This window comes from Thermobia domestica, chromosome 14, assembly GCF_964235325.1.
Source record: "Thermobia domestica chromosome 14, izTheDome1.hap1.1, whole genome shotgun sequence".
Classification (NCBI taxonomy): domain Eukaryota; kingdom Metazoa; phylum Arthropoda; class Insecta; order Zygentoma; family Lepismatidae; genus Thermobia; species Thermobia domestica.
Window position 1 is genome coordinate 198,344,745 of NC_137467.1, and position 144,179 is coordinate 198,488,923.

Here is a 144,179-nt window from a genome sequence, read left to right on the forward strand (position 1 = left end):
TATGGGAATAAATTTGAAATCAGAAATGATGTAGAAAAGAAAGTTTCTAATATTTTGTATCAGATAAGAGATAATAATTTTTAACAATAGGAACTTGATAACAATGGCTGTCTAGTAGATAGAGCCAGATAAGAAGAAGATAAGAAGGCTGTTCCTAATATTGAATTAAAGGTACGACGAAGTAATTCTTACTTTTCTTTGTTCTCAACTGGGTTATACTGGGGAAGCGAGGACCTCACCTTTAAATATTGGGGGGGCCAAAAGTGTCTTGATCCCCCAAAGTCGGCGCCTATGATTCTCTTCCAAGTATCACTCACCTGCTTTAACTATAGGGGATAAACGTGTGGCAATCATTTTCAAACTTGTTTAACCCTTTCAATATAAGGTTACTGTATTTTATAGCATTCAAAATGGAACATTTCACAATTAAACGGCGTGACAAACATTTTGGCATTTGAAGGCGGCGCTCCAAGTTCCCTTTAAATGCTGCTAGCAAATAAGAGATCAGCGATATTGCCACGTTTATTTTGTACACATCCATGTCTATCCTCTGCCACCTGATCGCGCTGTAGTTCGTCTGTTTAGCCATAGCCACACCCCTTAGCTCTCTGCAACATCGCGTCAGAGCTTGCGTTTTATTCGTTTAGCTGAAATGCCAAGATGTTTGTCACAGGCTTTAGTTTTTTAAACAATTTTCCCTATCGATTCAAAGTATTTAACCATCACGAGCGTTTTTTTTTCTATTGAAATATTTTTTTTTTCTGTTGAATGTATCAGTAACAATGGTTAGAACAGTAACACGGACGGATCTTAGATTCGTGACACACATCGTAGATCCAAAGATTATATTAAGTATATGCCTAATCGTGATACGCTCTAACAATATTCAGGCATGCTATAAGTTAAGATGAAAAGCATTTATTAGCTAACATTTTTTTTAGAATACTGCAGTGAGGGTAACACACGCAACAAAGTATTGAAAAATAATTACGTCTGAAAAATGAAATAAAAAAATAAAATGATTGGACCAAAAGTTTTGAAAATCAACAGTAATTGTTTTCTAATATTCCAACACAGTCTATAACGACCACAGTTTGTATATTTATATAACTAAAGCTACTGACATATCAAAATCCATTTTACACACTGCATCAAGATATTACCTTTTTATTGTAGTAGGAAACAAGTTAATCATTTTTACACTCTTTAAAAATTGTACATACAGTTTTCACGAGATGGACCCTTCGTTCATATTATTAATATTTCCGTTACTATGACAAATATACTCACATCGTTGAATCACTATCAAAACAAAATATAATCTCATAACAACAGAAAAGAAATTACTTCTATTTCTCTTTGCATATTCTTCTTCTTCTTCCTTTCTTGAACAGCTTGTGCATATTTTAAAAGTACTTTTTGCCCATAAATACAAATAAAGATGTTTAAAAAACTACAAGTATCGTTGTATGTCCTTTCGGAAAATATAACTACCAAAAAATTCTCTTTACTCTTTTATCTGGTAACTCATGCATACTTAACAATTACCAGCATAAATTAAATAATAGAATTATAACACGTATATCCTCGGTGTTGAAATGTAACAAACTTCAACACCAATAACTTCCAAGTTGGAAGATTATATTCTTGAAATACGAGTAAAACATACCAACAGCGCGATATGGTTTAATCAAATTTACCGAAAATTTGCACCGAATGTATGCTGTTAATATCAAATTTTCTACAGTATATACACAACTGCAGAAGGTTGTTAAGGAACTAAATTGGGGAAACCTGAGACAAGAATGTTCTACTTCGGTAATTTTATACCACTTAGTTCCAAACCAAATTGCAGCTTAGCATAGCATTTTCTTTTTTTAATTGTATTTGTTTCATGTTTAACGACACGAAATCAAAGTTGCTTAAATATATTATTGTGCGGCTCGAAATGACTCTCCCCCTTCCATCCGCATCTAGGCGTCTGCTTCTAAAAGGAACATAATCTTTTACAAGTAACAACAATGTATTGCTTGTTATTGTACGATACTGAAGCACCAAATATTTGGATTAACGTCCTCTAATATTTGGGAAGAAATCGGTGTCTAACAGCTGTGAACAGAGGTTCCACGGAAAGTGATTAGGCCACGGCGACAGGTGTTCCAAGCCTTGGTTCAACATTCATTAGGTCGTTCTACTTGCTTCCGTAGGAGGATGGGGAGTCCTCATTCCCCAAGACCAACAGACACAATATTCCTTCACTGCATCCTCAAGCAACGAGTCAACTACCCCCTAAACTGCTTTCTTGTCTCCCAATCCCCTCCCCGCGTTCCCCATTTAATTATTCACAAAGCGAAATAGAGAACGAGAGAGGAACGCTTGTATTGCAAGATAAGTCTTCCGTCTATTTGGCGTCTACTTTCCTTCGTTATCCATAAATTCCATGGTTAAATTCCAGTTTGTGCACCTCGTTGTGGTTCTTACACCGTTAAGGAACTCGAAATTATCAAGATATTTGCCATTCTTGCTGACTTAAATCTATTCCTTCTCCTACTCTTCATTTTCTTCTTTCCCTCATTTAGTCCTCCTCAAAAGGTATATCTCTGCTTCAATTTGCTCTACCAATTAATGTAAACTGCATAAAATCTAAGAAAGGACAGTTAACATTCTGCGTAGTGTTTGCACGTAACTGCTAACTAAACACAGTAACACTTCTGTTTATATTTAAATCTTTCTATTCTTTCTAGAGAAACACTGAACATATACGTGTAGTGATATTGTAATTCCACGTTACGGTGTTTTACCAAACAATATAGGAACAGTGCTATGTACTTAGCTTAACGCGCCTTTGAAGCGGGAGATCTAGGTTCGATCCCTGATGGGTCTTCATTTGTTTCAAAATTAACTAACTAATTAACTCTATGGTCTATGAATCTCGGAGGTTCAATGCCGCGTTCACAAAAGCTCTCCACTGACTTCTGTCCTTCTATCCAACTGGATCTAGTTTCTACTTTGTATTCTGCGAGGACCATCTTAATATTGCCCTCCCATCTGCGCCTACATCTTTCTAATGGTCGCTTACCGATTGGTCTTCCGGTTAAGACTTTGAAAGCATTCCTCTTTTCTTTCATTCCGGATACATGACCTGCCCATCCAAGCCTCCCATCAAACCGTATGAATGATGTAGTTCCTAGTTGTGAGTTTCCGCCATTCCCTATTCCCGTTCCTCTTTGGTCTGAATATTCGTCTCAGGATCTTGTTTTCAAATACTTTCAGTTTACGTTCTTCCCTCAGAAGTAAACGACCATGTCTCGCAACCATACATAGCAACAAGCATGATTATCGGTTTAAATATTTTAAGCTTGAAATTCCTCGACAGGATTCACGACGACAAGAGATTTTGAACTGAATTATAACGCGAATTCCTTACTTTTAGTCGACATTTAATTTCTTCTTGAATGTGGTTTTGGTCCTTTAATATTGATCCTAGATAGTTGAAAGTATCCACTTTATCAAAAGTATTATTTGATGTTTTAATTCATCCATAATTTACCGTATTACGATTCCGACGAACTTCCATGTATTTAGTTTCCTTTGGAATTACTTCTAAACTCATGTTCCTGCAAGCGTTTAATAAGATCTCCGGATTTCTTTCTATTGCTCTTCTATCATCCCCAATTAAATTTACTTCATCAGCATACGCCATACCTTGGTGAATGCTATTCAACTCCAGGTTCTGGTTGCTATCTTTGAGTTTCCTTATAGCGTACTCCAGAACAAATTTGATTAATAATGGCGACAATTTATCTCCACTTCCGACGTGAAAGCTTGTGGAGAAAAATGTTTCTACCCAGACTTTACTCTGGGATTCATTTAAACATATTTTAAACTAATTAGCTTTTTCGGTATTTCGAATTCTGTAAGAATGTTGTGAAGTCTTTTTCTCCTAACCCAGTTGTAAGCCTTTCTAAAATCAATAAATAGCTGATATACCGGGGTATCGTATTCCTATTTCTTTTCTAGAATTTGTCGAATGGTAAATATTTATTCGATCGTTGATAGGACATCATTTGTTTCAAACGCACGTTAATCCGTAGATCCAAGTCTCAAATAGATTCATTGTTTAAAAGGGTTCAAAACATCAATTCAATCAATAAAAATAATTTACAATTTTCATTTCATATTCTTAAGTTGAAAACACTGATTTCAACTGCAGGTATATTGTCTCTCTTTCGGACTGCAAAAATGACCGAAGGGATCTTAGCAGATATCTGCAAACTTTGGTAACCAGGTTTCAAATTCAGGTTGACCGTACCAGAGATGGCCTGGGTCATGAAATCTTGACTCATGACCCACTACCCACCGTGACCCACTCCAACCCACCACCCATCATGATCCATTCTGACTTACCAAAACCCATCGTCATAAGCTCTAACCCATGGCCTACGGAATCCTCTCAACTGCATAAAGAGTTCACACTTGCAATAAAACAAGGGTATGAAATTATCACTAATCGGAGTTTGAATATCTACGGTGAATCGCTCAAACACCGTTGTGTTACAATACCGGTGGACTTAAAACAAACAGTATGTATATAATTCACATTATATTATTTTTGACGCCGCGGTAGCTTAGTGGTAGAGTGCTCACATCTGACGTGTGGTATTTCTAGTTCAATCCTAGCTCTCGCGAAATGAGCTTTGTGGTTTTGGAACACTGTTTATGAGTAGATTTCTCGCGGTTCTCCCGTTTCCTTGCACTTTCTTCATTCCACCCACACCTAGCATTGCTTTATTATCCTCACCACTGCGTACCTTAGCATCAGAAAATAATTAAGAGATCTGAAACTAGAAAAGACTTATCTTTTGCCGGCGCATTTTGTGTTGCTCTATTGGGCAGCTTCTACAGTATTGAGCGACTCCGCAGTCTCCCCCCCCCCCCCGACAACAGAAAAATGCATGGAATAAATAAAACCTGTTGAGAATGCGCCAAGAGCAGGGGTAAAAGTGGATCTGAAAAGGTAGGGGGACACATGACGGCACGCCGTAACCCTGCCCATCTTTGCCCATTGTGACTTTTTTTAAAAAAGAAGTGAGGGTACGCCATGAATACTTTTAAGAAGCAGAGGCACGCAGTTCCCCGCGGTCCCGCTCACTTTTACTCAAGTCCAAGTCCATTGCCAGAACGAACTTCGAAAGAATAATTTTTTTCTTATTAACTTCTACAGGCTTTATACTAATTGTTCTATGCACTTCGTTATTATATTGATTAAAGAATTCTTGTAATATATCTCTCCATTTATAATTTCCTTGAGTACTCAATTTTTTCGACATGTTTTGTTTAAGAGTTCTGATAAAACGTTCTTCAATACGTATGTTGTTTTACGAATGCTGAAAATGGAGGGCTCAAAATTGCAAAATTCTCACAGTTCCCGATATTCGGTTCCTTAAACCTCTTGAAATCGGAACTTTTTAAACTAATATCTAGGGAACGGTCGCCAGTTGCCCAGTGATCACCGGTTACTATTTGGTACTAAAATGTTCACCATTCTCTTAGGTATTAATCAACACTAATGTGATCTCTCTATGACTTACGATTCCCGAGATATGGCTCCTTAAATCTCCCAAAATCCGAACTTTTTTGACCGATATCTGGCGAATGGTCTCCAGTTGGCAAGTTGCCACCGGTTACTATTTGGCACCAACCAGTCGGAACTCTTTTCGCCAATATGTCGGGAACGGTAAGTCATAAAAAGACGATTTTGGTGTTTATCAATACCTAAGAGGATGGTAAACATTTTGGTATCAAATAGTAGCTAGTGGCCGTGGTTAACTGGCCACTGGCCACTGATGTTGGCTCAGTGGTAGAGTGCTCATGTCTGATGTGTGGGATTCCTAATTCAATTCTACTCTCACCAAATGAGCTTTGTGGTTTAAGAACACTGTTTATGAGTGGGTTTGCTCGCGGTTCTCCTAGCAATTTCTTCCTTCCACCATTTTCAGCATTTCCATCCTCAACACTGTCTACTTTAGTATCAGACAATACGTACGTAATTGAGGGATCATAAACTATAAAGAAAAGTTATCTTTTGCCTACAGGGCCGGATTTACGGGGTGCAAAGGTGTGCGTGCACCCCTCTTCGTTGTAAATATTCACTATCTAAATTAAGAAGCTAGCCTAAAAGAAAGCAGAGCTTTGCAAAAACAACAGCCTAAGTCGATTTTCAAAATGTTGAAGGAAAAGGATTCACCAACCAAAATAATATAACATCTGTCAAGTATGGAAGGAAACAGAAACCAGGAGGAAAGAAGAACATTTTTTCCTCCATAACACTTGCGACCCTCTTTAAAATACTCCCCTCCTTCCGTTCTATGTATCAGCGTTGTCAGCTATAAAGAATATTGACACATATCACTTTGAAGTTTCAGTGTGATTGGTTATTTTGGTAATTATTGGTGCACCCCGCCCCCTGAGACAATCCTGGATCCGGCCCTGTTTGCCTACCCTTTTAGTGTTGCTCTATCGGTCAGCGTCTACAGCATTGACTGGTCTCCATGTCTGGACCACAATCAGAGAAAAACGCACGGCAAGGTGTAAATAAAATTATGTAAATAAAAAAAAATAACAATTTATCATTACACAACTACTAATGTAACAGTCGAACGTCGTATTACCATTAGTATGCTTATTCATTCGATCTTTTGAAGTTTCAAATGGGTGCACCGACATTGCGCAAATTTTCCCACGCTTATCTGTTGACACAGATAAAGCCTTAATGAGCAGGCAACAAAATTGGAAATTGCGAAAAAAATCTTGTGCAACGTTGCCATCATTACCATAAGTATATCGACTAATAAAAACAGTCACCAAAATGCAAGTCGTTTTAACAAAAAAAAAAAAAAAAAATACAAAGTAATGGATAACAATAGCATTTTCAGTCATCTATATTATATGTGTGCAATGGCGTCGTTAGAGAGGGTGACTGGGGAATGTGTCCCAGTCATTCATTTTCCGTATCATATCTAACTGTAAGATTAAAACTGTAAGAATATAGTTATTGAAAGCAAATAGTTTTGAAATACTGTAAGGAAAACAAACATATATAAAATAAACAATATATATAAATATTTCTAGAAGTTCTCTTGAAATATCGTGAACAGACGTTCGACCAATCAGAAATAAAGATTTGTCTATATCTTCCAGTTTTGGCCAATCAGAAACAAGCACTTGTATACATATTTCAGGTGTGTCTACCACATATCTTAATAACTATCCTTTCACCTTTCTATAAATGATACTTAGATTTGCATTTGCGTCTTAGTTGTTCTTAGGTGCTGTGAGAAACATTTGTTATATATTACCTAGGTATTATCGTATAAATTGTTACAAGAATGAGTGGTCAGTGTATTAGAGATAAATAGGGCCCCTTGGCAAGAAAGCTCGCCCCCTTGAGTGATGCAGCAACTTATATCTACGTGTACCTCCTACATGCAGTTAGAATTCTAAAGCAGCATGTCGAATGTTGTGTCTCGCCGCGGTTTTCAACGAACTTAAAGAGTTCTGGTTTGGCCAATGGCCACCAATTAATATTGCTACCAAAGTGTTTACCATCCTCTTAGGTATTGATTAAGACCAATATCGTCTCTCTATGAATTACCGTTCCCATGATATTGGCCAAAAATGGCCGATTTCCAGAGATTTAAGGAGCATTATTTGAGGAACCGTAAGTCATAGAGAGGTCATATTGGTGTTGGTCAATATCTAAAAGGGTGGTAAATATTTTGGTAGCAAATAGTAACCGGTGGCCACTGTGCAACTGGCCATCAATTAATATCAGTACGAAAATGTTTAATGTTCTATTAGGGATTAACACTGATATCATCTCTCTATGACTTACCGTTCCCGTGATACTGACTAAAAAAGTTCGAATTTCTAGATATTTAAGCAGTCATATCTCGAGAACTATAAGTCATAAAGAGATGATATTTTGTTAATTTTTGCGAGAAAGAGAAGAGGGTGCGGATAAAAAGATTTACCTTTACATCTAGGAACAATTACAGCTATCCTTCCCGCTAGATCTCTCCATTCTTTTAAAGTTCGTTCTGGCAATGCTCTTAGAGCATTCTCAACTGTTTTATCCTGAAGATATTTACCGGACAGTGTACATTAGAAAGGTTTTGGACCTGAAATTGGTTTGTGTGCTGAGTTCAGGAATTCGCAGAGAAACTATGAGAAGGCACGTATGACATTTTTAAAAGCTGTAGGATTTAAATTTCAAGCATTCAAACTGTAAAATGAAATTTTCTGTAAATAAGTATGTTGCTTTGTAAATATTAGAATGCAATAAAATATATCTCATAAAGGAATAGCTTTATACATTTCATTTCGATGCAAAATTTCACACAATTCCTTAAATCCTGTTGTTGGCAACGTCGCGGCGGAAATTTGCGCAATTTCAGCACTTTCTGCTCCTCGTTAATAAGACATAAATTACTTAGATTATCAACGATCTAATCTTTAGAAAAATTTGCGCAATGTCGTTGCACCGTTTCAAATAACCACAACAGAGATATCTGATTACTGGACCAAATTAGATTATTTTTCTAATATATGGAGCTATAAATGAGCTTATCCTACCTGATAACATCACAAAAATAATTGGATGGAAACTTTCATAATGTAGTATTTGTACTTCCATTTTGCTTTCTTTCTTATTTCAAAATTTTTAGGGTAGTTTTCGTGGTATGGTAATAGAAGAAAAGCGTTTTCTTTTTAAAAATAAAAATAGTGTTTAACCTTTTACGCAATAAAAATGAATAACGGCGTAGCTATATATATATATATATATATATATATATATATATATATATATATATATATATATATAACCCTTCCTATCCTTAAAATGAAAGAACGGAGAGAGCAAAACATTTAAGCTGCGAAAATAAAAAAATAAAAAAAAATCCAAAACTACGTTTGCAGCATAATTCAATGAATCTTTTTTTTAATCCTTTTAGAGCGTTTGGAAGATAGAAATGTAAATTCAGAATATAAAAACCAATAATAGCCTGCTTTCCTCTTATATTGGGGAGCCATCTACATTTCCTTTTTTTTTTTCCTTCCTATAAAATATAAAGCAGAAAGCTCGCTAAACACACACACTCACAGAGGCACACATACATATTCACACAACGAAAAAAAGAAGGGATTTTATTTTCAAATTAAGTTCCAGTGATACTTACCAATGAATAGGCGTTGATTGTTAGCTTCAGTGCATGTGTGGAAATTGAGAATCTATGAACCAGTAGCTCATTCATATATGTGCTTTACAATCACTGCTTGCTATACGCTATATCAAAACATAAATAGATATTAATTTTTTTTTTTTTTGACGACTCAAATTTATATGCATATACCTTTCAATTCCTCTTTGCTATGTTGTATGAAAACAAACATATAAACCTTTTGCTATTCAAAACCTCAGAGTAGTTAATCCCATTTGAATTACAAAATACCAGTTAAACTATAGCGTTCTAATTATCGTATTATACTGTTATAAATATATAAGTTATGACTACTTATTAAAATTCTGACATGTTTTTGGTATATAACGAATAACACTTTGTTCAAAGATGAGGCGTATGCCCGTTATACCATTTACGTGCCACCTGTAACTGTTCTTAGAAAGGAGGTCGTTACTCGACACAATCGTCCCACAAATGGAGATCCGCTATTATTAAGTAATATCACGAAGTTGGATAGTTGCAGTCGGTGATAATATCTATAATGTGCACGATATATACGAGGAGAGTCTGAAAAAATGTTTCCTCTCTCGTTTTCCCTAAAAAGGCGAACTGCATTGTTCATCCGTCATACAATTCTGATCTCGCTCCCAATGACTTTCATCTGTTTCCGGCTTTAAAGAAGACTCTCGGCGGCAGGTGCTTTGGAATCAAATCTTAAGAGTCTTCATCCCGGCGAAATTAAAATACAGCTAATTTTACAGTAATTATGTGATATCTTCAAATAGATAAAAAGATAATTGAAATACGGAACAAGAGCGCCCTAGACAATATTATTATGCGTGAGGTACCGTTATCACAAGTCCTCTAGTGGCTTTCCGTTTTCAGCTGTTTAGAAACGCGAAAATAAATGCCGATTTTCAAAATGGCTCGCAATCGAAAGCAGATAAGTGAGTCGTGATAACGGTTTCTTATGTAAAATAATATTGTCTAGGGCGCTCTTGATCCATATTTCGATTATCTTTTATCTGTTTGAAGATATCACATAATTACTGTAAAATTAGCGGTATTTCAATTTCGCCGGAATGAAGACTCTTAAGTGAGAAGCTGTATGACGCTTCTTCCGTATATGGAGCCTTGAATTTTTCCTGGAAGGATTTTGGAAGCATATTGACCGGTATGAGAGATATCTCAATGTACGTGGTAGACTACTTATGTGGAAAAATAAAGGCACATCTGATCTTTAATGTCGCATGCTATTTTTGGTCTTGTCCACAGTCGCCTGGGGAAATATATTTTCGGACTCCCCCTCGTATATCATATTGAGCTCAAACAATGAAGTATCTGAAAACAAGTACAGCCAGTGGCGTATTTACGATTTTGTTTCGGGAGGGCTTTGCTAATTTTCGAGGGGGTTTTGCCTGAAAATGTGAAAAATCTGCAAGAACAGGTATTTCATATACTTTACTATAGTAAGTAAGATTTCCGCGGAAGCTTACGCCACTGAGTACAACATTACATATAAATATCACTAAGTTTTAGGTTGAAAGGCCACTAGAATAAGTATTCAATAATAATAAAGGTAATTATACTTATATATCATTTGTCGTTATATAATTTAGAATTTCTACAAGACAAAATTTTCAAGTTACTTTACGAGACAATTTGCAAGAAAATACTATTTTTAACATTCGAAATATATACCTTATGTACAACTTGAATTCATGATTAATGTTCCCAATAGAGGTCACGGAAACTTCTTGAAATAAAGAAAGAAAGAAACAATACAAAATTCTATTAACATACAATTCATACACTCTTTATAAATTCCTAATTTTTTCACTTGTGATATGAGTAAATACACCATGATTTTGTTTAACATATAAATGCAATGGAGATTCGTCGAATACGATTTCCCTCAACATATATAAGAGTTTATGCTGGTATGCTTACCCATACCATAACCAATCACAAAAATTACCAATCTCAAATTCTAACGCAAATAACACCATAAGATATCGATCGTGAGACCATTTTTTCTTTGTTCCAAGTAACCAACAGTGTCATGTTACCAAGGAAGGGGGCGAGTGGGACGCAGGCCCTGGCCGCCAATGTAAAGGGCCGCAAAAATTGGGATGAGATAAAGAAAATAGAGGGAAAATTCCCGGGCGATGATTCTCCACGGCACAGCATTGCATGTAACACTTCACAGCCAAACACTACACATTTAGAGGTGGGTATGTATATATGTAAACGTTTCTTACTACCTGTGATGAGTTGAGTTGATTTTGATTTTAACGTTCCTTTCAGCAGCGAGCCTATAGGAGACGGGACCTACTGATTAACGTGAAATCCGAACCACATGAGCTCCCGCCGAGAATCGAACCCGAGTCTCCCACACCAAAGGCGAGTTACCTGTGATAATAATGAGTACTGGAAATACAATACATAACAACCATTGCATGAGGGAATTCAAACCTGTGATAGACGTTTTGTGTCTTACTCATAGCACATCATAGATTATGACCTCTAGACTGGATTGATGAAAGCAAGTTATTATGGAAGAATAGTTGCAATCAGAAAGAATGTGCGAGGAAATTGAAGAACAAGAAATGATCTGTAATCAAACAAGGGACTCCCACTAAAGAAATGAGCACTGTACCAGTGAGCCATCGTGCATGGATCTATAATTCAAGGTGGAATCCAAACCACTCTAACGTGTTCAAATACTCACCGTAAGGGAATCGAACCAAAGACCCAGTACTACAAAGATTGACGTCCTAGCCACTAACTCTACGGTGAGAGCTCTAGTCTAAAGAATAAAATGATTAGAAATGAATAATGAAATGATTACTCGTAACACCGACAGCATAATTAGCTTTATTTATTTGATTTCAGTTTGTCCCGTTCAGCAGCGAGGCTATATGAGACAACTTACAAGGGGCGTCCAGTAAGTTATCTACCTACACAGGAAAGGAAGGGCGGAGCATAATGACTACTGACCTGCACGCCAAGGCCACTGTGGGGAATCCCACTGCGAAGTTTGAGGTCAGTCGGAGCAACGCAGTTGTTTTGCGCCGCGTAGCAAATGTTTGCCGGATGTAGCTATCCCAAGACTTGTAGCACTTCTTAGAGGAAGACCAAGACAAATTCCTGGCTCAACTAGTGACAGAGAATGAAACCTGGATCTACCATCCAGGTTCACCAACAAAGTCCAACGGACTGTTTCCCAGTAGTTTGCAGGCCATGACAAAGACTATTTTACTCTGGGATTCCTTCTCTGCCCAAGAAGTAGCGACGGTGCATAAACATCGGACTACATCGAAAAACAGTGATAACCAGCTGTGCTTATCGGCATTTCTTCCTGTTTAGGAAGTTCCTCGCACAGTTTAACGTGGAATCCCAACCAGAAGAGTCGGGAATCGAACCCAGGTCTCCAACGCCAAAAGGCATACGCCACCTGCTTAGCCACGAGTGAGCTCTAGGCATGATTGGAATTCGAACCTGCGACAGAGAGATTTTGGGATCATTAGTGTAATGCCTTGTCCGCTAACCATTTCAGCCAGCAACTAGAATTGAAGGGGTGGATTCCAAAAAAGCAAGGTCGCCCATCAGGGGGCAAGGTGGGGCACTCGTCCCCCTAAGAGGAAATCGTACTTGCAAATATCGAAAGCCCAATATAATTTTTACATTAGTTATAGCAAAATTTGAAACTATATTTGAAGCCTTGCTTATATTTGCCCCCCTTTGGAAATCACAACATGGCCACCCTTCCAAAAAGCCTAAGTGAATTTTTGTTAATTTTGAAATATTGGTTCTATTAAGTTCTATTTCAGTATCTCCGTATATTAAACAGGGTGTCATGCCAAAACTCCATAAATCAAATTAATTGTAGGCAAAAGAAAACAACGTTATTTTCCAAAATGTCCTTAGTCAGCGGTATTCTCTGAAGTTATTTTCTGATTCATTCCTAAAAGCACTTATAAAACTCTTGCTATAGATGATAATTTCACAGTTATCTTACGAAAAGTAGGCAATTACAAGTTTGTTTTATGTAGATTACTTTTCTTTTACAGAAATACAATGATGGAAACACACACACAAAATATTCGTCTCCTGAAAAACTTACTTTTTTGACTTAGGCTCTTTTGGAATTGAGCACTTCAATTCTCTATGTTAATGATTCGAGATAATATAAGAATATTTTTGGCTTAAAATTAATACTCTCTTCGTATTTCTGTCTCTCTCAAATTCTGTCATTCATCGCTTTTCTTTCTATCTCTCTGTTTGCCCCTGCCTCTCATTCACACATTCTCTCCTGACTTTCTCTTTCTGTATGAAAGTAAAAGAAAAGAAGTAAAAGAGAAGAGGGATTTGTCAATGTACCACGAATGACTACACTATAGAAGTCAACAAAAAAAAAAGAAAGAAAAAAGAAAAGAAAAGAAAAGAAAAGAAACGTTATCTTGAGATGTTGGAAGGAATGAAGAAGTCGACGCAAACTGTCAGAGAAGTCTGCATCAATGTGGCAGCTGCAACTCAAGTCAAAACCCATCCAGATGCCTTGCGGTGAGGTCAGATACGTCGATTGGGCAAATGAAACACCTGCGCTCAGTCTTTTCCCCTTTTCCCTATGCAACCCAACTCAGCAACAACAGGGTCTCTGAATTTTTCATACATTCTAGCCACAACATATGTAGAACTAAACTTCCAAGCCTTTGCAGTTTTTTTTCCCTTTATACTAGAATATTTTCACATAATGCACAATTGTTTTACTTAAGTGCATTGTAAGCAGAAAAATGTGTATCGATTTTGATCAATTCATTCGTTAGAATTTTCATTTAGTAATACACGTCGAATTATCTTCACTAGAAAACTATTTGCATCTAATTATTCGTAATACTAATTTAGTTGTTATCTGTTGAGTTGAGTTTAACGTCCCTTTCACCAAGGCTATATAAGACGGGACCTACTGATTAACCAGGAATCCGAACTACATGAATTACCACCGGGAGTCGAACGCGTGTCTCCCACGTCAAAGGCTCATACGCCTAGCCGCAGAGCTCTAATTATATTATTTGTGAGTGTATATATGCACGTGTTGGCTCAGTACTATGACGAATCGTTAGCTACTTGAGGGTTTAGGCTTTAAATTTCAGGGCTTTCGGCATCTAAGGTCATTTAGCCTGTCACATATGAGAGATGACGTCTCTCGGCGAGCACACTATCCGAGGAAAGGGAAAGAAGGAAGCATCTTGGGATCATTATTAGTGGTACCATTTCGATATTTGCCTACCGTGAATGAGGAAAACCCAGAAAAACCTCATACAGGGTGGCTGGTCTAAAAAAAACTTTTTTCACTTTTTAAGTCCGAGTGCCTCCACCAGATATCGAACCCGTGACCGCCCGTACCGAAGGCGAGAGTGTTAGCGACTACGTTACGCAGGGCCACAGGTTAGCTATTGGAGTTTAGACAGTAATCTTACTTTACAAAGATTATTTATTTCTATATTTATTGAGATGTAACCTCTCTTTTCAGTCCCGAAGCTATGCGAGACGTGGACCAACCATTTAAGGTGGAATTCAGAGCATCCTAATACATTCAGATATAACGGTGCAGAGAAAAAAATACGGCATGCGTGAAAACGTATGTTACATACATAAAACCTGTAGATTTTGGATTTAACGTACGACTATAGCTAACATTCTATAAAGTGAAATGAAATCTTTGAGTTTTACGTCTCACGATTATGCTGGCTAGGCTAAAGGAGACGGTCATGTTGAGAAATGAATGAAATTTTGAAATGAAGAAAGTGAGAGGAAATAGAACCCAGAAAGAACGCAAGCACATGGTGTTTTTCCGACACAAATCTCACTTGGCATGAGCTGGAATGCGTCAAAGGACCCCATGCAATAGAGGTAAACGCTCTACCACTTTTTTCTTAACTACTTATTATTACATTTCTACTTAATTTACTTGCTTTTTTTTTTTTACTTTTCCCCTAATCTCGTAAACTCACTTTTCCCGTATAAAACATACAGCTGACAAATGTAACATAGGTACATGTGTGTAATATACGGAAGACTGTTAGATTACATACATCCTGCAGCGACATGATACATCTAATCGTGAAAAGGTCGATACGTATTTTATATATAGATAACGAATGTTTTGTACAGATTTGCGTAGTAAGCATATGGAAACCGTATAGTTGTACATTATACCGCAGTCTGGATAACGGATTTTTCTATACGTGTTAAGATGATAAAATCTACGGTATTCCAAAATAATGGTCTGACTAGAAATTTCTCAGTTTAACATGTTATATCGAACAGGCCACAGTCATCCATAAATTGAGAACCTTTAAGTGTGCATTAAGGAAGATTTAAAAGAACATTTAACATACTCGTAATAACAGAAAAAAATACAATGGATAACTATTGAAATTTTCATTGAACTATGCACTTGCAATGCAATAATTTACAATTACTTCCATTAAATTGAAGCTTAAATTAATTAAGAATAAGAGTATGACTCTAATCTTTTTTGTAAAGTGTTCCATGATAAATTTCAATTTATTTAAATGAGATTGTGAGGAAATAGAGGGACTGGGAGAAGTATAAATTATCACTGTTTTGTAGGGATGCGAATGAGACGAGTCGGGACAGGATTTTCCTGACAAAATTCGATTCCAGTCACGGCTCTTCCAATAGAAAAATATACATTTTTCGAGTCGAGACATCACTTTTACAGCACATTTTCGAGACGAGACAGCCACAAATCTTGTCTCGTACGCATCCTTTACTGTTTTGACATAAGGCAGGTTCAGTGATATTGCTAGCTACTGACTCAAGTACATTATTTTTGGACACAAGTGCTGTTCATGCATGAAAAAGGAAACAAGGCAAAATTTTTAGAATCAACAACAAAAGATGTACACCTTGTCTCAAAAAGGTTGAGCGCATTCTTTATTGGTGTTTTGAGGCAAAAATTTTCAAAGTCCAACTTCGGGTATCTTCGGGAAATAGTAAACCAGGTTCGAACCTCCAAGCCAGCCTTTGCTATCGGGAAAAAGTTAGCAGATGGGTTTTTCTTCTTTTAAATATAATAAGACTTGTTACCAAGTGTTGAAAAAAAGCAACATTGATTGAAATATGTAATGATACAATATTTCGAAACTTTGTATTAATGTCAGCTCATGTTTGTTTGTCATTTAGCTCTCCATACGTGATGGAACATTTAGAAACGTAAACGAATGTTTCCATATGTAAAAGAATGCTCAAAGTTAAGACATAGAACAATTATCACCTGAGTACTAAAATAAAAATCAAAGTAAAACAAAAACGGCGTTTCTAGTGGGTATGAATGTCATAATTTTCTTGAAAACCGTTATACATCGCTAAAAATACCTTAGCACAAGTCCTTGTGTTAGCTCACTGGTAAGCTGTCGGATTTCAAATCATAAGGTTGAGAGTTCGAATCCCATCTGGGCCAATGCTCTTTTAAAAATTATATTTTCCGCAATACATGAAAAATTATATAAAATAATGAAATTAAATACATCAGTTTTTATATATATAACATAATCATTGCAGAATGTAGTAATTATTATGTTTAAAATATAACATCTGAAATAGGTAGGTGTTCACAGTAGGTCTGTATTATATATATGAGAATGTTAAATACAAGTTAAGAAACTCGTTCACTAGCAATAAATAAATCATGTAGTGTATTTATTTGCAGCTATTTGTCATACAGATGTAACTTCTCAATATTCTCAATACAGCATGTCATTTACATTCGTGAAATACAGTATATTCCTACGGATATAGAAAGTGTGTAAACAGAGTATCCAAAGTCGGATCCTGCTTCAAGACACATAACTTTTCCCGATCCCCTTAACGTCACGGGAAGAAACACAAATTCTCTTTAGAACGGAATATCGTTACTTAGAGTCTCATTCGAATACGTTGGATATGCTTTTGTATATTCATCTTTCTCTCTCTCTCTCTCTCTCTCTCTCTCTCTCTCGCTCTCTCTCTCGCTCTCTCTCTCGCTCTCTCTCTGTCGCTTTGTTTATGTGTTGTGGAATATCCCAAGTTGAATACAACATTTGCAAAGTATATGACCATCAGAGTTATGGAATACCGGAAATTGAAAGTCGTGTTTCTTCAGGTTGGATTTGCGTGTTCATGTTAGCTCACTGGTAGAGTACGGGCTTGTTAATGAGGTCGTCTTGAGTTCAAAGCCTGCAGAGAATATCTCTTTTTTTTTTGTTTGTAGAATTGCACAGAAATCGGATTCAAGGAGTGGTTTACTTCTAGAAATATTTTCAGAAGCGTTTAGGTAGCCCTCAAAAGGACTGTTTTCGGGAGTTATGGCGGGGACATTAATATTGTGTCCAATACCCTTCTGAATTTATTACACGCCCCATTCTTCGGGGCATAGAATCTATTAAATGGGTGACAAATTTATCTCCTTCCCCTACCTCTAGCTATGCTTCGGAAACAAGATGCCACAGGTCATCCTGGGTTCTTGGTGGATCTGCCTCAGGCCAACTATCCCTTAGAGCACGCTTCACTTCTGCCCACATATTTTCCATGACATTGAGGTCTGCTCCACGAGGCGGCCAGTCAATTAAATCAATCTCAGGCTGCCCTGCGAACCATTCCTGAACCACACGGGAAGTATGTATTGGCGACTGGTCTTGCTGGAACTGAATTACACCATCAGGCGGAAATACTCGTACAGATGGCACCATGATATTACTCATAATATCTAAGTACTGAGCACTGTCCAGGTGTCTTTCAATTCTGTGAAGCTGTTCTGCTCCGCGCCTGAAAATCCAACCCCAACATGAAATAGATACATGGCCACTGCGATTTCAAGCAGCAACACATCCAGGGTCATATCGGGTGCCTCTCGGCCGATACACAAAACGGCGTCCCTCATTTGATGTTGTGAATATGGATTCATCTGAGAAAACTACGTTTTCCCAATTGCGACCCACATTCGCCTGTGCAAACGCGAGACGGTAAATTTTGTGGTCGTCTGAGAGTTTTTCCTTCACGGCAGCAACAGAGCCACGTAACCCAGCATGACGAAGCCTTCGCAGAGCTGTATGCTTACTACCAGGAAAAAGAGAATCTTCCCTTAGCTGTCTAGACGTCCATAGTGGGTCTGACCGGGCTTCGTTTACTAATCTCGCATCTTCGGCTTCGGTTGACACATGCGGACAACCAGAAGATCGTAAATTACCAGTTTGATGTGTAGGACCATATTTCCGAATCCATCGCCTTCCTCTAGAGGCCGGGACACCTACTCGCCTGCTAGCTGCAGTTGCAGAATAGCCTTCCAACTCCCATAAAGTAATTATTGCTGTACGTCTATCCATAGTTACCAATGTTCTGAGCTGTGAGCAGGAATCAATAGGTAAAAGCTAGTACCTGACGTGTGGTTGGTTAATTGCACGACACGCCTATTGTGGGGAACGACTTGGTCAACGACTAGCGAAAGAAATCTGAAAATGGTGCGCCGTAATAACAATATCAAAAACAGTTTTTATAAAGGAGTATTAATACATACGAAAAGCTGTTTAAAGAATGAATTGTTATACTGACTTTACACGTATAAAAACATATACCATATACCAAACAGATTGAGCAATATTATGATAGCTGTATTGAGACGAACACTTTCGAAGTCCAACTTCGGGTATCTTCTGAAAACAGTAAACTAAAGCTGCTGGTTCGAACCTCCAAGCCAACCTTAGCAATCGGGAAAAAATGTACAGATATGTTTTTCCTTCTGTTAAATATAATAAGACATGTTGAAATGGTATTAAGTGTAGAAAAAAAGTAAAGTTGATTGAAATAGTTAATGATACAATATTTCGAAACTATATATTCACACTCTCGTTTCGTCATTGTGATTTCCATACGAAAACAAAATACGTATGAGCTCAGTTATATTTCAGAAGCAGCTTCCGAAAAGCGGTCATGTTAGCTCAGTGGTACACCCCCGATACCCGATTAAATCGTGAGTTCGATACCCGTTCAGGTGAGATTCTTTTATGATATTCTACTTTCCTCAATGCATGAAAATTATGTAAAATAGTTACATTACAATTCATCAGCTGTACATATCAGTTGAATATAAAAGCAATTCTTATCTTTAAAATATAACATCTGAGGTATTGACAGAACGTCGGTATGTTATATGTGAATATTAAATACAAATTAAGAAAATCGTGTAATAGCAATAAATAAGTTATGTAATGTATTTATTTGCAGCTATTTTCATACGCAGGTAACTTCTCAATATTCGCATTACAGCATTTAGGTAGAGAATATCGAAAATCGGATCGTGGTTCAAGACAAAAAACTAGCTAGCCCCAAACTGTCACGTAACAAATTCACGAATCGCAAAAGTAAAGTGAAGAGATTGAGAGCGGTAATACCTTAATCGCTCTCTCTCAACTCTCTCTTATCTGCATTTATACATATAAAAGTGTATGTACACGGTGCATGTATGTTCCGACATAACTCATGTATGCCTAGAGCAGGGTTTCTCAACCTGGGAGTCGTGGCCCCTAGGGTGTCGCGAAGATAAGCGGAAGAGATAAATATAGTTAGAATCTAATACCGGAAATTATTTTGAATTTTGTTCTGATAGGCATACTTTTATTTTTTATACATACTGTAAAGAACAATAAAAAATAAGTCTACTGAACATTTTCAAAGGGTGCAGAGTTGTTTAAAAATGAATTTAAATGAAAGACGTATGATATGATACTAATGAGAACTGTATATAGAAATACTAGAAAAATACACATGGAACAAAACCTGCACATTGAAATACAATTAAAATTGAAACCTAATGAGATACCTAAGCATGGTGTAATTTCACTAGTGCAGCAATGCCCGGTTCAATCTTCGTGACGAACATTATGAAGCCATTTTCAACTGATAAGCGATTTCTTGTCTTTGTTTTAATGTTTACCATAAAAAAAAAAAACTTTCGCACAAGTACGATGTAGCAAATGGAATTATTACTTTTAAAGCAGCAGATACCAGACCAGGATATTCTTCTCTCCTCATCAGGCAGAACTTGTCCAAGTCTTTGTTACAGAAAATTAGTTGCAAAGACTTGTAGCATGATCATTCTATTATTTGGTTAAGAAGTTGTGGGCTTAGATCAGATACGTTAATGGCCTCTTCAAAGAAGGAGTTTAACATCCATCTTGAACCAGCACCTTCGTCGTTGGGAATATAGATAGTACAGTTACTGTATCCACTGTCAATGCCGGGCGCCGAAAAAAGGGGGCACAAATTTCGGAGGAAGTGTGTTACTCATGTTAGGAAAGTAGGGATGCACGCGAGACAAGACGAGACGAGAAATGGAAAAGTTTCGTCTCTTCTCGCAACCTCAAACGTTGGTCTCGTCTCGCGTAAGGTCTCGTCTCGCAAATGTGAAGTCTCGTCTCGTGTCTCGCATAAAATTTTGAGTCTCATCTCGCATCTCGCGCGAGACTTTCTCGCATGGTCTCGCAGTCTCGCATATATTCTAGGTCAAAATTTTGCAATGTGTTATTCTATGGCTGCTAATGAATGATGATGTGATATTCTGTCCGAAGGCAGGTATTTGACCTAAAAGTCCCTTGGCAAGGTGAATGGTGGTTTGCCATTGCTTTCCATGGGATGAATGTTCATAACATCCTAAGGAGACGGAACCTAGAATTCAACATGGTATTCGAACTTGTGTCCCCTCCGCTCCAAATTAAAAGAAAAGTTGTGCTGGAATTTGATCGCTGGACCATTAATTTTCGTCAAATTAATAGCATAATTTACAGCAAAACCAGCATAAATTGTTGCTGGATCCAACATTGTTTTCCAGCTTAGAGGTGTCCAGCAATATTTGGCTCTTCTAAAATATCGTCGCCACTATCAACATTTACACGTTTTGGTCGTTTCCTTGAAGGGTGAGTTTCCAGTATAAAGATGTTTTTATACCAACAAAAGCGCTTGTACACAACAAAAGAACTCCTCACAACACAATACGACCCAATTCTTTTGGTTCGTTCGCGCTTGTAGCAATGTTGGATTATCGCATTTTATCAACTTTCGCTTTCAACTTATACTGCCAGATCTAGAAAATAAAATTACTGACAGATATAGGGCAATTCCTACCATCTCTCACGAAACCTATAGGGACATCCTGCCAAGCCAGTATTTGAATTAAACTTCCGAACTAGAGGGGGATGTTTTTGATAAATATATGGAAAGAAAATACTTATTCCATGTAAAAATATCATGTTATTTCTGCGAGCCGGGCCGGGGATAAACTTTGACGAGAGGGGATTTCCCCGCCATCCCCCAACATTAATCGCTGTAGTAATGTGAAAAAGACAGAAACAACAGAAATATCATATTTCGCAGCAATAGGGAGTCTTATTCGCTTTTCAGACCAAAAATAGAAGTTCATGTATTCGTGCGCGCCCGCGTGTATGTGTTTGTGTCGCAAAAAAGGTCCTAAATCTATGCTGTAATAAATTTCCAATTTACAAAGCTTTTCTTTTTTAGAAACTAAAGAAGGCTTTAATTCTGAAAATTAACCTTCATTAATAATAAATCTCATAAAATGTCTATTGCCCCAATCACTTTTTTGTTCCTGGAGGCATTAACACTCAACTTAGAAAACTCAATAAATGTAAAATTACTAAATATACAATTAAATGTAATTCATAAATGTTGCGAGACTGCGAGAAGTCGGAAAGGCAGCGTTTACTTTTGAAAATTTTATTGCGCTTCGTGCCAACCATGGTGGCGCTTCGCAGCTAGTCTGTCGATCTCACTCGCTCCGTCGTATACTCTCGCCCCGAGCGCTGATTTTCCATGCCACGGCACTGTTCACTATAAACTAGAAATGGATTCTACTATTATAGAAATAGGTATGTTAAAAATCCCACACAAGCTTATTATAAAACACAAATTATAAAAGAGTCGCTGGCAAGAGGATGTGATAAAAGGGGATCGTGATAGGAATTAGATTGAGAACCACTGGCCTAGAGTAATTTTAACCAAATTTCTTATAGTCTGAAAAAGAGTGCTGTCGGGTTACCTATGGTGAATGGGAGGGGGATACATATAAAAGATTGCTATAGAAAATGATCGGTATTAGTGTCGAATTCATAGTTTTCGGGGTCGCTTAGATAAATAGTGTGACTTTCGATTTCGCTTAACTCCGATTAAGCTCTCATTAGTAGGGATGGGAACGAGCGACTTTTCTTTGAAACTCTACTCGACTCGAAACAGACATCTTTGAGGTCTACTCTAGGACTCGGCGCGAAAAATATCCTCCAACTCGACTCGGATTAGAGTCGAGTCAAACTGAAACGAACCAAATCCTGTGTGTAGTCCTACCTAGACAATACATAGACAATATAATTATTCTATTATCAATTATACTACTATTACTACAAATAATAATAATAATAATAATAATAATAATAATAATAATAATAATAATAATAATAATAATTATTATTATTATTATTATTATTACAATATCGTGTATAAACATGAACGATAGATGGTTAGTAAAGGAATACTAAAAGCTAGTTGACTGCCGACGTCGGTAGTCATGACGTCTACAAGGCAAAGACATCGTTCATTACCCTAAGCTGTAAGCGTCGGTGGACTAAAGATGGTCAACTATTGACCTCTCGCCAAAAATTGGTGGCCCCGCAGCGACAATCCGCGGTGGCCCGAGTTCCATCTTGAAAACTTTACTACCAGCGGCAGAGACGCGATGAAACGACAACGAACCACAAAATTACTCTCCCAAAATATGTTAAAATGCCTATATGTGTGATTTGTTTATATTTAGGTGAGTCAAAAAAACACAAAACAAATACCCCGGGGTGGACGCGAACTATCAATATTACGATTACTAGGCACGTGTTCTTCTGATTTCCCCACGAAAACGATCATAAAAAGCTTGCTTGTTGATGGATAAATCATTGACGTCTTACTTTAGCCAATCAGACAAACCCCTACATCTCGAGTTCTAGGAGGTGATACCGTGAACCGTTTCAGATTTATTGCTTTCTGGTGGGGTACTATCTATGTGCAAAATTTGAGCATAATAGCCGACATGCATCTTCGGTGCCTCTTATCTTTAGTACAATTTTAACCAGAGATGGTGTGGGTCAATGAAAATTTGATCCACGACCCACCATGATCCAGTATCACCCACCACCCAAATGACCCATTGGCCCACTCTGACCCATCATCCATCGTGATCCACTCTGACTCACCACCAACTATGAACCACTCTGAAGCATTGCGACCAACTCCGACCCACCAACACCCATCGACATCAACTCTGACCCATGATCCACGTCCTCTTCTCCGTTGACTAAAGAGGCTACACTTGTAATAAAACAAGACTGTGAAATTATCACTTATCGGAGTTTGAATTTCTACCGTCAATGGCTCAAGCACCTCTCTGTTACAATACTGATGGATCTGACCTTTACGATATATAATGGCAAAGTGTTTCTCAACTTCCGAATTAAAATGAATTTAAATTTATCATATATAATTATTTCTTTGTTGCCTTACAGACACATTTCAGTAGAAAATAGGATGAAATTTGAAAGTCTCAAATCAAGGAAAAGTAGACCAACGTAAAAAAAGAAAGAAAAACTAATTTTCTATATCATTAACCACCTGGAGTGCCACTCTTTATCTAATCCACCTCGAAAATTATGGATTCGACACTAATGTCGGTCTTTATATATATATATATATATATATATATATATATATATATATATATATATATATATATATATATATATATATATATATATATATATATATATATATATATATAATTTTGATGTTAGCCCCTTTCATTTCTCCCAGGAGAGCAAACGGATACTGTCACCGTTAGGACTAAATTTGGTCTTAAATGACATTAAAATTTCTACCAATTAATTTAGCGACCAGTGTTGCATTTAAAAGCTCAGTGCCCCTACGCACTTTTGCTCTCGGCGCCCCCAATAACTACATATTTCTCCGCCCCTTCATCCCTAACTTAAAAATAAAACTTAATTCGAATATGCTTAGTTAGTGAATTTATTACATTTAAATACCACTCACTACATGCTACAGCTAGAACTACGTAACAAAAAAATAACAAATGTGAAACGTGTTCTGAATTATTTTTAAATTTCTTACGCTATTATTATACATATTAGAACAGTAAAAGAGGATTGTTAATGAAATAGTATATTTGTTCTTGATTGTTAACTCTTTCATACGGAAAAAATTAAACTATTATTCAAGTTTTAAACTTCACTCTGCAAATATATTGCCCTATAGGCAATGGGACTAATGTGAAATGTGGACTAATGTGGACTAATGTGAATGCGACACTGTTAGCGGCGCTGAAAACTTACGATTCGATTCTAATATCGGTTGATTTCGATATTTTTATGTCGCTACGTAACCACCCTGGGTGCTAATGGGAGCTTAATTGGACTTGAATTGAAAGTAGAACTATTCACCTAAGCGACCACGAAGCTATGGATTCGATACTACTATCGACCCGTTTCTAGCATTTTTGATATGTATCCCGACAGTACTCTTTTCCAGACTGTAAGAAATACAGTTATAATTGCGCTAGATATATCAGAATTATGTTGAAACACACACATACATCCACTTTTATATTCTGTATAAATAGAGAGTGAGCGAGCGAGCGAGAGAGAGCGACTAAAGGCATCACCATTTCCACATTGCAAAAGCATATATCAGGAATTGAATTGAAAATCTATGTAAAGACTTTCTGCTGTAGCGTGCTTCATAAGGACAATTCCAGTCTGCTCACGTGACCTTTGGGGTTCATGAATTTCTTGCGAGCGTTGCGACTTTGGATTCTCTGTTTAAACCCTCGGTTTATGCATCGAATAAGTTTTCAAGAACATAAATGACATGCTGTATTATGAATGTCGAAAATTACCCTCTATATGACAAATAGCTGCAAATAAATACACTACATGATTTATTTATTGCTAGTGAACGAGTTTCTTAACTTGTATTTAACATTCTCATATATATAATACAGACCTACTGTGAACACCCACCTATTTCAGATGTTATATTTTAAACATAATAATTACTACACTCTGCAATGATTATGTTATATATATAAAAACTGATGTATTTAATTTCATTATTTTATATAATTTTTCATGTATTGCGGAAAATATAATTTTTAAAATAGCATTGGCCCAGATGGGATTCGAACTCTCAACCTTATGATTTGAAATCCGACAGCTTACCAGTGAGCTAACACAAGGACTTGTGCTAAGGTATTTTTAGCGATGTATAACGGTTTTCAAGAAAATTATGACATTCATACCCACTAGAAACGCCGTTTTTGTTTTACTTTGATTTTTATTTTAGTACTCAGGTGATAATTATGTTCTATGTCTTAACTTTGAGCATTCTTTTACATATGGTAACATTCGTTTACGTTTCTAAATGTTCCATCACGTATGGAGAGCTAAATGACAAACAAACATGAGCTGACATTAATACAAAGTTTCGAAATATTGTATCATTACATATTTCAATCAATGTTGCTTTTTTTCAACACTTGGTAACAAGTCTTATTATATTTAAAAGAAGAAAAACCCATCTGCTAACTTTTTCCCGATAGCAAAGGCTGGCTTGGAGGTTCGAACCTGGTTTACTATTTCCCGAAGATACCCGAAGTTGGACTTTGAAAATTTTTGCCTCAAAACACCAATAAAGAATGCGCTCAACCTTTTTGAGACAAGGTGTACATATTTGAATTGCTTGGAAACTTGACGTTATTAAGAAAATGAGTAGACGGTGATTCAGTGGTTAACTGGTGGCACTAGCCAAGTGATCTCGGGCGTTCGGCTTCGGGTCATGAGGCTGCAATCGACTGGGGGTTCGAATCCCTCTGAAGAGAATGGTGGGGATTTTTAACTATTCTTGATATTTCTATACTCGTGTCCCTATCGTATTTGGATTTCGTAAAATTGGGTCCCGAGAGATAACCATGAAGACTGATATCCCAGTATGGACGAACTTTACAAAAAAGTGATAGAGTGATTACCTCTGGTTCGTGGGGTCCCTGGTTCGATTCCCCGGTCTAGTTAATTTGAGGTTTACAACATCGTATCCGTGGGTTCTCTCAGGGTACTTCCGTTTCCTCCCACTTTCTCATTCCACCAAGTCTTTCATCATCGTTCACTTGCCTTAATCATAGTTCTCGCCGTTCGAAGGGGAGCTCACTCTAAGACAAATTTTCTTACTCCATATACGATACGAAAATGAAATTATATACGAAGCATCAAATAGGTTCACTACATTACATAAACAAAACAGCTCACAAAAGGTAAATAAAACAAAAATAAGCCCTTAGCCTATTTCAGTAAAAAAAAAAAAAATGTCTACTATTAGGGGCCCTAGAAATAATATTTAGTCGTATGGGTTTGAGATTTTTCCATATTGTCCCCTTAATTAATTTGTCATGTATTGAACGGGCCGAGGGGGGTAACTAAAGGCCCCGCAGAACTTTGCGGTGTGGGAGGGCCCACAGGCTGCGGGGGGGCATGAAATGAAAAGAAATAAAATATTTCAGTTTTACGTCCAATGTTTACGCCGATTAGGCTGAAGGAGACGGTCATTATGAGAAATGAATAAAATGGTGGAATGGAGAATGTGGAAGGAAACGGGACAACTCCGAGAAGACCCATGAGCACGGCATTTGTCCACCACAAAGTCCACACGGCCCGAGCCGGGATCGAACCAGGGACCGCAAGCACCGGAGGTGAATGCTCTACCACTGAGCCACCAGGCGGGGCCATAACGAGTAAGAGGAAGATGGAAAGAGGGGGACTAAGAATTAAATAAATTCTAGGGGTCCCAAATACGCGTATTAATTCTTGCCCCTCAGAAAAAAATCTAAGTTACGGCGCTGTATCTTACTCTAAAGGGCATAAATCGTGGAACGTCAAAGTAAAAGATTGAATTTCACTTTTGTTTTTGCGATTAAGAAAATATGTACGAGGGCTCCGATAACCACCCTTTAACTTAAGGTTACATACTGCTCTAACTCGATAAATGTTGCACATTATAAAACTGGAAGAAAAAGAGCAATGCTGTTATATAGAAGAGGTAAGAACTCTTAATCATCTTACGTTCTAATGTAAAATATTTAACTCTAAAGGTTTGGAACTGCTTAGACTACTTATATTAAATTTTAGACACATTCCATTCAGTACGAATCTAACGTTAGCATAGTTGGAAATCATAAGCCATTTTACAATTTTGCTTCATATAATTGACGTATAGCTATACAGTGGAGCATTTATCTCATTACACCATTGTAATCTTTAAACTGATTAACAAAAAAACGCTAAAATGTTTTTCCATGAAAATATTGGCCAGGGAACATGGTTTGGCATATTTCTTGACACCAGAAAGTTAACAGTGTTGCCAACCAACATGATCACTACATCAGATTATTATATATTCCAAATCTACATGCTAAACGAGAATAGAGGATAACATATTTGTTTTCCACTGTTGCAAAGTACTGACGCTACGGTGTCACAAACATCCAAATTTTGGCGGTTTGTACAGCAGCAACAACCTATTGAGACAAACGGGGAATGCATTTATGTCTAAAACTAGATCATGATATGAGGGATATCGATTGAATATTAACAGTCACAAGGCATTATTATTTTTATTTAAAAAGGATTTAATTCAAAGAAACTGCTAGAGATAACTATATCATGCTTTTCAATAGATCTGAAAATCACAATGCCGTTAGGAGGAATTTAATATCTCGAACCACTCTGGAAGTAATGCAAATACTGTTAAGGTTGCAACACTGCTTAGCCGTATGCAATTCAGAGAGCTTATTGTAACTACACCTATCAAAAAGTATTTTTGTAGTGTTTCAGAAGCGAAGTAAATTATAAATTGTTTTAAAAAGTTCCCGCAAATGTCCGATTTTGAGGAATATAACAGTTTTACATTTGTGTTTTGATATCTTCCGAATGGTTTGTGTAATTAGTGTAAATGGCATAATCTTTATTTTTATTCAAAATCATGTACTTAATTTGTTGTTATACTTATTGAAACACTTTTTGACATAAAATTCTTTAGAAAAAATGAATTTTTCAATTCCTTGTAATTTTCTTTCTACATCTTTGAAATATCCAATAAGATGACCATAGAATTGGACATTCATTTTGGTTTAACTTGTTTTTTTACTGTTCTAGAACCCCTCAAAAGTTTCCTGGTTTAAGATGGTCGTAATAATGCTTTGGCGTTAGATTGCAACAATGCATAAGAAGCACATTGTACGTTCTCGTTTAGGATGCCGGTTTCAAATATCAATAACTTGACGCAGTGCTGCTTATTTAAAAAATAAGTCTTTAAGTTGAGCTAACAACAATGTTAACCTTGTGGTATCACACGGTATGTCAAAAATGTACCCGGCCGACATTTGATAGTACAAACTTTGAGCGTTTTCTATTCATTAGCTTAAAAGCTACAAAAGCGTACCAAAGATAAGTGATTCATCGTGTACCGTATATATATTAAATATAGTTTAGGTGTACAATCAGTTTAAGGCTAGTTTAACTTAGTTAACGTATGCGGTTGTAGACAATATGTACAAGGGCGAATAACCAATTAGTAGATGTCATGAACGCTAGATATAAGCGAATTCTACGAAGCACAGCTCTTATCCAAATCCCGTAATAATTGGGGTTATGTTAAAATACTTGAAGATTTCAGGTGTATGTATAAACTCTTGTATTGTAATAGGCACGTTGGCTAAGGCTAGTTTTAAACGGAAGCATTTATCGTAGCAAAAATCGTATCATCGATATCTCACCGGGTAAAGTAGCAAATGCTATAGCATTTCTCCTGCCATGGCATATTCTATGGCATTTCTTGACGATAGAACCTGCTCTATGTCGTAGCATTTTCCCCAGCATTTCTGGTCCGATTGCAGAGACGTGGTGTGTTAAAAGGAAGAGAAAGATTTTGTGCCAATACCCATGCTCTTGTTTGTGTGGAAAATTGAATTGTATTAAAGAAACATGAGTTGGAGTATCGATGCTAAAAACTAAAGAAGAATGCTTTAGTTTCGCTCTTCTCCAGTGATTTGTTTGCTACGTCACGACAAGATGCTTATCAAAATGCTACCGTGTAAAAAGCACCATATACTTTTGATGTCATAGAATATCATATAAGATTTTTGGCAGCACATCTGCTACCAGAAATGCTACGATAAATGCTTCCCTCTGAAACCAGCCTAAGTGGTAGAGAGCATACCTCTGGTGTGGGGTCTTTGGTTCGATTCCCAGCCAAGTAAGTTCGTGGTGAAGAACATCCTGTCCATGGGTTTTCTCGAGATATTCCCGTTTAATCCCAGGTTCTTATTTCACCAGTTGTTCCATCATCATTTACTAACTTAATCACCCATCTTCATTAGCCTAATGGGCGTAATTATCTGTCTTCCTTAGCCTAATGGGCATAATCATCTGTCTTCCTTAGCCTAATGGGCGTAATCATCTGTTTCCATTAGCCTAATGGGCGTAATCATCTGTCTTCCTTAGCCTAATGGGCGTAATCATCTGTCTTCCTTAGCCTAATGGGCGTAATCATATGTTTCCATTAGCCTAATGGACGTAATTATCTGTCTTCCTTAGCCTAATGGGCATAATCATCTGTCTTCCTTAGCCTAATGGGCGTAATCATCTGTCTCCCTTAGCCTAATGGGAGTAATCATCCGTCTTCCTTAGCCTAATGGGCATAATCACCTCTCTCCCTTAGCCTAATGGGCGTAATCATCCGTCTTCCTTAGCCTAATGGGCATAATCACCTGTCTTCCTTAGCCTAATAAACGTAATCATCTGTCTCCCTTAGCCTAATGGGCATAATCATCTCTCTCCCTTAGCCTAATGGACGTAATCATTTGTCTCCCTTAGCCTAATGGGCATAATCATCTGTCTTCCTCAGCCTAATGGGCGTAATCATCTGTCTCCCTTAGCCTGATAGGCGTAATCATCTGTCTCCCTTAGCCTAATGGACGTAATCATCTGTCTCCCTTAGCCAATGGGCGTAATCATCTATCTTCCTTAGCCTAATGGGCGTAATCATCTGTCACCCTTAGTCTAATGGGCGTAATCATCTGTCTTCCTTAGCCTAATGGGCGTAATCATGCAACCTTAAACTGAATGATTTCATTTTATTTTCATTTTTGCTTAGATTTATTTTTTCATTATTTTAAATTAAAAATAATAAACTGACACTGCTTCTGTAGAAAAGTATCGCTGGCAAAATTAGTCGTAGGTATTATCGCACACGAAAGACACTACAACATTAATTTCGATCTTGAAAAATTCACAAATGACAGAATAACTGTTTAGAAAATATAAGTTCCTAAAGGTCAGGTTGTCGAGTGGGGATTGTCTTCCTTTATTTGCTGCCCTGAGTAAGCGCAGCGAAGACCCTTAGTAAACAGAATGCTACAATAAGTTATTTATAATAGTGCGCAGTAATCCCTGTGTTCTTAGGAAGGAAACTCGTTTAAAGACTGGTCTCATTGGCGTAAAGTAATCATTTCCAATTGGATGCTTGCTGCTCCAATTCCAGTAAAATCACACAAAAATGGTAAGGATTTTACCACTATGATAACATGTAAACAAGACCAATTATATTTCAGATACACTACTTTTGACTTCATGATTAACACGTGCACTGCCAACACTGGCTTTATTCCAATCCCCTATCCTCCCCTCTCTATCTCCTTCTTTTTGTCCTTATAAATGTGCACTTCAATGTCATATATTAGACAGTTTGAAAGTTACTAATGTTCCCCACGAGGAGAAACTTCTCATCTCATATTGTTCGTCTCAAAAACGAAATGAGAAGCATATTTTCAAATGCGAAACGATAAAAGAAATTTCAAAAGTCTCGCACTGAACACAAAGTCTTATATCTGAAATATTGTTTTGATGTTATGATTCGAATAGATAAAAAGTTATAAATTCATAGTAACAATCAGGGACAAAACTTCTTTCTGTTTGGTAAAATTTATTTTTGGACTAACGGTGGTGTGACTGGAACGTGTATATATATATATATATATATATATATATATATATATATATATATATATATATATATATATATGTGTGTGTGTGTGTGTGTGTGTGTGTGTGTGTGTATAATTTTCGGAGAACTATACTTAAATTGTCCTTTCATTTTGAAGTTACTTACGAAACTAATGTCATCAAACGAAAAGAACTATTGTTACTGGCTGTACGAGCAAAATGAAGATCATTTATAAAAGTTTAAATATATGTAACTCACGATATACTAAAATAATAAGTTTTGAATGTTGTTATCTCACACCCACTGTGGATCTCTCGTAATGCGAAAGGATTCTAATAAATTCAAGATGGAATTAAGAAAAAAATAAGGTCATAAATTATATACTAAACAGGCTTACATTTTTTTTCTTAGACAAGTAAAGCTTTTCGAGAATTCAGACAGGTTGAGAAACTTTTTTTTTTAACCCAAGGTGGGAGGAGACTTCTACAAAATGTACAAAGGTTTCTATTCTCATTACGTCTTATATGCAACACTAGAAATGATTTATATCAAGAAAACATATGACTTTTGTCTCAAACGAATTTTAGGTCCTTTTTGAAGTTACTTCTCTGCAAAAAATACTCTATCTAACTCCGAAAACGCTTTCAATTACTGCAACGACATCTTGTATTTCGACATCATGTATTTTCCCTGTAATTTTAAATATCTTTTCTTATATTTCCGGTCAATGTATAATTTTAAAATATGCAGTAACCAGTTAGAAGAAGAAGAAGAAGGAAATACTAAAAGGAAAGAGAATCAAAATTGATTCTAATATGATACCTCCCAACATGGAGTTATCATGTTGAAAAATTTTCGAACGCCCTGTATAATAATGTAAAATAATATATAATATAGGATATGTAAGGATGTAATGTTGTCATTTAATTTTCTTGTAATATTAAAAGGTAGGATTAAGTTAGGACGTGCATTAAAATAGGTTTAGGATTTTATTTCGTATTTAATGTCTATGTTTTGTTTATTTCTATCTTAATTTCCTATATTTCTTTAATAATATTCTGCTTGTTTCTTTTATTTTTATCTATAGAACGCTTTTCCTATCTCCAATCATTCTGAAAACTCTGTCAAAATTTTCTTTAAAAATTTATTTCAAAAATTATTCTTCATAAAATTCTTTAGACTTTCAGCCATTTTGATAGAAAATCGTCAAGATTCACTCGGTTTTGGTGCATCATCTTCAATCTTGTCTTGTGTGACGTCAGTAGCACAGATTTACAGAATTATTTATAATTGGTCGCTTTCCTTTGAATTCTATGATAATTAGCTCATCTTCAATCTTCAGACTGTTACGTCACATTGTTGTCGTACTGTAATGGCGTCAGCCTAAGAAAGCAATCCTCTGTTATCGCCCGTCAGATATTATCGACATAAAGTGATAAAGAAAGCCGCTCCCGAACGGATTTTTACTACTAAAAGATCTAAAAAGGTTCGATTGCAAAATTTGCGATAATTTTTGCGCTATTTATTGAACGGAACGGAGCGAATAGCGAGGGGAATTAGTGAATCGAAGCAGCCCAATGTTGTAAGTTGTCTGTATGCATTATGGACGAGGTCTGATTTCTGCAGAATAGGATCCTGATTTTTTTGGAAGAACCGTGATAGTTAATGGCCTTTTAACTGGTTCAAAATGGACTGTATGTTGTGGAAGATGTGAGTGATTAGTTGTTTATTCTGGAACTGTGAAATCCATCACAAAAATAATAAGAATGGTTAACCGGAACGGGTACCTGTAAGGACAACATTGGATTCTGCTACATATAAACTCATCCGAACTGTAAGTAAGTTTTCTTTATTTCTAAAGTGGTTTCAAGCGAAGTAACTTGGTAGCCTGGATTTATGGATATTTTCTTCTAACCTCGAAATTCACCAAGTTATACCGTTGGAATATGGTGTTTAGTGAAACATAATAATATAACTATGTCTTCGTAAATTCCTTTCCCGTAGGATCTACACAATTACTGAGACAATATGTGACGGCTTAGGCTTATCTATAAAGGGGGGGAAAATAAAAGGTAGAGCAAATACTGACGGAATATACATGCAAGTCTAAAATTTTCATTTAGAGTGACCATCAAAATTCCTGTTATTCAAAGAAAGCAAAAATCTTGTGAAAGGCTATATGCAGTATTCTTTATTATTGTTGTGATTTTTTTTTTTTTTTTTTTTGGCTATGCATCATTTGGCTATACATTAGAACCACGCTAAACAAATAGGATAGGAATGACGTTCTCCGGTATAGAACATATATTCAATATATTTTATTCTTTTAAAGTTTTTCCTTTTTAACCTTAACGTATCCGTGAAGTATGAGAAAGAAACCGAAGCTGTACTTTGATAAAAGAAGCACGATGGGTCGTTTTGTCATAAATTTCCGATAGGGGCAATTGATTTCCTACACCGTGCGAACATTCATATATTTTTTTTTTTTAGTAACAGAATTTCATTAAAAGAAATGTGGCCTGGACTGCCAACCAAAGCGTTTTTACGTTATAAAATAAATTTGTTGGTGTGAGTGTGTAGTGTGAATGTGTCTTAGGTTAGTGTAGGTTAAGGATTTAGTGATTTCATATGTATTTGTAATAAAATGTGTAGGCAAGAAATGAATAAACATAAGAAAAGGGGGGTGCCTAGTAATTGTAGCTGCTGTGAACAGCTAAAACGTAAGATTTTTTTTAAATGAAAGATATGAATGCCAATGAGAGGCACTTTCCCTAAGATAGTCGAGAATGAGTAACTATTTAATGAAAGTAATAAATATTGGGAATATGTGAAATAAAATTTGAAAGTCATGAGAGTATGTGTGCATGTGGTATTGTAAAATGGTTGGTCACGAATTGTGACACGCACGGTAAAAAATGATTCTGTAAAGTGTAATGCGATGTATTGTTGTGCCCCTAAACTCAATGTAAACAGTCTGTATAAAGCTTCGGTGAAACAAGTAAAGCTTCAGGTGGACAATTATGTTTTATTCCATATAACAGAGATACAGTAGAGTAGAAATTTGTATAGTAAAACATGATTTAGTCGAGATCAATAGTGCGTCTTCCTATCAATCCGATAATGTATCATCGAGGGGAAAATGATATGAGTGAAACGTTACGGGGAACCCATCAGTGAATGTCACGAATCCTGAGATTTTTTTTTATTTACTTTTCCAAATTTTCGAGTTTATTTATCTTTTTTTTTCCGTTGCGCAAAACTTCATTTAGATAATACACTTGTAGGGCAGGTCTTCTGAGTTCGATCCTTTCTCCCATGACTATGGAGCGAGTGAGTGCATCCCCGGTTGCGAGCTATTCTTCTGTGATGGCCACATAGACTTGTAGCTGGTTAAACTGGTGATATACTCAAACGCACCTTGGTCCCAAGAAAGCGAACATCTGAGAACAACAGTAGACACGAATACATACATAAACAAAACACATAGAAATAAAAATTATTTTACTAACAAATATGTTGGTTTTTTGATGAGTTTTTGTCTTTACGTTGTCATAATAACGTTTTGTAAATAAACGATATAATTCAGGAACCATCATAAAATGGGATGTACGCATAATCATAAAGGTGTGTATTTATTTCAATAAATGTGCACCACAATAAAAAAGCCAGGAAAGCTAAACGCAACATAAACTGTTTTAACTGATTTTAGTAATATAATCTAGCTATAATTATGACTTAGGATCTGTGTATAACGAGTTATGTTATATAACAAAGAGCTGCTTCGTGGCTAAGCTGGTAGTATATGCCCCTCTGGCGTGAGAGATTCGGGTTCGATTCCCGGCTGGAGTCATGTTCCTCGGATTCCACGTTAGTCAGTAGGTCCTGTCTCAAATATCCTCGCTGCCGAAAGGACGTCAAACTCAAAATCAACTCAACTCAACTTTCAGTAGTCAAACCAAAGTTTGGTTCCGAAATTTCATATTGATTACATAATATTCTTAATTTGACCGCTTATAGCTTTTGTTTCTATCATGCGGTAAACTTCTTTCATATTTGTCAAATAGTAAAGACCCATATTTAATTCAAAATGGGCGTATTTCATGTAGTGAACTACTTTCCATATTAGACTAATAGATTACATAAAAAAGAAATAGAAGAGATAGAAATAGTAGCTTTTTTGGGGGGGAACTGTAACTAGTTTCCAGAAAGGAAGAAAGAAGAGGTTTTCTCAGGAACGAGTGAAAAAGGATTTTTGCTCCTGATAACTTGAAACAACCCTTATTTCGTTAAGATTTATGGAAAAGTGAAAGAAAAGAGAGAAGAGAATAAGAAAGATCTAAAGAAAGAAGTGAAGAGAGGAAAAAGGAAAGAAACTAGAAGGTAATGAAAAGTAAAGGAATAAAAGAAAAAATAAAAAAAAATAAAAGAGCAGCGTGATGCGTAGCGAATACTTGTCCCGTAGTTTTCCCTGGCTTTAATGGCTTCGACGTGCTTGTTTAAAAAGAAACGGTTCTAAAAGAGCAATGCGAGTCGGGGGGGGGGGGAAAGGGGGGAAATTTCTCCAAAGGAAAGTTATACATACCGAGTAAGGGAAAGATAGAGAGAGAGAGAGAAACAAAGAAAATGATGGATAACGTTTTTCACAACGCAGACACCAACAGAAAATTTAATGAAAAAGAAAATAAGTATTACACCATTATATATATATACATATATATATATATATATACACACACACACACACACACACACACACACACACACACACACACACACACACACACACACACACATATATATATATATATATATATATATATATATATATATATATATATATATATATATATATATCAAAAGAAGAAAGTGGAAGTGCTTAATTTACATACTTAATAACTTTTTTATGTCTTTCCTTAACGTATCCATATGGGATTTTTACTTGCGTTTTCCGCCATGATGAGATTCTTTCCCGGGATTTTCCCTGTTATCTACTTCTTTTCGTTTTCTATTAAAATATATATATACAGAAAAAAGCTTTCACTGTGTTTTGGTTATTTTTTCCTTGGTTGCCTTTTTTTTCATAATTTTTGTTTGTAGAATGACAACAAATGATGGTTATTTTCACTGCATGAAGTTTTGTTTGCTATAGAGAGGAAGTACATATATACGTATACAATTGAATAAAAGAAACCGTAATGGGAAGAGTATATACCAGATAAGTTGCCAGTGCAGTATGTATGCTCTATATTATATACCTCTAAAGTCGGAAACACACTTAATTGTTTGCATACTTCCACAAAACATACAAACACCAAATTTTGCATACTTGTTCGTCATGGGATGTGAGTAATGTGAAAATTCCGATATCACGAAAAAGGCGACATTTTCCATGTAATTGAAGTATCCAAATTTTTCATCGTTTCGAAATGCTGGTTTTTAGGGTAGTTCCGCACACCATAGAAACGTCATATTTTGTCAGGCAGTGAAGCTAGGCACATAGTTTATGATAGAAAAAAGAGCTTTAAAATTCGTTTTCGTTTCGCGGCGCAAATCGAAAAAATGTGAAATTTGTAATGGCTGTATCTAGGATGTTGAAATTTCGAGGTGATGTTTATTCTGATGCGTAGTTTGCGAATCCGCCCTTAAACTTGAAAAAAATAGTCATGTTCGGTGTAAGAAAGTGCTAGGAATGTCATAAGGGGGCGTCTAATTCTACACAACTTGTAGATATGGTGGAATCACGAAATTGCGTTCAAGTGTGTAGAGTACATTGTATGTGTGGGGAAAAATCCGACATGTTGGAAAAGTCGTCATCTTTTATTCAAAATGGCGGCTCTAAAATTTGTAACCATGAAAATTGTAAGTTGTGCTCTTGGTAGGTAAGCCACGTTTCGCTATGTTTTTAAGGACGTAGTTCAGTTTAAGTGAAGAAACAAATCATTGGAGAAGTCGCCATCTTGAATTCAAAATTGCCATATTTTTAAATTTCCTTCATTTGGACTCTTATGTGATATATTGAGGAGAAAAGAACAAACAGATTTCAATGTAGTAAGTTAGCTACACGGTAAAGTGTCTGCTTTCTGAGTAGCAGGTCTGGGTTCGAATCCCCGCAGACGTTGTTTTATCTTGCGTTTTTTTCTTATCACGTTGCTTCATTTTACCAAATAGTTTCTGTTGGCATTGCGTGAACAAAATATTTTCGTTATTACAGACATAGACGGAAAGGATATATTTATACGCTAACTGTTGAGATGGTCTCGAAACTAGCAGTATGTTCGTGTAAAGTTTCGAGACGATACTGAAGTATTTAAAATCAAACATATGTAGCTTTGGAAATGGAGATCCCCAGTGTCTCTATCGGAAGCAATGTTCGGGGGAGGGGAGTATTACCCCGGGGGCACTGCTGATAACATTCTATTTGTTATTGTATTATAAAAGTATTATTTTGATCTTGCCAGGGGCGCTCTGAGGAGGCAGTGTCCCCCAAAAAGAGTCTGAAAGAAACATTGGGCATCATTTTCACGATATAGTGTCCATAAAAGACAACAATACATTTTGTCTCGCAACAACAGTGTCTGCTTCAAACCGGAAACGATTGCAAAATATCTCTCTCCCCTTTTATGTTCCTAGTTAAGATACATGCGTATACCAAATTTGAAGTGAATACCACAAATGGAAAGTATAAAATATTAATTTTAAGGAAATACACACACACACAGGCCGTACGCAGGGGGTGGGTCCTGGGGGTCCGGACCACCCCCGAAATTCCAACTTTTGAGTAAATTTAGCCTAATTTTTGGGACAAGTTTAGGAATTTCAATATAAAATACACTGATATTGTGTTTGGCCCCTCCCGAAATAAATTCCTGCGTACGCTACTGCGCACACACGCTCATACACACACACACGAATGGGCACCTTTTGAATATTGTCTCGTCGGCAGCGTACATAATTTTAATATATAAGATACGTGGAAAGGTGCCCTTTCGATTTAATAGTTTTAGTTGCGGTTTCGGTTGGAATGAATTGCCGTATATAATAAAGTCAAGCTTATTTTCAATCACCTATGCTATAAAAATAAACTTTCAAAGAAAGAAAAAGTGAGAGAAAAACTTGCTGAGAATCGAACCCAGGTCTTTTGCACAGTAATCTCACGTCGTTCCCCTACACTACTTAATTCCTTAGATTTTGGACTTCCTACTTACTGCTCACATAGTACTGGTACGTATCGGTCCCGCGTCTGTGGAATTATATACCTCTATAATCGGAAACACACTTAATTGTTTGCATACTTCCACAAAACATACAAACACCAAATTTTGCATACTTGTTCGTCATGGGGTGTAAGTAATGGGAAAATTCCGATATCACGAAAAAGGCGACATTTTCCATGTAAATGAAGTGTCGAAATTTTTCGTCGTTTCGAAATGCTGGTTTCTAGAGTAGTTCCGCACACCATAGAAACGTCATATTTTGTCAGGCAGTGAAGCTAGGAACATAGTTTATGATAGAAAAAAGAGCATTAAAATTCGTTTTCGTTTCGCGGCGCAAATCGAAAAAATGTGAAATTTGTAATGGCTGTATGTAGGACGTTGAAATTTCGAGGTGATGTTTATTCTGATGCGTAGTTCGCGAATCCGCCCTTAAACTTGAAAGAAATAGTCATGTTCGGTGTAAGAAAGTGCTAGGAATGTTATAAGGGGGCGTCTAATTCTACACAACTTGTAGATATGGTGGAATCACGAAATTGCGTTCAAGTGTGTAGATTACAGCGCATGTGAGGGGAAAATTCCGACATGTTGGAAAAGTCGCCATCTTCGATTCAAAATGGCGGCTCAAAAATTTGTAACCATGAAAATTGTGAGTTGTGCTCTTGGTAGGTAAGCCAGGTTTCGCTATGTTATTAAGGACGTAGTTCAGTTTAAGTGAAGAAACAAATCATTGGAGAAGTCGCCATCTTGAATGCAAAATTGCCATATTTTTGAATTGCCTTCATTTGGACTCTTATGTGGTATATTGAGGAGAATAAAACAAACAAAGTTCAACGTAGTGAGTTAGCTCCGCGGTAAAGTGTCTGCTTTCTGAGTAGCAGGTCTGGGTTTGATTCCCCACCGAACCTTGTTTTATTTTACGTTGTTTTCTTATCACGTTGCTTCCTTTTATCAAAATAGTTTCTTTTGGCATTGCGTGAACAAAATATTTTCGTTATTACAGACATAGACGAAAAGAATATATTTATACACTAACTGTTGATATTGTCTCGAAACTAGGCAGTATGTTCGTGTGAAGCTTCGAGACGATACTCAAGTATTTAGAAAGAAACATTTGTAGCTTTAGAGATGGGGCAACACCAGTGTTTCTTTCAGAAACAATGTTCCTGAGGATCACAGTTAGTATTCCCAGGGGCACTGCTCATAGTATTCTATTTATTATTCTATTATACACGTATTATTTGGTCTCCTGCGGAGGCACTCTAAGAGCCCCAAGGAGGCAGTGTACCCCCCAAAAACATTTTGGAAAAAAACATTGAGCATCATTTGCACGATATAGTATACAGACGAGACAAAAATACATTTTGTCTCGCGAGGATAGTGTGCGCTTCGCTTTTAAGGAAACACACACACACACACACACACATATATATATATATACACAGACTGTTCCATAATTCGTGTTATTTTCTACAGCGCTGGGAGAAGATGAAGTTTATACACTATTGATGTAAAATTTGGCACTCTTATTGAGAAATATCTGAATTTTTCGAATTTCTAAAGAAAATAACAGAAAATTGCTGTTTAGCCCTCCTTTTAGGGGTGTAAACACGAAAGTTCATTTTCCTTATGGGAGATTCAATGTTAAATTTTAGAAGCAGTTTTCTCCAATAATTATTCGTTAAGATTTTGGAGAAAATGAGTTGTATTTGTTACAAAATGCAAAAACGCTCATTCACAAAGCTAGTAAAGCCGTCTCAAACATTATTTTGCGAAGGTCTCCCTTTTGGGGGGCAAGCGGCGTAAAAAGGTGGTGGGTGATATGTTACCAAAATCCCAAAATTTATTTTCGGAATGCGAGTAAGCGTGAGATTAACCACAAATGTCACAGAATTAATGATCCAATGTCCTTACATGTAAGAGTGACTGATAATGGGGCTACAGCCCCCTTTCAAAAATAAAAAAATCACCATAAATATCCTTAGTAGGGACATACGAGAAGAAGGTATTTTTGTTAATTAATGTGAAATTTGGCGTAATTGTATCAAATGAGTATGCGTTTTTCAAATCTGGAATGTTATTTTGATAACGCACCGCCTTAGGGGGGCACAGGGGGCGAAGCATTCAATGATGGATCTTTATAAAAATTCAAAATGTTGTTCCGGAAATACCAGTCAGCGTCAGATTTTACCACTGTCACAGAATTAATATTCTAATGCTCCTTGCATGTGCCAGTGACTTATATGGGGCAATAGCCCTCTTTCAAAAATAAAAAAAATCACCATAAATATCCTTAGTGGGGATATACGAGAAGAAGGTATTTTTTTAAAATTAATGTAAAATTAGGCGTCATTGTATCAAATGAGTATGCGTTTTTCAAATCTGGAATGTTATTTTGATAACGCACCGCCTTAGGGGGCACAGGGGGCGAAGCACACGATGATGGATCTTTATAAAAATTCCAAATTTTGTTCCGGAAATGCCAGTGAGCGTCAGATTTTTCACCACTGTCACAGAATTAATATTCTAATGCTCCTTGCATATGCCAGTGATTGATGTGTTGCTACAGCCACCTTCCACAAATCACCAAAAATCACGATAAATATCCTTAACAGGGACATACCAGAAGAAGCTTTTTTTCTATTGGTCGATTAATGTGAAATTTGGCCTTATTGTAATAAAAAGTTATGTATTTTCCAAATCTGAAATGTTATTTTGGTAACAGGGGACAAAGGACGCGGTTGGTAACTTTTGGCTTTGGAGGGCACAGGGGCTGAAGTATAAAAATTCCAAATTTTATTTTGGTAGTGCCAATGAGCATGAAATTAATTGCAAGGCACACAGAATTAATGCTCCTATGCTATTTCCATGTACAATCCGCAGCAAACAACCTGCAACATGAGCATGTAAGTTTATTGTGAAACTACGACTAACAGCACCTCGGCGTCCTCCCCTGCACACTTATTTTGGAGCAAAAGACTTCGTCGTTTCACAATAAACATATATGCTCATGTTGCAGGTTTTTTGTTGCGGACTGTACCAGTGATTGATATTAGGCTACAATCCCCTTTCATAAAACAATAGAAATTCATGATGAATGTCCTTATACTCAAGGACCTACTGGCAGAAGGTAAATATTTTTCATTATTAAAGTGAAATTTGGCATTATTGTCGAAAAATGTTTATTTAGAAAAAAAGCTAAAGTGACAATATGATAATGGTCATGTGTTCATCTATTTTAGTGGCGTCAACTCAAAATTTGATTGGCCTAACTAGAGTTTGAATGTAAAATGCGGAAAGCAGTTTGCTCTATATTTATACGAATTTTGCTGTAAATTAGCAGTTTTAGGTGGAAAATACGATACAATTCCTCTTCTTCCTCCCCTTTCATCTATGATGGTACATGCGTTTCTAGTTTTATTACGCCAAACCTCCAAATTGGGAAAGATAGGCAGTAAGAAAATTCAAACTTTTCGTTATTTCCCGTGAGCGTCAAAATATTTGGAAATATACCAAAATTAATGCTTAGAAGCTACCTCCATGTGCCAGCGACCACTTTAGTGATTCAATTCCCCCTTCCCGGTCCCAAAATCATTTAAAGAACCACACCACTTTGTTTTATTATCTTTCATGCTTCTCTCTGGCCTATTCAGAATGCATGCTAAGAGATGTGTGTTTAAGAAGCACTGGAACACGTCCGAATCATTTGTTGGCGTCCTACTGTAAGCTGATTTTAAGCAATGTCAACAAACTTTTGTTTATAAAACACCCTCTAATTCATGACTCAACTTCTTGTTCATGTGTGCTGACAACAGTTTCAGACCTTTTCTTATCGCAATACGCCAACGATTTACGAGTTAACGTGTTGACAGTTAAATAGGATTTCGTGTCTGTAATCAACACCTGGGTTAGATTGCCTTCTTCGGAAATGGACATTACATAGTAGGTGGATCTCGGGGATAGAAACTTGAAGGTAAAACCATACAAGGTCCGAATGGTTTCTGAATTGTGTGCAAGTGATTATGGTGATCGTGTTTATTTCTGTAACTGGTTTATCTAGAAGTTAAATGAAAACCCTGTCTTCTTATTTCAAGTGATGTTTTCCGATGAAGCAAAATTCTTCTTAAATGGTTCTGTGTCCTCATCACATGCAAGATATTGGTCATCGATACAGCCGAACGTGAGATCAGAAGTGTCAATGGTCAAACGAGGAATAATGGTTCGGTGTGGTATAACTGCGACTGAGGTGATAGGACCTTTCTTTTTTGATGAAAATGTAACAACGTCATCATACCAAAAGCTACTAAGAGAAAAAGTATTTTCTGAACTTGATCGTTTAAATTTAGGTCAAAGTGATGAATTATGGTTTATGCAAGATGGAGCGCCAGCGCATCGCTCAAATACGACTATAAATCTTTTGAGAGAGAAATTTGGGGAACGGATTATTTCTATGGGGTCAAGTGTCGAATGGCCACCAAGAAGTCCGGATCTTACACCATGCGATTTTTTCTTGTGGGGATTCCTAAAACCAATTGTCTACCAAAAATCATGTAACAGTGTAGAGGACTTGAAACAGAGGATTGTCCACAGTATACAGATGATCACTCCAGATATGTTGGAGAAGGTGTTCACAGTTTCTTTAGTAAATCGCATTAATTTATGTCTTGCTCATTCAGGATGGCATGCCGAATAAAAGTAAGTTGATTTTATACTTTTTACATTTAGGTTAATGATCTTTTTAAACAATTAGTGATAGTAGAGCCAAAAAGAGTAGTTTTCAACAAAGAATAATTTCCAGCAACTGATTCTTATTCCTCGGGAAACATTTGTTTCTATTACAACCGTGTGTCCGTGTGTATTACGTCTGCAGTACATACGAGTAAGTTGTTATATGGAAAGTTGGATAATACGGTTATTGTGTAAGAAGTAATGAAAATACATGCTTTTTCTTTTTACGAATAAAGCAAACAATATTGAAACTTAAAGCTCACTTTTAATTTTTAAGATCTTACTTTTCATTAAGATTTTTTTTGTTCCTGCTACATTTTTTATTGTCATTTTGTGTTCTATTTCGAGATGGTTCTCCTTAAGTGTGTAGAAAATACGTAGGTGATACGTGTGTGAGATTTTCTGCTATAAAAAGAGCCCTAATTGATTTTTAAAAATATAAAATTCTTTGATTATATTCCTGTGACACCATAACAACAAAGCTATATGCATAATCAGTTACACTGACAGAAGTTATTCATTTACAGTAATTTCCAGGTTTATTGTATATATATTTTTTTGTTTTGCAATATTGACAACTTACATATTAATTATGACATATTTATTGTGATTTTTGGAAGGGGGCTGTAGCCCATATAAGCCACTGGGACATGCAAAGAGCATCGGAATATTAATTCTGTGACATTTGTGACTAATCTCACGCTCATTAGAATTTTCAAAATAAAATTTGGAATTTTCATAAAGATCCACAATCTTATGCTTCGCCCCCTTTGCCGCTAAAGGTGGTGCGTTATCAAAATTATACCGAATTAAAAAAAACGCCAGCACCAAATTTCACATTACTTGATTTTAAAAACTAGTTTCTTCCGGTGTGTCCCTGATAAGGATATTGATCGTGATTTGTGGAAGGGAGCTGTAGCCCCACATCAATCACTGGCACATGCAAGGAGCATCGGAATCTTAATTCTGTCACATTTGTGATTAATCTGATACTCATTCACACTTCCAGAATAAAATTTGGATTTTTTAAATAAAGATTCAAATGCTTATGCTGCGCGCCCTGTGCCCTCCTAATCCGTTGTCACCAAAATAACATTCTATATTTCAAAAACGCGTACCTTTTTACTAAGATAAAAAATTATTTTACATTAATTTGACAAGAAATAATGGTTTCTCGGATGTCCCTTCTAAAATTTTTATGTGATTTCTTGGAAGGGGGCTGTAGCCCCATATCAATCACTGGCACATGCAAAAAAACATCGGAATATTAATTCTGCGAAATTTATGATTAATCTGATGCTCACTGGCATTTCCAGAACAAAATTTGGATTTTTTATAAACATCCATAATTTTATGTTTCGCCCCCTGTGCCCCCTAAGGCGGTGCGGTACCAAAATAACATCCCATATTAAAAGGCATACCTTTTCAGCACAATAACACCAAGTTTAACTAAATTGATTAACTAACTAACTTTAAAAAAATAGTTTCTTCCGGTATGTTCCTGCTAAGGATATTTATGGTGAATTTTTAATATGATTTTTGGAAGGGAGGCTATAGCCCCATATAAGTCACTGGCACATGCAAGGAGCATTAGAATATTAATTCTGTATGACAGTAGTGAAAAATCTGACGCTCACTGGCATTTTCGGAACAAAATTTGGAATTTTTATAAAGATCCATCATCGAGTACTTCGCCCCCTGTGCCCCCTAAGGCGGTGCGTTATCAAAATAACATTCCAGATTTGAAAAACGCATACTCATTTGATACAATTACGCCAAATTTCACATTAATTAACAAAAATGCCTTCTTCTCGTATGTCCCTACTAAGGATATTTATGGTGATTTTTTTATTTTTGAAAGGGTGCTGTAGCCCCATTATCAGTCACTCTTACATGTAAGGACATTGGAGCATTAATTCTGTGACATTTGTGATTAATCTCACGCTTACTCGCATTCCGAAAATAAATTTTGGGATTTTGGTAACATATCACCCACCACCTTTTTACGCCGCTTGCCCCCCAAAAGGGAGACCTTCGCAAAATAATGTTTGAGGCGGCTTTACTAGCTTTGTGAATGAGCGTTTTTGCATTTTGTAACAAATACAACTCATTTTCTCCAAAATCTTAACGAATAATTATTGGAGAAAACTGCTTCTAAAATTTAACATTGAATCTCCCATAAGGAAAATGAACTTTCGTGTTTACACCCCTAAAAGGGGGGCTAAACAGCAATTTTCTGTTATTTTCTTTAGAAATTCGAAAAACTCAGATATTTCTCAATAAGAGTGCCAAATTTTACATTAATAGTGTATAAACTTCATCTTCTCCCAGCGCTGTAGAAAATAACACGAATTATGGAACAGTCTGTATATATATATATATATATATATATATATATATATATATATACCTTTTGACAATTTTCTCGTTGGCAGCGTATATAGTTATAATATACGGGATACGTGGAAAAGTGCCTCTTTCGGTTCAGTAGTTTGTTTACAGGACCGGTTGGAGTGAAATGCGTTTTATAATAGACTCAACCTTATAGGCAAACAATATATGCTATAAAAATAAACTTTCAAAGAAACAAAAAAGTGAGAAAAAGATTTTTAGGAATCGAACCCAGGTCTCCCGTCTAGTAGGCTCACTTCAATCCCCTACACTACCGATTTCCTTAGATATTCGACTTCGTTCTTACTGCTCATATAATACTGGTACGTTGCGGCCTGCATCTGTGGGGAATTACACGTCTAAAATCGGAATAGTAATCGGGTTTTATATGCGTTTTTTAGTATCATTAAGGAAATGATGTCTTGTTTTTTAATTGTAATAAGAAATGAGAAAGACACCATTCTAATACACTGTTATACTACTATGCAAAAAGTGGTTTGTTTAAAATGTTATAAACAAATTTTCAAAAGCCTCCAATAATATTCATATTCTAAATTACTTAGTTAATAATCGTCTTCATTGAAATAATGAGAGTAAAGATACACGAAGACTCTATGTAATTGCCCAGTGTATATAAACATTTCAAAAAGTCTTGCTGCCCAGTAAGTACATTTTTTACCAAAGGACACCATTATAATAAGATGTACCAAATTTCACAAAAGTAAATCCCCACGTTAAGCGGGTTTGCATATTCCAGGCTCCTAACTATGAAAACATTTACGCTCACTCCAACCTCAATCATTTCACGAATTCAACCTGTTTTACGTATGTTATTAGGACATAATATCGATTGTGATTTATTCTAAAAACACTTTTATACATTGCAAGAGCTGTAACGTCCAAATATTTACTGAGAACTCATAGTCGTATCGGAATAAACAAAAGCGAGTATGGAACAGTAAACTGCTTTCGCAAAAGGCAAAAGAACATGTGTAAAGGCATACAAAACGGTCGAGTGGTTTGGGTCGATACACTATCAATCACATGTTTGTGTGTTCAAACCCGGTAGCAAGTTATTCCTTTTTTTAAGTGTCTTCCTATTTTCATCCGGAGGCTGAAAATATTTTTTTGAGTAACTCATTGAAAACTTCTTTTGTTTCAAATTCGATTAGAACGGAACATTGTATGAATTGCAAATCTTAAATCCATAGCAAAAAAAAAAAAAAAAATGAAGTATACTCACTACTCCATTATCCTCTGATTTGTAACGAAAAACTATTTATAAACAGTGGTGACTTCAGAAAATTATCCTCGGGGGGAATTTCAATATGCGGGTGGAGGGCAAACATTGGTAGTCCACATTGAGCATGATCGAATATATGGTCCTGAAGGCGGAAATTTCTTAGCTCGAAAGGGGTCTCAAATTCTCCGTCAAATCACGTCTTGAAAGTATCATTGCTTAAAAGCTTTTCGTAGCAAATATAATATTACACTTGTTTCTCGTTCTACATTTAGAATTGGTAAAATCATAACTTACAGAGGATTATAATAAAAGCATAAAAATTACAATACCAATCATGTATAAATTATCCTGTAAGTTACCAACTTTGTCAGATTAAAACTCAAATATTTGTTTTCGGATTGCACTTAGAAGTAAGTCCTCTCTATATAATCCGGATTGGAAAGCCATGTATAACTCTAATTAATTAATCAATATTTATACAAATATTTTTTTTTACTATTTTTACTATTCAATATTATATACACTTCATTTCCAAAATCAAAATCTCGAAAATGTATATTGTACGAGTGCAGATTCGGAAAGAAATGATTATTTATCATATATTGGTCTCTATTCGAAATTCTATTTAATCGAATCCGACAAGAACACAGACAGAAACATTGAGAACAGGTGAAAAAAAGAGAGAAAAAGGTGCTGTACCTGGCGGAGGCTCGAACCTAATTCGAACAGTGCTTTATAAGCCGAACGCCTTAGACCACTCGGCTATGGTAACAACTAGTGATTGTAGCAAAGGCTTCGAGTAGTAGTTCTTATTACAGAATATCGTTTTCTATTGCCTAAAATTTAAACCTAATTTACTTTGATATAATATATCTACTAATTTGTTTCATGAACACGTTTTCGTTACTTTGGTGAATGATGTATGTTGTTGATATAGATTCTATTACACGTTCTTTCGTAAATATTATAGAAAGTATCAGGGTTATTTATGATCTTTCATGGAAATTGACTAGCGCATGCGCAGTACACATACAGTTCAATTGGAAGGCGAGGAAGGAAACGCTAACACACTGTAAGAATGTTTCCCTCACAAGCAGTAGTTCCCAACCGAGGAACGGCGGGACGCACTTCCTCCTCCTGGGGTGGCGTGAAGGGCTTACGAAGTCCCTTCGTTGTGTTATATTTCTTGAATGATTATGCACAATATACAGTCACATCTTCGACACCTTTGGAAGTGATAAATCGTAGTATAAGTAAATCGTCCTCCACACACAGTGATTGTTGCTTTTCCAAGATTATAAACTGGAACACTTTTTTTTTCAATAGAATATAAAAGTTTCCATGGGAGGGTTTACAACCCCCTGGGTCTTTGATATGTCACCGCCTAAACTGTAACTTTCAAGTTAGAATCGAAAAATGGAGACATGTGACCTACTAAATATATTTTTAGTTCATTATACATTTTCATAAATAAAATATCCACAATTACAATGACAGTAAATGCTAAGTAATTATTGTAAATGTTTGTACTTTCATTTTCCCTCTTTCTTCTCAACTGAGCTTGAAAAATGTAAAAATGTAAGGTTAAGAATTTCAAATATTACGTATATTTTAGCGTATTACGAAATTATAATTAATAGAATCCGGCAGGATCACAAACAGAAACGTCAAGAAGAGGTAAAACCAAATTGTACTGTGGTGGGATTCGAACTACTCTTGAATGGTGCCTCAGAATCTCTAGCAGAATGACTTAGTTCAATCGGCTAATGTCACAAGTTGAAAATATAGTAAGCGTGTTTCGTGTTCAATCTTTTGTTACAGTATGAAATTTATTTTGTATTCTCTGAAGTTTAAGCCTATTTTGGCCTGATGTAATAGTCTGTTGAAATTGTTTTATGTTTACGGTATTCTTTACTTTGACGAATGATATTGTTAATATAGGTTCTATTACGTATTCGTTCATAAATATTACAACAATTGTCAGGATTATTTATGATCTTTCATGAAAACTGACTGGTGCATGCGCAGTAGAAACGGAAAGATGCACTTTACCGACATTTGTCATACACGCCAGAACGCAAATTTCTAACAGGTTCTGAAAATGCCTCGCTCTAAAGGTTGTGGAGAACAGTCTGTTGCTCTGAGAGGAGAAATCATAGGCCGAGCAAAAATGGGACAAACTGTGCCTCAGATTGCTAGAGATCTGGGATGTGACAAGAAAACGGTCAAGAAATGGGTTCAGCGACATGAAGAAGGTGGTGAATGGTTCAGGTCTCGGTCAAGAAGTGGAAAGCCAAAAGTGACAACTGCAGCTCAAGATCAAGCTTTAGTTACAGAAGTAATGAACAGACCTCTACGCCACACGTCAATCCTCTTGGACAAAGCCAGAGAATATAATTGTTCTTACGAAACAATAAGAAGAAGATTATTGGGGGCTGGTCTACACTGTTCAAGACCAGCTAGGAAGACTCCTGACTGAAACTCACAAGGCCAGACGAATGGAATGGGCACAGAATAACATAACCCAACCTCAGTCATATTGGGACTTAGTCATCTGGACCGATGAGAAGGTTTTCAAGTCTAACCAACAAGGCAGAGTTATATTGTATAGACCGCGCCGAACCAGGTATGCTGAACAAAATATTATCAGAACTTCTTGTTCAGGACGAATATCAGCACACTTTTGGGGATACATGACGGCTGCTGGTCCTGGAGATTTGGTTGCGGTGCCTGAGAGAATGAACAGCAGTGTTTACATTAATATCCTCGAAAATACGTTGTTACCGTCCTTAGAAAGAAACTTCCCCGAACAGGAAGAATATATATTTATGCATGACAACAGTGCTGTTCACACTTCCCGGCAAACACGAGAGTGGCTAAGTGAACATCCAGAGTTAATTTGTATTGAGTGGCCCCCTCTATCCCCACACTTGTACCCAATTGAACATCTCTGGGCCTACATGGTGCAAGAATGGGAAGAGAGACGTGAAGACAGAGACCAAATGTTTCTTCAAAATCATGTTATAGAACTGTGGCAACATTTTCGTGACACACCGTCGTATTGCTCGAGACTTGTATCTAGTATTCCCTCCAGACTTCAAGAAGTTATTGACTCTGGAGGTGATTACACGAAGTACTAGTGTGTTATTTTTTGTGTAAACATTTATTTAAGTTTCATTTATTTATTATATTTTTTCAAGAGCAATACTTTCATTCTTCATTCTTTTCCTTTGCTTGTTTACTTATTAGTTCGTTAAAACGTTAAGGAAGAGTAGTATATCTTCAAAAAGTATTTGTGAATTTACTTTGAACGTTTCTAAGAATACATTTACTTTTTTTTCTTACTCTATATCATGCCCAATATTACTTTCATTTCAGTTAATTAATAACTTTATTTTACATCTCGGATAAAAGTATTATTGCCTTTTTAACGATGTTTTTCCTTTTGATTGTGTAATTTCTAGTTTCATTGAATTATCTCAATTCGAATGAATAAATCACATTTTGTTTATTGTAACTTCCTTAGCTAGGTTCGAATTCGAGAACAATGTGTTGTAATTTACGTTCTTTATTCTTCATATTGTGCAGTAAAGACAATATTAATTATTTTTCATGAGTCCAGTTGATCAGTGAGAACTTGGACAAACATTAACCTGGTGATTCTTTACGCAATGACAAGAGTAAAATTCATTTTAGCTGTTCTTTATGCTTCACAGCGATGAAACATTCTAACAGTGTGTTAGCGTTTCCTTCCTCGCCTTCCAATTGAACTGTCTGTGTACTGCGCATGCGCTAGTCAATTTCCATGAAAGATCATAAATAACCCTGATACTTTCTATAATATTTACGAAAGAACGTATAGTAGAATCTATATAACAACATACATCATTCACCAAAGTAACGAAAACGTGTTCATGAAACAAATTAATAGATATATTATATCAAAGTAAATTAGGTTTAAATTTTAGGCAATAGAAAACGTTATTCTGTAATAGGAAATACTACTCGAAGCCTTTGCTACGATCACTAGTTATTATCATAGCCGAGTGGTCTAAAGCGTTCGGCTTATAAAGCACGTTTCAAACTAAGTTCGAATCTTCGCCGGGTACAGCAAATCTTTCTCTCTTTTTTTCACCTGTTCTCAATGTTTCTGTCTGTGTTCTTGTCGGATTCGATTAAATAGAATTTCGAATAGAGACCAATATATATGATAAATAATCATTTCTTTCCGAATCTGCACTCGTACAATATACATTTTCGAGATTTTGATTTTGGAAATGAAGTGTATATAATATTGAATAGTAAAAATAGTAAAATAAAAAATATTTGTATAAATATTGATTAATTAATTAGAGTTATACATGGCTTTCCAATCAGGATTATATAGAGAGGACTTACTTCTAAGTGCAATCCGAAAACAAATATTTGAGTTTTAATCTGACAAAGTTGGTAACTTACAGGATAATTTATACATGATTGGTATTGTAATTTTTATGCTTTTATTATAATCCTCTGTAAGTTATGATTTTACCAATTCTAAATGTAGAACGAGAAACAAGTGTAATATTATATTTGCTACGAAAAGCTTTTAAGCAATGATACTTTCAAGACGTGATTTGACGGAGAATTTGAGACCCCTTTCGAGCTAAGAAATTTCCGCCTTCAGGACCATATATTCGATCATGCTCAATGTGGACTACCAATGTTTGCCCTCCACCCGCATATTGAAATTCCCCCCGAGGATAATTTTCTGAAGTCACCACTGTTTATAAATAGTTTTTCGTTACAAATCAGAGGATAATGGAGTAGTGAGTATACTTCATTTTTTTTTTTGCTATGGATTTAAGATTTGCAATTCATACAATGTTCCGTTCTAATCGAATTTGAAACAAAAGAAGTTTTCAATGAGTTACTCAAAAAAATATTTTCAGCCTCCGGATGAAAATAGGAAGACACTTAAAAAAAGGAATAACTTGCTACCGGGTTTGAACACACAAACATGTGATTGATAGTGTATCGACCCAAACCACTCGACCGTTTTGTATGCCTTTGCACATGTTCTTTTGCCTTTTGTGAAAGCAGTTTACTGTTCCATACTCGCTTTTGTTTATTCCGATACGACTATGAGTTCTCAGTAAATATTTGGACGTTACAGCTCTTGCAATGTATAAAAGTGTTTTTAGAAGAAATCACAATCGATATTATGTCCTAATAACATACGTAAAACAGGTTGAATTCGTGAAATGATTGAGGTTGGAGTGAGCGTAAATGTTTTCATAGTTAGGAGCCTGGATATGCAAACCCGCTTAACGTGGGGATTTAATTTTGTGAAATCTGGTACTACGTTACACTGCAAAAACTAGTGTTGAATCAAATGTTATGAACTAATGTTTAAAAAGCCTTAACAAAATTCATTTTTATAAATTACCTACAAATTGTAGTGTTTATTGAAAATACAAGACGAGAGATACAGGTTGACTGCAAGAAATTGTCCAGTAAATATGAAATATTTGAAAAAGTCTTGCTGCAGGTAATATGTACAACTATGCCCAAGGTTTCCATTATAATCCACTGTACTACATTACAGTACAAAAGTAGTGTTCACTCAAATGCTATGAAAAAAATTTAAATAATTTCCAACAATATTCATATTTGTAAATTACCTAGTAAATTGTAGTCTTCATTGTAAATACAAGAATAAATATAGAGGAAGCCTGAAATATTTTCGCACTCTTATATCACAGATGTGAATTACTTTTAGTGCAGGTAGTATGTACAATTAACAACAGGGACACTATTATAATACATTGTACGTACTAAATTACACTGCAAAACATAATATTTAAAAGGGTGGAAAAATTCACATTTGTAAACAGTGAGTGTTTTCGGAAAATGAAAGATTTAATTGGTAGGCTATTGCAAGACAGTTTCCGCTGTTTATGTTTCAGAAAAAAAGAATTCTGTTATTCTGTCTATCATGTATAGATGTGCGCAAAGTGTATATAATTAGCCATGTATATGATTGCCAGAATAGAAGTAGTAATAGAGTTCTTTCTTATAAATTGTGTGTTTGCTGTCTAAAGTTAAATCGAAGAAATAATACCGGTTGAATTGAAGTATGTGTTGGTAACAGGTGTGTGCTGTAAAGGGAAGTGAATTCCTCAAGGAATAGTTTTCTAGAACTTGACACCTTATGGGAAAGCCATCACCGGGGGTCTGGAGGCGGAGCCCCCAGCGAGCTTTAGCGAGTTATATACCTCTAAAGTCGGAAACACACTTAATTGTTTGCATACTTCCACAAAACATACAAACACCAAATTTTGCATACTTGTTCGTCATGGGATGTGAGTAATGGGAAAATTCCGATATCACGAAATAGGCTACATTTTCCATGTAAATGAAGTGTCGAAATTTTTCGTCGTTTCGAAATGCTGGTTTTTAGGGTAGTTCCGCACACCATAGAAACGTCATATTTTGTCAGGCAGTGAAGCTAGGCACATAGTTTATGATAGAAAAAAGAGCTTTAAAATTCGTTTTCGTTTCGCGGTGCAAATCGAAAAAATGTGAAATTTGTAATGGCTGTATCTAGGATGTTGAAATTTCGAGGTGATGTTCATTCTGATGCGTAGTTTGCGAATCCGCCCTTAAACTTGAAAAAAATAGTCATGTTCGGTGTAAGAAAGTGCTAGGAATGTCATAAGGGGGCGTCTAATTCTACACAACTTGTAGATATGGTGGAATCACGAAATTGCGTTCAAGTGTGTAGAGTACATTGTATGTGTGGGGAAAAATCCGACATGTTGGAAAAGTCGTCATCTTTTATTCAAAATGGCGGCTCTAAAATTTGTAACCATGAAAATTGTAAGTTGTGCTCTTGGTAGGTAAGCCACGTTTCGCTATGTTTTTAAGGACGTAGTTCAGTTTAAGTGAAGAAACAAATCATTGGAGAAGTCGCCATCTTGAATTCAAAATTGCCATATTTTTAAATTTCCTTCATGGACTCTTATGTGGTATATTGAGGAGAAAAGAACAAACAGATTTCAATGTAGTAAGTTAGCTACACGGTAAAGTGTCTGCTTTCTGAGTAGCAGGTCTGGGTTCGAATCCCCGCAGACCTTGTTTTATCTTGCGTTTTTTTTCTTATCACGTTGCTTCATTTTACCAAATAGTTTCTGTTGGCATTGCGTGAACAAAATATTTTCGTTATTACAGACATAGACGGAAAGGATATATTTATACGCTAACTGTTGAGATGGTCTCGAAACTAGCAGTATGTTCGTGTAAAGTTTCGAGACGATACTGAAGTATTTAAAATCAAACATATGTAGCTTTGGAAATGGAGATCCCCAGTGTCTCTATCGGAAGCAATGTTCGGGGGAGGGGAGTATTACCCCGGGGGCACTGCTGATAACATTCTATTTGTTATTGTATTATAAAAGTATTATTTTGATCTTGCCAGGGGCGCTCTGAGGAGGCAGTGTCCCCCAAAAAGAGTCTGAAAGAAACATTGGGCATCATTTTCACGATATAGTGTCCATAAAAGACAACAATACATTTTGTCTCGCAACAACAGTGTCTGCTTCAAACCGGAAACGATTGCAAAATATCTCTCTCCCCTTTTATGTTCCTAGTTAAGATACATGCGTATACCAAATTTGAAGTGAATACCACAAATGGAAAGTATAAAATATTAATTTTAAGGAAATACACACACACACAGGCCGTACGCAGGGGGTGGGTCCTGGGGGTCCGGACCACCCCCGAAATTCCAACTTTTGAGTAAATTTAGCCTAATTTTTGGGACAAGTTTAGGAATTTCAATATAAAATACACTGATATTGTGTTTGGCCCCTCCCGAAATAAATTCCTGCGTATGCTACTGCGCACACACGCTCATACACACACACGAATGGGCACCTTTTGAATATTGTGTCGTCGGCAGCGTACATAATTTTAATATATAAGATACGTGGAAAGGTGCCCTTTCGATTTAATAGTTTTAGTTGCGGTTTCGGTTGGAATGAATTGCCGTATATAATAAAGTCAAGCTTATTTTCAATCACCTATGCTATAAAAATAAACTTTCAAAGAAAGAAAAAGTGAGAGAAAAACTTGCTGAGATTCGAACCCAGGCCTTTTGCACAGTAATCTCACGTCGTTCCCCTACACTACTTAATTCCTTAGATTTTGGACTTCCTACTTACTGCTCACATAGTACTGGTACGTATCGGTCCCGCGTCTGTGGAATTATATACCTCTATAATCGGAAACACACTTAATTGTTTGCATACTTCCACAAAACATACAAACACCAAATTTTGCATACTTGTTCGTCATGGGATGTGAGTAATGGGAAAATTCCGATATCACGAAAAAGGCGACATTTTCCACGGAAATGAAGTGTCGAAATTTTTCGTCGTTTCGAAATGCTGGTTTTTAGAGTAGTTCCACACACCATAGAAACGTCATATTTTGTCAGGCAGTGAAGCTAGGAACATAGTTTATGATAGAAAAAAGAGCATTAAAATTCGTTTTCGTTTCGCGGCGCAAATCGAAAAAATGTGAAATTTGTAATGGCTGTATGTAGGACGTTGAAATTTCGAGGTGATGTTTATTCTGATGCGTAGTTTGCGAATCCGCCCTTAAACTTGAAAGAAATAGTCATGTTCGGTGTAAGATGGTGCTAGGAATGTTATAAGGGGGCGTCTAATTCTACACAACTTGTAGATATGGTGGAATCACGAAATTGCGTTCAAGTGTGTAGATTACAGCGTATGTGAGGGGAAAATTCCGACATGTTGGAAAAGTCGCCATCTTCGATTCAAAATGGCGGCTCAGAAATTTGTAACCATGAAAATTGTAAGTTGTGCTCTTGGTAGGTAAGCCAGGTTTCGCTATGTTATTAAGGACGTAGTTCAGTTTAAGTGAAGAAACAAATCATTGGAGAAGTCGCCATCTTGAATGCAAAATTGCCATATTTTTGAATTGCCTTCATTTGGACTCTTATGTGGTATATTGAGGAGAATAAAACATACAAAGTTCAACGTATTAAGTTAGCTCCGCGGTAAAGTTTCTGCTTTCTGAGTAGCAGGTCTGGGTTCGATTCCCCGCCGAACCTTGTTTTATCTTATGTTTTTTTTCTTATCATGTTGCTTCGTTTTATCAAAATAATTTCTGTTGGCATTGCGTGAACAAAATATTTTCGTTATTACAGACATAGACGAAAAGAATATATTTATACACTAACTGTTGATATCGTCTTGAAACTAGGCAGTTTGTTCGTGTGAAGCTTCGAGACGATACTCAACTATTTAGAAAGAAACATATGTAGCTTTAGAGATGGGGCAACACCAGTGTTTCTTTCAGAAACAATGTTCCTGAGGATCACAGTTAGTATTCCCAGGGGCACTGCTCATAGTTTTCTATTTATTATTCTATTATACACGTATTATTTGGTCTCCTGCGGGGGCACTCTAAGAGCCCCAAGGAGGCAGTGTACCCCCAAAAAACATTTTGGAAAAAAACATTGAGCATCATTTGCACGATATAGTATAGAGACGAGACAAAAATACATTTTGTCTCGCGAGGATAGTGTGTGCTTCAAACCGGAAATAATTGCAAACAATCTCCCTTTTTATACTGGTCGTTTAGATAGATGCGTATACCAAGTTTGAAGTCTATACCACAACTGAAAAAGTATAAGATTATAACTTTTCAGGAAATACACACACACACACACACACACACACATATATATATATATATATATATATATATATATATATATATATATATACGCACCTTTTGACAATTTTCTCGTTGGCAGCGTATATAGTTATAATATACGGGATACGTGGAATAGTGCCTCTTTCGGTTCAGTAGTTTGTTTACAGGACCGGTTGGAGTGAAATGCGTTTTATAATAGACTCAACCTTTTAGGCAAACAATATATGCTATAAAAATAAACTTTCAAAGAAAGAAAAAGTGAGAAAAAGATTGTTAGGAATCGAACCCAGGTCTCCTGTCCAGTAGGCACACGTCAATCCCCTACACTACCGATTTCCTTAGATTTTCGACTTCGTTCTTACTGCTCACATAATACTGGTACGTTGCGGCCTGCATCTGTGGGGAATTATATACCTCTATAATCGGAAACACACTTAATTGTTTGCATACTTCCACAAAACATACAAACACCAAATTTTGCATACTTGTTCGTCATGGGATGTGAGTAATGGGAAAATTCCGATATCACGAAAAAGGCGACATTTTCCACGGAAATGAAGTGTCGAAATTTTTCGTCGTTTCGAAATGCTGGTTTTTAGAGTAGTTCCACACACCATAGAAACGTCATATTTTGTCAGGCAGTGAAGCTAGGAACATAGTTTATGATAGAAAAAAGAGCATTAAAATTCGTTTTCGTTTCGCGGCGCAAATCGAAAAAATGTGAAATTTGTAATGGCTGTATGTAGGACGTTGAAATTTCGAGGTGATGTTTATTCTGATGCGTAGTTTGCGAATCCGCCCTTAAACTTGAAAGAAATAGTCATGTTTGGTGTAAGATGGTGCTAGGAATGTTATAAGGGGGCGTCTAATTCTACACAACTTGTAGATATGGTGGAATCACGAAATTGCGTTCAAGTGTGTAGATTACAGCGTATGTGAGGGGAAAATTCCGACATGTTGGAAAAGTCGCCATCTTCGATTCAAAATGGCGGATCAAAAATTTGTAACCATGAAAATTGTAAGTTGTGCTCTTGGTAGGTAAGCCAGGTTTCGCTATGTTATTAAGGACGTAGTTCAGTTTAAGTGAAGAAACAAATCATTCGAGAAGTCGGCATCTTGAATGCAAAATTGCCATATTTTTGAATTGCCTTCATTTGGACTCTTATGTGGTATATTGAGGAGAATAAAACATACAAAGTTCAACGTATTAAGTTAGCTCCGCGGTAAAGTGTCTGCTTTCTGAGTAGCAGGTCTGGGTTCGATTCCCCGCCGAACTTTGTTTTATCTTACTTTTTTTTTCTTATCACGTTGCTTAGTTTTATCAAAATAGTTTCTGTTGGCATTGCGTGAACAAAATATTTTCGTTATTACAGACATGGACGAAAGAATATATTTATACACTAACTGTTGATATCGTCTTGAAACTAGGCAGTTTGTTCGTGTGAAGCTTCGAGACGATACTCAACTATTTAGAAAGAAACATATGTAGCTTTAGAGATGGGGCAACACCAGTGTTTCTTTCAGAAACAATGTTCCTGAGGATCACAGTTAGTATTCCCAGGGGCACTGCTCATAGTTTTCTATTTATTATTCTATTATACACGTATTATTTGGTCTCCTGCGGGGGCACTCTAAGAGCCCCAAGGAGGCAGTGTACCCCCAAAAAACATTTTGGAAAAAAACATTGAGCATCATTTGCACGATATAGTATAGAGACGAGACAAAAATACATTTTGTCTCGCGAGGATAGTGTGTGCTTCAAACCGGAAATAATTGCAAACAATCTCCCTTTTTATACTGGTCGTTTAGATAGATACGTATACCAAGTTTGAAGTCTATACCACAACTGAAAAAGTATAAGATTATAACTATATATATATACGCACCTTTTGACAATTTTCTCGTTGGCAGCGTATATAGTTATAATATACGGGATACGTGGAATAGTGCCTCTTTCGGTTCAGTAGTTTGTTTACAGGACCGGTTGGAGTGAAATGCGTTTTATAATAGACTCAACCTTTTAGGCAAACAATATATGCTATAAAAATAAACTTTCAAAGAAAGAAAAAGTGAGAAAAAGATTGTTAGGAATCGAACCCAGGTCTCCTGTCCAGTAGGCTCACGTCAATCCCCTACACTACCGATTTCCTTAGATTTTCGACTTAGTTCTTACTGCTCACATAATACTGGTACGTTGCGGCCTGCATCTGTGGGGAATTATATACCTCTATAATCGGAAACACACTTAATTGTTTGCATACTTCCACAAAACATACAAACACCAAATTTTGCATACTTGTTCGTCATGGGATGTGAGTAATGGGAAAATTCCGATATCACGAAAAAGGCGACATTTTCCACGGAAATGAAGTGTCGAAATTTTTCGTCGTTTCGAAATGCTGGTTTTTAGAGTAGTTCCACACACCATAGAAACGTCATATTTTGTCAGGCAGTGAAGCTAGGAACATAGTTTATGATAGAAAAAAGAGCATTAAAATTCGTTTTCGTTTCGCGGCGCAAATCGAAAAAATGTGAAATTTGTAATGGCTGTATGTAGGACGTTGAAATTTCGAGGTGATGTTTATTCTGATGCGTAGTTTGCGAATCCGCCCTTAAACTTGAAAGAAATAGTCATGTTCGGTGTAAGATGGTGCTAGGAATGTTATAAGGGGGCGTCTAATTCTACACAACTTGTAGATATGGTGGAATCACGAAATTGCGTTCAAGTGTGTAGATTACAGCGTATGTGAGGGGAAAATTCCGACATGTTGGAAAAGTCGCCATCTTCGATTCAAAATGGCGGATCAAAAATTTGTAACCATGAAAATTGTAAGTTGTGCTCTTGGTAGGTAAGCCAGGTTTCGCTATGTTATTAAGGACGTAGTTCAGTTTAAGTGAAGAAACAAATCATTCGAGAAGTCGCCATCTTGAATGCAAAATCGCCATATTTTTGAATTGCCTTCATTTGGACTCTTATGTGGTATATTGAGGAGAATAAAACATACAAAGTTCAACGTATTAAGTTAGCTCCGCGGTAAAGTGTCTGCTTTCTGAGTAGCAGGTCTGGGTTCGATTCCCCGCCGAACCTTGTTTTATCTTATGTTTTTTTTCTTATCATGTTGCTTCGTTTTATCAAAATAATTTCTGTTGGCATTGCGTGAACAAAATATTTTCGTTATTACAGACATAGACGAAAAGAATATATTTATACACTAACTGTTGATATCGTCTTGAAACTAGGCAGTTTGTTCGTGTGAAGCTTCGAGACGATACTCAACTATTTAGAAAGAAACATATGTAGCTTTAGAGATGGGGCAACACCAGTGTTTCTTTCAGAAACAATGTTCCTGAGGATCACAGTTAGTATTCCCAGGGGCACTGCTCATAGTTTTCTATTTATTATTCTATTATACACGTATTATTTGGTCTCCTGCGGGGGCACTCTAAGAGCCCCAAGGAGGCAGTGTACCCCCAAAAAACATTTTGGAAAAAAACATTGAGCATCATTTGCACGATATAGTATAGAGACGAGACAAAAATACATTTTGTCTCGCGAGGATAGTGTGTGCTTCAAACCGGAAATAATTGCAAACAATCTCCCTTTTTATACTGGTCGTTTAGATAGATGCGTATACCAAGTTTGAAGTCTATACCACAACTGAAAAAGTATAAGATTATAACTTTTCAGGAAATACACACACACACACACACACATATATACATATATATATATATATATATATATATATATATATATATATATATATATATATATATATATATATATATATATATATATACGCACCTTTTGACAATTTTCTCGTTGGCAGCGTATATAGTTATAATATACGGGATACGTGGAATAGTGCCTCTTTCGGTTCAGTAGTTTGTTTACAGGACCGGTTGGAGTGAAATGCGTTTTATAATAGACTCAACCTTTTAGGCAAACAATATATGCTATAAAAATAAACTTTCAAAGAAAGAAAAAGTGAGAAAAAGATTGTTAGGAATCGAACCCAGGTCTCCTGTCCAGTAGGCTCACGTCAATCCCCTACACTACCGATTTCCTTAGATTTTCGACTTCGTTCTTACTGCTCACATAATACTGGTACGTTGCGGCCTGCATCTGTGGGGAATTACACCTCTAAAATCGGAATAGTAATCGGGTTATATATGCGTTTTTTAGTATCATTAAGGAAATGATGTCTTTTTATTTAATTGTAATAAGAAATTAGAAAGACACCATTCTAATACACTGTTATACTACTATGCAAAAAGTGGTTTGTTTAAAATGCTATAAACAAATTTTCAAAAGCCTCCAATAATATTCATATTCTAAATTACTTAGTTAATATTCGTCTTCATTGAAAATATGAGAGTAAAGATACACGAAGACTCTATGTAATTGCCCAGTGTATATAAACATTTCAAAAAGTCTTGCTGCCCAGTAAGTACATTTTTTACCAAAGGACACCATTATAATAAGATGTACTACGTTACACTGCAAATACTAGTGTTGAATCAAATGTTTTGAACTAATGTTTAAAAAGCCTTAACAAAATTCATTTTTATAAATTACCTACAAATTGTAGTGTTTATTGAAAATACAAGACTAGAGATACTGGTTGACTGCAAGAAATTGTCCAGTAAATATGAAATATTTGAAAAAGTCTTGCTGCAAGTAATATGTACAACTATGCCCAAGGTTTCCATTATAATCCACTGTACTACATTACAGTACAAAAGTAGTGTTCACTCAAATGCTATGAAAAAAATTTAAATAATTTCCAACAATATTCATATTTGTAAATTACCTAGTAAATTGTAGTCTTCATTGTAAATACAAGAATAAATATACAGGAAGCCTGAAATATTTTCGCACTCTTATATCACAGATGTGAATTACTTTTAGTGCAGAAAGTATGTAGAATTAACAACAGGGACACTATTATAATACATTGTACGTACTAAATTACACTGCAAAACATAATATTTGAAAGGGGGGAAAAATTCACATTTGTAAACAGTGAGTGTTTTCGGAAAATGAAAGGTTTAATTGGTAGGCTATTGCAAGACAGTTTCCGCGGTTTATGTTTCAGAAAAAAAAACTCTGTTATTGTCTCTAACATGTATAGATGTGCGTAAAGTGTATGTAATTAGCCATGTATATGATTGCCAGAATAGAAGTAGTAATAGAGTTCTTTCTTATAAATTGTGTGTTTGCTGTCCAAAGTTAAATGGAAGAAATAATACCGGTTCAATTGAAGTATGTGTTGGTAACAGATGTGTGCTGTAAAGGGAAGTGAATTCCTCAAGGAATAGTTTTCTAGAACTTGACACCTTATGGCAAAGCCACAACCGGGGGTCTGGGGGCGGAGCCCCCAGCGAGCTTTAGCGAGTTACACCTCTAAAATCGGAATAGTAATCGTGTTATATATGTGTTTTTTAGGATGATTATGGAAATGATGTCTTGTTATTTTATTGTAATAAGAAATTAGAAAGACACGATTCTAGTACAATGTTCTACTACAATGTAGAAAGTGGTGTTGTTTAAGTTGCTATAAAGAATTTTTTTAAAAGCCTCCAATAATATTCATATTTTAAATTACTTAGTAAATAAACGTCTTGATTGAAAATATAAGAGTAAAGATACAGGAAGACTGTATGCAATTGTGCAGTTTAAATAATCATTTCAACAAGTCCTGCTGCCCAATAGTTACATTTGTACCAAAGGACAGCATTGTAATACAGTGTACAACGTTACTGTGCAAAAACTGGTGTTCAATCAAATGTTATGAACTAATGTTTAAAAAGCCTTAACAAAATTCATATTTGTAAATTCGAACAAATTTATTCTTCATAAAAATACAAGACGAGAGATACAGGTAGACTGCAAAAAATTGTCCAGTAAATATGAAATATTTCAAAAAGTCTTGCTGCAGGTAATATGTACTACTATGCCTAAGGGTTCCATTATAATGGACTTTTCTATATTACAGTGCAAAAGTAGTGTTCTCTCAAATGTTACCAACAAATGTTTAAAAAGCCTCCAACAATAATCATATTTGTAAATCACCTACAAATTGTAGTCTTCATTGAAAATACATGAATAAATATACAGGGAGACTGCAAGAATTTGTGCAGTATATATGAAACTTTTCAAGAAGTCTTGCTGTAGGTAATATGTACAACTATGCCCAAGGTTTCCATTATAATCCACTGTACTACATTATAGTACAAAAGTAGTGTTCACTCAAATGCTATGAAAAAAATTTAAACAATCTCCAACAATATTCATATTTGTAAATTATCTAGTAAATTGTAGTCTTCATTGTAAATACAAGAATAAATGTGTAGAAAGACTGAAATATATTCCCACCCTTATATCACAGATATGAATTACTTTTCCTGCAGGTAATATGTACAATTAACTACAAGGACACTATTATAATACCTTGTACTAAATTACACTGCAAAAAATATTATTAAAAAATGCTACGAATAAATATTTGAAAAGTTGCAAAAATCATATTTGTAAACAGTGAGTGTTCTCGCAAAATGCAAGGTTTAATAGGTAGGCTATTGGAAGACAGTGTCTGCTGTTTATGTTTGAGAATATAAATTCTGTTATTGTCCCTAACATGTATAGGTGTGCGCAAAGTGTACATAATAAGCCATGCACATGATTGCCAGATTAGAAGTATTAATAGAGTTCTTTCTAATAAATTGTGTGTTTGCTTTTCAAAGTTACATGGAAGAAATAATACCGGTTGAATTGAAGTATGTGTTGGTAACAGGTGTCTGCTGTAAAGGGAAGTGAATTCCTGAAGGAATAGTTTTCTAGAACATGACACCTCATGGCAAAGGCCTGACCGGGGGCCTGGGGGCGGAGCCCCCAGCGAGCTTTAGCGAGTTATTTATCTAGAATCAGAACATGAATTATTGGAGGATTAGTAGGGTTTTGCGATTGTGACAATGAATTAGAATTTAGGAACAAAATATCATATGGGGCGTTAATAGCACAAGGGAATCATGTTCAATTCCAAAGTTGTGAAAAAATGGGTGATAAAGTTTGTACAGTACAGTTAATTACAAGGAAAAAGTTAACATTATATTTTTTACATTATGTTTAAAACACGGTAAGTTATTTTCAATATGTGGACATGAATCTTTTGAAAAAATGAAATGAAATGAAATCTTTGAGTTTTACGTCTCATGCTTATGCCGATGAGGCTAAAGGAGACGGTGATGATGAGTAATAAATGAAATGGTGGAATGAAGAAAGTAAGAAGAAACGGGAGAACCCCGAGAAAACCCACGCACACGGTGTTTGTCCACCACAAAGTTCACTTGGAGGGGGTTGGGATCGAACCCGGGACCCCAAGCACAAGAGGTGAACGCTCTACCACTGAGCCACCGCGGCCCCTATGAACCTTTTGCGTTCAGGATCGTAAATGTAAAATATGTAAACAATGACCAGAATCTGGACTTGATTCCTATGTGTACCAAACGTTTCATATCTAAGTTATGGCGAGACATGCTTTCTTGTCTTTTTGTTAATCTTTCCATAGAGTGAGAACTGTAATCGCAGGGGACAATTTTTTTCCTCTCTTCTTTAAATATGGATTCCAGATTTCAAAAATATTTTTCATTTTAGCTCTTCACTCTTCTACTGAAGCCACAAATCAAACAGAACTAGTTCAATCTTCGATTTTGTGGGTAGATTCATATCATTACAAGTGAGTTTCGTTTCCAGTATGAAACTAGTAGGCTCCCAAACTATGGGAATTCAATACTCTAACTTAAAGCAGTACATCTATGACTACTGTTTGCAATAGATTAATAAGATCAAAGATAGAAGTTTTCCCTGGGAAGCTGAATCTGTATGAATAAGACGTTACTCGCTATCTCGTATGAGCTCCTTCGTGGCCAAGCGGTTAGCGTACGCGCCTTTGGCGTGGGAGACCCGGGTTCGATCCCCGGCGGTTGCTCATGTGGTTCGGATTCCACGTTAATCAGTAGGTCCACGTCTCATTTGCCTCGCTGCTGAAAAGGGACGCTAAACTAAAATCAACTCAACTCAAGTCGCTATCTTTTACTGCTTTAGTCTATAGTGAAATGGTTGAAACTGGAAATCGTTATTTTGAATCCATTCCGGATTGAATAGGTGCTTAAAGAAGGAGATAAAATCTGTTCTTTGCAAGCTGAATCGATAGTAAAAACTACATCTTGATATCTCTTACCGTTTTTATTTCTCTATGGATATTAGTATTGTAACCTAAAGCGGTTTTGAATTTCAACCACTTCCGATTTTGGTAGTGTGTTGCGGGTTGTGGTGGTATTTTCTCTTGACACACTGAATCGATTGCAGAAAAATTGTTGTGAATATATTTTACCACTTCCCTTGAATGCCATTAAATCTTGAAACCGGAAGTCATTAATTTGAACCACTTCCACTTTAAATAGAGGATTAACGGAGGAGATAGAACATATTCTTCGGACGTTGTATCAATTGCAAAAAAAAAATTGATATCTCTTACCATTTCTCTTTACAAAACCGGAAAGTCAGTATTGAAACCGGAAGTAGTTCTGGTTGTGGTACAACGTTGCGGGTTGTGGCAATATGCTACCATGAGACAATGTATCAAATGCAGAGAACAACTTGCCATTATCTATTACCATCTTTGCTTTATGGTGATAAGAGTTGAACCGGGAAATTGCTAATTTGAATCACTTCCGGTTTGAATATAGTGTTAATGAAGAAGATGAAATCTTTGTTGGAACAATGAGTCTATTACAAAAACAACGCATGTAGATATCTCTTACTGTCTTTTTCTCTGTAGAAATCACTATTGGAACCGACTTAAACCAATTGTGGTGTTCGTAGAGGGTTTGGAAATCACTGCCGTGAGACGTTGAATCGTTTTCAAAACATCACTTCCCACTAACTTTGACCGTTTTTGTTCTATGACGTGAAACTGGAAATCACTAATTTGAACCACTTTCGATTTGAATAGAGGAGTCGGAAGAGATGGAATCTATTCTCTGCACGCTTAATCGATTGCAAAATATCACATCTCGATGTCTCTTAACCGCTTTTGGTCTTTTAGCTGTTCAACAGATAGATGGACAAAGTTCTTTTATAAGATTTCCGACACTTATACGCCTACATAGCATACATTGAAAAAATAAAGAATCTACTTTTAGACACAGTTGGACAATTTACACATTATCGACACTCTTTGAACACCTCCAGATGACACATATTCACAACGTTTAGATATTGTGTTCTCCAAGTATCTATGTATGTATAGTCCGAAACGTATGTACAAAATGTGCAAAATGCGTGTCATCATTTTGTTTTCGAATTGTTTGCCGAGAAGGAGTGTTTTAAATATGTAACACTAGATACTATTTTTTAGAGAATTAACCCTTTTGGACACGCGAAGGACACTTTAAAACAACTATTTCATCAATTTTCCCCTCAACATCTACACCTAAAGTGTTAAAATGGTGTTTTATTTTTTACAGAATAATTTGGGAGTCTCATAACTCTAAACGATAGTGGGATGCTTATTTTGATACGGTTTAAGCGTCTGATGATCAGGTTCCCTCTCTGATCATATTCCTCAATTACAACGCGATCTTATTTAACTTCTATTTCCGGTTTCAGTAATAAAATCTCATAGTTCGGAAATTTACGTTAGTTTCGGGATGTAAATCAAAACTGACTTAATATTTACTTCTCTCGTAGATTATGTATGTCCTCTATTATCTTTAACTACCATCGCTTTGTTTATTCCCTGTATGACAACAAAGCTTCTAATGACGTTCAACCCTTCAATAACCTATTTTTTTAATTATTATTAGTAGAATACCTGTTATTTACACGGAGAGAATACGTTTCATTTTGAACATAAAGGGGAGAATTTGGAATTAAACGGCATCGGGAGGTGTCACGTATCTCACGTGTCACGTATATATATACGTATCTCTCTTTCCCTTCTTCTAAGTTGCACCATCAAAGTGAAATGCTAAAAAACATTCCAGCACCGAATCTCATCTATATTAAAATTTGATTGACATCGGGCGAGAGATTGAAAAGGAACGAAGTCACTTTCATTTTTATATAGGAGGAAATAGATGAACCTGGGCTCTCTACACAGCGCATCATTCACATATAAGCATGAATTTCCTTGTTATTTCTCACATCTGTACATGTCTCTTTACAAACACGAGTGAAAGACGTCTTGATAAAAATCGGCAAGAAACACCGTAAAGGGGAGATTTTTTTTTTTCGATTACTTTTTCAATACCTCGCACCGTTTGCAAGATTTGAACCTACTTCCGGTTAGGTTTTTTATTCATGTATGATCAAGTGTTTTCTTTCTTCTTGCATGCAGTATGTAATAAGCAAATACGTTACACACACAATTAATTATAATGTCAGTGACATATGGTGTTAATTGGGCAAAACATTCCAAACAATAAAGATTCATGTTAGTCTGGAGAAATGGTTATTCTTCGTTTTCCATTATCATTTGGCTATGAAACAAACGCCTGAGAGATTTGCAACCCCTATATACAGTTATGTGGTGTTGGAATGTACAATGCATAGGATATGATGTTTTATTATTTTATTTTTTTTTAATTTCAACACTTCCCGTGTACCCTTAAAAATGTAATAAAGAAATAATGGCCATGTATTTTTTTAAAAAAAATATTCAATTAGAACTGTACAATCTACACAAAATTTGCAATCCATCAGAGAAAACGTCATCTTTCTAGAGCCTATAGTTTCCGAGATCTCATTGTAGAAAAGATTGGCCACAAACATTTAAACGTCCACAAACGTATAGTTTTGAAAACTCCAAATATGGCAGCAAAATTCATTTGCATCGATTTTGGAAAAGGCTTATTAAAATACAAAGGCTTTGAAAAATATTTTTTTAAAAAGTAAACTTTATGAAAAAGATCTATTAAAATAATTTATTTAAAGTACACATACTTTAAATTATTATTTGTCTTTGTTGAACGTGAAATCACAAATATCCGTAAATGAAATGTTGAAATCCAAAGTTAGAGGTTGAAGTTCAGGCGCTTTTATTGCTTTTGTAGCATTTTAATAGATAGATTAATGTTCCTTAGCTGGAATTCTTATGAGAAGAGGTATTATAGTTACATTTATGATACTTTACTTAGAAAAGAATGCACTTTACATATTTCTCATTCAAAATAAAACAAAATTGTCTTCAGGAAACCTTCCGAAATTTGTTCCGGAAACACTGATATATAAGGCAAATTAAATTACTTCTAATTAAAACTCCTATTTGTCACACACAAGAAGTTTACGAGTTTAAACAATCGTTAGAAAACATTTCGTATCGAGTATCATATGAGTGTTTCTTGGGGAAAAGAAACCTTCCTAGTCGTCGACAAACCAAAGCTGGTGACGATGTTTCTTTGCAGGGAGCCACATTAACGTGTGAACTAAAAGCTATTTTATTGCCATAACCTTCTTTGGCGAAAAGCGAAACACGCGGGGGACCATATTTCTTCGTAGGCAGCGACAGCGAGTGAAGCATGGCGGTTTCGCGGCCACAAGTTTGCTGTCCACGCATCTTCTAAGCGAACCTTAATTCACTCGCCTGAGAAACTACATATGTTCTACGGTGTCCACACAAATCACGGAATCTTCTTCCACAACATGCGTTATGTAAAATTTCTCTCTTCCACCAACAATCATGGTTTTAAGAGAATATTTTTTTGGAAACGGATGAATAAAGAACGTAAAATGAAATCTTTGAATTTTACGTTCTACAATTATGCTTAGTGGGCTAAAGGAGACAGTAATGATGAGAAATGGTGGAATGAAGAAAGTGGGAGGAAACAGGAACTTCGAGGAACCATACACACACGGTGTTTGTTCACCCTAAAGCCCACTTTGTGCAAATTGGAATCGAACCAGAAACTCTAGGCATCAAAGCCGAAAGCTATAGCACTGAGTCACCGCGGCCCCAATAAAGAAAACACACGTCTACTGAGCGTAAATGGTAAATCGGTTCCGAAGCAGGAGATAGGAAATTCAATTCCCGGTGGGAGTTAATGTGGTTCGAAACTACGTTAAGATGTACATACGTTCTTATTCTATAGGGTCTCAGTGCTGAAGAAGCACTGGAAACCATAAACAGTGGCAAATGAGATCAAAATGTATAAGACGTTAGGGTTTTGATCCAGGGATCTGCCTATTTGAGATTCGAATCCCGCTCATAGCATGGGCCTTATGTAAACTCATGTTCAAAATGATTGTCGCATATCTATAACTATCTTCTTATAAGAATATAATTTGATAATGATTTTGCAGTTTACTTTTAATACTGATACAATGTGTATAATCGGAAAATATGTATTTGTGGTAAATTTCATAGGAAAAGAATTATAAACACGAAAATTAGAATGAGTAAAACAAAATGTTGCTAAATGGACAAACACACTTTATTTTCGTTTTATTGTTTTTATTTACTGCTCTTTTGACATGAAATTTGCCACACACATGTCTTTGCCGATTACATATATACTAACATGATAAGAAATACCGGGAGAATTCGTAATCAAATTATATTTCTACAACAACATATTTATAGACATGCGCCAATAATTTTGGACATGAGTGTACATATGACAGGTCCACATTGCAACGTATTTCTCTTGTTCTTCTCTATACAGTATGTTTCAAAACAACACTGACTACCTTTGGGAGGTGATTCCTGACACAAAATAAGACAAAAAGTGTAGACCAACCTGGGTGCACAAATGCTTCGTTTCGGAGTTATAGGCTATCAAAAACATGAAAAAATGAACTTTAAAGGTCCATAGCTTCAAAACTATGGGACCTAACGTAGTCGGGTCAAGACTTCACTTAGGAACTATTATGTACCCTACCCAAATATTCAAGTTTCAGAATCTTGTGGTGCTTTTTATAGAGGTAGCTGATGAGCACTTCAGATTATGTGCCCATAGCCAAATTCCCTCTATAAAATTTGTTGTGTAAGTACATAAGAAATCTGAAACTTGGATATTTGGGTAGGCCACATAATAGTTCCTATGTGAAGTCGACTCGACTACGGTAGGACCCATAGTTTTGGATCTATGGACATTTAAAGTTCATTTTATATGTTTCCGCTAGTTTATAACTCCGAAAGGATCCTGAGGGAAATCGAACTCGGGATCCTTTGCACGTGAGTCGTAGATGCTCTTGACTTTGCCATCTCATCACTTGTTACCTTTACGTGTCGTATAATATATACGGCAAGTCGGAAACTTTAAGACGCCTTTTCTCCACTATTTCTGGATATCTCGCTCTCCCACTTTTTAATAATAACACTTTAAATATGTATCACTACGTCACGAAAGATGGCCCTGAAGTTACTTTACCAAAGTCTCCTTTCACCATGTAAGTTACAATTTCCACAGAATGAAACAATGAAAAGGCATTCAGCTTATCAAAAGGAATAAGTTTTATATTTTACTTTGTGTATTTTAGATTGATAAATACATTTTGCTTTGTTTGCATCCTGATACGAATTCAGACAAAGATTGCATAACGCAGTTAGCTGTAAAATATTTCGTAGGCCTCACGAAAACCTTCTTCAAAGCACACAGTGGCAAAAGGCGAATATTTGCATTGAAACATGGCTTAGAATTGCATTTTGCTTCTAAAATTCTGTATTTACAGCTAGCATAATGTTTGCTTAGGTTTTAGAGATTTAAACAGATTTACATAACACCAAAAGCACATGAGTCATTTCCAGATGTAATTATCCGGTCCACGTCCCAGGTTAACACAAGCAGCGGCTATGGGAGTTTGTATGCCCCGTTTTATATTTTCTGTCGGTTAATGTTTTATTAAATCAGTTAGGAACTCAACTGAATTATGATGAAGCTTACAAACAGCATACAATGTGTTCGTGTTGTTTCTACTATTAAGCGAAGTACAAACGTCCAATTGATTCAAGATTTTTCATTTAATGACTAATTAGATTATAGAATTAACACACACTAAATACATGTGCTGAAATAGGTACTGATTTACTTAGTGTAACGTAAATTAATACGCTACACAAAACATGTATGTGCTCCTTTATAGCTGAGAGGCGAACGTAACTTGTTTTGTCAGCCATCTCTTCTCGTTTCTTGATTATCGAGCACACCTTTGATGCATGGTACAGCGTTCAGCTCTTTTGCGTGGGGTCCTTGGTTCGATCCCCGTTCGCTCCAAGTTAACTTTATGGTGGAAAAACCATGTGCTTGGGTTTCCTCGGGGTTCTCCCCTTCCCTCCCACTTTCTTCATTCCACCATTTCCAAAATTTCTCATCATAGTCTCCATTCACCTAGATGGTACAACCGTGGGACGTAAAACTAAAATTCCGGAGAAATACCATGGAACACACTATAGTCTGTTAAATTCAGTGAGGTCCTCCTCTCAAATAGCCTGGATGATGAAAAAGAACGCTGAAGTTCAATAAAAAGAGTAAGAGCAGCAATATATTCCGAATGCGTAGTCCTGGGTTTGATACCCGATGAGAGTTATCGTTTGGAATGTAAACATGAATAAAGGTTGGAAGATACAATTCACACTTCGGAGTTCCTTCGTGACTGAGCGGTTAGTGTACGAACCTTTGGCCTGTGAGATCTGGGTTCGATTGCCGGCGGGAACTCATGTGGTTCGAATTCCACATAAAGCTGTAGGTCCACATCTCATAGAACCTCTCTGCTGCAAAGGACTCTAAACTTTAATGAAATTAAGTCAAATAAGTCCTCGTCCCATATAGTCATGTTGACGAAAAGGAACGGTGAATTTCAATTAATTCGATCAAACATTGGATTTAGTTGTTAATTGATTTGATTGATTGATTAGGAGTTACTGTCTCTTTCTGTGGACTTATAGTTTAAAGTGGGATCCCAAGTACCTGAGCTCCTACCGGAAACTACTTCTATTGTTTTATGAAGTATAAACATATGGTGAATTAATTTACTTGTAGTTTCAAATTGATACTTTATTGGTAAAAGCAAAAGACAAAATAAATGACTCCAGCAGGAATCGAACCTGAAACCCTTAGCACGTAAGTCATTGATGCACCTCACTTTGCCAAGCAGCCACTTGGTAATTTTGAGCGTCGTATCATATATGCGGCCAGTCGGAGATGCTTTTTCTCTGCTATTTCTGGCTATTGCGCTCTCCCAGTTTGTAATATTAACACTTTAAATGTGCACTATTACCTCGTGAAAGCTGGCCTCAAAGTTCATTTAGCAAAGTCTGCTTTCCCCTTGTTAAACATACGTTAACAAGTAACATATCCACAATGTAATAAAGTTATTTCAATCAAATATTTATATTTTCAATCATTACAAAATAAGTGATATTTGTGAAATAAGCGACCGTACTGAATGATTGAAGTTTTAGGTATTGAATCTATGTAAGGAGTAAATCTGTTCAAACAAATTACGCGGCAAATTGAATGTATCTTTACGTTTCATTACCCATACGGAGCAAGTGGAATTTATCTTTACGTTTCATTACCCATACGGAGCAAGTGGAATTTATCTTTACGTTTCATTACCCATACGGAGCAAGTGGAATTTATCTTTACGTTTCATTACCCATACGGAGCAAGTGGAATTTATCTTTATGTTTCATTATCTATACGGAGCAAGTGGAATTTATCTTTACGTTTCATTACCCATACGGAGCAAGTGGAATTTATCTTTACGTTTCATTACCCATACGGAGCAAGTGGAATTTATCTTTACGTTTCATTATTTATACGGAGCAAGTGGGATTTATCTTTACGTTTCATTACCCATACAAAGCAAGAGGAATTTATCTTTACGTTTCATTACCCACTAATACGTCGTGCGAAAGCCTATGATTCTGTGAAAATAGAAAGATTATACAGTATCTTGAAGTATTATAAAATCCATGTATTCTTTAGATTGTCAGGTATTTAAGTGCCTGTCTGAATACAATTACCAGTACTTTGGAAGTTTGAAAATTTCGGAATTGACAAACATCTGAAGCAAGACAGATACCTTAGAAAGAGGATAAAAATAATATATTCATTTCATATGTACATTAACATTTTCTTTTATCAAAACAAAATTAAAAGGTACACTCATGTCCAAAAGGGTTGTCGCATATCTATAAATCTCTTCTTGTAAGAATATAATTTGATAATGATTTTGCAGGGTACTTTTAATACAGATACTATGTGTATAATCGGAAAATGTATATTTGTGGTAAATTTGATGGGAAAAGAACTATAAATACAAGAATTAGAATGAGTAAAACAAAATGTTACTAAATGGATAAGAAAGATTTATTTTCGTTTTATTGTTTTTATTTACTGCTCTTTTGACATGAAATTTGCCACACACATGTCTTTGCCGATTACATACATACTAACATGATAAGAAATACCGGGAGAATTCGTAATCAAATTATATTTCTACAACAACATATTTATAGACATGCGCCAATAATTTTGGACATGGGTGTACATATTACCACACTAAACTCTCCTGTTCTAGTGATTGGTTAATTACAGAGTGTTTAATGGTGATACTATCCATGAAACTGCTTATCCCCGTCACGATAAGGCCAATCGCTGACACATTATGTGCATTAAAAATTAAAATAAAACTTACAAAAAAGTCAAGTTCAAGCAAAGATTCGTTAAAATAAATCATTATAACAGCAAAACCAGAAAAGTAATGTTCAAAGAAGAGGTGTTATAAGGCTGAAATAGAAGAATAAAATATACGAGGGTGATTCAGAAAGTAAAGACTCCAAGCTCACTACTTGGCCAATAGTATTGCATACATTCTGAACTCGTTATCATAAACACACCGATATTTAAGATATAGAATGTCACTTGTTTCATCTACCTATCTTTTCTTGTTCCAGAGTAATGGAGCAATCCATGGCGTTCAGTGGTGACGTTCAGTTGAAACAGAATGCTGTCATTGAATTTCTGACTGTTGAAGGTTGTGCGGCCAGAAACATTCATAGCCGGCCATGAGTCATGGATGCACCATTATGGTCCGGAAACAAAGCGTCAGTCCATAGGAGTTCCGCCACACGTTCTCTCCTCCGCCAAAAGTTCAAAGTCGTCCTACCTGCTGATAAAATGTTGTTGACGTTCTGCCTCACCTTGCCTATAGTCCTGATCTTACGCCACTCCGACTTTTGGGTTTTCCCCGAACTTAACATTAATGGCCAACGCAACAGTTGTTTCGCGGAGATGGAAGCACCAGTTCGGCAATTCTGTGGCCAGCAGCCACCACAATTGTTTCCCGACGGCATAAAAAAAAACTTGTTTCGTGTTGACGCAAGTATGGTGCTCGTAATGGGGATTATGTTGAAAAATGATGCCACCATTTGTAGCTGACACTCCAAGCTTTCCACTGATACATGTACCGGTGCTATGTGTCAAACATAAAGGTATCACTTTTGAGGCATTACTTCTTAAATCACCCTCGTATAATATATATATATATATATATATATATATATATATATATCCAGAAAATAAATCAAAACTAGGGACAATAGTAACAGAGAAAATATTAAAACGAAACCCGCAGAGAACGTTAACTGTTCCAATCTCTCGAATAAGATGTGAATAAGAAAGTTCGCGTTATTTCCTAAAAATTGATTTTAATTTTTTCAGTATCCTAAAACATTTATTGATGTTTGATACTGTGAACATTCTATAAGAACGTGCTGAATACTAACAATAGGTCAGATGATACAGTTTTTCACAATACGGACGGTTATCGCCACACATTTACTGGAAATGAGTGATATGTGAGTGTCCGATATTCAAGATGTAAGGATCACTTCATCTTGATGACCAGTACGTGACGACGTCTGTCAATTACTCATAAGTTTTACTGAATCGAGTTTATTTTTGTTGTCCTTGTTTCAATCCGCTTTTCAATGAGAATGCATTCCTTGGAGAAACAGCTAAGAAGATCTGATCATTGTAGAGAATGCTCTAGCGCAACATCTGCCATTGCGGTGTTCTTGACCACTGTATGAACATACAGTGTTCATGCGGTGTTCTTGACCATATTCTTTTCCCATAATGCCGTGAAAAATTGTATAGTATGTAAAACATTATTCTTGTTTGCTTAAGTTTAGTGTCTATTCTCAACACTGAGACTATAGAAGACGTGAATCCACATCTTAACGTGGAATTTGAACCAACGTGATGTGTTCAATTTTCTTCCACTCATAATCGAACCTGAGACTCAGTATACAAAGACGTGCGCAATAGTCACTAGGCCAAAAGGGAAGGCCAGTTCTTTGTATTGTAAATTGTAATATACCACATGATTTTACTTACAAACACTGACACGTGCTTATATTGACAAACATCAACCATTTGCGTCTTACTACGGATTACTATTGCGTCTTACTACGGATTACTATAGCTGCAGACGGCAGAGACATCAGCGACACCAGTGGTCATGTGACGACGAAGAATCAATAGTGAAATCACTGATCATGTGACGACGAAGAATCAATAGTGAAACCCCTGATCATGGGACGACGAAGAATCAATAGTGAAACCCCTGATCATGGGACGACGAAGAATCAATAGTGAAACCCCTGATCATGGGACGACGAAGAATCAATAGTGAAACCACTGATCATGTGACGACAAAGAATCAATAATGAAACCACTGATCATGTGACGACAAAGAATCAATAGTGAAACCCCTGATCATGTAACGACGAAGAATCAATAGTGAAACCATTGATCATGTGACGACAAAGAATCAATAGTGAAACCCCTGATCATGTAACGACGAAGAATCAATAGTGAAACCACTGATCATGTAACGACAAAGAATCAATAGTGAAACCACTGATCATGTGACGACAAAGAATCAATAATGAAACCACTGATCATGTGACGACAAAGAATCAATAATGAAACCACTGATCATGTAACGACGAAGAATCAATAGTGAAACCCCTGATCATGCAACGACGAAGAATCAATAGTGAAACCACTGATCATGTGACGACAAAGAATCAATAATGAAACCACTGATCATGTGACGACGAAGAATCAATAGTGAAACCCCTGATCATGTAACGACGAAGAATCAATAGTGAAACCCCTGATCATGTGACGACAAAGAATCAATAGTGAAACCATTGATCATGTAACGACGAAGAATCAATAGTGAAACCACTGATCATGTGACGACAAAGAATCAATAGTGAAACCACTGATCATGTAACGACAAAGAATCAATAATGAAACCACTGATCATGTAACGACGAAGAATCAATAGTGAAACCCCTGATCATGCAACGACGAAGAATCAATAGTGAAACCACTGATCATGTGACGACAAAGAATCAATAATGAAACCACTGATCATGTGACGACGAAGAATCAATAGTGAAACCCCTGATCATGTAACGACGAAGAATCAATAGTGAAACCCCTGATCATGTGAAGACAAAGAATCAATAGTGAAACCATTGATCATGTAACGACGAAGAATCAATAGTGAAACCCCTGATCATGTAACGACAAAGAATCAATAGTGAAACCACTGATCATGTAACGACAAAGAATCAATAATGAAACCACTGATCATGTAACGACGAAGAATCAATAGTGAAACCCCTGATCATGCAACGACGAAGAATCAATAGTGAAACCACTGATCATGTGACGACAAAGAATCAATAATGAAACCACTGATCATGTGACGACGAAGAATCAATAGTGAAACCCCTGATCATGTAACGACGAAGAATCAATAGTGAAACCCCTGATCATGTGACGACAAAGAATCAATAGTGAAACCATTGATCATGTAACGACGAAGAATCAATAGTGAAACCACTGATCATGTGACGACAAAGAATCAATAATGAAACCACTGATCATGTGACGACGAAGAATCAATAGTGAAACCCCTGATCATGTAACGACAAAGAATCAATAGTGAAACCACTGATCATGTGACGACAAAGAATCAATAGTGAAACCATTGATCATGTAACGACGAAGAATCAATAGTGAAACCACTGATCATGTGAAAACAAAGAATCAATAGTGAAACCATTGATCATGTAACGACGAAGAATCAATAGTGAAACCACTGATCATGTGACGACAAAGAATCAATAGTGAAACCACTGATCATGTGACGACGAAGAATCAATAGTGAAACCATTGATCATGTAACGACGAAGAATCAATAGTGAAACCACTGATCATGTGACGACAAAGAATCAATAGTGAAACCATTGATCATGTATCGACGAAGAATCAATAGTGAAACCACTGATCATGTGACGACAAAGAATCAATAGTGAAACCATTGATCATGTAACGACGAAGAATCAATAGTGAAACCACTGATCATGTGACGACAAAGAATCAATAGTGAAACCATTGATCATGTAACGACGAAGAATCAATAGTGAAACCACTGATCATGTAACGACGAAGAATCAATATTGAAACCCCTGATCATGTAACGACGAAGAATCAATAGTGAAACCACTGATCATGTGACGACAAAGAATCAATAGTGAAACCATTGATCATGTAACGACGAAGAATCAATAGTGAAACCACTGATCATGTGACGACAAAGAATCAATAGTGAAACCATTGATCATGTAACGACGAAGAATCAATAGTGAAACCACTGATCATGTGACGACGAAGAATCAATAGTGAAACCCCTGATCATGTAACGACAAAGAATCAATAGTGAAACCACTGATCATGTGACGACAAAGAATCAATAGTGAAACCATTGATCATGTAACGACGAAGAATCAATAGTGAAACCACTGATCATGTGACGACGAAGAATCAATAGTGAAACCCCTGATCATGTAACGACAAAGAATCAATAGTGAAACCACTGATCATGTGACGACAAAGAATCAATAGTGAAACCATTGATCATGTAACGACGAAGAATCAATAGTGAAACCACTGATCATGTGACGACAAAGAATCAATAGTGAAACCATTGATCATGTAACGACGAAGAATCAATAGTGAAACCACTGATCATGTGACGACAAAGAATCAATAGTGAAACCACTGATCATGTGACGACGAAGAATCAATAGTGAAACCATTGATCATGTAACGACGAAGAATCAATAGTGAAACCACTGATCATGTGACGACAAAGAATCAATAGTGAAACCATTGATCATGTAACGACGAAGAATCAATAGTGAAACCACTGATCATGTGACGACAAAGAATCAATAGTGAAACCACTGATCATGTGACGACAAAGAATCAATAGTGAAACCATTGATCATGTAACGACGAAGAATCAATAGTGAAACCACTGATCATGTGACGACAAAGAAACAGAAGCGCCACTACCTCACCTGCAGCACATATATAACCGAGGATTTTAGCCGCAAGCATCAGTCTCTCGCTTAACAAGACCCACTTCTTCAGTTTGTAATGAAGCTTTCGAAGTACCTTACCTAAACCCAACCCTTTCCTTTGCAGTGAGGCTCTAGGCCTCCTTTTTCTCTTGGCTTGTAGTGGAGCCGGAGCCGTGTAGGAACCTTTAACTCTATCTGTGCTTGCAGTAGAGCAAAGGGAGATTCCTTATCACTACACCCGCCTAGCTTGCAGTGGAGCATTGAGTGTTCTACCTCTTCTCATGTCGCTTGCTTCTTGAGGAATCCTTCACGAGTTCGTCAGGTCAACTGCGTCACTTATTTTACCCAAACAATGAAGAATTTGTACTTGCTCGTATTTTACTGGAATTTTGTAATAAAAGTAGGTGGTGGGAGAAACGATTCCGGATTATAATTTGTTCTACCTGTGCTTTACCTACACCTACACAAACAGAGTTTAGATATATATATATAAACTAGTGTTACAGTAGTCCAAAAATAAGGTAGGAACATGAAAGAAAAATATAATATTTTCATTTTTGGAATTCTTCCATAAAGTGTAGCCAAAGACATTATTAAGACTATAATTCTTTGTTTCTTTCAGAAATGAAAAGTAATTTTCGTGGCATACAACTTAAAATTTTGGGGCAAAAATGCAAAAAGAGAAAGAAAGATTGTGTGAGCCAGTGGGAATTTAAATACAGTAGGATAAACACCAAAAGGTCAAAAGAATAAAACGCACACAAAAAGGAATAACAGTAGAAAAGCTTATTTACTGGAATTTTTTTATTTCTTTGCTTTGTGTTGTTGTAGGATTTTAATATATATTTTTAAAACTTTTTTTTAAATCCTAACATATATATATAACTGGAAAACACAGGTAACTAAACTTTAAATCATAATCATATCCACCCTACGCTCCACCATTTTGTTAAGCACATTCTTCAAAATTAAATTTTGCCTCCGTTCTAAATTATTTATGTACATTTTTTTTTCAAAAAAAATCTCTCTTTTTGTATTCTGTACGAATTTAACTTGCTTTATTTTCCTTTTGTTTTAGAAAACTCTGTTTCTGTTTCTACGTATATTGGATTGTTTTCATTTTATAGAACAAAAAACATAAACATGTTCTGTTTTCCTCTTAAGTTGTGTTGATTTTAGAATTACATAAATCTAAAAATTTATTTCTTCTGCAATAATAACAGTTTGTTCAACAGCTTACGTCATACATTGTCAAAGTAAATATGAAGGTAATTACTCAATAATAATAATAATAATAATAATAATATAATAATAATAATAATGTTTATTAGGTAGCAAAGAGTATACATAGCCAAGAGTGCGCCTGACAGCAGGCACGTGATACATGAACCCCCCCCCAGTCTTAGATTCTATGAAGGAGGCAAAATACAGCAGCAATACAATCTATACAAGCAGTCCTCCTTTTTCACCTGCCTATATAATTCTAAATGGGAAACTTAGAACTGAAGAACTAATCTCTAAATTCAATATTCGGGTACCTGCAAGAAGAACTATAAATAGTGAACTACTTCATTGCAACACGCCTCGATTATCAATTATTCAGCGTTCTTTGTTCTATAGACTGGCTTCTGAATTTAACTCCATTGCTTCTGACGTGGATATTTTTTAAATCTGAGAATGTATTCCGACGGGAAATTATTGCTACACTTATGGAACCTTAGTTTTATTTCAATTTGTTATTGCTACACTTATGTACCTTTATATAGCTTTTTATTTACACTTGTTATTGCTAATTGTATATTATATGTTATATAGTTTCAGTGTAAAATGGCTGCCTTGCTGTATCTGGAACTTTGGCAAATAAATAAATAAATAAATAAATATGCATTAGTCTTTTAAATTCGCCAAATCGTGGATTCTATTCGGCATTCCATGAAAACACCTAGAGTTACAGACATTTGCAAGTTTATAACATTTTCATGTGTTGTGATTTCTTATTACCTTGAAGTTTCTTTCTTTCTGCGATGTTAATTAGATTTCTTTTGTAATATTTTTTCACTGCACAAGCTTTGCCGTACTACTACTACTACTTCTACTACTACTTCTACTACTACTACTACTACTACTACTACTACTACTTATTATTATTATTATTATTATTATTATTATTATTATTATTATTATTATTATTATTATTATTATTATTATTATTATTATTATTATTTTACAATAGATGTATTATTTAGCTCAAAACGTAGTTTAAAGCAGATTTATTTTGTTATTAGTTCGTTTTTTAACTACAGATGGAGGTAACCTACTATACTAATACAGTCTTTTTTTCAGATTGATTGGATAAAACTATGGATTTGAAGCAAAAAGAAAAAATCGTCATTGCATTTCTGGCAAAAGAAGGTTGTCCACCTAAGGAAATCCATAATCGCTTGAAAATATTTGTCGCTAAAGGACTGAGGTCCCCCCAAAGTTCATGTGGGCCCCGCATTGTATTTATGAATATACTATATTTGGCATAATTTAAATGCAATTTTTCTTAAAACCTTCATATTTATGCCTTCTGCATCCGAATGGGAACCCCCCAAATTTACAGAGAGCCCTTGACCCTATTATGGATATCAGCAATGTGCGACATTGGGATAAAGAAGTTTGGAAAAATATTGTAGATATACCGACAAGCGGCCAACCGACAACATCAGGTTCACATGCAAATCGAGAACGTCCTGATGAATTGATTCGAGGAGATAAGCAGATTAGAGTTCAGAATGTTGTTAATGCATTGAACGGCTCGTATGGCTCTTTCCAAGGAATAATTGCTTACTTCGGATATCACAAATTTTGTGTTAAAACAGCTTTAAAATTATTGGTCAACACCCCTGAATTTTTCCAAAATGGTTTTGATTGCTAGGTTTGACGATTGCGCAAGTGTGTTCAAAATCATAGAGAATTTGTTGAACGGCAGTTTTCTGTAGAGAACAATTAGATAGATAGATAGATAGATAGATAGATAGATAGATAGATAGATAGATAGATAGATAGATAGATAGATAGATAGATAGATAGATAGATAGATAGATAGATAGATAGATAGATAGATAGATAGATATCGACATATTATCATTTTTCACTCTGGAGAAATGGCACTGAAAATTGCAGATTTTAAAGACTTTCAGTTTGAATAATATAAAAGTCAAGATGAAATTGACGCTGAAAATGGGTTGAATAGAGGATTAACGAAGGAATACAAATTGATTGGGTTTTGTCAAATATATTCCATGCGTACAAACGTTATTTGCATAGCAAAATGAGTTCAATTATTTTATACATTTGTCGTTCAGATGATATTTAAGTAATAGAGAAGCAATAACACTATATATATTGGGACTATGGACTAACAAGATTCTACTATTTCAATCGAAAAGAAATTGCGTGTCTGTCCGTATGCACATCGTGAAAAAAAAGAGGTATAATTGAATCTTTTGCTGGGGATATATTTTTCTCTTACAGAGCTATACATGCGTATGCGATGGACCATCGTGCCGGGAGAGGAGAGGTTCGTTTAACTGCCAAGCGGTTCATCTGGGCGAGTCACTGGGACATCCTGCCTAAAGAAAGCAGTTTGGTTGAACTCCCAAATGGGCTACCTGCAAGTGTCATTGGAATATCCTGCCGGGAGATAAGAGTTTGGTTCAACTCTCAAATGGGCGGCCTTCACGAGCCACTGGGATATCTGCTAGGAGAGAAGAGATTAATCCAACTTCCAAATGGGCAGCCTGTACATGTTATTGGAATATCCTACCGGGAGAGAAGTGTTTGGTTCAACTCTCAAATGGGCGGCCTGCACGAGCCACTGGGATATCTGCCAGGAGAGAAGAGATTAATCCAACTTTCAAATGGGCAGCCTGTACATGTTATTGGAATATCCTACCGGGAGAGAAGAGTTTGGTTCAACTCTCAAATGGGCGGCCTGCACGAGCCACTGGGATATCTGCCAGGAGAGAAGAGATTAATCCAACTTCCAAATGGGCAGCCTGTACATGTTATTGGAATATCCTACCGGGAGAGAAGAGTTTGGTTCAACTCTCAAATGGGCGGCCTGCACGAGCCACTGGGATATCTGCCAGGAGAGAAGAGATTAATCCAACTTCCAAATGGGCAGCCTGTACATGTTATTGGAATATCCTACCGGGAGAGAAGAGTTTGGTTCAACTCTCAAATGGGCGGCCTGCACGAGCCACTGGGATATCTGCCAGGAGAGAAGAGATTAATCCAACTTCCAAATGGGCAGCCTGTACATGTTATTGGAATATCCTACCGGGAGAGAAGAGTTTGGTTCAACTCTCAAATGGGCGGCCTGCACGAGCCACTGGGATATCTGCCAGGAGAGAAGAGATTAATCCAACTTCCAAATGGGCAGCCTGTACATGTTATTGGAATATCCTACCGGGAGAGAAGAGTTTGGTTCAACTCCCAAATGGCCTACCTGCACGAGTCATTGGATATCCTTATAGCACAAAAGAGGTTGGTTCAACTCCCAAATGGACAGATTGCATTGAGTCATTGAGTCCGGTGCTTGATATAGCATCTTAGCTGTAATTTGAGCACCTCAGTTGTAATTTGAGGTAGGTAAGGGAGGTAAAGTTTTCCAGATGTGAGTTTGACTCTGTCGGGCTCTGGTCATATGTTTTAATTGTTACATTGTCCGGAATTTAGGATGAAGCAATTACTGTCTAGGTTATAACTACGTAGAATATTAAATAGACAAGGTAAAATACTCATTGCAACAATTAGCAAGTAACTAGAAATGCCATTATGTATCTTACGTGTCAATACAAGAATTCAGGAAATTAACTTGGAATCTTGGACCACGGTATTTTGGCAGATTTCTTTAAAGCATACTACCGCATCTAAAACGAAATAGAAAAAAATAATAAAAAGAAGAAAAGAATCATTTAGTTGTTTGGAAACAAATTTGTAAGAATTTCCTCTAACAACACAATAGAGAATAGGGAAAAATCTAAGAAGAAAAATCGAAGGGAAATATTTTTCTTTCAAAAAAGATAGAAAACGGAAGCAGAGGAAAATACAATAGGGAGAAAAAAAGGATATTTTCTCCCGAGAATTGACAGAATATTTTCTCTTGGTTTCTTTTCTCTTTTATTTTTCTCCAAGCATCCTTCTTTTCCAGTATCTTCTTCTTTATCTCTCTCTTCAAAATAGTTCAATACACGATTTTGGATGCATTCTTTCTTTCTACAACAGACACAAAACAGGGTGGTCAGTGTTATGAAATTTTACATTATTCTATAAATCCCAATTTATTTTCCTTCCTTAGATCAGTTGTTTTCAACTCGCTAATGCATGACGTAGAAGCGGTCATTTATGACCGCAGTCACGAAAGAGAGAACAAACTGAGCAACTAGTTCGGTGGACAATAATTAGGTAGGATGAAATAAAACAATGTTGACCGTGTTTGATTAGGTATGAATCCATGAGTAGCGTATCTGTAAAATCCATGAGTAGCCTATATCTAGAGACGAAAGTTTTTTGCAACAATTTTGACATTTTGTGGCATTAATTATCGCAATTTTTGCATTTATGTCAGATTTTTTAAAATTTTGCACAAGTATATTTTTTAAAAATAATAGTAGGGCCTACTTGTAAACAGTATATTTTTGGCAGTAAGGTGTATCTAATACCAAAAAGAGGACAAACCTTGATTAGGTGCACATTCTAGCTAATTTATCCACTAAACTATAGAATTTAATGCAAAAATTTAAATACTTCCTCTAACCTCATCCTTAGTTAGAAAAGGAAAACAAAACGTTATCAATTCTTCTTTTAAGTTTGTTCTCCTGTCAGTAATAAACATATTATACTTTAAAAATAATCTCTCAGCATCAACACTCGAAACTGGTAAAGAGGCGTGAAAAATCCCAGAAAGTGACATCATGTCATACAAGCTTACGGATTTAATGGATAATTTAATTTAGCGCCGTGCACGTTTTCAGTAAAATGCAACAATTTTTAAATATTGAAAATGCGGTTTTTAGTTATTATTATCAATAATTTCTAATAATTATTGCTTTCAAATTCTTGACTGGAAGACCAAATTGGAAAACAACCATTAGGAAGACCTAGGCGCAGATGGGAGGACAATATTAAGATGGATCTCGCAGAGATAGAAATACAAAGTAGAAACTGGATCCAATTGGCTAAGGATATATGTCAGTGGCGAGCTTTGGTGAACGCGGCATTGAACCTCCGGTTTCCATAGGCCATAGAGTTAGTTAGTTAGTTAGTTATTAGCAATAATTAGCAAGAATTCTACCTTTTCGTTTTCATTCTCCTTTATCGCAAGTAACGCCGAATTTCTCAAAAATTCGATATAATATAAACATGTTTTCTGGCTCTGACACGAAAAGTTTGGGGTTTCCTGAAACATATAAGTATTTTTTAACGTTTCTCACATATTGCATTAGCGAAAAAGTTTTATCTATAGCTATGTCTTGTTTATTTATCATCAGTACTATTTTTTCAACGCTGACATTATTACATTCTCGTTGGTCTGTCCGTGTGGTTTGTTCAAAATACGAGCAAAAAATTACAACATCGTATAGCATAAATTGGAAATGACTAATTTAGATTTATTTAGAATCACAATTACAAATATCTATCGTGAATTTATTTTCATGATCATAATCACATGTATCGTTAATTCACTGCTGGATGAAAGTATCACCAGTTCTTCTTTACAACCCCTTATTTTGTGCAATTATACTGTACCTGCTTTCTCATTTTGTTAACTTTCGAGTTGTGGGAATGCTGCTTATTTGCAAAATATTTCACGTGCGTGTGGAACATATACGCTCATATTAAAGTATTTTCTTTTTATGTAAACGAAAAGCGGATGTGATTACTGAACCATCGGCTACTGTACCGGACGTTTTAATCCGTCAATTTTCGGACGGTAGGAAACCACAATTTATAACTAAATAAATTAATGTACCAAGGTTACGGATACGACATCAAACTCCGTACATGTTCAGAAAATATGGTGGGTGGTTAGCCAGTCAGAAGTGGTCTTATTTTATAACTTGTCAGGAAGGGTCACTATGCTCCACCGACATACAGATTTCACGTTTTTATTTCTATGTAGAGTCGATTAAAAAGTATGGACTATTAAATTTGAGAGGGGCAATTGCCCATGCCCTACCCAAATGACGAACCTCGTCAAGAGGCAGTACGTTGTTGAACAGGGTCATGTCGAAGTAAACTATGGGGAACACATAATCACAAGTTCTTTTCCATTATGAATTCAGGTTGGAACGCTCTGTACACGTAACTGCGATAAATATGAACTTTGCACTTAGGCTAGGGGTGGTGATTGAAGGCAACATACAAACTTTGTGAAATTTCGTGCCGGCGACGTAACAGTGAAAATTGAGTCCCGTTAGAAATTCACTATTGGAAAAGTGTCCGTGGAATTGAAGGTGAAATGAAATGCAATCTTTAAGTTTTACGTCCCACGTTTATGCCGGTTAGGCTAAAGGAGACGGTTATGACGAGTAAGAAATGAAATGGTGGAATGAAGAAAGTGGGAGGAAACGTGGAAACCCACGCACACGGTGTTTGTCCATCACAAAGTTCACTTGGCGGGGACTGGGATCGAACCCTGACCCCAAACACCAGAGGTGAACGCTCTACCACTGAGGCACCGCGGCCCCAGGAATTGCAGGTGAGTTATTCACATACCATATCACTGTAACTCGGTGGATCTATTTCTAAAGTAAAGAAGTTGGACTCATGGCTACTATGTGATTGACACCAATCAACAAAAATAGTCATTGATTGTTCTTTTCTTAACGTTGATACTAAACCATTGCTATGCATTGCTACAGTGCTCAGCTGCTTGAAATGCACCATAAGCATATCTGGAAGCATCTTCCAACGATCAACATACAGAGTACATGATGATGTCACAATGCATGACTAATATTCATTTCTTTTTAGCATGGCACCTAATATTTAAAACCATGGCCTTATATTTTCTTTTCTTTTTTTTTTGTTTGTTTATTTTCCTTTATTTATCCTTGATGACCATACAGAGCAACGTTTGAATAATTCTTGAAAAAGCAGACCTCAGAGTTATTTCATAGTGAAATCAAGACTTATACATTGTTCGGCGTAAGCTCTAAACTGCGATAAACAAAGCCACGCGAAACTAAATCTCGCTGATTTGCTGTTGTCCTACCGACGCTTGTACTTCTCCGCAAAATAGTTCATGCGATTGCATTAGTACTTTTACTATGAAGTTTCATATAAAACTGCTATATTATTATAAATGACAAAAATATAATACGGATTATCTAATAATACTGCAATCGAGTGTGGGTAATGAAACAATAGAAATAAACACTAAGCATGCTCAGTAATTATGGCGCTAACACAACTGTGGACGGGTGTTCTGCTTTTAAAGTCTGAAAGATGGCTGGCATGAATCCCAGTTCTGCGAGTGTTCTGGTGAAACACCAACAAGACAAACCTTTACTCACTAAGCAACAATTGTTTACGAGCGAAATTCAAATACTTTTTTTTTTTTTAATATTTCGAGTTTCTTTTCTTTCTTTTCTGCTGCTGCTGTAAGTATCTGGACAACACGAGACAGTATTGTCAAAATGCTGCTCCTCCCCGTGGGGAGTGGGAGTGATACATCACTAGCCAATCATATTTGTGACAAGCGGAAGGATACAAATATTTTGTTTATCGGAGATTAGAGCTTACGCTGAACAATGTTTAGGCTGGCTAGAGGGAAAGTACGGTTGCAGAAGTACACTACTTCGACTCAACAAGGATTTGTGTCAGAAATTGACAGAATACTTTATCCAATAACAATGAGTATATAGATGTTTTTTTATGCTTTTGGGATTTGAAAGTGGTACAAGTAAGTTGGACATTTCAATCGTACCAGTGCAATTCCAAGTTAAGTCCTGCAATATTTCTTATCATTTGAATCCATAAGAAGTACCATTAAACCTATATGGCAATACATGAAAAGTGATGCTTATACAGGATATAACACGCTGCTAACGATATTATATAGGGAAATATATATTTATAGGTGTTATTTGTTCTAAACAAATTAATTTCTCGAAACACGTGAGATATTTGTTAGTGAGATCACTTTTTCTATTATCGAAAGCTTAATAAATTAAACGTTTTACTGAAAGAGAACTTCTGCAGGTGAATTATTTCAATCGTCTTCAGTAATCTAGAACTGACATAGAAAGCGAACAAACTTTTTACAGTTACGTTTGGAAACTGAAATATAAAAGTTAATACCCTCTATGGAACTTCCATATGACATGATAATACAACCTGTTCTCTGAATAACAGCCTGAATTATGTTTTTAAGTTATTCTATCAAATGTTGCAGGTTTACTATATAGTTTGAGACAACTCGCTTTCAGTAGATCCATCCAAGTATGATGATGTTTATTTCTACGAATCACTCATAAATTTTGTTATATATGGCGACACTATAAGCTAGACCAATTGCACTAGAATGTTCAAATATATTTTTAAATCATCTTCAAACACTTTGACCCTTATAATCATGACAGTTATCATTTTTTTTAAGACTCTAGTGTAAGATGAAGAATTGAAATCACTTGATGATTCAGAACATCCAAATAAATATGCTGGTTCAAGTTTGAATACTTGTATGACTGGTTGAGTTGAGTTGATTTTGAGTTTAACGTCCCTTTTCAGCAGCGAGGCTATATGAGACGTGGACCTACTGATTAACGTGGAATCCGAACCACATGAGCTCCCGCCGGGAATCGAACCCGGGTCTCCCGCGCTAAAGGCGCGTATGCTAACCGCTTAGCCACGGAGGAGCTCACTTGTATGACTTGAACCAACTAAATGATTTCAAACTAGCAAGAAAATCTCTCCTGGTTTGAACTACACGGTCTATACACTGAGAATGAAATATCCATTATTCTCTACGCCAGGGGCAGGCCCATATCCACGAGGGGCTAGGGGGCCGGGCCCCCTAAACTTTGACTGGCCCCCTAAAAGCTTCACGGTAGGCTTGCAAATGAACTATAATGTGGTGATGAAGTATAATATAGTTTGGTTCGGCCCCCCCTAACTTCTACCGGGCGGTGGCTCAGTGGTAGAGCGCTCACCTCTGGTGCTTGGGGTCCTGAGTTTGATCCCAGCCCCCGCCAAGTGACTAACACCATGTGCGTGGGTTTCCTCGGGGTTCTCCCGTTTCCTCCCACTTTCTTCATTCCGACATTTTATTCATTACTCATCATCACGGTCTCCTTTAGCCTAACCGGCATAATCGTGGGACATAAAACTCAAAGATTTAATGTAATTTTATTTTTGGTTATAACAATCAGGCAAGAAGAACTCTTTCTATGGCACAGCACGTTCAGCCAATTATAGTGGCTCATTTCTCTCGCTCTGCAATAGTAAACATTCCACCCTTTCCACATGTTGCCAATTTGAATATAAACAAATGAACATTGTTTTAATCGAATGTCAACATGAATAGTGGACCTGCTGGCTAATAAGAACACTCTTTTTAGTTCTCTTTTGTGCCATTTTATTTTATAAAACTGAGATTTACTTGTTATGAATAATTTCGTGTTTGAATACCCGTCGCAAAAGCTTGCAACACAGCATTGAGCACGACGTGCGTGCAGCGAGCTGTCAGAAGGGATAAGTAGTATCAATTGCAGTATAGTAGTATGTTGCATTGATTAGAAGAATTGTAACGAAGAGTGGAAATAAGATGCGAAGAATGGTAGGTAGACTTTAAAATAGCTATGTAAAAGTGTATGAAACGGAGTGCGCGGTACACTTCGATTCATTCCTTACTTGAAGACAGCGACGAATTTGCACATGACTGCGGAGCTTTATAAACAATGGCTAAGAATACATATAAAAAAACATCCGTAACATCCATCTCGTGTTAGTACATAAGCTGTAATATTAGATTTCTAAATTCCGGAAACTCCATATTATTTAATAAAATAGTTATTGCATACAAAATCAAACTTAATAATTTAACATTGGGAATCATCAGGGATACGAAAGTAGGCGGGGCTAGGCTCTTAGCAATTCATATGGTACATCTCAACGATATTCCACAAACACGTCTTACCGTTTATATTTATTTTTACTGCACAAAAGAATATAATTTTCAATATTTTATGGCAGTTTGATTAAATAACACTTAAAAATTACTTTAAACGTCAAATTTATTCGGTTTTACATTTATTAACTTTCACTGTTTTTTTTTTTTTTTTTTTTTTTTTTGTATATCCATCAATCGATCAATAATAAGAAAAATATAAAAATGCACGTATACAGAATTTAAAGCACTTTCCGCCCAGTGATTCGTTTAGTATTCCAGAAAACTATAATCATAGACTCGTTTTAATAAAATTTGTTCTCTAAATTAATAGTAACGTATTAAAATTAGTAACAATAAGCTTGAAATTAAATGAACAAGTATTTCGAATAAAATAAAACAATCAATAATCACAATGTGAACCAAAACAAGCAAGACTTGAAACGATCGGTTTTCAGATCGTTACAATCTTACAATGGCTATCAACTCAGAGTGATAATACAATTCAGCGCTAAGGGAGTCGAAGCAGTACTGAATGGGTGTCTGGAATGCTTCTGGTTCGATATCTAGGTATCCTGCTTTGTAGAAAGCAAATCCAATCATGCTGCGGAACAGGGGATCACATAACTGAAATAGCGTAAACGATTGAGATTCAAGAACTTGTCACCGTGCCAGATGTTTTTTACAAAGTGATACTAAAGAATCCACTTATCATACTAGAATAGCAATACTTAAGAATGTGGAAGCAAACACCTATATCATGATAGATACGATTTAAGAATGTTGGTTGGCAAAGGGCAAGGGAATTACCAGACATTCCAAACACATCATTCATCTGCAGTTTATATTTTACCTGTTATCGTTCACAGAAAGAAACACTACACCATTTGTTAAACACAGTTTGGGTAAAACGACTGGTGGGGTAGTGGTAAAGTGCTAGACTTCCAAGTGGAAAATCTTGGCTTGATTCCCCATCAAGTAGTATGATTTTTTCGCATAAAATAATGGCTGCAAACAGAGATTCATCTTCTATTGGAGAACTTACAAAGCATCACTGGCGATAATTCGAGTAAACAGTGTGTGCGTTCTACATCATACACTGCAATGATAAGTATCTTAAATATTTATATTCGTCCCCCCTCTCTCTCTTTCTTGACGTTTCCCTATCTTGTCTTTGTATCTTTCACTTCTCCCCTCCTCTCTCTCCCAGAAACACACACTTCATGTGCATGTGCGTGTTCCAAAGTTAAAACGAAGGAAGAGCCCAATATACCTGATCTGGAAAATCTAATTAACTGGGAACTTCGGCGTCGTGTTTTTCGTGCTCTGGAGATAATATCTCCAGTCCTGGTCATCTCTGATAGAAATACTGTTTAAACGCAAGGGAATAAGTGAAATCTCTATTGAACCTCTAGATTCCGGATTCTCAGTCGAATTTCCGGGTCACTACGGGTTTGAATATCGATCCAATGGTGGTTTATAACCTAACCAACATCATTCGACTGACAGGATGATCCGTTTGAGCTCTAGCTTCTTCATTATTTCTGTGCAAATCACGTTTTATCCACAAGAAAGGAAATCGACACTGGATGTTCAGAACACATAAATTTTCGCAAAAGACTAGAAAATGGTGACCTCTATGGTTTTTTGAAAACAAAATTTTATTTAGACTAGTTCGACAAAAATTTGTTTCCATCCTATAATTCAATGTAAAATATTCACGTTGAAATTTGAAACATGCTACATCTATGAGAAACTTAAATTTTTCCTTTCGAATATTTGTAACTTTTCACTACGACACAGTTTAGACTTTTATATAGTGTATTTTTAATAGAAATTTAATAGTAAAATAGCACTCATTCAATTTTCTCTTTCTTTCTTTGTTTCTTTTTCTTTTCTTTTTGTTTTTATTTGCTTGTTCAGTTTGCATTAGTAGTCTGAAATGGAGGATATGACCAACGCTACCTACTGGGTTTATTCGAGTGTATTTTGGAGCAGTATGTACTACCGAATTTGCAATCAAACCACGCGGAAACAAAGCATGTGTGTTAAAGTTTTGACATTATCCTAGATGTGACTCAGAGATCTACAGTTCTACTAGAAATTGAGTATGCTATCCTTTATGAAAGTGACTTAATGAATGTTAAAACATCTCCTATATATTCGAATAGTTCTGAAAAAAACATGTAAAAATAAACGTCTTTTCTATATTAGTGTTGAATTTCTGGAAACGGAACTTTATAATGTTAGATTCTTTTCTTATTACGTTTGAATTCCACATTTTTATCTGTGGCCCCTTTTCGTTTCCTTCTTCTCTCCACTTCTCTCAATTTCTCTCTCTCTCTATCTGCCTCATTTCTGAATATCTGTTTAATAGACATTTATTTGTTTCAGTTTTTCATTTTGTGTGTTTCAGTTTCTTCCTACATGAACTTATGAATCTTGTTTCGTCTCTGTTTTGTTATTTCATTTTATAGAAACTAATACATGTTTAGTTTGGATTAGAATTGCCCTCATGTTGTTAGCTAATTTTAGTATGGGAGAGAAGAAAGGAGGAGGGAGAGGGGGTCTCTTTACCTGACACGATTATGGGATAATATGCTGTATATTGGGTGGCCTAACTGCATGGCGTTAGCTGTCTCAATTTTTTGATGCGGAGTGTACAAATTTTTTTTGTTTGGATCATTTGATTCTTTCTACTCTCCACATCAATTATGTGGCTTGAACATGCGTTTTGAATCGCTTTCTGCCTTCCCAAATATATAACAGAGACGGAATAAACGCTTTCTTTCTTGTGTTTGTCATAGGCCTCAATATTATCTTTGAAGTCCCATAACTTTTTCCCTATTGGCAGACTGCAGTTAACAACTTCGTAATTAACTAACTATTTGATACTCTTATTGTACATCTCGAGTCCTGGTGCCGTACCATTTGCTTGTAAGATGGAGTCGGGGAGTAAGAAGGTGAAGTTAGACCACATATTCTCTTGCTGGTAACTCGTTCATTGAAATTGTGGTTTAGCTATACATCCTTATATGGTAACAAGTCTTCGCAGAGCTCAGGAGTGGTTCGTGACAGAAGTCACACTTATAAAAATAACAGTTTTATCGCTTGAAACTAAGAGAATAAATGTTATCTTAAGTATTAAATGTTATATATAACAAAATAGGATATATTCATAGTATAAGATATATTATAGCTTTGGATATATTCATAGTATTAATAAAGTAAAACTGGCCGGAGCATCAAATATATATTAATAATACTTCTGCAAATGTTTCAGCAACGTAACGCTGCCGTCATCAGGCATGTTATCAAAGATCAATCCAAGAACAACAATTTGGGTATCCACAGAAAGTTAAAGAAAGACGCACCAATATTTCTCAGAGCAGATTATGTTCTCCCTTCACTTTCTAGCTTCATATCTACGAACCGTAAATTTTTAGTTACGTGCAAAATGTAAATTTTTAATTAGGTGCTTGTCACGTACTTTCGCTAACAATTTGCACACCAGTACTGAATTTGGACACCTGGACATCTGTAGTGATTTTTAACATTTTAGTCCTTTCTACTTGTCCAGTACTGTATTTTCTACTCGTCCAGTACTTTCTACAATTCATGAATCATAAGCCCGCTCGTCTAATTCATTAATATATCCTTCCCATGTTTCTTGATGCATTAAGGATGGTTTAAAGGGAGAAGTTTTGGCGATAGATATCATCACAGTCTTCGTATATCTCATGTAGTTTTTACCTTCCACGAAAATTCACGGTTTCTCTTACAGATTTCAACCTAGAGACCCCAAATTTTTAGAGAAGGAACTTCATAACCTATCAAAGGCAACAGTCCATGCCGATTTTTTATTTAGAATTTTCTTCATTCTTGAAACTGTTAGATTGTTAAAGGTTTGGATGTCCATTTCAACAATCAAGCCATTTCAACAATGAAGAAAATGCTAAATAAAAAATCTGCACGGATTGTTGCATTCAATAGGTTATGAAGTTCCTTCTCTAAAACTTTGGGGTCTCTAGGTTGAAATCTGTGAGAAAAAATGTGAATTTTCGTGGAAGGTAAAAAATATATGAGAGAGATACGAAGACTGTGGTGACATCTATCTGCAAAACTTGCTCCTTTAAACTATCCTTAAGCTTCTAACCACTTCCGTATGATTTTTGTTCAGTTCTGTTCAGTTAATAAATAATCTCGATGCGATTCATTTTTCTCGCATCCACTATGTAGTACAGATCTTGCTACTTTGGCCTAATATGTATTCTAGTATTTTTTCATGACTAGAATTGTTGATTATTTGAAGACTGCATAAAACAAATGTTTTGTATCAAAACACAGAGAGTGATAGAGCGGTGTCGGCAATTCAAGATCTGACAAATGCTGAACAAGTTATTAAATAAAGTAGCTGGAATTTTGATTTGTAACATATATATATTATTTTTGTACAACTGTGACAAAGTTGTGACTGGGAAATAATAACACTTTTGGTAAACTCCAAGATGTACATAAATAGACCTTGATTTTGAAGAACATGAATACAACAACTTTTATGGACAATTTTTGATAATAAAGTGAAACTTTTCTTGCAATAAGCATGCTAACCCTGCTGAAGAGAGGTCACTGATGTGAAGGGGAAGGAAAGGGTTCGGTTCTTTTTTGGAAATCGCCGAACGTACGTGAATCTTTCTTCCAGTAACAAAAGGCTTGTCTCCACGCACGAGCAACCTCACTGAATGTGGACGCCACTCGGTCGGAACAGCCAAACTACGAAAAAAGTCGTTCAGAGAAGGGAATCGCTCCAGAGAAAGATTGGAGAGGGAAGGGTTTGGAAAGCGACAGATAGAGGTCGCCCTTGTTCCACTCATACGCACACAGCCATAGTCTGCCTGCATCACTATGTTCAACTGTAGTGCACTTGCTTGCTCCGGCTCCTAGCTTTTGTTTTATTTTACAGTCTTTTTCTTTCATTTTTTTTTTTGTAACTTTTTCAGTTTACAAAAGTCGTTTTCTGCAAGAATCACTCATATCCCTATTTCTAATCCGAAACGAAGTTCCGTCTAGTTAAACTATGTATATTGAAACACCAATGTTCAAGAAGCTTGAAATAAAATAATGCTTAATTTTCTAGGACTTTCCTGCTCAATATATGATGTAACTATAAACATGTTCGATTCATTTTATCTGCTTAACCCGTAACACACCAAGCGGGGTCCTCTAGGAACCCCAGAGGGTGATATTTGGTGATACTGCTACAACTATAGGAACCAATTTATTCTCGATTTTTATATGTGCCCTGTATCCTTTTGGAATATCTGCTACATAATTAGATCAATGATACGTTCCTTAAAAAAGGGAATTGAGAAATTAAAATAATACTTGGGGTCCCTATAAGACCTCAGCTTGATAAACGTTGACGATTTGGGCTTGGTGTGTTAAGGGTTAAAGAAGTGGTAAAAGTGGATCTGAAAAGGTAGGGGGACAGTAGATAGCTGCATGACGTCACGCCGTTCCTCCAACCTATCTTTGCCCATTGTAATTTTTTATGAACTGGGGGGACGCCTTACATTTTTTTTGGACGTGGGGAGACGGCGTCCCCCGCGTTCCCCTGCACTTTTACCCCTGGTTTAAAGTAAATATTTCTTTTAATTTAACATCTTACGCTCATGCACTGAGGCTAAAGGAGACGCTTAACATAGTAATGAACAAAAGGGTGGAATGAAGAAAGTACGAGGAAACTAGAAATCCCTGAGAAAATTCACGCACAGAGGGATTATTATCCATTTCGAAGTCCACTTGGTGCGAGTTGGGCTTTGAACTAGAATTTCACGTATCAAAGATAAGATTTCTACTACTGAACAGCCATGGTCCAAAAGGAAAATCATAATTTGTATCATCAAAGAGACAAGCTTCGCGATTTTCTCAAAGTTCTGTCCTAGAAGGTTTATTCGCCAAGTAGAGGTCTGTAGGGGTTCGGACCGAGCTCTTGAGCCAGACTCGGGTGTACAAAGCATATATTACTTTGGGCATGGGCCGGGCTCGTGCCGTTAACTTTTAACTATACAATCATATTTCTCGGGCATTTTCGGACCTACCTTTGTTACTATACTGTACAACGATATTCTTTCCGGAGAACTTTTAAAGCACAACAGCAAAATTAAACCTCTTAGATATAATGATGTAAATATGAATACAATTTTACGTTAATTATTAATTTTCTATAATTCGGGCTTATTTCGAGCTCATTTGATTACCACACGGGCTCGGGCCTAAATCCTTAAACATATTTCGGACTCAGGTCGGGTCTCACATTATAAATTCAATTGCCAGCCCGGGGCTGGGCTAAAAATTGCGGCCCGTGCAGACCTCTAGCGCAAAGTAACAAGATTCTGTTGTATAGACGCACTGAAACAAACTTTCTGTGTGTTTACAATGTGCGTTCACAACTGAAATATGTAGACGTAAAGAACACTGTCTGCTGAAAGTACTTGAGCCTCCTCCTCGCTCTGCTTATGCTGGCTATTATAAGACTGAAATCACAACGGAAACTTCAGTCGGAAATTCTGATAAAGTAGATTGGATGACAGCTGGAAACTTGCATTGAAAGTTCAAGAGAGTGTCGCCAATGAGAATCACCAACATAAAGTATGTTGCCAGTAGGCAAATAAGGTCAAACAGGAAATGTTGTAAAAGGTACGAGCAGTGTCAGGTCATGTAAATCTTGACACTTGCAGCTCAAATGGGTGAAATTATACTGTTTTCTGGCATCCCACAAAGGTAACTATTGATGCTCTAGTGAAGACATATTGAATACTTGTATGAACTGTTACTTGATGGTTATAAATAAGGAGTACGTATTCCCTGTACTTCAATTCTGTAGAAGATCTGGAATCCCCCCCCCCCCAAAAAAAAAACTCCAAATTCAAATAAATTATTTACGATTGTGATTGAATGCAGTTCACAGAGCTTTGCTGGAAATTATGCATACATTTCTGTCAAGGCAAAATATTGTTCATTTATATTTTGGGTTACAACTTCTTTCGGTTTTCTGGGACTTATTTCCATATCAAAGTTGGTTCTGACTTAGCTGATTATAAGACATAGGACGAACTATTTGCCAATTGAAAAGCCCAGGAAAAAGAACGGATTGTAGCATTCAAAAGCATTTGGTAAGCTAGTGGTAAAATTGGCTGATATATCTTAGCACTGATAGATCTTTCTTGAAATTCCGTTGCACCAGTACAGAGCACAAGGAACATTAATTACAGCTATGAATCAATCTGTGAAACAGAGGTAAGGTATCAGTTATGTTTGTCACCATAAAAACTTTACAAAATCACGTTTCTCTATTCCCTGCATCATATTAATCCCAGAAACGTTATTTGTTGGATCAAAAGATCCAATACATTTCAGGCAGAAATTTTCTTGAAGGCCTTATATTTGGAGACCTACATATAGCGTAACCACTTAACTCAGTATAATGTGTTTCTTCCGTAAAAAATAAGAAAATTCGATTTAGGAACCGTTCAAAACTTTTGTGGCCCTTGATCCAAAATCTCCAATATACAGGGTCGTTCAAGGTTGACCGGGACTTTTATTTCTTCAGAGGAAACAGATAGCACAAGAAACGCCAAACTAGGTCAGTTTTTCAAAGTATTTTCCGTGCATGTCGAGGCACCGTTGCCATCGTTGTGGCAGCTCCGTGATTCCTTTGGCGTAGAAAGAACTTGGTTGTTGTCCTAGCTACTGGAGAACATCGTTCCGCAGTGCTTGATATGTCGTGAATTTCTTTCCTCCCAGATGGTCTTTAAGGGGTGCAAACAAATGATAATCACTGGGGGCTAAATCTGGACTGTAGTGGGATGGGACAGAACTTCCCAGCGCATTTCGGCCAGAGTTTTTGTTGTCACATTACCGCGTGAGGGTGGGCATTGTCATGGAGAAGAATGACATTTCCAGACAACATCCCAGGTCTTTTCTTGCAAATGGACTTTCGTACAGCAACACACAACAATTTGAAGTAATACTGGGCATTAATTCTGCTCCTTTTGTCCAGAAAATCCACATGGATAACACCCTTCATGACCCAGACGACATTTGCCATGATCTTTCCAGTGGACGGCTACATTTTGCTTTTCTTGGGCGGTGGTGAACGTTTATGCCGCCACTCCATGCTGCTTCTTTTTGTCTCTGGGGTTGAATTCTGCAACCATGTTTTATCACACGTGATGATCGATTGCAACAATTAATCACCTTCGGCTCGAAACCGATTCAGAAGCTGTTCACAGACCGCCATACGTGTCCACTTCTGATCAAATGTCAGCTGGTGGGGAATCCACCCTGCAGAGATTTTGCGGAAGCGTAAGTGGTTGTTAATGATTGTCTCAACACTCCAAACACTGATATTCACCTCGGCAGCAATATCCTGCACTGTTACTCGACGGTTTCAATAATCATTTGCTCAACATGTGCGATATTCACTGGTGTGATTGCAGTCGGGCAAATGTGTCCATGCGCTTCATTTGCCACCAGCTCCCGTCCTTCGCGAAAGTGTTCACACCATTCGTACACTCTTGTCCGTGACAACGTTTGTTCACCATACTGTGCTTACAAATTTCTGAAAATCTCAGCTGGTTTAACTTAAGAAATTTGATTACACACCGCTGCTCCACAGCCACAGACACACTGCCTGCCGCCATATTCGCTACAATTGCTGCGCATGCGCTAAATAAGCCATGCCAAGCGCTAGTTACTCGAAAAAGAATGCATTACGTCACCTGCAAGTTTCATCATGATCCGGCTATTCATCTATTATTTACGCACGAAAATCCCGGTCAATCTTGAACGACCCTTATATTTCAATCAAACATTTTCTAGTACGCCTTATACCTGGAGAACTACATATAGTGTAGAAAAACCCAAACTATCACTTAACTCAGTATGGTGTGCTTATACCGTAAAAAGAATATGAAAACTGGATTTAGAGGCCGTTCAAAAATTTTGTGGCCCCTGATCCGAAAACTAATTATTGGTGAAAATCACAATGTTTTGATGTAGATTTGGATTTTTCCTAAAATTCTCGTTAAGATGTAACTTGTATTTCTCTCTGCGTTACTTGTACAAAAGTATTTTCATTTTCTTCACAAATAAGAAAATAAAGTGTCATAGTAAAAATTTTGTAAAGCAACTTGGAAGTAGATATTTCATTTGTATACACCCTGTACACAGACAGAGACAAACATTATATATATACGTTATACAACAATACGTTATAGAAAGTATGAATGTGTTTAGAATAGACGAGAGGGTATAGAAAGGAGGGTAATATGTTAGACCACTGATGTGAGTTACTGTTGCAGGGGAAGGGGGGGGGGGGCGAGACAAGAATTAGTTGGAGCTGGTCCATAAGTTGTGATGCAGTGATCACTCATTGTCATGTCTCACGTGTTGGTGTGTGTAGGGCGATCGGCTGTTTATTTCGTGTGATGTATGTTCCCCCGTGTAGTCAAGTAATAAATGCGACATCTCATTGGGGACAGCTGCCATAGCGTGGTACAGGAGGTGGGGGAGAATTAGGGGGTGGTGACAACTTTTAAATTGTTACAAGAGACATTTTCATATATCGTTGCTGCCGGAATAACCACTGTATTTAGTGTTTTAATAGAATAAAGCGAATTTTCATTCGGCTTGTTGACATCCATATATACAAAATTGCTAAATTAATTACATTGATGGCTCATTATTTTTGCATTTTTGTTGAATAAAGCTTTTGCGTCAGTTGTGCAATATCGTTTTTATTAGGTATTTTTTATTCTTAGAAATAATGATATTTCGTCCTACTTTCATTTCCTTTACGTATTAAAGATAAAGCAAAGTTGGAATATATTGTACGCGATCAACGAAACTCATCTTACTTTTACCAAAGTTAACATGATGATAGACCTTGAACAAAACTAACATGGTGATAGATCTTGACCAAAGTTAACATGGTGATATACCTTGACCAAACTTGTCTTACTATTATGAATTGCCGGCGTCTTAGTACTCAAATCAAAAATTATAGTGTGAAGGCTTTGGTTCCCAAGTAGTGATAGGCAGTGGGAATATTCCCGGTGGGAAGGAATTTAAAAAAATGGGAATATTCCTGTTTTTTTTTCTCTGGCCTATAAATTCCCGGGAAGGAATTTATTTCCATTTCTTTACTTTATCTTCCAAATTATAAGAACTATATGACTAATTACTTTATTTTAATATATTATGATTTACTTCTAGCTTTTAAAGAATTTGGAGGTTAAAAAATTTAAGATTCTTTGACAGTACTTTATATAACTAATAATATGATTTTTTAAGTTCCATTTCCATTTGCACTAAAAAGTAGAGTAATTGTTTAGTATTGGGGGGCCAAAACTAGCAAAAAGGTATGATGATTTACGGAAGAAATGAGTTGATAGTGGTGTTCAAGTAGTCAAGAAAGTATCGAGCACATTTTTAGAGTAGTAGGAGATTTGTACAAACCGTAAAGGTAAGTCGAAGTGATTTATGTGGGAAAAGAAAGTGAATTGTTGATGACACAGATAGAAAACAACGTGCCGTGCGGAGCTTTAACCCGCTTTCACTCGCTAACGCTCGCTCGGTAATGATGTCTGAATTTAATGTTGGTAACGCAATTTAACGCATGAACCCATAAAACAAACCGCATCGGAATAAAATATCTCAAAAAGAAGGTGCAAAATCTGACCCGCCAAAGCTAAACATTCGTCAAAAGTAGAAAAGTACTAATTTACAAATGATGGAAAGAAACAATTTTGTAAAGTAATGAAGAATTATGTAAAAATAGGAATGAAGTAATATTAATAAAACCTGAACCACTGTTAGTAATAGACGTCTGTCTGCCTCCTCTCTTTGTCTCGAATTTCTGAAGAGGTACTCGAACTTCTTTTACATGTGAATTAACGCATGAAATTTCGAGAAATGGGCAGGAAGAGAAGTCATGTGTGGCAATGTTATATGCAAAATTATAAAGAGTGGAACGTATCTTGCAAATATTGTCAACATACATATTTATTCGCAAATGTTGACAAAATGGTGGGACATGTGTGTTCTGTCAGTTACCCAACTTAATTTGTTTATAACATTTAAAAATTTAATAAGTTTATAATATTAGTAGTAGAAGTTTAGAAAACCTTCTAACTTAAATTTAAACTGTTTAGCGATTTATAAGTATGTGGACTTACCATTCTTGAAACATATTTACTTTCATAGAACATATTGTAAATAAATATCCATTTTGCGTACTCTCTAAATATAATAAAATATTAACAAAATAACATAACATCGTTCAGAATATACATTCTAAAGACTCCCCTGGGGACAACAGTAATAATATGCTGTGATATAAAAACGAATTTAATTTTGAAATCATAATATAGTAATAGAATGCAATTTTCTTTGTGATAGTACATAAATTCCCGGAAAATTCCCATTTTGGGGAATCTTCCCCAGAGTATTCCGAGGGAATATTCCCGAACAATATCTTCCCGGGAATTTACCCATCAGCATTCCCAAGTTATTGACCATCAAAATCGGGAATTAGGCTTGGTCAAATGGAGAAATTTCACTCAAACGCAATTGATTAAACTTATCCAATCTTGTTCAAACAACACAATTCTAAAGGTCAAAAGGTTCAGTAGGCACCTGAAATGTTATGGCATGAATACCTTTGGTTGCAGAGTTATTGACCACCAAAGTTGAAGCTTTGGACTAATTCTCGGAAACGAATCTCATTAAAATGCAACCGATGAATCTTTGTCCAATCTTGACCATGGAGATTGGTTTTGACCTGGTTAGGTTAGCACGAATGAGAAATATTTATTCTTGATAGCTTTCTAATGAATCAGTTAAACTAAAGAATATCCGTTCACCTTAGCAAAGATGAAACCCACCGGAAGGCATATTGATTGAAGTCAATGTCCCATTTCTTGTCAATATCGTCCACCGAAATGGGTCAGCAAGTCGGAATTAGTAGACTTTCACAAATATGAAAATTGTCTATTGTCTAATCTTATATTGGACAGTATGTTCAAATTAAAATTTTGGAGACACGATGGCTCAGTGTTAGACCGATTACCTCCGGTGCATGTGGTCCCTGGTTCGATACCCAAACAAGTAGGCGTGTGGTGGATAACATCTTCTTCGTAAGTGTTCTCGGGGGTACCCTTGTTTCCCCCCATATCCTCAATCTACTAATATTCACTTGCCATAATCATCCATCCGTCTTTCTTAGCCTAAACGGTACATTCGTGGGACGTTAAACTAAAATATTTCACTTCATTTCAAATTGAAGATTGGCTGAAATAAATAAAGGATGAATTTTTCTCCCTTCCTGTAAACAAACTTGTTTAGATTTCAAATGTTCTTTGTTTTCACTAAGGTTACGTGAGAGGTGGATACAAAGATTATCTCCAGATCCAAACCAGCCTTACTACCACCGGAATCGAACTGAACTCTTTCTCGAATGAAGACAATTTTGATAATCATTCAGCCACTGAGATGGTCCTTAATCTCAGTTATTTAATAAAATGGTATTTTGAAAGAAAACTTTAATTCTACAAAGAGTACAGAGTGTCTGTCATTTGGCCCAATCGACATTTGTATGTATATTCATTTCTACGTCTCTCTGTTTCACTCCTAACTCGCGTAAAACGTGTTTTAATTTATGATGCAATAGTACCCTCTTCCAACCTTCTGAAATAAATGTATTGCTTAGGACTTCTATCTATCAAGAATAAGAAATAGTAATTAGGAAAAATTCATCCAATGTTGCAAATTTTCACATATCAATACAATCATTTTCATTTGAGGTCGTTGAAATCGGTCAAAAATAAATGAGTAAAATGGTCATTCCAAATTCAGTTTTTTTGTTCAACTGTTAGGATAAAAGAACAGTTGTGAACCTGTGTGAAATAGTGTTATAACCAACAATAATTTTAAAATGAGACACCATGCTTAAAATTTGCTATTCTCTTGTGAACGTATATTTGAACGCTAATATATATAAGAAACTTCTAAATTTACATGTTGAACTGTAGATTTGTACAGATTAAGATTTATTTTCTTAACTTAGTTTTAATTTATGTGATGGATCTACGTTAAACTGCTATTGCACTAATACCCACAATTGTCTTTAGTAATTTACACTAAAAGGTTCGATTTTTATGCAATACGGTATATATTTTCTTTGAGGCTTTCCAATCACCGCACTGCTTAGGGAGAAATCTCGTGAATAATATAAGATAAAATCCATATTTTTAAAAATGGATTACAATAACATAGGTCTGCAACTAAAAAGCTGTTTGCATACTTTGAGCTGATTTTTACGCTTCTGGGTGCACTAAAGTTAAGGATGACCCCCGTTATGTCAAGTTTTTGCGCAATCGAATTGTAAGGTGGTCAAACATATAGCTGGAAATCGCCAAATTGCAACTGCATCACACAAAAATAAAAATGAATATGGAAGATTAAATGTACTTGGACTTCCCGAAACATAAAAATACATGTATATTGGTCCGGATGGGAATCACTGACACATATCGTAATGTAGAAAACGTTTATAAGTAGTTCTGGATACACTATTTGTTGCTCAAATACTAAGAGTACGCGAGTACGCGTGTTTTTGTTGGCCCTAATATTAGAAAACTCATATCCGACAAAGACTTCATCGGTTCAATGACTCTAACTCAAAAAGATGATTGAGTTGTCCTTAACGTGGTGATAAAAACGTTTTTGGGGAACCGAAATGACCCACAGTACAAGGAAATGGTGGCAAAAATGTTGCACATGTTGCACACGTTGCTCCATGAGCTTAAAAGTCCATCTGTGTAATTTTTGGTAAAAGCAAAATAATTTATTTTGAACCAATATGAAGTATATTTATTTTATGCCTTTGCAATGATTCCCACTACATGGAGCGTAAGACAGTGATTGAATAGTAATGCATTGATGAAATATGCATTGAGTCTTACCTTTACATTCTAATTAGCATGTTGCAAGTTTGTTGTAATATGGTGTATATGTCTTTGAGACTTCAATAATTAACTCGGTCGCGATAATGGATAGATTTAATTAAGTGCTATTATTGGGCACAGGCCAGCAACCAGAGGGGGCTACGGGGGGTCTGTCCCTAAACTTTTTTTCGACCCCTCCATACCTCAATACAAACAACAATTTAGATATATGTAAGATAATTTTTAATGACTTGATTCCCCTAACATATTTATGTCCCCCAAGCCTATCTGGCTTTTTTCGGGCCTGATTGAGCATCGAAGAGGTTGCATGACTGTGACGTACTGGCACTGTATGGACTGAGCAACTCACATTCCCAGGTTAAAATAAAACAAGTATGGTAGCGAAGGAGTTTAGTTTGTATGAGGTGATATTTTCGCAGTTATTATGAAACCGAAATTGTATATTTCTACCACTTCCGGTTTCAGTAGCGAAGTTAATGGGAAGATGAAATATGCATTGAGTTATTTAGTTGATTACAGGAAACCATTTCTCGCTATATATTTTTGTGTTTACTCTATAGCTGTTTACGTTAAACCGTAAATGATTGACCTCTGCCACTGTTGATGTGAATAGTGAGTTAACAGAGGAGATACTACATGCTCTTAATAGGCTAAAATGATTCCAAAATCACTTTTCCCTATCTCTAATTATTTTTGCTTAACGCAGATCAAGGTCGAAACCGGAAGTTATCGTCGATTTCTATCACTTCCGATTTTAGAAGAGGGTTAAGAACACAGATTAAATGCACTCATTTGACATTTATTCGATTGCAGGATAAGGCTTTTCGGCATCTGTTAAAGTGTTTGGTCTATAGTAATCAATGCAGAAACAGAAGTTGGTTGTTTTGAACCTCGTAGGGTTTGAATGTTGTCTCCATCAGTGATTTCCTTTGGTTACGTATCAATGACTGCATCCTGGCCAACACTAATGGGATCCATCATGTAGCTATTGAGAATTGTTGTTACCTCGACGGACACACTGTAACTGACGTCTCTCGTAGATGCATGGGGGCGCGATGGCTCAGTGGTAGAGCGTTCACCTCTGGTGCTTGGGGTCCCGGGTTCGATCCCAGCCCCCGCCAAGTGAACTTTGTGGTGGACAAACACCGTGCTCGTGGGTTTTCTCGGGGTTCTCCCGTTTCCTCCCACATTCTTCATTCCACCATTTCACTCATCTCTCATTATCACCGTCTCCTTTAGCCTAACCGGCATAACCGTGGGACGTAAAACTCAAAGATTTCATTTCATTTTTTCTCGTAGATGCATAGAGCACTAGAGCAGTGTTTCTTCCAGACATGCTTTTTTGGGGGTACTGCCCTCCGAGCTCTGAGAGTGACACCCTGGACGAGGCAAAAATAATAAAAATTGAATGACTAAAAGCAGGGAATTAGTGTTATTATTCAGTTCAAAATATCTTATTGTCGCGAATTCTGTCGACGAATTTGAAACTTAAAATAAATAAAACGATAACAATTTCTGTTGTTCTGTATGGTTCCGAAACATGGTCTCTTACTCGGAAGGAATAACATAGATTGAAAGTATTTGAGAATAAGATCCTGAGACGAATATTCGGACCCAACAGAAACGGGAATGATGAATGGCAGAAACTTCATAACGAGGAACTACATAATTTTTAGGGTTTACCAAACATTGTTAGGGTCATCAAGTCTAGGAGGCTCAGGTGGGCAGGTCATGTAGCCAGGATGAAAGGAAGAAGGAACGCTTTGAAAATCTTATCTGGCAGTCCAACCGGAAAACGACCATTAGGAAGATCTAGACGCAGATGGGAACACAATATTAAGATGACTCTCGCAGAAATAGGAATACAAAGTGGAGAGTGGATCCAGATGGCTAAGGATAGAAATCAGTGGAGAGCTTTGGTGAACGCGGCATTGTAGATCCGGGTTCCATAGGCCATAGAGTGCCCGCCGGAATAATAAGTGTGTCCCCCGGGACATTTTTTCTGAACGAACGACTACACCAGAGGACTTAGCGGTTAGATTTGAGTCTAGGTAGTTACTTATTGCGAGAAAACCGGGGAATAGAATTGGAATCACCTTTCGATAATTCAACAATTTATTGTATATCAAAAGTAACTAAACGAAATTAACAAGTACATATACACATATAACCACAAACAAATAAATAATCGAAAATTTAACTTTGTTTCCTTAATGCAGGTGTAGTCCATTTTGATGTTGCACAAAGTGGTGCATTTCAAACAATTTTACACAATTTTAAATTCTGAATTTAGATAAGATTTTTGTGAAACACAAAATATTACAAAAGTAATGTAACCACTGTTAATAAGCAAGGTATGGGCAATAAGAGCACGATCATTCGTGGAATTTAAGAAAGTACTAATTAAACAACTGAAACTACAAGAAAAAAGGAGAAAAGAAAAATATAATAATTATATAAATATTTTACATAGGTCATATTCTCATTCTCCATAGTACCAATACTCAAACAAACCCCTTCTAAACATGAATAGCACTGCCAAATCACATTTTAATATCATATCCTGCAACTGTAATACGTACTAAGGAAAACAATGTTAACAGGAGACGTTACCTACGTACAAATACCCCGAGAAACTGGTTGAATTTTCTAACGTTAGTTTCGATAGATGGCAGTACAATACGGTACTATTTCAGTCATTAAAGAGAAACTGACATCTACAGCAAATCACTGAATTTTAAATGGCTCTAATTATTGTCATCTGTCCTTTCCAATTATTATTAATTTTTTTGAACATTACCGTTACAACACGAAGGGCGTAAATATCAAGAAGTTTTGGTAAACCAATCTCCCTAAAAAAATGTCAAAGATATCTCGTTAGTGAGTATTTCGTATTGAAATCTACTGCTTGTGCTCTACACAGTTAACCAAGACGTCGATAAGAACACGTCAAAAAATAAGAATTCCATACAACGTAATATTTACCTTTGTGCGGAGCAAGTTTAAACTGTGAATATATGCTATTGAAATGGACATGTGAGATTTTCAGTAAGAGTGTAGTACATGAGCGCATATACTATAACAATGGTTAGTTTAACAAATTTATGAACGGCTACAAGCACTGGCGCAAATCCCGGGGTGATGAGGGGGAAATGTCCCCTCCAATCTTAGAACTGAGGGGACTGCCCCCCAATAAACCGATTTGAAATGTGTTTTGGGGGAGAAATTTGATGATTTTTGTCCGGTTGTCACAAAGGAACTTGAGATGAAATTGATATCCCTCAGAATAAGTCTCAAATCTGCCTGCCTCCCAACATTGAAGTCAACTCTGCTCCTCTGATCATCCACAACAATGTTTTTCAACTTCATAAATATTTTGTACATCGCAAACAAACAAACAAACAAAAGATATTATGGGAATATTCTTACCCGTCCCTTCAATGTTGAAGACAGATTTGCGCCGCTGGCTACAAGTGACGATTACCAGTTATAAAGTCTCTCAAAGAAAAGTCAACAGAGTTTTTAGCTAATAGAAATTCATTCAAGGGATATATTTTTAGGCTAAGGCAGACGGGTAACGAAGGCAAGTGGATGATGATGGAAAAAAATGATAAAGTGAGAATGCGGAAGGAAATGGGAGTAAAACGAAAAACCCCAATTGTTGTCCACCACAAATTTACTTCAGCAGGAATTGAACCAGGAAATCCACGAATCAAACGTAAGTGCACTACCACTGAGACACTGCACCCCTTCACAAACGATAGACATGGAAAGCAGAGTGAGAAAGAACGTATATTATGAACACTTATTTTCTATCAAACGAATATACACAATCAATAACATTAATGAGGTAGCGAATTTATTTTCCCTTCCTAAATACCCTATCAGAGAAAGTTTATGTTTGTATACTAGTCATTTATAAGCAAATTCGAAAAAATGAGTATGAAATTAACTTGCTAAAGACACAAAAGAATCCTCGAAGTTTCAATTTCGTCCATTGGACGTTGAACTACACCCCATCTGCTGCGTGGAGCTGTAAGTCAGCAGACAATGGTGGTTCATAATTTCATATGGTTTCCAGAAGTATCGAAAGTCTGCAGCCCATCGAACCACTGAAATTCCATAGAAAATGAAGTTGGAATAGGTGCACATCAAACATATTGTAAAGATGACATCTCGTAGTCTTCATGAAGAAAATAGCTATCACCACGAGATGGCACCAGCCCATAATCTGGTCGCCAGCAAGAGATCTTGCAAAGTATTATATAACGCATCTGATCTTCTTTATCAGAATCCAAGTCCGTTGGAACAAAAGCTTCCAACTACGAATCACATGAAACTATATAACCAATAACAACAGAAAACAAATAATGTTGAATTTTTAGGGGCCACATATTGTATAGCACTACGTACCCATGTATCCAATATACATTTGAAAAGAACAATCATCACTTATTTTAATTCTTCTGTGCTTTAGGTTAAGTTGATAGGTTAGATTAGGTTAGGATTTCCAGGTAAGTATATTAGTTAACTGGGTAGCTTAGGTTAAGTAACATTATGAGGCAGCTTGATTCTATGATTAACGACCATGTATGGCAATTCAGTTTTGAACGAATATCTAGTAATAATATATACGCCATTTCATTAATATTCTTTAATTACTTATTTACTTGCCTCTTTGGCTTATATTAGCATCTTTAATAACGTAATAACCACAATCCATTCAAACAGTATAATTATATTTATCGTAATCATGAACAAGTTTTTTTATACGTATTCACATAATTAATATACATCCTCACATATCACTTACAGGTCGCAAATAAGCTACTCAGAATGACATTGAAGATGAAGTCCAGAAAACCATACATGGACCATTCCTATCAAACTTCATTACCGAAACTAAAATTTGGAGGGTACATTAATGCGAAGCTATACAATAGACATCAGCAACATCGGGTTGGAAGGAAACATTATGAGGACCCTGTGGGTCCAAGAACTTCTAAAATTGCATTCCGATTAATTTCATACGCATAGTTCGAGGATCTTCCTTAATCTTTTTTTTATCATGTACAATTTTTCTTCTTTTCTTTTTAAATAATATCGTAAATATACGGTACAGACTAAAATCCAAGTTGTCTACTGCCTGTATAAAATTTGTATGATACATACATTGTAACAATATAGAATAACTTATTAAATAAATAAACGACTGAACCTCATAAATATGAATTTTCAGAACAGTAAAATTATTAAAACAGTAAATGAAATAACTATAAATACAATCTTGTGATCGATCACGAAGTGGAGCATTACAATTTCCCGGGCCATGCAAAAATTTTATCTTGAGATAAAATTTTATTAATTTATTTTAATCCTTTGAGTATCATTATTTTGAAATAATTTCCTTTTCTCTCTGAATATGGAAATGCTTTAAATTACAATAGTATTGAGCTGCATAAAATTTTAAGATACCATTAATGGAGCATGATTTTTCCAGACTTTGGTTATAATATAGGGACCAGTGTATTAAGGTATAAATTTATGGTGAGAAGTTCAACAAACAAAACAATGATAATAACTTAATAAACAAGAACAAAAATTAATCATCCGTTAGTTGATGTTGATCCTTAATAAAATAATAAATTGCAAAACACACAATGAAACGCCATCCATTTGTCGATCTTGTCTTTTTCCGTCTCTTTCTTCTCCAGCTTCTTCTGTCCCACATTTTTTCATTATATGTCTCTTTCTTTCTTTTCCGTTTTCTTCCACGTATTTCTTTTTCCACTTTAATGCCTTTCCTCCTATGGTGTTTCCATCTCTTGTTCAGTCCAATTTTCTTTCTTCTCTTCCTCTTTTTCTTCAGGTTGCATAGTTGTTTTTGGGTTTTTCTCTTCTTCTTTTTCTTCCGAAAATTCTCTATGAGTTGTGTTCTAGTTTTCTTTCTCTTTGAACACCTTATCCACTGTGGCTTCTTCTTTTGCCTGTTCATCAAATATCTTTTCATTTTGGATTTCTTTCTCTTCTTTTTCTTTAATGCAATTTTTCTCTTACACCTTTTAAAGTGAACATTTTCACGTGATTGGAAATTGTAAGGATTCTCACTTTTTAGGTTAGCATTGATGTCGGTGTCTTTCTCGTTTTCTATTATCGCGTATTTATCTGCTTCTGTATACTCCAGGTCACTTTCCTTTCTTTTGATTTCATTAAAACAATCTAATTCCTGAGATATCTCATTAGCAGTCTCCCTTCCTGTACCATCTCCGCTTTCACAATCTTGACTGTTTGGTTCTTCCTTTAATTCATTTACTTTTCCACTTCCAATTCATATTTACTCTCTATTTGGTTTTCGTCAGCACTTTACAGATTGGATTTATCAGCAATTTCCACCTGTGGCTTGCCAAATGTATTCTTCTTTGATTCACTATCAACGTCTTTATCTTTATTTAAGTGAAGTTCTTCGTCATCATCCACAACATCACTTTCCTTCAAACAATCAACAATTGCGTTCTCTTTGGACTTAATCACAGCATTGTTTGCCTTTTCGTGATTAGCATTTGTTTCTTCCCTGTCAGTCACTTCATTTGATCTACCATCAACAATTTTCTCATTTGTATCTTCTACATCACTATTAGTTTCCGTGCTTCTTTCCTGAGTTCCAGATTTCAATGTAGTAACTACCTGCTTTATTTCACTTTTCAATTCCAGTTTCACATCTTCCATACATTTACATAGATTTTCCGTCTCCGACTGGAAAAACAGACTAAATTCCTCAATACTGCATAGTATCATATTCAGTAAATCCTGCTTTGTAACTTCACTGGCATCATTTATACTCACGTTACTTTCTTTATCACCTTTTATATTACATACTTCATTAGTTTCTTCAGTATTTCTCGTTATGATTGCCGTCGGTATCTGTACACCTGCTTTACTTATAGACGGTATCCCTTGACTATGACTTAGTTCATTTATTTTCCTTTTCACATCACTATCACACATATCTTTTTGACTGTCTTTATTCATATTTTGGTTTTGCATTATCTTTGTACAATGCATAAAATTGAACCCTTCGGGCTCCCATAACATTCTTCTTTTCCCGACGTCCGTTAAATGTGCAAAATTTTCCTTAGTTTCTGATTCGTAGACATAAACATTTTGTTCCAGTACCACTATATTCTATTTGACTTCCAAGTAGGTGGATTCAGCTCCAATATGATCCTGCGATGGTGTCGCCATTCTGAACTACACCCCATCTGCTGCGTGGAGCTGTAAGTCAGCAGACAATGGTGGTTCATAATTTCATATGGTTTCCAGAAGTATCGAAAGTCTGCAGCCCATCGAACCACTGAAATTCCATAGAAAATGAAGTTGGAATAGGTGCACATCAAACATATTGTAAAGATGACATCTCGTAGTCTTCATGAAGAAAATAGCTATCACCACGAGATGGCACCAGCCCATAATCTGGTCGCCAGCAAGAGATCTTGCAAAGTATTATATAACGCATCTGATCTTCTTTATCAGAATCCAAGTCCGTTGGAACAAAAGCTTCCAACTACGAATCACATGAAACTATATAACCAATAACAACAGAAAACAAATAATGTTGAATTTTTAGGGGTCACATATTGTATAGCACTACGTACCCATGTATCCAATATACATTTGAAAAGAACAATCATCACTGACAGGTATTTTAATTCTTCTGTGCTTTAGGTTAAGTTGATAGGTTAGATTAGGTTAGGATTTCCAGGTAAGTATATTAGTTAACTGGGTAGCTTAGGTTAAGTAACATTATGAGGCAGCTTGATTCTATGATTAACGACCATGTATGACAATTCAGTTTTGAACGAATCTCTAGTAATAATATATACGCCATTTCATTAATATTCTTTAATTACTTATTTACTTGCCTCTTTGGCTTATATTAGCATCTTTAATAACGTAATAACCACAATCCATTCAAACAGTATAATTATTATTATCGTAATCATGAACAAGTTTTTTTTATACGTATTCACATAATTAATATACATCCTCACATATCACTTACAGGTCGCAAATAAGCTACTCAGAACGACATTGAAGATGAAGTCCAGAAAACCATACATGGACCATTCCTATCAAACTTCATTACCGAAACTAAAATTTGGAGGGTACATTAATGCGAAGCTATACAATAGACATCAGGAACATCGGGTTGGAAGGAAACATTATGAGGACCCTGTGGGTCCAAGAACTTCTAAAATTGCATTCCGATTAATTTCATACGCATAGTTCGAGGATCTTCCTTAATCTTTTTTTTATCATGTACAATTTTTCTTCTTTTCTTTTTAAATAATATCGTAAATATACGGTACAGACTAAAATCCAAGTTGTCTACTGCCTGTATAAAATTTGTATGATACATACATTGTAACAATATAGAATAACTTATTAAATAAATAAACGACTGAACCTCATAAATATGAATTTTCAGAACAGTAAAATTATTAAAACAGTAAATGAAATAACTATAAATACAATCTTGTGATCGATCACGAAGTGGAGCATTACAACGTTAACCGCTGGAGAGTATTTGCTTCCATCTAACGAGACGATGACTATATTTTAGGATTCTACAATTATACAATTTTGCGTTAATAGTAGAAATGGGAAACAAATGCTGATAATTTTTGCCTCCAAGGGAATGAAAAACTACAAACCACAGATCCAAGTACGTACTATGAAACGAAACCTTACACAATTCTCTACAAGATTGTGTATTCATTTTTTTTTTTTACCATTTACTGCAATACATTTACAACAACGATAAACAAATTGTTTCATTCCGACGGCGTGGAACTCAGGGTCATCTGAGCTTAACCAAGAGTGAACAGAAGTCTCAACTTCTGCATCACAGATGTAATGTCTAACCTTCAAATGTTTTTTTTTTTTTACTTTGGAAACAAAAAAACACTAGGTGCAAGATCAGGACTCTAAGATGAGTAGGGTAGTACAATGAACTTCATGTTTTCAAGAGCCAGTGTAGTCATGTGGTTTGTGTGACCTTGCATTGTCGTTATCAATACTATTTCACCGAAGCCTTCGATATCAAACACTGTTATAATGTTACAAAATTCATACTACATATAAAAATTATAAATTGATAAAGTAATTATACGAACAAAATTAAGAGGATTTATCAATGTTCCAAGATATGCAAGTCATTATACAATATACTTCAATAATAAATACATCTTTGTTATCTTACATTGTTCTTGGATGTGGTTCCATGGAAGTATTGTTATAACTTCTAGATTAAATTATGAAGAAAAGTTATAGCATACATTTTGCACATAAATTTACAAAAAAAAAGGCGATAAAATTTTCAGACAATGAGAATTGTCACGAAAACTTTGAGAATTGTCACGAAGTAAGGAAGAATGTTTCGAGAGGCGAGATGAGATGATCGTGTAATGGGCATCTCTAGTATTTGGTCAAGTTTCGGAACGATTTTTTAAACTCGGAGCTGGCCGTCTTTTTTGTTGATTCAAGTATTTCACTTATTTTCCTCCCATACCGTAAGGCATACACGAGTTATATTTTCTGTTACTCCGCGAAGACGATGTTCACTGATCTGCAACCCAATTTTATTCAAGTATGAGCATGTTAGAACATTTTTATACATCGTGTGTGCGATCACCTCTATACTTTTGCTATCTTAAGGAGTCTGATTTCCTAGCAGACATATAATTGCATATTTCAATCTTACTAACCCATAATTTACTACACTGAGTAAAACGTCACAGCTCTTCAGTTGCAGAGGAACCTGCCAAACTTATGGTGATAGCAACTGAACATATTTCGTTAAATGTATTTTGCTATACTTATCCAGTACTCGAGCCAGATTGATTGGTAAGTACCTTTCTGCCATATTATTGGACTATATGAGTCCAGTAACACAGGCAATATAACATCTGGTACACTGCTTACTGCACACTTCACAACAGGCATTTAACTAAATATATTCAGTTGCCATAGATATATGTTTGGCAGGTTCATCTGGAACTGAACAGAAGTGACTTTTTTTTCTCTGTTTAACTTTGTAGTTTATAAGCACGTTAAAACAACAAACGCATAATAACATTTCTTTCATTTCCAATATTTACTACTTTATGTAACTTTAAATTAAACGGAATAAAGTAGGAAACAATTGAAATTCAAAATGCAAGTGCCTCACAGAAGAAGAAAATAAATAAATGAAGACTTAAATGGTGTTGAAAGAAGGAAAAGAAGGAGGAGGAATGTTTTGGAAACAAAACCAATCTACTGTGTCATGCACAACGGTAGCAAAAAGCAAGTAATAATAATAACAACAACAACCAGAGAAAGGAGCATTTCATTACAAGGATAAAACAGAGAAAAAGGGAAAGTATCAAGGGAATAAAACACAAAGACATTTACTTTGGAAACTACATTTCTTTCATATTGCTTTCAGGCAAGAAATAACGAATGCAAAATAATACATACATAATGTTCTCTTTTGTCTCTACTAAAGAAATCCTTCTTTTTTTTTAAAAAAAATAGATAGCTGACTAATGGTGACGCACTTCGAATAGAAGATAAAGGAATAGATTTATTCATTTGTTTTATTTGTAAAATTATTATTCATTAAACAACCTTCAGAAACATAACCATGTCTCAGAAGGTGGTTTCTTGAGGAAAAAAAATACCACAGCTCTATTTTCCCGCAGTTGACGTAAATTTATTCAGCAAGTAAGTATCACTTTTCTATCGAAAGAATCAAGCAGACGATTTTTAGTTGATACAACTATCAGCACTCTCTTCTGAGTTGACACCTCATACCTTATACTTTACCTCCACCATTCGGGAATACAGATAATAATCAAGATACGACTAATTTGCAGAAACAAAACAATGAACTGCTAAACAAGACTGTACTATTCATAAAAATAAATCCTTTACATGTTACATTTCAATCTTCTAACCAAGATCCTCATCAGACATACACTAAATCAGTATATAATGAATCCATACTAATACAATTTGGGGAATACCAGTTCGAGAGATTTATCAAGCAATCTCTACCATTTTTTCGGAGGTCAGTGGCTGATTTAACCCAGGGCCGGGTGCCTTGGTCCCCGAATTTTTGAGTGACAAAAATAATTGAAGCTCTTATTTATATAGTTCTTAAAGTTTACAGTAATCTCATGATACGAGACCTATCATAGCCTGGGTTTTGGCTGCCCTTCCCCAGGTTTTAACCTTGTAGATTCGTCAATGACGAAGGTTACTAATACAATTTCAGAAAAGGATAATGGAATATTACCTCCTAAGACCCGGGATCAGTTTGAATGTTGCAAAAATGTTTCATTATATGTTTTTTACAATAATAAGGACCCCCTAAAGCGTAATGTTTCAGTTTTCTTGAAAAACATGTAACTTTAAGGTGAGGGTAGGGTAGGTTGCTCTAGCAACCTTCAGCTCTCATTGCTACACTACCCTTTCGAGGCAGAGTCATTTTTGGCGTTTTCGTAGACTTTCAGTTAATGATTTATAACGCAAAGTCTATTTACCCGATTTATATGGTTAAGATCGTTTTTTAGAAGGATGTGGCAATTTTATGGCGTAAGTTTGATTGCAGTGTGTTCGACGAGAGGGAAATGTAGGGGTGGAAATTCACAAAAAAGTACCTAACCGAATTTTAAGATTTTTTGGAGCTGGTGCCACTAGGATCCAAGTCACCTCAAAAATTTTTGGTGTGTTGACACGCACAGTGAAACTTACTAGTGTAAGATACATCTCTACAACTACGTGACTCCAGGCAAATCCAGTATCACCATCGGAGTATTGAAACAAGCTTACTTCATCTTAGTAATGTTAGGTTTCACCAAAAACTACCAGATAAAATATCATGATTCGATCACAATCCGGCAGGGTACAATATAGCCAGGTAACAAGGCCCTAATACAGGGAGACTTAAATTTACATTTATATCCTTGACTTTTTATAGTAAGCACTTTTTACGTAGGGAAACACGGCTTAATTTCTGGTGGGAGCTCATGTGGTTCAGATCTACTTTAAACAATCAGTCCACGTGTCATACAATCTCGATACTGAAAGGGACGCTAAATTCCAATTGAACTAACCAATCAAACTGCATATTTTATGAACATATTTACTTAAACAAACAAATGAAAGTTTCATAAGGGCTAAAAGTGTTTTTTCCTCTGGTACTCTCTAGTTACAGCCCTGTTCAAGCCTAATCCAGAAGTTTCCTGAAGCCAAGAAGAGATTCGAGACCTAACCGCGTTTACTTCATGTTACACAAGTGATATCATGCGAAAATATTTTACTGTCAATGTTACCACGGATGGAAATAATACAGAGTGTTATATTTCGAATTGCATCTATCATTAGATCATCCCATATGAAATATATATATATATATATATATATATATATATATATATATATATATATATATATATATATATATATATATATATATATGGGTGGGTGTGGGTGGGTGGGTATAAAGTGGTGGCATTGAAAATCCTTTGTGGAAATAGTTTCAAAATGACAAAAGACTACTCCAGTTCTTTTAGAAATCATGTGAAGGAAAGGTCATCTCCCAACGTTTTCTAAAGGGTTTTACAATGTGGCAATGCGTTGAAATTTGGTAATTATGGGGTACATAAGAGTTGTTAGTGGCTCTTAGTGTTTCTCAAATCATTCTTGGAATTGTCAAGATGTGTTAATAGGAGATGTGTTATTCTGGAAGATTCCATCACACGTAGAGAACAGTATCTGCGCAATTAGACGGATGTCGCCTACCAAAATTGACTCATGTGCCTTGCCAGTCATTGGTCAATGCACAATAACAAAGTGAATTGCATAATACCAGATATGACCATACCATATTCTAATAAAATTATACTAATACTTGGCAGTTCCAATCCGACTACCTCGATTGTAAGCTTATGACTGTTTTTCGTGAAAAGTGCATCTACCTTGGAATGAGTAATAAAATAAAAATGGTTTCATTTTACTCCATGTTGTGTTCATATTGCTTGGTGTTGATTCATAGTAAACTATTTTCTACATTCACCAATCTTACAAGAGGCTTGACGATAGCATCTCTGCAACGAATATTCATTCTTTGATTTTAATTTTACCTTCTTTTCAGGCAATCGCGGTGTACATGGGAATTGAGTTTGGGAGGTCAGTTCCGTTGTAACTATACTCTTCCTAGAAATGATAATTATCTTTCTCATGTTCTTATTAGTTTTTCTATTTTGATATGGTATTACGTTTCTCGTAAGAGACTTTTCAACTCAAAACTGTACTGCCCATATAACTCCTGACACAGTATATCCCATTCCCCCTAGGACACGTATGACTATTATCATAGTCGTTCCAAACAGAGAGCATTAACACTATGCCCCTCTTTTGAGTACAAAAAGTTAGACACAATGAGGTGTAAGATTAACACTATACCATTTTTCGCACGGATAAACCTATAACAGGTAACAGTTAAGGAAGAACCAATAACAACTAAATACTATCGCAGTCTGCAAGGCGTGTGCACAATAACAATAGTAGCTTATTGGCATTTTTGACAGGTTCTCATATTATTTTGTTCACAACTGTGTATACATTGATCAGTAAGAACATGATGACCAGCTGCCCGATAATCTGCAAGTCCAACTTTAGGACGTCGAGCAGCAGCAATGGCATTAAGTAATAAAACATTGGTTGTTGAGTAAAGACAGAGCGCATCACATCTGAACATACAGTGTACTTAACCCTGGATTGATAACACGGGGTATAGAGTACCCCTGAAAATTTTCTTTTTTCTTACTCTCTGCGCTCGCAACTCTGACTCCAGTGAGTCAACGTGACCTTTGTTTGAGAACAGAGTACTTTCATTATGCTTCGTAGTGTCGACAAGTTCATTTCCTCACCGTGGTGATAAGGTTGGGTACAGAATAACCCAATTATCTGGTTGTGTATTGATTTGTTGTTTACTTCTCTTAAATATCTGGGTACAATAGACAAAAGAAACTGAAAGAAAATGTTTAATTGCCTGGAGATGTGTGGCTATTTTAAAAGAGCTATTATGTCAGAAAAAGATAACAAGATATTTGAAGATATACCTGACAATGATAGTGAAAAAGATACTTTGGGAGAAGATCATGTAGTCGATAATATTTTCCAGATGCAAATGATGACGAGTATAACTCCCAAGTTTCAACATACTTTCTCTTTCTTGGATGATGCGAAGACGGAACATACTAAAACTGCCTATTTCCATTCGATACAATTAATTGCAGTGCAATTTTGGTTAAAATTTCTGCATTATCCCAGACAACAAGTCTCTGAAGTTTTGCTAGGAGTCACACATGTACTAGATCGAAATATAAAAGCAACCTGTTGTTTGCAGTGAAAGTGGCAAATTTGCTTGTGCTGCTTCTAAAAATGTTGTATATTGTGAATATAAACAATAAAACAGCTGTTCTCTTTATGCATACATGCACATGAATAATTCAAAAGAAAGTTACAAATGTTTTGAGTCAACAAATACACTTTCGTAATTATAACTTGTTTTTCATTAAAATAAAATGTGAGTTCAAAAAAAGTAAAATGTTTCTTAATCTTATTTTTGTTCTCTTTGTGGCACACCGGGATCTCATGTTTTCAGTTATGTAGCTACAAAATAGTTTTCCCGGTAAGGACTAATAACAGTAAATTCTGAGGTTAGGAGCTCGGGGTGTAACGTTCAACAACACTACAATGGGTTCGTTGGAATACGATGATATGAGTTTGGGAACTCGGTCGTCAACTGAAATTCGTCATTGTGGTCTCGGGACCATTGCAGCATATGTTTAGCCTTCAGTCATCTTGCATAGTCTTGTTGCAAGAAACCATTGCCAAACGGAAAGATGACCAACATGAGTGGGTGTAAATAATTCGCAATTCTCGTCAGGGGGCCGCAAAGTTACCGTAGTCGTAATATTACTGTCCACAGCATCAATCGTTCCTATAACAGATTATTCAAAGACTTCCCATAGCATAATGGAGTCACAACTCTCTGTCCTGCTGTGCCTCTATCAAGTATCTGTTTCCTTAAATAGTCTAGCGCCAGTTGACCATTAATCTGAAGCAAGACGTTGCAGTAAATTGCAATCGAATTTACTAAATGGACAGCACAACATACTGCCATTGCTCTATGATGCAATGATGATAGTCACGTATCAGTTAAAGTCCTAATCACCAAAGATGTTGAGTTAAGAGATACACACTTTTGGATTGTCGAAGCGGAGGCCAAAACCAACAGTCTACAGTAAACAGTATGTTGAGACACCTACGTATTATCTTCTGTAGTAAAGTACACTGTTAATTATGCCATAGTTTGCTGCCTGTTACCTTTCCTGCTGTCCGATACATTTAATGAGATGAGTCATTCCACGTTTACTTGATATATCGTAGTTTCTCCGTTATTTGGCCACTTTTGGGTGACATTTAGGACAGTGTTTGTCGAAAATTCACGCCCTTTACAAGATGGTCGTTCCAAGTCATCTAGTCAACTTCAAAGTGCGATGGATGCTGGCTTCTGTCATTATGCGTACACAAAAACACAGACATGGATCCCGATCAACGTATGGCGAGTAGCTTTTCCATTGTACGTTACTCTCACACAAGATAGAGAGGAGTTCATTTCCAAATCCAGAAGTTATCACAATGGTATGGCAAATCAGTGTATGTAATGTAATCACAAAGTGTGGAACAACATCTTATTCAAAGTAATATGTAACACTAAGGGAAGACAACTAACTGGAACTAAGTACTTTTTGTAGAATGGAGATATGGATCCACAAAAACACAGTAGACAACTTGCCTCTACTTTAAGTAACCTCATGCAGAATGAGTGGTCAAATTTCCACAAACCTTTGCATATTTGTAGTCAGAGACAAGTAGCTATCGCCCCAAATAGGTCATCATGTCCTATAGCTGTCCAGTTATAGTGGAATTATAAGAATAATGGAAATATCTACAGCTCTTTTTTGTTGGATTTCAATAGATCTTGGTTGTCATGAGATAACAGTAGGTATTTAATATCGTCCTCAGGACTCCACGTTCAATTCTCAGTTGGAAAGCCTTGAAATTTCAGCACCTGTGGTAGTTCGGAATTCCAACTTAAAAATGTAGATCCCATGGCATACAGCCTTGGTACTAAAATAAGATACTAAACTCCAACCAACCAATCAAAATTCGTCCTCTGATTATCTCGTAAAGAGCCCAGAAATGCCCTGTAGATTTCTCGGAGGAATTCCTGCTTCCTGAATATAAAAAGATTTGAAAATCCAAACTAAATTCATGAGAGGTCAACTGACAAAAAGAAATTCCATTAAATGTTCCTATACTTACGTTCATTGAACCTCCAGGGAATATCTATGTGTTATTTTAGACAACAATACTTAACAATAGGGTTTTTTATTTCTTAGACAACTCTCATATTACTAAAACTACAGGAACTAGAAGAGGGTTCAAGGCAAAATGGCGTCGGGATAGGAAGAACTGTCTCCAACTCCAATTTAATACAATTTTTATTTACATATAAGACTTATTTTCTACTTCTTTTCACGTGATACTAATTGTAATAAGTGTGGACAGTTTTAACGTTACTATTATTCATTTTTATAATAATTCAGCTGTATAACAAATACTTTAACATTGGCAATACGCCTTCGCCATTTTGAGTTGCACTTCGATTGTAACCATGACAATTATAGCACATATCAATTTTGATTTTTGTTTATCAATTTTATACTTTTTAACAATTTATAGTGTAATAGACCGACATGGCTAAGTCTTCTGCATTTAACATATATAAAACTAGAAATTTGGTTCTAGCACAAGAACAGGAAAATTAGAAAGTACATTATATAAACTAGAAATGTAATCTTTCTTATGTTCTGTCGTTGATTGAAATTACATTCCAATCCAGGATATTTGTACTTAAGCAAACAAAGAACTTATTATTTTAAATATATTTTATGTTGCTAGGTAACTACAACGATTAATTACTTGTCGTTGTTCTCTGTTCAAAGTAAACAGAGCGTGAAAATGTCTAAGTAAATTGGTATAGAGAAACCTTGGAAACATAATAAACCAATTAGCTGTCTCAGAATTATCACTCTTTGTGTTGTATTTGTTCAAAGCTTCCCTAATTCAACAAGGAATCAATTAATGCTTTACCCAATGATTAGTATTCGTTTCATAACATCAAAGGCATTGTGTTCATTCTCCAAAGCCAAGAAGGACGAGGCCAATTTGCATCTGGGTCTGATACGTTTTGCATCTTTCAACAAAATCAAAAATGTATTTAATGTCTACAATATATATATATAAGAGTGAGGTAAGCCAAACTTGCGAAATAGACTATCCTGTTATATTCTTTATTGAACAGAACACATCTATTAAATTAAAATAATGGTTTTCTGTATAGTTTCCTTGTCTAATTTTTTCCTGTATAATGCCAGTTTGTGGCTAATTTACCTATTGCAACTACGATGAACAATGAAAGGAAGTTGAAAAGATTTACGATTAGAGGAAGTAGGAGCAGAAGAGGTGATATTCTTTATCAACCCTTTTAAATTCTGATTTTTTAAAGTTAACAGCTGCAACATCATTCCTATTAAACCTAGGTTTTGATCTCATTCTCTTTAGAGTAGAACAGCCTTTCAAACGGTACCATTCACATGCCTCTATTATGTATCTGAGGCGGGAGAATCTCGAGAAAACGCATTTCTTGTTTAAAATATCCCTTTTTATATCTTCTTGTCCCTCTAGATCACCTTGTTTTAACGCAGAGATCTGAGAAAATGTGAAACATACCAAGACGCGCACTGAATGCGTGTACAAAATTTCCATCTTCTAGGTGTAACAGTAAGCCCGCCAAAAAGTAATAAAAATTGGCATAACAAAAATATTTTTTAAAGTATGCCGTCATCATATCCTATATCTCGACGCAGAAAAGCGTGAATTATATGTAACGTGTTCTACAATATACCCAAGCTTGAAAAAACAGAAAAAAAGTAAAAAAAACTCTCTCTGCACTTTTTTAATCAAATAGTGAAGATTCTACCTTATCACCTAAAAATAGGTGATATAATTTAAACGAGTTAACAGTAATCTGCGAAAGTTTTTTTTTTTTTTTGAAAAAATGGAAAGAAGTCATATGGGGATTTATTGATCTAAAAAGTTTATTTTATCATTTATGATGTGGAGTCAACTTTAGTGCGAATGTTTAACAAAAAACCGTGTTCTTGTTCTCTTTGAACGGAAAATCATCTTTAAAAATGTTTTGAGCAGTGCCGTATTTAGGATTTTGTTTCGGGGGGGGGGGGGGAAATGCACAACATGTGAATAAGCACTTATATTTTTCGTTTTGGGTGAAGACAAATTTTAATGAAGTTGTGCATATAAGAAAATTATTTCGGGAAGGCTTGAGCCTTATAGCAGCCCCCATAAATACGCCACTGGTTTTGAGCATATACGCCTACCATTTTACTATTACCAATATAATTAATTAATTACCAGTATGCAGTACACTAATACTAAACCAAAGTAGTAGTTAAAATTTCCTTGGCTTCACGATGGCACTAGCAAATGTCTTCACGTGTTACTGTGAGAAATACGAATAGTACAAATTCTAGGATTCAAAGTGTGAATCACTGGATATCAATAACTTTTAATAATTACCTATCTGGTTTTCAAGTCCTAAAATTGTCCACAAATCACCTTAGGCTATGAGTTATAGTTACAACTCCAGGGTTCGAAGTGTAAAATGATTGATGTACAAGGTTATATATAATTTTAGCGTACCCGCCTTTGGTACGGGAGACCGGGTTCGATTCCAGGTAGAGCTCATGTATTCGGATTTCACGGCAAGCTTTAAGTCTATGTCTAACATAACCTTTGTGTTGAACGAAACATTAAACTAAATTATTACGTGTAGTATCGAAAATGAAACGTGAGTCAAGACAAGGTATTAAGGGCGCACCTACGGGAGTCCATCAGGTTATGCGCCCCAAAAATCTATCCCAACGTACATTTGAACACTTTCTTAATAAAACTATATTTGTTTAATAGGAAACTCATTTCGTCTCTTCTCCAAGAAATATTAATAGATAAGTCTTTTCGTTTAATATCCCACGATTATGCCTTTTAGGCTAAGGGAGATAGATAATTAAGGGAAGTTAATGATGATGGAAAAATTGGTGAAATGACAGTGTGGAAGGAAACAGGAGCACCCAGAGAAAACCCATTGACACAATGTTTTCTACCACAGACTTATTTAGTCGGGAATCCCACTAGGAACCCCACGCACCAGAGTTAAGTGCTCTACCATTAAGTAACCGAGCCCCCGACTTTTAAGAAGGATTAAACACGTATTTAATTACTTTAAATAAAGGACCAAGCACAAAATGTCATGTATCTAAGCTTTAAGATATTCCGCGATATGAGTATCTTATTATAATAATTGTAATCCTACCACGCATTTACTGATCGTCCCATGTTATTCTTTTCTATTTCGGACATATTAAATAAACTCTGAGAGATGTACCTAATTAGCTTAAATGAAAAGTCCAAATAACAAATTACATGTCTCTTCCCTTCAGAGATTCGGATATACTTGTGTTTTACTGTAATTATACTGTATATTAATTGCCACCCTCATATTCCCCCCTCTCATTAAGTTCTTCCTTAGTAATACCTCAATTACAAATCCCAAAATGTCAAGTTGCTAGTTTAAGCAGTTTGGCCTGGGTCTTAACAAGTTAGTAAGTCGACCAGTCAAAAATGTTATGTATATATAAAATAAGAAGAAAATGCATATTAGCATTTCTCTATAGTTGGAGGAGCGATTTGCATATGAAATGCTTATAGCAATACACATTATGCGAAGTAGAACCCGGAAAGTAGGCTGTGACAGTTGATTGACATAGCCGTCCCAATAAAATGTCAAAACAGAGAAGTCGTACGTGAAGGTGAACAGGTTAGGAGAAGACCGTGGAGCATGGAAGCTTCTCAGGTGCGACAAGTGACCTGCCAATAATGACAGAATACCTATGATGATGATGATGATAAAGGGCACCAAGAATATTTCATAATAATACTTCAAATTGTATTTATATAAATAAACCTGAAACTACCGATGTTTGCTTGCTAACTTTTCCTAGGCTATTGTACCGATTTCGACGATCCTTGCCACATGAATGCATCATGATCCAACTTAGATTTTATATCATATTAATGTCACAGATAGGGTTCTCTAAAAGGAGAAAACACCTTTAGCAACGACATTTGAAAGCTACATTTGGGATAAAATTTAAGGACAATGGGTTAATAGTTTATTATATTTGCACACCTACCAGTTGTCCTTTCGTTTTCAATGAAATTTCCGTCAACAGAAATAATCTTGTTAAAATATTCCCTTTTCCGGGTTCACCTGGTGAGGAAGAGGGTTGAAATATTTAAAGTAAATCAATTCTTTCCGTGCGGAGAAAGAGCATTTCAGCTAATTATTATTTTCGTAAACTGTTCATCTTTGAGGCTGTCTACTACAGTGCATGTAATAAAACTCACTTCATTTTATTTTATTTTGGTTCAGTAATGTCTAAACTAAGTAGACCACAAAGCTAAATCTCAGGAACCAGTTTCAGAAGCACTTATATAAAATAAAAGTGGTTCTGTGCAGTGGACCGCATAAAGTTGGTATGAGTTCTAAAGAAGATTGATTCTGATAAATTTATTCGAGTTTAAAGTCTCTTCAAAATCAAAGCTATAAAGACCTAGACTTACTACTTAAAGCTGAATCTAAACCACTACTCAGATTTGTATTCGTAGTAACTTTCTTCTCTGCAGTTGAATTCAATACCATGTATGTTAGCAATTTGGCCACAAGAGGGAGAATGTGGGACATAAATTGTGGTGAAGACAATAGAGAGGTGCATTCGACATTAAAAATTAATTGAAATTTTGCAGGAAGAATGTTACATATCGTTTATTATATGCAACCAACCATACTTTTGTGTTATGTGGGTTGCATATGAATATGGGGAATATCATGGAGATTTGAAGGATGCAGTCGCAACTTGTGAAGATATTAACAGAATGACAAGTGCGATTATTAACTAACAGCCGGATTATCTGTAGCAGAAAACCGAATTAAAAAGTTGTTTTCGTTGGAGATATCTCGTGTGGAATATCGTGTGTTATACTAACGTTATTCTTTTGTAAGGCCCTTTAGCATGGTTCTAGTAAAGAAAACCAGAAAAGCAATTTATCAACATTTTCACATAGCAGAGATGTCCCATGGACATCCAATGGAGTCAGTTCTGGGATATCCCACGGAAGTTCCAATTTCGGCACCAAATATTTGTGGGCACCCTGTTTAAGTGTTCTTGGGGGATTCCTGCAGGAAAGTCTGAGATCTTTGTCGGTAATCAGACAACAAGTTTTGCACATTCAAATATTGTTCCGTGATATAAATACCTCATTGAAATTCAGGTGAATTCCCCTGGATATTTCCAGTACCTTTTAAGGTTCTACTGCCTGAATATCTACGGTCTATGGAACTTTACACTTGTTGTGGGGTTCGCGTTACATATGACCTACATAAAAGAATTAATAGGTAATTATTGTTAGGAATGTGTTTCTTTATTCGTGTAATTAATTTTCGCATTTGAAGGTTGGCAACATTATACGAAAATCTTTGAGTTTTACGTCCCACAGTTATGCCGGTTAAGTTAAAAGAGACGGTGGTGATAAGAAATGAACGAAATGGTGGAATGAAGAAAGGGGGAAACGGGGGAACCCTGCGGAAACCCACGCACACGGTGTTCGTCCACCACAAAGTTCAGCAACATTATAAGAAGAAGCAGAGGAAGAGGAGATGGTATGTAGTGCAAGATGATAGTGATTACGCGCATACACATGAACATTTAACAATTATCCATTGCTGTGTGTGTGAGTGTGTGTTTTTTGATTAACATGCTGCAAGGCATTTACTTTTGTTGAAGCAGCAATATAGTTTATGTGTTCTATATAGTTCATTATATACAGTATATACTAGCATTTTTCATCAATCATTAAAATCATACGTATAGAATTTAATATGTTTCATTGTGGTTACAATTATAATTGCGTTTTAATTAACATTCCCTATAAAATGCGTTCTGACTTACCACAATGGCGAGATCAGACAGTATTTGAAGATAGTTTTCTAACTGAAAGTCTGTAAACTTTCAGTTGTCGAAACTCACAATAATTGATATCTAAATATCTGTAGTGGAAACCCAAGTGAATGATATTATATCCCTGATATTTATTCATTCATTATACATGTGCGTCCCTTTCAGGTGCTTTTCTGAAATAAAAGTAAAAAAAGAAATGTTGTTAAACATGACCTTATATAATACAAATCAAACTAAGCATACTGATAGATATTGACCTGTCTAGTATACCTGTGAAAATATTCCCTTGTGTATGTCTTTGATTCCAGAGTTATGAGCCGCTAAGCCCAACGAGTTGTAGAACTTACTCAGTTTAAAACCTACCCAGAAGTACTGCTTGTTCAATATATATAACATGATTGACAGAGGGAAAACATTTTCCAGAAGCAAATCATTAATCAACTAATCAGCTCCTTAATTCTGGTGTTGAAAGAGCTGAATATCTGTACGGTTATCCCAAATACAAACACTTACTACTTCTGAAATTATTTTTACCCTCATACGCTAAATTCAGAACATGTTTTAAGTTGTTTTGAAGTTAGCGTCCATTTTGAGAACCAAGGCTATATGGGAAGTAGACCTAAAGCTTAAGGTACAGATGGTGATCAGAAAAATGGAAACACCTGTAGATGGCAACACGTCAGATGTATGGGTTGGCAGTGATGTCGTGGCGCCCGCAGCGCCGGACCGCTGGTGGTGGTGTGTTAGGTCGGTCTCCATACTACGTCAGGCGCAGTAGAACAGCAGTGTCCAGTGGCTGCAGCAGACGGAGGTAGTGTAAAATGGGAGACCTCTCAGATTTTCAAAGAGGGCAAATTGTTGGTGCGCGGTTATGTGGAGTGAGTTTGACGGCAGCGGCTACTGTGTTAGGTGTGTCGCGTGGGACAGTGTCGAAGGTGATGACGGCCTACACAACACACGGGAAAACCACATCGGGGAAGCGGAACAGTGGGCGGAAGAAAATCATGAGTGACAGGTCACGCCGGGTATTAAAGCGCATTGTCACGCAGAACAGTCGTGCCACTGCGGAGCAAGTGACGGAGGAACTCAATCAGCACCTCCCCCACCCTGTTTCGACAATCACAGTCCACCGCGAATTACATGACATGCACTTACGGGGTTGTGTTGCACGGGCCAAACCGCTCATCAGGGACCATAACGCTTTCGCACGCCGCAAATGGTGCCGCGACCATGCAACTTGGACCGTTGAGGACTGGAAACGTGTGATATGGTCGGATGAGTCATCCTTCACCCTATTCCCAAATACGGACCGTGTTTATGTGTGGGGAACGCCCAAAGAAGGTTATGATCTGCAGTGTCTCCGCCCAACTGTGAAACTGGCGGCGGCTCGGTAATGCTGTGGGCCGCCATATCATGGTTTTCATTGGGTCCTGTGGTCACACTTAGCGGACGAATCACTGCCAACGATTATGTCCCAATTTTAGGAGACCACTTGCATTTTATGGTCCGGATGTTCTCGGACAATGACGCCATCTTCCAGGATGATAATGCACCCATTCACACAGCTGGCGTTGTTGCAGTGTGGTTTGAGGAACATTGCGATGAAGTTCAACACCTCCCCTGGCCCGCCCAATCCCCAGATCTCAACATAATTGAACATCTGTGCTCCGGCGACGATTTTCACCTCCATCCTCTCTCACAGAACTGGCCAATGCCCTCCACAAGGAATGGTGTAAACTTCCATTTGCTACCATTCACGACCTCTATGCCTCCATCCCACGTCACATCAAGGCTTTTCTGAAGGCGAAAGGTGGCCTGACACCATATTAATCTGGTAAGTTGCAATTTCGTTCAGGTGTTTCCATTTTTCTGATCACCATCTGTATATACAGAATCACTGAATCCTTCATTTCTTCCAAGTCTCTCGAACCAGGATCAAATCGGCAATCCCGTGCACCAAAGGCAGGCTTAAGTACACAACAAAATGAATTACCCATATCAACACAGTATATAAATCATTCACAAAACGTAATTGCAGACAGAAAGTGTGCATCTAAGTAAAATTTTGATGAGAGGGTTCTAGCTATTGAACTAGAAAAGAATGTGTAATACGCTCAATAATTTCTACCCACATGCACTACATCTTTAGCTTCTAGTTTTATTTACACCCAGCATTTCGATTTCTTGCCTACAATTGCAATATTTCCTACTTTTAATATTTGTGTTACGTTTGATGGAAATAATTTTCCCTATGCTTCTCTAAACACATATCTTTAAAATATCTAACCATTATCTATCTATTTTGCGCATGTATAGTGTCCATATTTATACTTTATTGAGTATAATACTTCATATTTAAAGTGTGATGTGAACATAATTCAGTGGTAGAGAGTTACCTTTGTTGTTAGGGGCTTCTGGTTCAATTCATGCTATATGAGTTTTTGATAGATAACACTGTGTCCGTGCATTAATCACTCGTATCGCTGAGCTTACATTGCCAAAAGGCAGCGGTGACTCTGTGGTAGAATGTTTACCTCTGGTGCATGAGGTCCTTGTTTCGAATCCAGCTAGTGCCGAGTGAACTTTGTTTTGGACAAATATCGTGTGGATTTTTCGGGGTTCTTCCATTTCTTCCTACTTTCTTCATTCCACCATTTGTTTCATTTCTCATCATCACCGTCTCCTTCAACCTACCCGGCACCATGGGACGTTAAAGATTTCATTACATTTCATACAGGACAAAAGTACAGCCTTAAGGACGCAAAACTACATATTTTGTTATCATATTACTAAGAGTTTCTTTAACATCTTCTAAGTTTTGTTTTTATTGACTTTTTCCTTTAGGTATTCCTTTTGCCTTTTGTAATTTGATTTTATTTCATTTCTTCATTACTAAAAGGGATGGAATGCAAAAACTTCCCCATCTTTTACTTTCTCCTTTCCCATACTTAAGATAAAAAGGTCCGTTGTAATTCAGTGTCTGCATACTTTGAATATCTCTGAATATGTTGAAATACTGCTTTGGTAACATCAAATTTAGGTAACTCAAAATCAAAATTAACTTCTACAAGATGTAATGAGTGTTTAGATTACCTATTCTCATGTAAAGATAGTTAACCGAGTACGAGCAGTTGTTGACGAAAGTAGAGAAGGTCTTTCTGCCAGACTCTTGTTGTTGATGATGAAAATTGAAAGCATAATCTGGATGCTTACGGAGAGAAAGCATTGTTTGTAAAGTAAATTACTTTGGTTCAAAGCTGAAAGACGAGAAGCAGGAACTACGGGTTTTATATGCATCAAAGTGCATCTAAACTACAAAGTTCTCTCCCAACATCAATGCCGAGACGAAAGGTGGTTTTAAACTCAATAATAACATTGCAACAACGTTAATTTTTTTAGGATAAACTGTGTTAATAGTGAGGTTTTTCCTGGAATAACACGGAGAGGAAATTTGTTTTGTGTCAGGAAACTATGAACGTTGTTGAAAGTGTATTACCTTGTCTACAAAAATATATATTTTAACTTCATCTTATAAAAGAACCTTGTTTTTCAAACCAAGAATGTACTATGAAACCAAGTGGACTCTTTTCACACTGTTGAACTATAGCAGACTTGAAAAATGTGGAAATGTAACATTTAAATCGAAAAGGCATTCATATTACTTCCAATTCTAATAAAGGAGCAAAGTTTGAGATGGAATATAATCTTGAAGAGATGACATTATAAGAAAGAGCACAATTTTAATTTAGCTATTACCATATTTGCTCTATTGAAAAATCAGGATTTGAACTGCACTTGCAGCCGTTTTCTACTGATTACGGTTTTCCTAGAAATACAAGGACAAAATATAAGATAAAATATCATTGTGATACTGAAACAATATTTGGAAATGACTTCTCGCTATCTATTACCGTTTTTATGGCTATCGGGGTTGAAACCAGATATCTACATTTATAGCACTTTTAATTTGAATAGAAGAAAAGGGTTGAAGAAAAAAAATCTACTTTGAGGACGCTGGCTAGAAATCAAAAAGTTATCTTTCTCTATTTCTTACAATTTGTGATCTATGGAGATCAATATTGAAATCTGAAGTAGTATTAGGTTTCTAAAATATTCGTGTTTTCTTGAAGTAGATATATGGAAAGAGATAGAACTTATCTTAGGATATTGAATTCATTTAAGAGGGCCGTGGTGGCTCAGTGGTAGAGCGTTTACCTCTGGTGTTTCTTTTCCCTGGTTCGATCCCCATAAATATTTCAACACATATCCATGCATCTCCAAGTTTTGGTTGACATATTGTGGAGTATCTGAGGAGCCATCACAATGAGAGACATATGATTTAATTATGCTTAACAATGAGTTGTCTGGGGTTGTAAAGTACAGATTCATCCGGGAACTATGTGTTCTTCACCCTTTTTCAATTGTGTAACTGCAACCACTTATGTCAGCTATGGCTTTATAGCTGAAATGTTCCACGAGATCTTGAACGCCAGCAATCAAGTTGGCCATGTCTCTGACTATGAAAGCAGTGTAGCAATGCTATAAGTAAAATTATGCTGGCAGTATTGTCTGTGACTCTCAAACCTTTAAGTACGAGGACTTTTTAGACACAACAGATATTTATTATCAGCAGATAATTTTCTCAATCAATTACTTAACATTTACTACTGTAATTATTAATGATTATTAGTTGCTAAAAGTTAATATATATATATATATATATATATATATATATATATATATATATATATATATATATATATATATATATATATATATATATATATTATATGGTACATAATAGCAATAATAATCAGACTACTTGATACAAATTTAGAAGGTTTCACGTTTTACGATCTTTGACATTTTTTTGGTTTGACTAAGAATTAACTTCATTCATAAATTCAATCAACTGCAAGTGTTTTCCATCCTTTGTTTTACTACATATCATCATAGTTTATGTTTCTCCTTTTTAATACCTGTTCACCTTCGGTGGTTGGGATCCCTGGTTCTATCCCAGCTCGTGCCGTGTGGACTTTATGGTCGACAAACACCGTGCTCGTGGGTTTTCTCGGGGTTGTCCCGTTCCTTTGCAGGTTCTTCATTCCACCATTTCATTCTTTTCTCATCATCACCGTCTCCTTTATCCTAACCGACATAACCATGGGACGTAAATCTGAAAGATTTAATTTCATTTTTCATTTTTCCTTTTTAATACCATCTAGCATTGTTCTTTTTTCTACATCCTCCTTTGTGATTTTCCATCTATTTCTTCTGATTTTCTCATTGTTTTTTCTCCAAAAATTTTGTTCGTTTTATCTTCATTAATTCTTATGATTTTGAGATATTTTATAGAAGAACATAGGTCAATAAATATTGTTTATATGTAGTGACGTGGATAAATCATTTCAAAACAGTATTTAATTAACTCTAATCATACTTAATATTATCTCAACTCTCTAAGAGGTGAAGACAATCTTTATAATTTCAGAAAATATCAACTTAAGTAATGAAAAGTCACAACCAAACTCGTTTATAATTTCATGAATACAAATTTATAACACGTATCTTAAACGTTTTACAGCAGATATCTTAACGCAAAAATTTCTAACACTGTGATAAAACTTAATGACTAAAGTATCGGTATTTTTTAAAAAGTAAAATTAGTTACAAAATAACCATAAATAATAGTAAATTTACTTGTACAATTAGGCGTAGCTTGACTATTTATGGTCATGACTGAGAAGCATGTTTCAAAAGTTTTCAGAATAGTCAACTCGTTGATAGTACACAGGCCATAAAGCAATAATCTCAAAGGTTAGAGACAGATTTTCCGTGAACTTTCCATAATGCACATTTTCACGAGAAAACAATCTCAAACGTGGGTTATTTTTATTTATTTATCAAATTCGAGGTAATTTTGCGCAGACCCCATTAAAATATTTCCGTTAAATTTAGGATCCTTAAAAATATAAAAAGCGAAATAAAAGAAATGTATCCAGAAACATTTCCGACATAACCATGGGACGTAAACCTGTCATTTACCATTCGCATGGGCGCTAGATTTAATTTTCTTTTCTCTTAACTCTTGCAATTCCAATACGATGGGCATGTTTCTGAAGATTGCGGTACATTATAATGGATAGAGTAAAGGTCCTTCTATAATATTTTACATACGATGGTACAGTCAACTTCATTAAAGGTAGAAACTCTTACTTCACTGAAGCGAGTGTAGTGTGCTTCTAGCATTTGCTCAACTTGCTTCGTATGCTTACCCGTCCGTCTGTTCCGCAATAACTCTAGTCAAATTGATTCGAATTTAACGAAGAATTGTATGTAACTTTCTTTAAATTTCCGAAATAACCTTTATTTTTTAAGACTGCAATCTATGAAAAATAAGAGTAAATCCATCGTCTGACAACTTAAAGTTTCAACATTCTACACAAAAGTTATTCCATTTTGACAAAAATACAGTTGATATTTTCTTTTTTTTCTTTTTGGTTTGTTTATAATGTGGTGAATATGTTGGTTGAGGCTTTACCACAATCCTCGCTGTTTGGAATTGAAATCAACCATGACGGAATAGTGAATGCACAGAGTTTATACTACCTTTTCTAACATTAATTTGTATGAAAAAAATATACGCTTTTGCTGCAATAAGACATTTATTTTTCTCAAACTTCCCTAGCATCTCTAATGCTTGGATTTGAAGTCAATGAACAACGAAAAAGTGAACTTATGTGATCCTCATTAACAAAACACGAAAATTATTTTTTTAAAAAAACTCAAACGTTTATGATATATTCGATGTTTCAGACTCACTGCTATTACTTGCGGTTCAAACTAGTCACAAGAAGAGGCTACGTTCTCTCTATCTTGCCATAGAATCATAATGGTAACTTTCCTTAAAAAAATACATCATTTAAATAAATGATAAAACGTGATGTGTATTTTCTTTCAGGCCTTCTAAGTACTTTTAATTTAACGTCCTATATTTATATCTTTCAGGCCAAAGGAGAAGGATAATTTATTATTGAAATAGAATCATTATGACAAAATTGGTGGAATGAGAGTGTAAGTAGACGTGTCATTAAGATCATTGGAATGATGATACGGTAGATCGATTAACCCTCCTTGATTTAATACGGTGTATGAAGGTATGAAATCAAAGCGCTGAGTTCATGCATATATGTGAATTAGGATTGGGGTATTACTAACAGAAGAATTAAATAACGGTACTTTCGTTATGTAGATATTGACTTGCACACTGTCAATTATTCTTACTGCTCTGCTATACATGCACTCAGACTTCTGATAAAATGTCAAGAAGTAACATTAACTTTGATGGTATATTCAGAAAAATCTAAGATCTGGTGTATCTGCGAGAATGTAATCACTGGATACCTTCTGTGGGTTATTCCGTGCTTAAGGAAAATTCGGAAATCCTCAATTTCAAAAAACCGTGGTAACATCTATACTCTTCTGTCTCCTTTCCTAAATATTATAAACTATTAGAAAATAATTGGTTTCGGAGGCCGCGGTGGCCCAGTTGTAGAGCGTTCGCCTTTGGTGTATGGGGTTCCGGGTTCAAACCTTGCTCCCGCCAAGTGAACTTTGTGATAGACAAACACCGTGTGCGTGGATTTCCTCGGGGTTCTCTCGTTTTCTTCCACTTTCTTCATTCCACTATTTCATGCATTTCTCATCATCACCGTATTCTTTAGCCTAGCCAGCATAACCGTGGGACATAAAACTCAAAAAATATAATTGGTTTCGATTATTTAATGAAAAAAGATTGCCAAATTGTATCTGTTCCTCCTACCGCTGGTGGTGGTAGTTAAAGGTTAGGATCCCTTTCAAGCACCGAATGTTCTAGGAGACGTAGTTCTACAAATTATGATGAAATTGAAACCACTCTAATGCACTCAACTTTTATGATTCTCTAATGAGAAATCGAACTTGTGAGCACGTGCACTAAAGGTAAAGGCGTTAGCCACAAGATCAGCGGGGAGGACTAAAAATGTTCTCTTTTCAGCAGACGTTATTCCCGCTTTTATTACTAATTTTTTCTTCACATCTATCCAATAAAATTGGGGCCATGAATATATCCAGTAATCGTTGTCCTAATGAGGGTTTGGTTGACTGTTTTGACAGGGGAATGAGACAAAAAATGGTAAATTGTAAACCAGCTTATACTTGCGGATCGTGGTCAATGGACACTTCTGAACCTATGGTATGAGTCACGCTAATAATGCCAGAATACTGGTGATAATGATTATCAGAATTTACCATTATCTACCATTAATTTTTACTTGCTGATAATGATTAACACGAATTACCTATCAATAATTTCGAAATTAGTGATAATGGTTATCAGTATTTGTCATACTGAGCTTCAACTACTGATAACGCAGCACGTATCATTGATTTCTAAATTGTGATAATGGTTATCAGTATTTTATCATACTGAGCTTCAACTACTGATAACGCAGCACGTATCATTGATTTCTAAATTGTGATAATGATTATCAGTATTTACCACTGATTTGTAAATTGGTGTTAATGGTTATTATCAGTATTTATCACTGATTTCTAAACCTATCTCGTATAAATTCTTATGAAATCAAGCAACGAACAATGCATTCCAAAACTGTTGTATTCTGCACATATTAAATAAGGTAACTCATGAACTAACTAACTGTATGGTCTATGGAACCCGAAGATTCAATGCCGCGTTCATAAAAGCTATCCACTCACTTCTATCCTTAGTTAACTGAATCCAGTTTCTACTTTGTATTCATATTTCTGCGAGATCCATCTTAATATTGCCCTTACATTTGCGCCTAGGTCACCATAATGGACATTTTCTAATTGGTCTTCCAGTTAAGACTTTGAAAACGTTCCTACTTTCTTCCATCCTTTCTACATGACCTGCACAACTGAGCCTAATAGACTTGATGACCCTAACAATGTTTGGTAAACCGTATAAATTATGTAGTTCCTCGTTATGAAGTTTCCGCTATTCCCCATTCCCATTTCTAATGGGTCCGAATATTCGTCTCACGATCTTGCTCTCAAATACTTTCAGTCTACGTTCTTCTGTCAGAGTAAGCGATCATGTTTCGCAAGCATACAGAACAATATGCATGATTATTGTTTTATATATTTTAAGCTTCAAATTACTATATAACAATTTTGGTTGAAAGTTTTCTATTAACTATAAAACAGAATATTTTTAAGTTAACCTACCCATTGCCGTCTACAGTAAACTTTGTAGTTCGTTTACACTCAACTTACATTGTAACGTTTGTTTAATGTTTTTAGTGACGCATCTCCAGTAAATATTTCGCTTTGAATCTAAGCTATTGTACCTGCATTCGCTGTCCTCAATCACATTGTGCTTACCACATACAGTTCGTTCACAGTCGACATACACCATTTTACTTTTTCTGTCTCTACTTGCTGGACACTTATAGCATCTCTTTCGGAATAGGTTCAGTCTTCTTCTGTCTTCAGGGGAATTGAGTCGTAAAGAGTTCCAATGCACTTCTTGTTGTTTTCAAAAGACGGGTATTTTTATTTTCTTCTTGCATGTGGGATAGCATTAGTTCCTTTACCAGCTTTTCAAGAAAAAATTTTCCGTTGGAAGAATTCTTGGAAAAGAAATCCACATGTGACTCATACACAAGGAAAGCGTTTACGTATGCAACATCTAGCATGTTGAAAAACAAAATACATGGCCATCTTTTGGACTTTTGTTTTGTGGTGTAGTTTCTTGTTATCTGGTCCAGACAATCTACTGCTAATATCTCCGGTTTGGTTTAAATCTCTAGAACAATATTTTTGTCCCCTGTGTGTTGTGGTTAGAGGAACTACGCTTTTGTGTCATAACTCACCATTCTTCACCATAACTCTCCGTTGTTGTTTGGGGACATAACTCGCTATTGTCATGTGTTCACAAAAGACAAATTCAGAAGACTGGTCTGGACGTTACTTGTTTGTTTTCATGATAGATGAAACTTCTTTCTTGTTCTGTTTTATAGTTCCAATTATTCCACAACGCGTTCCTTTGGTAAAGAAACGGACGAAAAATAATTATCAAAAGTAACACTTCTTCCCGTATTCTTGATGCATTTTACTAACTCAAGAACAACATTTTTTGGTAAAATCTTTTGCCACAGGGTTATTTGCCTCTCTTCCTGTGTATAACATTCCGTCCAATGCATAGCTATTTTCCGTATCACACAACCAAAACATTTTAAGTCTATACTTGACTGGTTTACTAGGGATGTATTGAACGAATTGGCATCGTCCTCTGCAAGGAATAAGCTGTTCGTCAATAGTCATGTGTTCACCAGGAACGTGTTTTGTTCTACAGTTATTCAAGAAAAGAGTTCAAAAGTATCAAAAAGGAGCAAATAGATCTGTTTTTACCTTTTCATTCCTGGCCCTTTTATCGTCAAGCTGTAATTTTTTCTTATTGTTTTAAATCGATTCACAGATATACAGACAGTTTACGACGAAATTCGTCGTTTGAATTACTATCACAAAAACAAGATAACTCACAGACTGAAATGTCTCCGTTATTTTCAAGTCCCGCTAGTATTAATATTCCAATGAAACTTTGGTGTTCTTTCATAGTTACATCTATCCAAGTAAATTTGTCCTCAACTAAAACTTTTTCATATATATAACTAAAAATGACAGAAAATAATACATATAAAACATGATGATTTTCATTGTACTCTCCTCCAGACAGTAACACAGTACACCACAACCACAGGAGCTTCCACTTCTAAACCAGGAAATACATAAGTATAACTATGAAAGGAAAAACACAACGTTTCCGTGAGAGATACTAGACAAACTATGATAAAAACTTTAGCGGGCCTCTTAGACCCAAGTTATGTAATAGCAGGGTATAAATGAAAAACATATATACTATTTCTGGCAATTTAAGTAAAATGTATGTATGATATTAGTACTGAATATATTTAGAAATATGTCAGAAACATTGAGCATTCAAATATGAAAAATCACCAAATTAATGCACTTCCTTCAAGAGGCCGGGCCTCTGAGACCCATGTTATGCATTTAAGGGTTAATATTGATCCTAGATGTTTAAAGTATCCACTTTAGCAAAAGTATTATTTGATATTTTAACGAATCAATAATTTGCTGTATTACGATCCTGACGAACTTCTATGTATTTAGTTTTCTCTGAATTTAGTAAAGTAACTCATGAACTATCAGTATAATTAGCTAGAAGTGGAAGATAGTTAACAGAGGTTGCTTGTATCAAATCGGTTGTAAAGTTTATATGTACAGAATGTATTTTTTCCTATTTTATATAAGCCTATATTCTCAACTGTTATTATATTTCTAAGAATTTGAAGCTGCCAAAAACTGCTGGGAATCGTGTTTTATGAAATCAACTGCTCAAAGGCAGAACACACGAGAGGAGGGTAAAAGGGAAACGTCTATCTGTCTCTCTAGATATAAATTTTGTTTTCTAGCGGAGAGAACTTGTTCCATTTCAGATATTTTGTTTCTCCCCTTCCTCCCCTCCCATTTTTTCCTTTATCATTCTGAGACACCTCCATTTCCCACTTCTCTTCCTACCGACTCACATAGTCGTGAGAATTTTTCATGAAAAGGCAAAATGCCACCCCAATCTCTCCTCCAAGGGACGACAGGGGTCTCAAGTTAAACTTGACACCCAGTATCAGCAGCCTCTCCTGATTTTCATGTGCTCGGATCACATTTCTTCATTTCTTTGTGAATTCTTTCTTTCTTTCTTTCTTTCCCTCTTCTAAGTTTTATATATCATATAACCTTCCCTTTTGCCTTGTTTGCTGCATTTATCTCCGTACCAGTGTTTCCAAATGGATTACCTTTATCTGATGTTTTGGTAAATCTTATACCAAACTTTAGTGCAAATGAAATGTCCGTGAAAGTACGTAATTTTGAAATACAAAAATAAATAAATAAAAATAAAATAAAATAAAAATAACGTAACCTGATTAATCGAAATATTCTTCGTCTGCAATCACACACTTTTGTCAATGTTTACCCAAAGAATGAATTTTGAGGCAAAATAAGTATGATATTTGTATTGCTAAGACGTCTTCAACTATAGGTGGAAATGAGGAAGAAAGAGGGCTCGGACTATTATGTAGGTGCCATTCCAGCATTTGTCTGGTGCGAGTGAGGAAAAAAGCAGGAAAACTTCCTAAGGATGGCTGGCCTAAAAAGATTTTTACATCGCTCCGATTGAGTTTCCTCACCTGGAACTGCTCGAACCAAAGGAAAGATTAGGGTTTGCTGGGCATAAGCTCACTTTTCAGAAGCCATGTAGGGAAGTTATAGAACATACTCTTCAGGTGGTATGTCAACATCATAAAAGTATTTCTCGCAGTCCGTTACGATTCTTGTTGTACGGTAATGAATACGTAAACCAAAAATGGTAGATTCCACCCACTTCGGTTATAATAAAGCGATTATAATTCAAATTGAATCTATTCCTCTATTCTTGAGACAATCAATTCATATTAATAAAGCGTTTCTTGATATCTCTTCCAGTTTTTGCTTTATGTGGATTAGTATATTAACTAACATGTAATTTCAGCTTTTGTTTGAGGATAGAGATGATACAAGATTCTCTACCGAGGTTAGTTGCTTCTTTCCACGCTTGTCTTTAGTATGTGACTATACTATTGAAATATATCAGAAGGAGTTTCCCCTCTTTTAGTGACCTGGCTTTTATATCTATCAATAGACAAATGGAAGGAGATATCTATTTTCTTTTAACACTTTTCATGTTTATGTATAGAATAGTTTGAAATAATAATAATAATAATAATAGTAATAATAATAATAATAATAATAATAATAATAATAATAATAATAATAATAATAATAATAATAATAATAATAATAATAATAATAATGGATTCTTATTCGAATTGTATTTAATTCTGTCAAGTACGAGTATATTACGATGGATTTGGCCCCTAATTTGGTATATAATATAAACAAATGACGTCCTCAAAGCATAACATAGAAATTGAGCATCATTCAAATCTTTCAGTTTAAGATCCCACAATTATGCCTGTTAGGCTAAGAAATATGGATGATTAACGTAAGTGAATGACGGTGGAAGAATTGGAAGATATCGGAAGAAGATAGTGATAACCCTCAAAATCGAGAAAAATGAGTGAAACAGCCTACAGTTGCCTGGCGCCAGGTAGATCCATTATTCGTCGAAGAATTACCGAGTTTGGTCAACTGATAGCAAAGATATGACAATTCAAAATATCATACAGTCTGTTAAGTAAGAGCATAGACAGCATTACGAATAGCAGGTAACAGATATTGCCGTAGTTCTTTCACAACCCAATAGAGGAAACCTGTGTCCTCCATGCAGTGTCCAGAAAGCTCTAGTTGAGTGTGTATGGGTGACTGAAAAAAAAAACTACAGAAATGAGTCCAGCTTACGCGTCGCCTTTTGAGGCTGTGTTTCTCTTTACAGGTAGATCGAAAATGAGTAACGCCACTTCGGCAAAATATATGATGAAGTCCAAGTCATTTGTACGAAAGTGGGTAAATCACTATAAAGTGGTGAATAATCTGGCTGACTTTCAAGAACGTGGTTCAAAATGGAAAGTGACTCCACAAGTGGCAAAAATGATTGTTAAGCTGTTTTCGCGAACTTCAGCCTTAAAATTGCGTCAAGCAAAAGCAAAAGGGCTACAATGCGTCGTGTGTAACTATTAGAATGCATCTATGGGCTCACAACATTAAATATCGAGCTACTTTGAAGAAACCTTTATTAAGTGAAAAGCACGTCACGAAACGGCTGGTGTGGGCAAAGTGCGATTTGGACTGTGTTTAGGACAACGTAATTTTTACCGACGAATCTTCTGGTTGCGCGTGTTTACTGGACTTTAAATGCATGGAAAATGTTACGAATCTATCAAAGATGTTTGCTACCGACTGCCAAGCGTTGGTTCATGAACAAAAACGAAGATTTGATACTCCAGGAGGACAATGATTCTAAGCACCGCAACAACTCTGCAACGACTGAAGAAGGGAGAAAGGTGTGCAGGTACAGGATTGGGCCTCACAGTCGCCTGATGCTAATCCTATTGAAAATGTGTGGTCATACACCAAGCTGATAGTTCAAGGCAAACGGGTCTTCACTTTAACCTAGCTCTCAACTCAAATTAAACGCATTTGTAGGTTTCTTACACGCAAATATGCGGTAAACTTGGTTGCAAGCATACCTTGGAGATGCCAAGCCATTATCGACACTGCGGGTGACTGGACGCGTTATTAATTCTACGTGCATTTTTCTTTTGTGCATATCTGATGTATGTGTATGGTTTAATTTGCTGTCAAATACATGTTTCTCCTACTTAACCCGACCACGCTCTTACGTAAGACTGTATATCACATGCACTGGCAGTAAATAATGATAAGTGACAATTTAAATATGGCGGAGTACCAAAAAAGACGCAAAACTGCAGCTAAAATGAGTGCTTATTTTGAAGAGATTTCAGGTAGTAATAACTATGTTTTTAGCAGTGATGATAGCATAAATAATTTAGATTTTGTTGTTAACCCCATCAGGAAGTCGCGGTCGGAAAGAGGGATTGCCGCCGTCGACGGTGGCGGGCCGCTTGAAGCACCCGGCACCCATCCGCGGCAGCACGACGATCTACTTGTTCAAAATTGCAGACCTTTTGCCGAGGCGGCAAGCGGTCGAAAATCGTAAAATAATATGCCCTTTGCCGAATCTTTGCCGACTGTTGCCGACCGTCAGAGTCGGCAAAACAGTCGAAAAGGTCTCTTCGCGACCCTCTGTAGACTTCTTATGCCGGCCTCTTTTCGACGGCGGTGCCGGCGCATTTACTGTGCCTTTACGACTATTTGCCGACTGCTCGGCAAGGCAACTATTCGTCGCGGTCGAAAATCGGGCATAAAGACGCCGGCATCTTGTCGGCATAGACAAATTGTCCGACTGTAGGCGGCAGGATCCTGATGGGGTAAGTCTGCCTCTGGTTCAAATGATGAACAAAATGAGGTACAGATATGTTTATAATAGTTGAGCTGTTGTGTCATAAACATTGTGGAACTATGTCGGTTATCATTGTTTTCGTACAAATTACTATTTTTTTCCTTGCTTGGTGCACATTCAGGGTTGTATTTTTCTGAATATGGGCAACGTATTTTGTTGACAACATAGCCATTTTAAATACGCTCATTATTAACTAACTTATCAATGATAAGTAATTAACTATTGTACTTACATTAGCACAAATAACACAACATGTTCCGTCCTTTGAATGTGCCTTATCTTGAAGTATTGTTAAGGATCTCAATAAACGAGTGTGTTGCACATACATCAAAGTTTATTTAAGTTTGGTAAGGTTATACTGATGATTCAAGAAAATGAAAGTACCTCAAGAAAATTCGCGGGCATAATGTTCACCACAAAGTTACTTGGCCGGAGGCCGAAAGAAGAGACCTTGAGCACCCGAGGTAAGCGCTCTAGCACTGAGTCACTGTGCCCCCACTATTGATTTCGAAATTGGTGATAGTGTTTATCAGGAATTACCATTCATTCCGAAAAAATTGTTACTGATTATCACTGTTTACCTCTGACTTCTAAATTGGTGATAACGATTATTTGACAGTATTTACCTTTGACTTCAAAACTGGTTATAATGATTATCAATATTTACTATTGACTGATTATACAGAATAGTAGAGTCTCGAAATTTGACTACATGTTTCCATAGATAAACATATATTCAAATTAAGTGTTTTTATTATATTTCATAGTTTTTGCTATTTATATCACTTAATTTTTATACCATAGAATGCAACACTGTTTTTATGCTAGGGTTGCATTGGGAGTCATAACGTCGCTCGCCTACTCACCCTTTGGATTCTGGAGAATAGGTCCTTGCTCTGAAGAGGCGTCGGTTATGGAATATTTATGCGGGGCTGGACATCATCTTTCAGTAACAGATGGCCTGCAAGCGCCGTATTTTGTTAAGTAATCAACCATCTGCATAAAGCCAATAGCTCTTCGATGGGTTCCGCCAAGATAAGAGAGGTATGCAGATGCCTAGGAACTTGTATTGTAGACGCGTCTGCCTCCTCTTTTTTCGGCGCGCGCGTGTGTTGAGAAGAGAGAGGAATGTCTTGGTCATATAAAATTGAGATGAGAAAAAAAAACACAGCTTTAGTGATCAGGATATGAAATTCAGTATATTGCCTTTCACTACGAAAGATGCTGATTTTAATATTTAAAGTACCAAAATACAAACTGAATTTTTCATAACAAGACGTGTTGGCTCAGAGGTAGAGACTCATTTTTGATGTTAAATGTTCCTGATTTGATCTCAGATTGTTTGATTTTGTAGTGGAAAAATTAAGTTGGTGGGTTTTCTTAAGATGCCTTATTTCTATTCCTTTTCCATCGTAAATAAAAAAAATGAAATCTTTCAGTTTTATGTCACACGGTTATGCCGGCAGGCTAAAGGAGATGGTGATGATGAGAAATGAATGAAATGGTTTGATGAAGAAAGTGGGAGGAAACGGGAGAACCCCGAGAAAACCCACACACAGTGTTTGTCCACTACAAAGCTCATTTGGCGCAAACTGGGATCTAACCAAGAACCCCATGAACTAGAAGTGAACGATTTACCACTGAGCCACCGTGGCCCGTCTATCCCCTTTCCATCCTGTAGTAAATTTTACCTTCTTCATTCACTTTATACACCATCTCTACTCGAAATGAAACATTTACTTTCACACCGAATAATTATAATTATATATTGAAGACAAAGCGAAAGGACTCTAATGTATGCGAATGTGTATGCCATAACTTGTACAATGATAGTATAAAAGTAAATAGAAAAAACTCCGTTACGATGTTGTCAACCTCAAATTCAAGTGTCTTGGGATCAAACTGTGACCTGCTAACACTGGAGGTGATCACTGTTATCACTTTACCACTGAGGCACTTTTGTCTCATTAGCTTTCAAAACTGAGAGAGGCGATATAATTAACGAAATTACAAGGTTTTGCCTAAAAATGTCTTAAACTTGATTTCAAATTGTCAGATGAGTTTTGTGGATGAGGGCTCAAAACAATTATTTTATCGAACATGGGAGGATTATTTCATATCCTCTTGTGGTTGCAACACTTAATATAACAAAGCCATAATATCGATTCCTACTAGAAAATATGTTGATATAGCAAAATATTTCTAGGGTTTGTTTGTCCCCCTGTTGAGAATCCAGAGTTGAGAACTATTATGGGTACACAATGAAATCGGATATCTTTTACGCATGTATCGTGAAACACACCGAGAGACGTACAAATGTTTGTACGTACATCAAATGGTACGTGCTGGTCTACATTTATTTCAATAATAGTCTTGATTTAGTTAAATGTATGTAGTATGGGATTTGTACTTGTGTTTCTGGGTTGAGAAACATATCAGTTGTTTAAACCACTGAATTAGTGGAATAATTTAAACTTCTCAAAAATTACTTAAATCTTACTTTTGGGATATATTGAAGGCTCAAGAGCTGTGTATGGAGGTAAAGGCTTCACATTTCTTGACTGTTTGGCTTCACATCTCAGCATCATCACGTTCCAGTCTCTTTAATTCCCAAGTTCCCCCAGGTATCTATTTCAAAGGGCCTGGTTGAACCTCAGAGATGCATTGTAACGATGATAGAACGAGAAAAAAAATCCTCTTTCACCGGACATTGAGCCGAGACCGTCCGCTTGTCTGAAAACCGTCTCACTACAGTGCCTCAGTCTATTTAAGATATTACCGGTATATCTATCTATCTATCTGTCTATCTATCTATCTATCTATATATATATATATATATATATATATATATATATATATATATATATATATATATATATATATATATATATATATATATATATATACATTTAAATGTCTTGTTTGGTAGAGTCTTAAATAACAAATCCTGGGCTTGAACCCGTGATCTTTTATTATTAAAAAAATACAATCTTATAGCGGTTTTTACAAAGTTCTATGTTTTCAGAGTTCAATAAAGATCCTCAACACACAACAGTGGTCTTAGAGAGGTAATTAGGATAACTCTTTCCCTCAGCACAGCCCCAGGAGTGGATGATTAAGGGATATCTACTTCGGTCATAGCTGCCTCGGGTGATGGTTCAAGGAATTCTCCGTTGCTCATGGTAGCCCAGGAAAATATGATTAAGTGAATTCTCCTTTGTTCATAGGTTCTTTAGCAGATAAAACTAACTAACTAACTAACTCTATGGCCTATGGAACCCGGAGATTCAATGCCGCGTTCACAAAAGCTCTCCACCGACTTCTATCCTTAGCTAACTGCATCCAGTTTCTACTTTGTATTCCAATCTCTGCGACATCCATCTTAATATTGTCCTCCCATCTGCGCCTAGGTCTTCCTAATGGTCGTTTTCCGATTGGTCTTCCAGTAAAGACT